This window comes from Aquarana catesbeiana, linkage group LG02 (assembly GCF_042186555.1).
Source record: "Aquarana catesbeiana isolate 2022-GZ linkage group LG02, ASM4218655v1, whole genome shotgun sequence".
Classification (NCBI taxonomy): Eukaryota; Metazoa; Chordata; class Amphibia; order Anura; family Ranidae; genus Aquarana; species Aquarana catesbeiana.
Window position 1 is genome coordinate 597,380,472 of NC_133325.1, and position 144,179 is coordinate 597,524,650.

The following is a 144,179-nucleotide window of genomic DNA, read 5'->3' on the forward strand; positions in this document are numbered from 1 at the left end:
TTACATTTTTTAACTTTTATATACATTTTGAGTACTTTCTTCCCAATTGGGATTACAGTGGCAGCCTTAAAATCCGTTTTTCAATTTCACTTTTTTTTACTGAAACTGTACATGTCCAAGTATTCTCTTTGACAATAAAACTTGTATCGTGTGAATAAATATTAGAAATGCGCCACAGGAAAAAAATAAAATAAAAGCCCAAATTTTAGTGCAGCAGCTATCTATTTATTCAATTATTAAGACAGTGCTATCCCCTTTAAAATCATCATACACAAAACGTGTAAAACAAAATATAATCATACAATAAGATGCAATAATCATACAGAAATATCTCACTGAAAAAAATGTGCTCCATGCATACACATTGTAATATATCAATAAATCAATGAAAGTCTGAAATATACAAAATTATGATTTTCTTATAAACGTGTCCCTCATAAAATTAAATCTTTAATTTCCATAATCGTGATCCAAAAGTTCCACTTTTAAAACATGCTCCACCCGCAGTAAAAGAAATCCAAAACCAGTATCACGCGCGGAAGTGATGTCATCGCGGCTCCGGCCACTCACAGCGCCGGAGCCACGAACCGGGAAGAAACGCTGAGGGCAAAATGTCAGCTCCTTCGGCGTGGACCTGGCTGCGATACGGGGGCTTCGATCTAAGGTATTTCATAATGAGCTAGTATGTGGTGCCTTTGCCTTACAGGTTTTTTTTTTTTTTTTTTTTTATAGATGTGCGGGTATACAACCGCTTTAATGTGTATAACATGGTAATTAGCCTTAGCCCCTTTGTTATGGAAATGATTAAGAGCTCCAATCGAGCCCAAGGTTATCTGCTGCTGTCTCTAATTGAAAAGTGTGGATATGCATGCATATAAAAGTAAACACTCTGAGACACGCTCAGCTCCGTTACTTCTTACACTTCTGATTTATTCAAGGCGGTGCTAATGTTTTATACACACAAATACGTCATTGCTATGTTAGTCTAATAGGTACATCTCATTGGTTAAGATAGAAAAGAAGATGGAGAATCTTCATAACGAGGTTTGGCTGTCCTTGGTTTTATCTTCAGTTCCGCGTTCTTCTGATGTGTGGGATGTAGGGGGTACCCGCCATTTTGAGAAAAATATAGGAACAGAGCTAATCTGTATACTTATATAATGAGTAAGGAGAAAAATATGTATGCACATAAGAAAATAGACATTTTCAGATTACTATTATTATTTACATCACATTCCTTCACAATCCCCCCTAAAATGACTATTTTCTCTTTTCTGTCCCTAATACTAAAGGTCCTACTTTGGCCTGGCCCTTCTCCTCAGCAACTCTTTTAGGCTGTATATAGAATTGGGCAGCAACTGTTCACTTCCCTCCTCGATACAGCTGGAGAGGTGCAGTCAGGCGCTATCTATCCCTATAACCCTATAGGATTGTGAGATTATGGACAGGGAGTGACTGTAGAGGAGTGAAGGGTTTGTCATCTTCCATCATAAGGAGGTCCTCTTCTTCTTGGTGGAGAAATGTAGGTGTGCTATTGTCTACAGCCTTGCTCATTAACTTTTTACAAAAGGTAGAATACAGCATACAATCAGGGCTAAAAGAACCAGGATTATTAATACCCTTACCCGTATCTGGGCGAGCACCTTCTGCCACCCACCCATCCAGCTAAAATATTGGTCCCATGGGTCTGTGATACCTGAGTTCTTCTTCAACTCCAATGACAGATCTTCTAATTTCTTTATAGCTAGAGTAACCTTACCATTTGGGCCAGTATTATCAGAAATGTATGTACAACAGGTTCCCATTTTTTTTCTATGATTTTACAAAACACCTCCTTTCCCAGCTAGCACCATGTCTAAGGCCATCCGGTCCTGGAATGTCATGTAGGAAGTGGGGGCTAACTGGTCAGCAATTCCCTGGAGGGCATCTTTAGTGTAATTTACAAATCTCCGTTGGTTATAATATGTGTAGTGTCAGGTCACCTAGAGGCTGGGTGACAGATGCACACCATTGGGATCAGGAGTGCACCGCAAGGTAGTGGACCCTACGGCTGACTGCTGCGGATTGAACCCTGGGAGGTTCAGGAAGCAGGTCTACTGGATCACTGACACAGATCCCACTGGGAGCTAGAGCATAGATTCCCCAGGGCGCGGAGTCTAAGAGCCAGCAGGTGTTCACCAGAGTGTTTAATGGTAAGGATGGACTGTGCTGCAGTCTGGCTCCAGGTCGCGGCCCCCAGGGTCTCACAGCTCACGCTTACGGTAGACTACAGGAGAAGAGGAAGGAGGCAGCAGGCTGGAACAACAAGGAAAGTAAGGGACAAGCCAAGGTTCAGGGTCACAGGCAAACAGGGATGGTCGGGAACACGCCAAAGTTGGTAACAGGAATCAGATGTATGAAACACAGCAAGTACACACAGAGGCTAACACACAATGGTTGATCAGCACTGCTGGCTTGCATTGCACAGGTTAATATAGGGTTCCCTGATAGGGCCTGGGGTGGAGCCATGCTTAGAGGAGAGGTTACAAAAGCAGTCAGGTGAGGGTCAGCTGGTCTCTAGAGATGAACACATGGAGACAGGTATGTTGATCGACAAACTCTATTGCATAACCATGACATGTAGTTAATCCAATCTACATTCTTGCTGACAGTTGTTATGGGGATCAAAGACTCAAAACCAGCTTTACCTGGCCCCTGGCTTTAAATTCATCAGGGACCCCCCTTGTAACCCTTATGACATCTATGTATACATGAGGGTCAAAGCTTCCGGAGAGAGCTGCTCGCTTCCTCCTCTGACTGTGTGCTGGGTCAGTGTATGTATCAGGGGTATCTTCAGTTAGGATATGGGGCTTTCTATTTTCATCTTTTTTGTCTAATGCACTCTGTGGTCGCCTAGTCTGGTCCTGTGTTCCAACCCACTGGCCCCCACAGAAACCACAACTCTGTCCCCAGTAACTGTCTTGTGGCATACATATATGTCCTTACTGTCAGGGATATCACTGTACCAATGGCATCACCATGAAGGGTCAAACGGACAAGGTACTATGTCACAGTAATCTAAGGTAAAGGTGGTCACGTGTACCTGAAGAGTTACACCAAAACGTAATTATGTTATCATTTTTGTGATGGCCACCTCCTGGGCCCCTCCCCCCTAGATCAAACAGAAAAAGGATATGCAGCACCCGAAAACACGCTCTGCTGCAGTGATAAGCGTGCATTCAGGTGTTCTTCCTGGCCAACTTGACTGAGGTAGCTGTGGTCAGCAAAACTTGGAATGGACCATCATAACTTGGCTCAAGGATCTCCATACAGTAGTTGGTGTGTTCCTGTATCTAATTCAGGATCTGGAATGGAAGAAAACACCTGGACATGCATTCAGGTTAATTCTCGTGATAATGTGGTTACATAATTAGTCAACACATCAGACTGCAACTGTAACTGTTGTGGAAAGTAACAACCAAGTCTGGGAACTGAACCAAACAAAATTTCATAATGGGATAGGGCATGTTTCCCCCGGGGGTGTGTCTGACACTGAACAGGGCAATGGGCTAACTGTCTGGCCAACTCATGTTAGTCTCTTGGGCCATCTTTAACATCCTGTTTTTAGTGTCCCATTCATCCTTTCTACCTTCCCGCTACTTTGAGGGTGGTATGGGATGTGTAGTGCCAACTGAACCCCCAGTGCTGCCCAAATCTCTTTTGTAAGGGTTGCTGTTAAGGCTGGTCCCTGATCTCTCAATATCACCTCTGGGACCCCAAATCTACATACTATCTCACTCAGTAGTTTCTTAGCTGTGGTCCTGGCAGTCATGACCACTTCCTCTAGGGCGTATTCGAATCTGCCACTTCTTGGCACTTGAGAATGATCAATTTGCATCCTCTGGAATGGGGTATAGGGCTTTTGCCAGGTGCTTCTTCTGTGTTTTTCCTGTGCATCCTGGGTTACATTTGGTGCAGATAATGCATTATCTGCAGAAGTTGTCGGTCAGTGGAGTAACTCTTGGTGCAACACTTGTTAATAAGAGAGTTCATAAAAGTCTTTGTCAAGTGGGCAGCTCCATGTGCCCATTGCACCACGGCTGGGTACATACTCCTGGGTAGACAAGGCTTCTTGTTGCACTCGAATAGTCCATTTCTGAGAGTTGCTCCTCTCCGTTTCCAGCTTTCCTTCTTATCCGGACTTGTTTCCTGTAGTTCTTTTAGATAAACTCTGTCCACTGGGAAAATCTGTAAGGTAAGCACGGGGTGGTCTTCTTCTACCACCCTGCTGTCCACTTTCCCGTGGACCACCAGCTGTCTGTTTGGCAGCTGCATTGGCTAGATGATTGCCTCGAGCTTCCTTTGAGTTCATTTTGTCGTGTGCTTTTACTCAGAATAGTCACTTGGGTTGGGAGAAGCAAGGCATCAATTTTTCACAGGTGTTCCTGCAGCCGTCAGGAATCCTCTGTCCTAGATAACACCATAATCATGGGCAATGCTGAAAGCATATCTTGAGTCCATATAAATGTTGGCTCTTTTTCCCTCTGCCCATTTACATGCTGTAGTAAGTGCTTACAGCTCTGCCTCCTGTGCAGACATCACCGGTGGTAAGGCTTCAGCTTGTAGAACAGTGTTTTCAGTGGTGACCGCGTGTCCTGTGTGGTCATGGGGTGACAAGTCAAGACTCTACTCCTCCTCCTCCTTTCCCCCCTCGAGAAGTGGAAGAAGGGTGGTAGGGTTCAGTGTTTGACAACTTAATAGAGTAATGCTGTCCAGTAGGAGGGAACACAGGAGTCTCAAGTGTCTGGTAGTGGACAAGTGTTTCAGCTGGATCTTGGTTGAATATGGCAAAAACGTCATGGGGAGCAAGCAGAACGAGGCAGTGTCCGAGGACCAAGTTCAAAGTTTTGTCAAGCAAGGCTTGTATAGCAAAGCCAGCTCACAGACACAATAGGCCTCCTCTTGCTACCGCATCCAGCCGACAGGAATAATATCCTATGGGGCGTAGGCTGATGCCGTGTGATTGGGTGAGTACACCTGCAGCATGTCGCAGACGTTCGGATACAAAGAGCTTGAGCGTTTTGTCGTAGGCTGGGAGCCCTAGCGCCGGAGGTGGCGCACTTAAGGGCCTCAAACTTAGATATTTCTTCAGGAGACATCTGGAAGGGTCTGATTGCAGAGCATCAGTAGGAAGGCTTCTGGAATCCATGTTCTGCACTAGGAAATTAGTCCAAGGAAGGCATGAAGGGATTTCTGATCTTGTGGCAGTGGGATATCAGAGATTACTTGCACCCTGTCTTCAGTGGGGTGTCTTGTCCCATGGGGCAAACAGTGTCCAAGGAAAATGACAGGTGTTGAGCACCACTGCAATTTGGGCTTTGAGGCTTTGCACCCCTGGTTGGCAAGATAGCACAACAGGCTTTTTGAGGTGACTTCAACAGGGGGTAAGTCAGCTACACAAAGGAGAAGGTCATCAACATGTTGGAAGAGAATCACTTCCGGGTGTTTCTCTTGTCATGTGTCAAGGATGATAGCCATAGCTTTTGCAAACTGGCTTGGAAAGTTCTGTGCCCCTTGTGGCACAACTGTTTAGGTATGTTGCCGTTTCTTTCCGTGGATGAATGTAAAAAGGTACCAGCAGGAGGGGTGAGGGTGGACACTGAAGAAAACGTTTGTAAGGTCCACCTCTGTGAGGTATTTTGCAGTCAAAGGCATCCACAGCAGGTACCTGGTTCTCCTTTAGGGGTTCTCTTCTTGGGGTTATTGTGGTTTCCGGGGCAATGAAGCGCCCTCTTTTAGCTTGACTGAAACTGGTGGCACCTTTAAGTGACCGTTGTCTTCCGGTCCTGTGGACCTTAGGCACGCAGGGATTCTGTCAAGTACTTCCTGCAGTATTGAGCTTGAAGTTATTGCTTCATGAAGTGTCGTCAGGAGAGGCAGAGAACTCAAGGCAGATGAGCCTTCTAAAGATAGGGGAGTATGTAACTTCATCCCCCCTTCAGGCATGTCCTGATTGAGGCCTGTAGTCTGGATGACACATCAGCTCCTAGTAGATTCAAGGGACATGTAGAGGACGCCACAAATCTGGCAAGCAAATCAGGAAATGTCCCCACTTGGAGTGGCTCTACAAATGGACTGGAGCGGGGCAACCCATCCACTCCCAAGCAGGAAACGTGTGTGTCTCTTTTCAGTGGGAGAAACTCAGATTATCAAAGGCCTGTACTAGTCTAGCATGATACTTCTTCACAGACTCCCCTTTATCTTGGGTAATATCTTGGATTGTGGTGGTCTGATCCGTCAACTTCTCCTTTGCCCAGTCGTGGAGTTGTGCACAGAACTCCACGCCTGAGATGTAGGAAGTGGCACTTGTCAGGCAGGCATCATTGAAGGCCGGCTGCATGACTGGCCAAAAGACATGTCCTGCTTTGATTTGGCATAGGCTGATCAAGTCTCTCCAGGCAGCTGAGTAAGTTTCTTGTATCTGCACTATCCTGTGGTAGAAGGGAATTGGCTGCTTCTCTGGGTCAGGCAGACTTGTCATTAAGGCCTCTGCTTGTGATGAAGTAAAAGCGACATACATCACTGGTGTCCCTTCTGGTAACCGAGACTGTTGTTGGGGCGGGGGCTGGCAAGGGGCACTGTTCTTTACGGTTGCCAGCATGTGTTTGAGATCCTCCCGGAACTGTGAGTCCGGAGCCGGATTGGGGGTTAAATCAGTGGGTGGCCTTGCTGCCTGCTGTTGGGCTTCCCACTCAGACGCTTCTTCATCATTAACATATCTGGCCTGGGAATGTGATGCTTCCGTATTGGGGAAGACAGATGTGTGGTACGAACCATCCTGGTTTAAAACAGGGAGGGCTGGGTACAGGCTGTTTAAGCTTACTGGGTGTACCAAGATGGCTGCCGGCAGGAAGTGCACTGGGCTGGGTAGAAAGTGAAGGCATGGGTGCACTAAGATGGCCGCCGGGCTGAGTTGTCACCGTGGGTTGTGCTTGGGTGGTGAGAAAGGAGTGGTCGTTAGACGGAGGGCAGTGCTGTCCCTCCCCTCCTTTTGTTTCAAGTTCCAACATATCATCAGCTCTGTGAAACACATACATAATACAATCGCCATCTTTCTTAACTTCCTTTATCCAATTTTCTTTATCACACAGGATTTTTCTCCCTGTTTCTTTAGCAACATAACTTTCGCCACTTCGTTCGACTTTGTTAACTATTTCAACATCTTCTTCTCTCCTTCTTTACAATATCACATTCTTTTCTCTCTCTGTTTCTCGGCTAACGGCTTGAGAGGAGAATACGTACAACCAAGGGGTTAATATTCTTTCTCAGTGTTCTTTATCAAAAAATTCCTTGGGTGTGGGCACATAAGACTGCGCTCCTAGCTGCTACTGTCTGCTATAACCCTGTAATGTACGGTTAATCTCAGAACAAGAACAAACACATCTGGGGTAGTGAGGAGCAACGGCCCGCGACCCAACAGATCCCCCGGGCAGCCCCCCCTCCGACCTTAACCAGTCCCCAACCCCTCTCGTGTATAGCAAACAGTAAACCACAAATACACTCACGACAGGACATTACACCTGCCACTCTTCGAACTGCAAAATTTCAGCAGGCTAAGATAACCTCAGGGGCAGACAACTCCCCTTAAACCCAGTTAAAGGTCGTCATTACAGTTACTCCCAGAGGCCGACAGCTCATCTGGGGGTGAGACATCTGTAACGCTTTCAGACTGCGGGGGGCTCCAGCAGCTGAGATTTCCCTCAAAGGTCTGACAAACCAATGAGTAACCCGTCCCATAACCGACTGCCACAATAACCCATCTCACTCCAGAGGCCGACAGCTCGTCTGGAGATGAGAACACACATGTAGCACTTTTAGACTGCTGAGTTTCGTAGCCCAAAGAATGGCAGACAGTGAACAAATACAGACAGCAGAAACCCATTGGCAGGTTTGTTAAAACAACCTCAGGCGAGGAAATACCTGCCTCTAAGACAGTCTCAGCATACCGACAGAATCCAGCGGTCAACCGAAAGATAAGAAAGTCGTACAGTGGTAAGAATATAAAGAAGACTTACTGGTACTGTTAGGGCTGCGCAAACCCCCTCTCATCTTTCAATTAACGCTCGAATGCTTATCGCGGTATGACTTCGACTGTAGCCTGAGGTCCCGGGTTTCGGCACCAGCTGTTATGGAAATGATTAAGAGCTCCAATCGAGCCCAAGGTTATCTGCTGCTGTCTCTAATTGAAAAGTGTGGATATGCATGCATATAAAAGTAAACACTCTGAAACACGCTCAGCTCCGTTACTTCTTACACTTCTGATTTATTCAAGGCGGTGCTAATGTTTTATACACACAAATACGTCATTGCTATGTTAGTCTAATAGGTACATCTCATTGGTTAAGATAGAAAAGAAGATGGAGAATCTTCATAACGAGGTTTGGCTGTCCTTGGTTTTATCTTCAGTTCCGCGTTCTTCTGATGTGTGGGATGTAGGGGGTACCCGCCATTTTGAGAAAAATATAGGAACAGAGCTAATCTGTATACTTATATAATGAGTAAGGAGAAAAATATGTATGCACATAAGAAAATAGACATTTTCAGATTACTATTATTATTTACATCACATTCCTTCACACCTTCATGCCTAAAGGTAAAACAAATCTTAATGCCTAAGAACAATTTTGCAACTTTGACATGTGTTAGTAAAACTGTACATGTCGTCACAACTGCTTTGTGCATCCAGGTGAATTATACCTTGCTTTTTTCAGGACAAATTGGGCTTTCTTTTGGTGGTAAATGATAATGGATATCTTCTGAATTTCTTTTTTTTTTTTTCAAAGGAAAACTGACCCAAAAACAGTAAATATATTTTTTTTAATATCGCTGTATACCGTGCCTTGATAAAGTATTCCTAGCCCTTGAAATTTTCCACATTTTGTCATGTTACAACCAAAAACATAAATGTATTTTATTGGGATTTTATGTGATAGACCAACACAAAGTGGCCCATAATTGTGAAGTGAAAGAAAATGATAAATGGTTTTCAAAAATGTTTACAAATAAATATCTGAAAAGTGTGGCGTGCATTTGTATTTAGACCCCTTTACTCTGATACCCCTAACTAAAATTTAGTGGAACCAATTGCCTTCAGAAGTCACCTAATTAGTAAATAGAGTCCACCTGTGTGTAATTTAATCTCATTATAAATATAGCTGTTCTGTGAAGTCCTCAGAGGTTTATTAGAGAACCTTAGTGAACAAACAGCATCCTGAAGGCCAAGGAACACACCAGACACGTCAGGGATAAAGTTGTGGTGAAGATTAAAGCAGGTTAGGATATCAAAAAAATATCACAAGCTTTGAACATCTCACAGAGCACTGTTCAATCCATTATCAAAAAATGGAAAGAGTATGGCGCAATTGCAAACCTACCAAGACATGGCCGTCCACCTAAACTGACAGGCTGGGCAAAGAGTATTAATCAGAGAAGCAGCCCATGGCCCATGGTAACTCTGGAGGAGCTCGGGTGAGAGAATCTGTTCACAGGACAACTATTAGTTGTGCACTTCACACATCTGGCCTTTATGGACGAGTGGCAAGAAGAAAGCCATTGTTGAAAGCAAGCCATAGGAAGTCCCTTTGCAGTTTGCGAGAAGCCATGTGGGGGGGCACAGCAAACATGTGGAAGGAGGTGCTCTGGTCAGATGAGACCAAAATTTAAGTTTTTGGCCTAAAAGCAAAACGCTATATGTGGCAGAAAACTAACACTGCACATCACCCTGAACTCATCATCCCCACTGGGAAACATGGTGGTGGCAGCATCATGTTGTGGTCATGCTTTTCTTAAGCATGAGGGAAGACAGGGAACCCAGGGAAGCTAGTCAGAGTTGATGGGAAGATGGATGAATATGGGAAAGACATATATAAGGGAGATGTAAAGGCTGCACACCCCGGAACAAACAATATAAGAAGGTTCCCCCAAGGGTTTTTTTTAGCAGCAAGGTCAGAAATTAAAATTCTTTATTTTGAAAAGTTCCAATGTCATGTTACAATTAAAATATAATTGGTTTGCTTGCACTTTGGTTCTTACACCTGTTAGTATACAGCGGTTGATATCACTTACGAATTGTCACAATATTCCTGCTAGTATATAGTGGGCTGATATCACTCACTCAATTAATCTAATCACCAATTTTCTTTAGCACACACTATTTTATCTCCTTGACTACCCCACCAGGCAACCCCTAAATGCACATTTTTTCTTTCTTAGTTTCACCACTGTGAATGTTATTATATGAAGCCTTATTTCCTTTGATTAAACACAACATATACATTCAACAGCTAAGGGACAAATATGCTACTTCAATGAGTTCACATATTGACAACCAATGTTTGTAGTGAGTTTATATATTGATAATAAATATTTATAATCAGGCATTCTTGTTAACTTACTAACAGTTTCATTATTCGATCCCCCTCTTTTAATACAACATGATTTCTTGGGAATTTCCTGCAGGTGCCAATTCTCCCGTTCCTCTGAGGGTGTCCAAAGTGTGGCTCCTTGCAAGCCCTCTCGAGCTGGGTTTCACAGAGCCTTCCGGATCATCCAACTGATTTAAAAAAAAATTTCTGGTTATAAGATCACCCATTCCATTCTTCAGAGGTAAATATAGCACTATTGTATATATTGAATTTGATGCATGATGAAATGTTTTTGAAATCTGAGATGTTTAATGTATCTCTTTAGAGCAAACTATCCCCCAGAAAAAGACCGCAACTGCACAGTTTGAAACGCATTGGTCATGCAGTCAAACATTATGTAATGGAACGCTGTGTACATTTGTGTTTGCATTGCTGCATCATGGAATATGTATTGTATCCTATAGCCAGAGCTTAGATTTTAATTGTAACACGACAATGGAACTTTTCTAAATAAATAATTTTATACCTATTTGTTACATTGCTGCTAAAAAAAAAACCTTGGGGGAACCTTCCCTTATTATATGAGAAAATGGATGGAGCCAAACGCAGGGCAATTTTAGAAGAAAACCTGTTAGAGTCTGCAAAAGATTTGAGACTGGGGCAGAGGTTCACCTTCCAGTAGGACAACGGCCCTAAACTTACAGCCAGAGCTACAGTGGAATGGTTTAGATCAAAGCAAACTCGTGTTAGAATGGCCCAGTCAAAGTCCAGACCTGAATCAAATTGAGAATCTGCGTCAAGACTTGAAAATTGTTGTTCACAGATGCTCTCTATTCAATCTGACAGAGCTTAAACTATTTTACAAAGAAGAATGGGCAAAAATGTCACTCTCTAGATGTGCAAAGCTGGTAGAGACCTACCGAAAAAGACTTGCAGCTGTAATTGTAGCGAAAGGTATTGGCTCAGGGGGGCTGAATACAAATGCACACCACACTTTTCACATATTTATTTGTAAAAAAAATTGAAAATCATTTATCATTTTCTTTCCACTTCACACTTATGTGCCACGTTGTGTTGGTCTATCACATAAAATCCCAATAAAATAAATTTACATTTGTGGTTGTAACATGACAAAATGTGGAAAATGTCAAGGGGTATGAATACTTTTTCAAGGCACTGTATTTGTTTTATAATTTACCACCAAAGAACAACCCAAAATAAATTATGCTGCTCCTGATGATTGCAGCAATACCACATATGTGTATGTCAATGTTTTTCAACTCCAGTCCTCAAGTACCCCCAACAGGTCATGTTTTCAGGCTTTCGATTATTTTGCACTGGTGATTTGATCAGTTTCACTGCCTTAGTAATTACCACAGCTGTTTCATCTGAGGGAAATCCTGAAAACATGACCTGTTGGGGGTACTTGAGGACTGGAGTTGAGAAACATTGGTGCATGTTAGTTGTTGTTTGTACCTGTAGTACAGCCCAGAAAAAATTGTGTGCATTTTGCATTTTTTTATCCTGCCTAAAACACATTGACACTAACTGACACTGATACTAATTAAAAAAAAAGAATTCAATTTGAACCAGAATATGCTGACCCTGACCTTTGACCCCGACCTTGACCCTAACATTAACCCTGGCAAACCTTGATCTTGTTATTTTTATTTGATTTATTTTTTTTTTTACACATTTTGGTTTGTTTGTATCTTCCTCTTCTTGCAGGAGAGGAAAATGTAATGTATCTTCCTCTTCATTCAAAAGAGGAAGTAAACACAGGGGCAGGCTCACTATGTTTGATCACTGTAATAGCCAGAGGCTATCACAGCATCAGGTGACCTGTAACGGAGAGTCCCAGGTCCTGATCGTTAGTACGAGACCCTCTCTTGGTGAAAGCCAGGTTTCTGTGCTAGGAGCAAGCTATGAAGGTACGCTCTCAGCACAAAGGGAGATACGCACATAAGAAAAAAGCCCACTTTCGGAGAACAGCCCACTTCCGTGAGGCCGCATATATGTGTGCAGTCGGTGTGAAGGGGTTAATGATGATTTTACAAAAACAAAAAGGGAAGAGAGTGCAGATCTGCCAGGAACTGGCTATAGCGCCCTGCTGTACTCGTGCTATATCGCTCATGCACCCGAACCATCCAGCGCCGTACGACGTCAGACTCAGCCGCGATGTGAAGGGGAGGAGGGTGCAGGCTGTCTCCACACAAGGTTGCCATGACAACGCGTTTCAGAGGTGTGGTGATACTGATGATTTTACACTGCTGAAAATATATAAAAAAAATCTGATGTTTTAAATAAGTAACTAAAAGTAAGTAAAAGTGTATTGTGACATTTTTTTCAAAATTTCCTTACAAGGAAAAGGCAGCTTATTCTGAAATTAGTGTGTCTAAGACTGGTTCATGGCTGCATCAAACAATAGAGTAATCCACCCAAGCATAAAGTAAACATACTTGTATAAGTGCACGTTCAATTAAAAACCTTACTTGTTGTAGGTGGACCCCTGCCAAATACTCATTCTGTTAATGAGAACAACTATTTCAGCTGGGTGAAAAGCAAGCCACCATGTGTTTATGGGAATTCCATCACTTAAACAGAACTAGAACAGATGCAGATCTTAATGGAGTGTTGGCAATCTATTTGAATTATGCACCTCATGCTTCAAATAGTGGAGAAATTATTCAGCTATCATTAGCATTACATTTTTTCTTGCAACTTATTCTTTTGATTTGTCCTTTGTCGTTTTGACTGAGGGATTGTTTACTACTGCTGTAAATGCTGTTCATGAAAAAAAATATTCACAATGATAGAGACTAATCTAACAAAACTGTAGACAAAGTATAAAACACCAGTGTATTTTACATGCTGTTTTTTCTTTATTTGGGCAGTAATTAACTCACTTCACATGAAAGATTTTGATGGAAAAAGATATTGTTTGTACAACAGCTCAATGTCCATGTTTTGTTTAAATGTAAGTTCAATTTCAACACTTGTGAATGTGAATATATATATATATATATATACACACAGTATATAGGCACACACTATATTATCAAAAGTATTGGGACACCTGCCTTTACACGCACATGAACTTTAATGGCTTCCCAGTCTTAGTCCGTAGGGTTCAATATTGAGTTGGCCCACTCTTTGCAGCTATAACAGCTTCTATTCTTCTGGGAAGGCTGTCCACAAGGTTTAAGAGTGAATCTATGGGATACACTCTTAAACCTTGTGTATCATCTGTAACCTGGGGGACAGGTAGCAGGTACAAAAGCTTCCTGGGACAAGCAGTCTTTCAGGCACAGATACCAGAACAAGTGAAGTAGTGACAAACAGTGAAGTGTTTAATGGTGATATTTACAAGTCTATAGAGGTGCTGTGCAATGTTCAAAACAAAACAAACAGAACAAAATAGCCAAACAAAAACCTAGCCTTGTCTCGGCTCTAACTATACACTATGCAGGCCCTAACTACCAGGCTGAGTAAGCCTACCGCTTGTCAGAGTTCACATAAACTGCTTAACAGCTTTTTACCAACCTTTTTGCTCTCACAGACCAGCATTGTCTGTGTTTCCCAGGCAGAGAACAAAGGCTGTCTGCTCAGGTGAGCTTAAATTAGCCTGGGGGAGAGGACCTAGACCTAAACTAGACCATGGATCAGAGATCCCTGAACGTATATGAGAGGAGCCTGGAAGATGTATAAACCCTGAACAGGACTTTTCCTGGCTCTCCCTGGGATACTCTGCTACATATCCCCCCCTTGTTTCAACCCCAGGGTTGGAACGCCTGTAGCCCAACAGAAGTGAACATGGGACAGGGCATCTACATTCCCCATCTCAACACCTGGCCTGTGTTTTACAGTGAAGGAGTAATCCTGTAGAGCCAAAAACCACCAGTTCACCCGTCTATTAGTCTCCTTCTTTTGGGCCATCCATTTCAGGGGAGCATTGTCAGTTATTAACTCAAACGGGCTCCCTAACAAATAGTACCTGAGTGCGTGCACGGCCCACTTTATGGCTAAATATTCCTTTTCAATGACTGCATACTTTTTCTCATGGAATGTAAAAAATAATTCCGCACTGCCCTTAGTGCTAGCAGCTAACATGACAATATGGTATAGCAAAACAGTGGAAAAACAAATTGTGTAGCGCTGTGTATGATGTGAAATTTAAAACAAATACAAATCGGATCAAATATTAAACTATAGATAGGATTCATATGTTCGTACAATTATAAAGTTGACACGTTTGACTCCTAATCCCTCTATGTTGGATAGCCAATCGGGCTTAATAATTTTGCGTGTTGACTATCCACGAGTAGACAGTTATGTACTACAGAATCTAAGTTCTCTCTGTAATGTCTGTTTTTTTTTACCTTCTTGTACTTGATTGTTATATTGAAAAGAAGAAAATACATTTAGACAAAGATTACATAAAAAAAAAATTAAACAATAAACCCAAATGCTCTAAATAATGCAATATAGACATAGGTGATGATCCGTGTGGGTAAGCGGCTAAAAGTCCATGAAGGTAAAAAAAAACAATATGCCAATATTCAAAAAACGTTCAAAATGGGCAATTATAGAGAAGGAGAACAAAAAAGGGCCACATAGCATAATTCCGTTCAAAATTGCAAAAAGGTTTAATGAAGCTGGAACACTTACATTTAGTAGATAAAACATGCGCTTTTTAAAAACAAATGGCAGTAGAGTCCTTCCCGATGCGTTTCGTCTCCATAGACATCGTCTGGGGGTATACTTTTTCTCATGGTCATTGAGCTTTCTGTTTAGGTACACCACAGAGTGTTCTTCCCCATTGTATACCTGTGATAGTACTGCCCCGATACCAACATCAGACGCATCCGTCTGAACCAAAAAATCTTTGGAGAAATCGGGAAGTACAGTACTGGCTGTGCACAAAGAGCCTTCTTCAGGACTTGGAAAGATTCCTCTGCTACTGAGGACCATTTCACCATTACAGAGTCTTTACCTTTCGTAAGGTCTGTCAGTGGGGCAGCTATAGTTGCAAAATTTGGGATAAATCTTCTATAATACCCTGCAATGCCAAGAAAGGCCCTGACCTGCTTCTTGTTTACAGGACGTGGCCACTCCTGGAAGGCTTCTATTTTACTCACCTGAGGTTTTATGACACCACGGCCAATAGTGTAGCCCAAATACTTGGCTTCCTCTAGACCAATGGCACATTTTTTTGGATTTGCCATAAAACCTTCTTTGAAGAGGGAATCAAGGACAGCCTGGACAAGTGAGACTCCCAGTCAGTGCTATGTACCACTATGTCATCTAGATAGGCTGCTGCATATCGTTGATGGGGTCTTAGGGTCCTGTCCATGGCCCTCTGAAATGTCACAGGGGCATTTTGCAACCCAAAAGGCATTTTTTTATATTGAAAGAAACCCTCCGGGGTCACAAATGCAGTCTTCTTTTTGGCGTTACCAGTCATGGGTATTTGCCAATAATCTTTTATCAAGACCAAAGTGGTCAGATAGCAAGCCTTGCCAAGTCGGTCTATGAGTTTGTCTACTCTGGGCATTGGGTACTGTTGTGAGTGTGGTATGGAATCTTAATGAAGATTCAGTATTTATTTCAGTGCCTCCAACCTTACGGTAATTTTTTTTAAAAATTTGGTTCCTACTTTTGGTGCACACCACAATTCTTTCCTGAGTTGATTGATTTATGGGGTTTTCATACCAAAGTATCAAATATGTCCCAACAAACTTAAAATGTAACTAATTTGCCCTTTATTCATTAGCGGATATATTCATACAATTTTATACAGAACATAATTTTCTGGTGATTGAGACTTCACACATAAATTATCAAACATCAGTATTGGTAGTGAGGAAAATTATTATAATCACCCCGGGGAGTCACAATGGTCTGTTGGAAAAAGATGGGTATAATTTTACCCTTTGTCTTCAAGAACGCAGTATCCCTTGTTGCTCAGGGGAGAGCTTGTTCAAATCTCTCTGGCCGGAAGAAATTCAAAGTTTTATCTCACCGAGTCAACGGAACCATACTGCCCATTTGAATTACTTATTAAACCAACAGAGCTAAAATTGAAATGGAGTAACAAAGCGTCCCTGGGGCTACAGCCATTTAAAGCGATGTAAATATTAGCTTAAATTACCTAAAACACGGTGGTAGTACTACACCCCTAAACAAACAATAAACATCAATATTTAACCTCTAAAATATGATCAATATCAGACAGTCCATAAACATCAATACATAACCTCTACCATATAATCCGTCATTTTAAGGACAGAAGTTAAATAAATTTGGTGTGTCTGGATCTTACCAATCAGCTGAAGAATGAAATCCTGACAAAGTTTAAGCGCGTCAAATGGCTTTCGTCATAAAGTCCAGTAGGATCAGGAAGGGTTAAATATCAACAGACTTCTAGATGTCAGGGGTGCATCCGGTGTGGGGTCTGTGATCCTTTCCTCTTGGCCCTCCCCGCCTTTTATCCCCAATTGGGATAATAAGCTCATAAAAATATCACCAGTAGTTCAGCCCAGAAGGTTTGGCTTACTTTCCATTGGTTTAAGAGACTTAATTATTAACCTTAAAAGAAAAAAATAAGTGTAGCGCTATAAGGGTATGAAAAAGTCCAATGTAGGAGACATTAAACTAACAAATAAAGCTAACAAAGAAGAGTCTTCCTGAGGAATGAGGTGGAAATCTTCAGGAGCTGGACACTTCAGATTCATGAACCATCTGGAATGGAGACATGCACAACACCACCAAAAGTGAAAAGGCTTACCGGATAGGATGGACCCAACAGGGCATACGCCGAGAAAGGTCAGATAAGGCTTAGGTGGTGAGTGTCTGCAGGCGGCCCAGGGGAGCAGTGTTGTAAGATGACTCTCGTGTTGCTGTATCCCTCAAACCGATGCCAGAACGAGGGGGTGTGGAGCAACCAACACGTAGATAATGTCCCTCAGAGCGATGTTGAAAGCCAAATGGTGGCGGTGGCAAATAGAAAAAAAGAAAGGAAGGGCCAAATAGTGTAAATCCGTATAGAACTAAAAATGTTATTAAAATGGGTATACACTCACATGCAGATCCATAAAAAAACAGCGCTGTGGTAAAAGTGGCGAAAGTGGGGTCCTACCCGACGCGTTTCATCTTCATAGACGTCGTCTGGGGGGACGACGTCCTCTTTGTTTTTTCTATTTGCCACCGCCACCATTTGGCTTTCAACATCGCTCTGAGGGACATTATCTACGTGTCCCCATTAACATACTACTGTCGGGACTGTTTGGGCTGGGAGATCAAAGGAGGTTGTTCATTAATTCATAGACTGTTAGGCACCGAGGGGGTCGCAATGTAACAGCAATGTCCGAGCAGGAACTTTCAGCTTCAGATTTGACCAATCAGAATTTAAGGCATCTGTAAACCAATTAGCAAAGAGGCTTCAAAATGTAGCCAACCAGACTTTGAGACATCTCTGACCCAATCAATATGTTGCATCTGTTGATTGGTGGAGAATGCATATAAAAGAGAGAGGGCTAAATGGTTTTGAGACTGTCCAGCCCGAGACCATCTAGGGGATATGCTGTCTGCGTAATGTATACTGGAATCTCTGTCTATCTTTCTTTCTAACCTTTTTGTATCCTAAGATTTGTCTTATGACTTTGTATATCTTGTATATGTCCATTGCAAACATTTATGAGTTCGGCCTAAATTAACTTTGCCGCCTAGAGCAAACACTGTACTTATGCCATCACTGGAGATATATGATAAATTCTAATTATTCTAACTTTCTTTTTCTGTGTAAATAAATTTAATTGTTTAGCTTTTTTCCCTGTTATCGCTCGTTTTTATTCTTATATAGACAAAGGTTTAATCACTTATATTTGTATCGTTAATCATTTAAGTGAGGTATAAATATTTCCGAAACATATGGTGCCCGTCGTGTGAGGAAGCTTCACGTTTGAGTGATTTTGCGGGTGGAGGACAAGTCTAACTCCAAAAACGGTAAGCATTTTTATGTCTTTGTATGTCTGTCTCCCCTGTATGAACACCCAAACTAGCAAGCTTCTTTGAACATTGTTTATATATATATAACCTTTTGTCTGTACTAATACTTTGATGAGACTGATATGAACAGTATAAGTGAAATAAAATTGTACTGAGAGTGTATGAGAAGGCATCCTGCTCGGTTGGGCCAAAACTGCAGCAGGGTGTCTGCGTGAATGATAAGGGGTTCTGATTGGACGTTTGAAGGCAGTGGAAAGAAGTAGGATCTGGGCCTTTCTGCCAACAAGCGCTTCTGGTTGACCCTTGCATGAGTCTAGGTCAAGACGCTTCCCGGTCTTTGAGATCGAATTGCACCTGTGGGCCTAGTACACACTGAATGATCTTCGATGTATGTATCTATCTTTCTGTGTAAGCTACTAACGGGGGATCGTAAGCTTTGTGATTAGATCTGTAATGTTGTAACTCCTACAAATCGTATTGCAATTAGGTGTGCATCAGTTTACTACCTCCTGTACTACAAGCACGCATAGGGTCCTAATTATCCAAGTTCGTGCTAATAATTCTTGATATAACAGAAGTAAAAGCTTTTCGTTAAGCATTTCTTTTAGAGTACTTCAGAAAAGTCCACGGGGGGATTAAACTATTATTTAGTTTGGGAAATCTGCAGGCTAATTTTTTGAAGGACTATAGCCAGGACAGGAATTTGGCCTGGCAAGTAGTGAAAAAAAATCGGCAAGGGTGACAGGGGCGGTACCTGTCCACCCAATTCTTGGTCAGAGAGTAGCTACCTCTGAAGTAAAGGCAACCTGCAAAAAGGTTGGGGGAATCAGTTCAAGGTCCGGAGTCCGTAAAGGATGGGTAATCAAATCGCTTCAAAGAGGGCGTCTAACCGTGGGGAACCCTACCACTTGACCCCGAGGGCAGAGATAATAGATAAATATGGGCCTTGGGTTGTGAAATATTTGCAAGATTGGGATCGTTGGACTGGGAAAAAGTATTCTAAAAGAGGTACTTTTAAGCCAAAAGCTTGGGAAGCCCTGTGGTACAATCACCGCGGGAAGATGACACGACCATATGAAAAAGATACGTTATTTATATGGATGCTGGAGTCAGCAAATAAAACAGAGGAAGTGAATGTTATTACTATGGGATTTAAGGAGAAATCATTCCAAACAATGCTTGAACGTAGGGACAAACGGGAACCATCACAACCCCCAACAAGGGGTGACAGTGATTGTCAGGGAGACAAGGAGCAGTTGTCAGGACTTGGGCCTTATGCAGTTGCCCAGTTCTTGTCAGCTGAATGCTCATGGGCCATCATGAATTGTCACCTTTCAGTGGTAGACAAAAAGGTAGAGCCACAACACAAGTCTGATACCTCAGTAAAATGTGGATTACAGGGGGATTGGGAGGTACAGGAAGAAGAAGGCAGAGTAGCAGGACAAGGAGACGAAATGGCCATGCTGGCATTAAGGGAGGAAAGTCTCCAGGCAGAAGGGACACTTTCTGTCCCGCTGACGGGAGAGGATGTGAAATTAAATCTCACTGAAAGAAGCTGTAATAAGCGCACGGGAAAACCGCCGATAATCTTTGCGGCCAGGTGGTTAGCAAAACAGTATGAACATTTGAAAGTGCAATACACATCCCTAAAAGAAGCGCTAGAAATAACCAAAGGTAACATCAGTACTTTAGAAGCTTCTATGTTAAATTCTGAGGCTATCCACCAGCAATTAGTACTAGAAAACAAAAGATTACAGGAGGACGTTCATCAGTTGGGAAAAAGACTGAAGGATGCAGAAGGTGGGGTGAAACCATTATCTGTCAGCTGCCAGGAGCCGTTGGCTCAGTTTTCAGATAGAGAAGATAACCAAGTAACTGATTTGGGTAGGTCTGAATTCAGGGGGACGTCCTCCACACCTAAGGTATGTATCAACAAGAATAAATCCCAGAAAGGTAAGAGCTGTTTAAAAATTGCCCCTATATTTTGTAAGCCGCAGGTAAAAACTACTAATCCAGAAGAGGCCATCCCATATTCTCAGTCGTCTAAAACAAAGCCTTTTGTTAAGAGATGTTGTACCACATTAACTAAGATAAAATGTCACTTATGTGGCCTAGTGGGCCATATTGCGAGATTCTGTCTATCCAGTTCCAGTCAAAAAGTCGGTAAGCATAATCCATATAGGACCACAAGACGTGATTTTGAAGTGTACTCTGCACGCTTCGCCTAGGTGTAGGAAGTATGGACCACCTGGGTCAGGGGTCCCATTCCAAACTCCTGAGAAGGGGCTAATGAAATGGTATGGATCTCTGAAAGAATTTCAACCTTACCAAACAGATGTTATGGGTTGAAGAAGTACAGGTTATTATAGAAAACATGCTGATATGTGTGCTGTCTAGAGGTCATCTTTAACCTAGCCAATGGTGTGAGTGTGTGTGGAGTATGTAATATATGTCGTGTTGTGTGATGTTTGTTCTCAGCTGCTAACAGCCCACCCAAATGACCCCCCTTCTTTCTCACCAGGTCTGTGAAAAGGTACAGCGAACTGTATTGACATGCAAATGACCTGAGCCAAGATAATTATCTGTACTAGTGAACTGAAAGATACATGTACTAAAATGAGTTTGTTTTCCAGGAAAACAGTACTGGAGAGGTTCTTTGTGGTGAGGTATTATGATCTGTTGATAAATGGTACTGCTAAAAGGTTTTTTACGGATTGCTAATTTTTTTCAACCATGGTGAATAAATTTTCTTGGGAATTATTGGTATGTCATAAAACAAAAATCCACGTGGTATTAATGTGTATTAAGTAATACATATTAATGATAAGTTGAGCTCAACAATTTTTTGGTATCTTAAAAAAAGTGCACTGTTTATGTAAGGTAATGTAATATATATTTATGTTTCATATGCTAATGTCTTGCTACAGGTATATAACCATTGGATTATTTTGTTTCTAGGAGGAAAATGGAATATTTATTACTAAATTTTATTGGTGTTTTATTCCTCAGATTCGATAATTGGGTTTCCTGGCTTTAAAGGGCACATCGGTCAGCTCGTGTACCCACTACTGTTCAGTGATCCCGGCGCCTCAGTGCTGCAAGGGATTTTTCTTTGCCCTTTGGCCAGTTGTGTTTGGTAGCAGAAGTTCCTCGAGTTGGATACACATTATGCAATTTTTGTTTTCCAATTTCCTTCAGATTTACCTTCAGATGTGTAGTATGAGGGCCTGCCTGATGGCATACAAGTTGAGAGTGTATAGTTTTGGGAGAGCCTGAAGAAGAGTTGTGCAGGAAGATGGTGTGGGGTGTTACCAGCTCGTGGCTGTTCTTCACCACATGGCGCTGCAAAATCTCACAGTGGTTGATAAAAACCTATTACCCTATATGTGCTGAGTATACACTGAATCAAGTGCGGTCATTGTACCAGTGACTTACTCCCAGAGATGTGCAGACACAGAATAAGGTTCATGCAGGACGCGTATGTCTGAGGAGTAACCGGAAGAGGAGGGATATATTCAGCACTATATTGGGGGAATAGGAGCTGGGATGGGTGTTGTTAATGGAGTGGACATCGGCCTCCTGAGGAATAAACTCGCAGCCATAGCTTCAGACAGTAAGCGGGGCTTTGTTACTCAGAGAGATTGGTGGCATCCTTGATAACATTCAACAAAGTCACATAAATACCCAGGGTAAAGTGGTTCCAGATTTTCTCAACCATGTTTAGAGGTTGGTAGAGAGTGTGATGGAATAGGACAGAAATCTGTCATTGGCTCTGGCGTGCACGCAGCGGCAGGTGGAATTATCAACCAGCATTAAGCTGATTGTATAGTCTCTGTATGAGGGGCAGTGGCCTGATGAGTTAGCATCACCACTCAGTAAGACTTTACCAAAACACGTTGCTTACACTAATCCAAAGTGGTGGTCGAAGGCCTGGATGGCTGTACTAGTTTGGATTGTGAAAGGTGTTATGCTGTATAATCCCATATACAGAAGTGCAGACTTGGTCTGTATATTTGGTGGCATCAATGGGCTTACTGACTGAGGATTCTATCTTGTTGCATTTGGGGGCTAAATTACCCACATGGGATCAGAGAAGATGGAAGCTGGAGGCAGGGTGACACTTCCCTCTGTCGAAAGCATGACCATGATGTCCTTTATAGGCCAAGTCAATACATAGTGGTGAGCAAAAAATGTTAGGAAGATATTGCACTCTGTGTTCTGGATGGAGAGGTCATTGCTGGGAAGGAAGCACCTGGGTATTATTTGGGACATAGACGAGTTTGTTTCTGTGTCCTAAGGAATACCGATGTAACGGTAGTCATGGAACTAGAGGGTTCCTTGAACCTAACCATAGGTAGAAGTGCATTGTATACCCTGGGCATGGTCTCTGAAATCCAGGCACAGGGATGGAGTTGTGTGGGCACGCTGTATTCTCCTCAGTGGATACCCATAGGTGTCCTTCCTGTCCTAGACTCCTTGCGTACCTTAACTAGTTGTCTGTGTCCTGCATGACAGAAAGACCAGTGCCCCATAAGGTGTGCAGCCTCCATAAAGAAACTAGTGTACCTGGTGGCAGGTGATTTTCAATCTGGGTACCTTTAAAATACTATGGAGCTGGAGATACTCAGGATCACATTGGGGGTGGGCTCTTGTGCTACATATCAGGGAAGGGGTTAGGAAAGAAAACTTGCTCTGTCCAGCATCACTTTGCAAGGACAGACAGGGGGGGTAGTATCCAGGTTGTCTATGATTCGTAATAGATTGGTGGATGACAGTTCCAGGATCGTAAAAAAATCTTACTTGCACTGTTCTCATCCTTAATGGCAGGGATGGAACATTGTGCAGATATCACGGTCACTCTGGGTACTATCCTATCAGACTCTACTGGGTTACACCCTGGAGTCCATCTTGTTCTGATGGTTTGAGTATGGACAGCCTCAGATGACTGGTATTGATGAGTGCTAGAGAAAGTTAGGGGTTGTGCTATGGGAAAAGGCAACAATGCTGGCACAGGAGGGGGTCATGTCTAATGGATGCCAGGGTAGTGTCCCAACTGGTCCTAAACAAAGTTAAAACTACTTGAGACTGGAGACCAGCGTACTGGTGCTAGTATCACATGTCTATTGATGCAGTTTTCAGCATCAGGTTAAATGGTACTCAACAGGGTACACTACCTCAGGGAGTCTATGATACACCTCCTCTGGCTCGTGGCATGGATGTAACAGGAACACCGGGTTGTACTCCGATCACCCCTGAAGAAAGGTTTTATAGCAAACCTGACATCCCCTTACACCTACAGAAACTTCCTCTGGGATTTAGGGCTGAGTTAAAAGCTTGGCTGATGGATTTCAGACAACAGGATGAAATATTAAATGTACTAAGAGATTCTGAGAAACAAGCCCCCATACGACTCACCCATGATCAAAATAGATTGATCCAAGTATCCCACGCTTTAGACGCAGACGCTAAGATTTCCTGGTGGGAACGTTTATTTGGGTACAGTCCTAACGCTACAGCTTTCCTAAACATTTTGCTCCACCCTGTTGTTGTCCTAACCTATGCAGCCTTATTGCTTTTCCTGATGCAGGTAATAATGTGCATTACTATCGGGAGAATGAATGCCAAATCTATGAGAATGTGTATCTCAACAAGGTATCTTCTCCCAAGGAACAGAAAGGCCACTAACTCAGACACAAATCTCTAAGGAAGTCATATCCAATCCAGACCAGTACAAAGAAGTTGCACATTTAAAAGAGGACCCTACAACTATATTTTTCTTGTTCCAGGGATAAGCCTCTTCAATTTTTAGTAATAAAGTGCAGTCAAGTTTACCTAAATTCCAAAAGTTTTAATCATTTTTTTATTATTTTTTTAATTTTTTTTCTCTCCCTTTTGTTGTTAATATCTGTGTACTTGACCTGCAAAAATACTGTTAATGGGAGAGGAGTTTTTTTAAAGAAAAACATTTGTTTTTTGTTTTGTTTTTTTTTTTTTTTATTATGTATTCGTTTTTTATACAGATTCAAGGCTCTTTAACAGTCTTGGTTGGAGCAGCGTTCAATCTGAAGTTTTTTTTGTTTTTTTTGTTTTTTTTTCATTATTATTCCCACTATTTTTCCTGTTCATTTTCATTACTCACCTCTCTTCCATTCCTTTTTCTTCTTTAATATTATGCTCTCTGAGTTATTCCTTTGGTTTCTATCATCTATCTTTTCAAGATAATGTAACTAAGACATCAGTCATATCATTTTTGTTTAAAAAAGACTTTGCCTGCCCGCAAGTACCATATTTTAACTAAAGTATCCCTGGACATCCAGTTTTATGTCTTAATGTAATTTCACCTCCCCTAGTCTACCTACTACTTTAACCTGAGCCCCGTGAGCAGGTGTGGTGAACCCAGGGACCTGGCAATAACAGACAGTATTGTCTATCCCTACCATCAAGGGCCATGGATGATACTGGCTGTTGCTCAGACTCTGTACCCTGTGGGGAACCCACTCTACTCGTCCACATTACACCCTTTAGGAGTATTTAGTCTTAATGGCCAACACTCTGCTCCTGTCCAGCATTTCTCCAATATCTGTACACTAACGTTCTCCTCTCTCTGTTTGTATTCATGCACGACTGTCTGGAGGCCCGCCCGACCCCACCTGAAGAAGCGACCACCAAGTTATTTCTTGAGATAAATGTGTCACAAATAAGACTTTCCAGTACTTTCCTTCACCATGCTGAAAAGTGCTGTCTCGCGGTCCGATCCAATCGATGCAACCATTACATGGTCTTACAAAGATACAGGACTAGATATGCCAGGATCCCGCCATCAATGTTGGAGTTCCGCTCTTCCAAGGCAGAGGGGCGATGAAACATTGCAGTACAGACACTCATGGTTTGGATGTGAAGTCTCAAAGGCACCAGGATTTCTTTGCTATTTTAAGCCTACCTTGAGGAGTTCCGGCGTGTTCAAGAAAGGAAGAGGAGGCCGCAGTGGTGGTGGGGAAGGGTCGGGGCTTCTGGGCTGTTGTGGGTGGGTGCAAGATCATTAAAGGAGGACATAAGTTCAAGAATGAACTTCAGGGGGAAATGTGATGGAGATATTGGATATCATATTTATATCAATGAGATTCAAGTGGACCATTTCAAGGACTCCAATTTAAACTGCCTTGCCCCATAGGATGTATGTATGTGTATATATGTACATGTATATATGTATATATATATATATATCTACGTGTATATGTGTGTATCTATGTGTGGGTATATATATTTTATATATGGGTATATGTTTCTTAATATCATGATAGAATATTGCTCACTTTAGGAATGTAGTTACATTGATGTGAACCCGAGAAGCCCTACAGGTGTTGATTGGATCAAAGGGTATTGGCAGACCTTAAGGCATTCATTCTTCAGGGGGCCATTAACATGCTTCCAATACACGGGTGGAAACCAGGAAAGGTCCCCAGGTGGTAATCAACTCACCAGGGGGCCATTAACATACTACTGTCGGGACTGTTTGGGCTGGGAGATCAAAGGAGGTTGTTCATTAATTCATAGACTGTTAGGCACCGAGGGGGTCGCAATGTAACAGCAATGTCCGAGCAGGAACTTTCAGCTTCAGATTTGACCAATCAGAATTTAAGGCATCTGTAAACCAATTAGCAAAGAGGCTTCAAAATGTAGCCAACCAGACTTTGAGACATCTCTGACCCAATCAATATGTTGCATCTGTTGATTGGTGGAGAATGCATATAAAAGAGAGAGGGCTAAATGGTTTTGAGACTGTCCAGCCCGAGACCATCTAGGGGATATGCTGTCTGCGTAATGTATACTGGAATCTCTGTCTATCTTTCTTTCTAACCTTTTTGTATCCTAGGATTTGTCTTATGACTTTGTATATCTTGTATATGTCCATTGCAAACATTTATGAGTTCGGCCTAAATTAACTTTGCCGCCTAGAGCAAACACTGTACTTATGCCATCACTAGAGATATATGATAAATTCTAATTATTCTAACTTTCTTTTTCTGTGTAAATAAATGTAATTGTTTAGTTTTTTTCCCTGTTATCGCTCGTTTTTATTCTTATATAGACAAAGGTTTAATCACTTATATTTGTATCGTTAATCGTTTAAGTGAGGTATAAATATTTCCGAAACAATACCTGTATAACTTCTGGTATCTTCACTGAATATTTGTTTATCTAAGCATAGGCTACAGTCTTATATAGTTATAATCATAATTATATGTTTTTCCTAATACTAATTAGTTTCTTAAAACACTTCTACTTATAAAATCACACTTTCATATATATTTTCTTCATACCAAAGTTGTTGGGTCCGCAGATGCCAAAATTATAATATAAATAGCAAAATGTGGCGCTAAAAATGGTGTTCTTTATTAGGCAGGACAAACCAGAATGGTCATCTGGGTGTCGGGTATGCACAATAAAGTTTTAATGAAAACGTATCACAGTGAGAAAAACAACACAATAAAAAGTGTGTATAAGGGCACAGATGTGTCTGTGAATCCAAACCAACCTAAATAATGCACAAAAAAAGTCCTAAGACTATAGAAAAATATACACATGTGTGCAACAAACATTAATAAGTGCAAATATAATTAAGTATAAACTAAATAGGGAATAAAGTTCTAAAAATTAATAATGTGTTCAAAGCAATATAGTATACATATTAGCAGATACACTCCAACCAAAACAAATGTGTATGAAAATCATAAAATGTTCACAGAACGTGCATCAATGATTGTTTAAGGGTTTGGCTTATGGAGCCTGCAGCGGAGAGTGCAAACTGGCTTACGGAGCCTACAGCAGAGTGTATCGAGCATCCACAGCTGGAACAGACTCAAAGGTGATGTACTAGTTGAGTGCCCAAAGCGTGTGTAAGCAAATTAAACACCCTTACCAGAGCAGATGGACTCACTAGCCTTACGGGCTTGTAGGCAGAAGGCCAAAATGGTTGTCCAGGGGGGAACCGATCAAATTCCACAGCCAGAATTGATGATGGGATGGCCACGTCACTCACCGGTCATCTACTCAGAGTCTTCCTGCGTTAGGATCTCCGCAATAACAAGTAGTATAATGATGGATAAATCAGGTCCCCAAAACGACGTAGAAAGGATGTAGCCCTCAATGAAAAAAATATCTCCACATAGTGTGAGATTGCTCCAAAAGGTAATTTTATTAAAAAATTTCTGGTAAAAACATTCTAGGCTCCTTAGAACAATGAGGAGCCGAATGTAAACAAATGTTAAAAAGCGCTTACATAAGTCGTGGCATAACAGGCATATCAAGACCCGACGCGTTTCGTCTACATAAGACTTCGACTGGGGTATATGCCTGTTTGACACTGCTATGCCTATATATATATATATATATATATATATATATATATATAAAAATATTAATAAACCTGAAACAGCTGTTTGCGACATGTGAAGCGCAACTTCCGGGTTCGTAAAAGATGGCGACGATAAGTGGTCGAATTGAAATGAAAATCACCAAGCCTCGATCCGGCTATCCAATAGGATGCTGCCGTAAAGCTCCACTTAGGTGCTTACCATCACTTCCGCTCTACGTGAGCGTCAGCGGGCAGGTACGCAGCCAATCTGGACCGGCATCTAGACTACGTCACTACATCACGTGTAAGCTCCTGAGGCCGGATTGGACAAGTCTGGAACGACGGTCATGATTAACCGCGCGTCACGCTCCACGTGCATCAGTGTGCGACGTCGGCCATAAACCCGCCAATCGGAGCCAGCATCCAACCAGCCGATCGGAGCCAGCGTGCAGACAACCACCCGCCAACACACGTCAGCTCTAAAGGCGGGGCTAGGCCTGTCCAAACCAACGGGCATAACCACCAGTACATCACGCCCAACAAACATTGGCATGTGACACCGGCCGGAAGTCATCAATAGTTCACTCGCCTAAGGAAGTAAACAAAGAGAACTTGAAACGCAAATGCGGCTCAAGCTCTAAAAAAGAACTACAGCAGTAAAAAATACAGGACAAGAAACTAAAAAAACAAATAAAGCGTTTAGAAGCAACAAGCTATCCACTATAAAGGTGATAGCAATTCGAGAACTTGTTTTTCTAAAAAAATCTTGGCAGTTGTCTTCACATGACGTCAACAGTGTGGAGGTTTTTACATAGTGCGGTATAGCCATACATATCTAAACCACCATGCAGATACATTAACTTGATATCTAACATAATACAAGTAAACGTCCATAAGTATACCACAGTTTAAGTATTTAAAGTACTAGAGATAATACGGAGAAACAGTAATCAATAAATAAAAGAGTAGTATTATACAATGCTCAATCATCACAGGTTAACAAGAAAAAGAGGAAAAAGTAGAATGGTCTAAGATCCATTAATGAAGGCGTTTATGTCCCAATCAATATTGAGGCCATATGGAAAATAACATTTAAGCTGGTGTATCCAGAAGGTTTCCAATTTAGAAACCCCCCTCTTAAGGGACTCACCCCTCCAGTGTGGAACAAACTTATCTATGATTTGGAACCTAGTCCCCACTGGGTTCTGATTGTGACACAAAAGATAGTGTTTGGGGACACTGTGATTAGTCCGACCCTTCTTTATATTGGTTATATGCTCGTTCACCCTCACGGAAAAGGTCCGTATAGTACGGCCCACATATTGTTTCCCGCAAGGGCACGTGATCAAATAAACAACATATCTCGTTTGGCATGTCAGAAAGTGTTTGACTGAATACTCTCTCCCTGTGGCTGAGGAGACAAAGGTTTCGGTTCTCTTCCTTCCACATGTATTATGTAGGCATACATTACATTTACGACAGGGAAAAAAACCTTTCATGTTATGGAAGAAGGGCCGAGTAATAGGAGGATCGATAATATTCGGTGCGATCTGCCCCCTTATAGAGGGAGCCCCTCTATATATGACTCCTCCACGTTCCGGTAGTAAGGGGCCTAGTATGTGGTCGTTTTTAAGGACCTTCCAGTGTCTAATTAGAATATCCTTGATCTGCTTATGTTGTACTGAGAAATTAGTCAAAAAGGACCACCTTTGTTTGTTCTCCTGTGTACCTTTGGGTCGTTCTGATAATAGCGAGCCTCTATCAATCAAAGATACTTGGTTGATTTTTCATCGATATCCACTGAATCATAGCCTTTATCAATAAATCTGGATTTCACATTTTGAGCTTGATGGAAATAATCTGAAATGTCACTGCAGTTACGTCTAATACGGGTAAACTGACTACGAGGTATAGATTTTAGCCAAGTAGCATGATGGCAACTATCGACCGGAATGTAGCCATTCCAGTCGGTAGGTTTAAAGAATGTTTTAGTTTCCAAGCGATCATTATTGACAGTTATCTCAAGGTCTAGGAAATGGATGGTAGAAGGACTAATCTCATATGTAAGGTCAATACCTATATTGTTAGCATTTAACACAGCCATAAAGGAGTGCAGAGACTCCACATTACCCTCCATAGGAGGAGGATGTCGTCTATATACCTAGCCCATAGGACCAGCTCGGGGGGGTCCAGGGCATAGACGACATCCTACTCCCATCAGGCCATGAAAATGTTCGTGAGGCTGGGGGCGAACTTGGCCCCCATAGCCACTCCCTTATGTTGTAGGTAAAAATCTCCATTATACCAAAAAAAATTGTGTTTGGTCGCGAACTTTAGTAGGTCCATAATAAATCTCTGTTGGGTTCTAGGGATAGACTAAAATTATAATATGTCTCTTTGACCTACAATGTTATAGATAGTTTGAAATGACTTATAATAACCTTATAGATACTTCTAAAATATTTTTGACTTTCACCAACTTCAAATCTTTCCCACTGGATGTTTAAAGATGACTTGTTTGTCTAAACAGTTCCTAAAATTCACACAATGGGTTTTGTTAGCCAAGGTGTTAGCTATTTAAACAGTCCCTCACTTGAACACAATGGGTTTAGGCCAGGTGAGGTTATTTCTATGTGAGAATAGTCTGTATAACCTTGTCTCCTATTTTTTTCGTTTATTCACAAATACCATGTAAATATCTCCTTGTTTTGTGACGAGAGTAGCCATTGTTCCATGAGTTTTCCTCACAATACATGCTTGTAAAAGTCTTCAATATTTGAAGTAGTAGAAAAACTTGGTAAAACATGAGAACGTCTATTTTGTCCTAAAGGTCTCCAAAAGGGCAACAGTTCAATTATTGCAACATCACAGTTCATCTACTTTTTGAGGCCTAAGCATCTCTCATGTTTATGCCAGGAAATGTAATACATATTTCTTCATGAATTCACAACAGTACGTGTTAAACTTTATCACTGCATTAAGCTTCCTGAAGTCTTTACAGAACCTCCAAGTGCCATCCGGTTTTGGGACTAACACGATGGGGCTAGACCAGTCACTATTGGATTCCTCAATGACATCTAGCTCCAACATTCTTTTAATTGCATCGCTGATGTCCTTTCTCCTCGCATCAGGAATTCGGTAAGGTTTGAGCTTGACATGGACCCCAGGTTCAGTAACAATATCATGCTGAACTGCTCAAGTCGTGCCAGGTAGCTCTGAAAATTTCTCTCTATTGTTTTTGGGAATATGACAGGGTGTCTGGAATCGTGACCGCAGGGATCAGAGGGGTCTCAGTACTCTTAGGCGTTACTTGGAGGGAACTCGCAGTTAACGCCAGTCTATACTTCCAGGGCTTTAACAGGTTTATGTTGTAAATCTGTTTGGGCTTCCTTTTTCCTGGTTGGTATACCTTGTAATTGACCTCCCCAACTCTTTCAATTACTTCAAAAGGACCCTGCCACTTAGCCAGGAATTTGCTCTCAACAGTGGGAACTAACACCAGGACCCTGTCACCAGGTCTGGAAAAATGGAGTTGGGCCACCCTGTTGTATATCCTCTCTTGGGATGCTTGTGCCTGCAGTATGTGTTCTTTTACCATCGGCATGATTGCTGCAATCCTCTCCTGCATTTGAGCGATATGCTCAATGACACTTTTATGGAGTGTCTGCTGCCCCTCCCAAGTTTCTTTGGCTATGTCTAAGAGTCCCCGAGGGTGTCTCCCATAAAGCAGCTCAAATGGAAAGTACCCCGTAGAGGACTGGGGAACCTCCCTGATGGCAAACATCAAGTATGGTATCAGAAAGTCCCAGTCTTTCCCATCCTTGTCAACAACCTTTTTTAACATGCTCTTTAATATCTTATTGAAGCGTTCCACCAAGCCATCCGTTTGAGGATGGTACATCGAGGTTCGCAACTGCGTCACCTTAAATAACTTGCACAGCTCCCTAGTTATTTGTGACATAAATGGGGTGCCCTGGTCTGTAAGGACTTCTTTAGGGATGCCAACATGACTGAACACCATAAACAGCTCTTTAGTAATGTTTTTGCAGATGCGGTGTGTAAGGGAACTGCCTCAAGGTAAGCATAATCCATGACTACAAGGATATGCTGATGACCCCGGGCAGACTTGGGGAGTGGACCCACAAGGTCCATGGCAATCCTCTGAAAGGGCACTTCAATAATGGGCAAGGGCACTAAAGGACTTCGGAAGTGGGGTAGTGGGGCTGACATCTGACACACAGGACAGGATTGACAATAATTCTCAATATCTTTCTGTATTCCAGGCCAGTAAAACCTGCGCAACACCCTTTCAGTAGTTTTCTCAACCCCTAAATGGCCTCCTAGCAAGTGCCCATGGGCAAGTTCCAACACCACCCGTCTGTATGGCTTAGGGACCACCAACTGTTCAACCACTTCATCATTCTTTTTACATACACGATACAGTAAATCCTCATTGCTGCTGAAATAAGGAAAACAGGGCCTGTCCCCTGGTTCGACAGGTACATCATTAATCACTATTACATTTTTCCAGGCCCTGGAAAGGGTAGGGTCTTTTCTCTGCTCGGTACCAAAATTTTCCTTGTGTACATTAAGGTCAGCAAACTCCAACGTAGGCTCAGATTCAGCAGACGGCTGTCCAGCTCTACTGGTTATGGGGACTTCCTCAGGCTCCTCCAGCTCTCCTGCCATAACTGAGAAAGGAACACCCGGGGAGCCCTGAGAGGTGTCCCCTGAACCCACATTGTCAGTAGTGGCCAGGAGTTCTGGCTCTGCCACTGAGTCAGCTACTGTGACCGGGTCGGGACGATCCCACAGTTCCCAAAACTTAGGGAAGTCCCTACCAACGATGGCCTCGTGCACCAAGTGAGGCACAAGTCCAACTGGATGGGTCACCGTACCTAAGCCAGTTTCAAACTGAACAGTGGCTATAGGATACTCCCGGGTATCCCCATGTACACAGATCACACAGATTAGCATGAAAATTTAGTTTCAACCATCTCAAGGCCATAATAGGCTTATTATTAACAGTTATTTGGCACATGTGTTTTCCCATATTTAGCGCTGCAGCGCATGAAACAGCAGCAAACATAGACTGCCTTCTAATAGATAGATCACACTGCATTGGTTCATCTGTCAATGGACAGTTTGCTGCAACATATCCCAGTTCTTGGCAACGAAAAATACCTGATGTTTCCCCAGTTTGGTTTGCTGACAGGCAGTGGCTTCCCTTGTTTGGGATGCCAAACTTCAGTCCTGGCACCAAAAATCCTCCCCCCTATTTCCTTGCCATGCTTATCACCCACTTCCCTGGAACAGTCTTACCGGTTGCCTGGGGAGACCGTGCCTTTGGGTGGAAATTCCGTGCAGCTGTAGGGGTGGTGACCAGGCTCTCTGCAGCAAAGTACATTTCAACGAGTTCCACCAGGTTGTCTGCCGAGTTGGGGTCTCCTTGACTCACCCACTTCTGTGGGAGAATTGGTAGTGACCGCAGGAACCGGTCCATGACCACACGCTCCACTATTTGTGGCCCAGAAGGGACTCTGGCTGTAGCCATTTCCTCACCAGGTGAATTAGGTCGAACAACTGCGATCTTGGGGTCCTCTCGACTTGGAAGAACCAGCTGTGGACCCGCTGTGCTCGAACTGCCAAAGTGACACCAAGTCGCGCCAGGATTTCATGCTTGACCCTTTCATAGTCTCCCGCTTCTGCTGACTCCAAATCATAGTAGGCCTTCTGCGATTCTCCAGAAAGCAAGGGGGCGACCAATCCTGCCCACTGGGTTTTAGGCCAACCTTCCCTCTCAGCGGTTCATTCAAACGTTAGCAGAAAAGCCTCTGGATCATCATCTGCAGTCATCTTTGAAAGAAAGCGACCCACATGGATGGCTGAGGGCGTGTCTCCAACATCATCAACTTCAGCAGGTGACCACTGTGCTAGCGTCTCCACAACCTCAGTCAAGGTTTTCCTATCCACTTTTGCATTAGTGGCTAGCTGTTTAAACAGCCTCTGCGATAGCTCCTGTACAGCACCAATTTGTTGGCACAGTGCCTTGGTTTGCTCCTGAGCGATAGCATTGGCTTGCTTTAGTGCAGCGTTTGTTTGCTGCTGTGCAGCGTTGGATATCACCAATTGTTTTAGGATTTCCTCCATGTTTAGTCACTCTAGGTACTGGCCTTTTAAGTAGTAACTTACTACAGCTGGTCGCAGCCTCCACCATATGTAACCTGGGGGACAGGTAGCAGGTACAAAAGCTTCCTTGGACAAGCAGGCTTTCAGGCACAGATACCAGAACAAGTGAAGTAGTGACAAACAGTGAAGTGTTTAATGATGATATTTACAAGTCTATAGAGGTGCTGTACAGTGTTCAAAACAAAACAAACAGAACAAAATAGCCAAACAAAAGCCTAGCCGTGTCTCGGCTCTAACTATACACTATGCAGGCTCTAACTACCAGGCTGAGCAAGCCTACCGCTTGTCAGATTCCACATAAACTGCCTAACAGCTTTTTACCAACGTTTTTTTGCTCTCACAGACCAGCGTGGTCTGTGTTTCCCAGGTAGAGAGCAAAGGCTGTCTACTCAGGTGAGCTTAAATTAGCCTGGGGGAGAGGACCAAGACCCGAACTGGACCATAGATCAGAGATCCCTGAACGTATATGAAAGGAGCCTGGGAGATGTATAAACCCCGAACAGGACTTTTCCTGGCTCTCTCTGGGACGCTCTGCTACACATCTTCCCTTCGATCCTGATTAGTCTCCCAGTTCCTGCCACAGAAAAACATCCCCACAGCATGATGCTGCCACCACCATGCTTCACTGTAGGGATGGTATTGGCCAGGTGATGAGCGATGCCTCGTTTCCTCCAGACATGACGCTCGACATTCAAGCTAAAGAGTTCCATCTTTGTTTCATCAGACCAGAGAATTTTTGTTTCTCATGGTCCGAGAGTCCTTCAGATGCCTTCGGCAAACTCCAGGCGGGCTTGCGTGTGCCTTTTACTGAGAAGTGGCTTCCAGCTGGCCGCTCTACTATATAGATGATTGGTGGAGTTCTGCAGAGATAGTTGTTCTTCTGGAAGGTTCTCCTCTCTCCACAGAAACAGTTGGAGCTCTGTCAGAGTGACCATTGGGTTCTTGGTCACCTCCCTGACCAAGGCCCTTCTTCCCCTGATTGCTCAGTTTTGCCAGACGGCCTGCTCTAGTAAAAGTCCTGGTGGATCCAAATTTCTTCCATTTATGGATGATGGAGGCCACTGTGCTCATTGGGACCGTCAATGCTGCAGAAATTTTTCTGTACCCTTCCCCAGATCTGTGCCTCGATACAACCCTGTTTCGGAGGTCTACAAGGCAATTCCTTGGACTTCATGGCTTGGTTTGTGCTCTGACATGCACTGTAAACTGTGGGACCTTGTATAAACAGGTGTGTGCCTTTCCAAATCATGTCCAATCAACTGAATTAAACTCCAATTAAATTGTAGAAACATCTCAAGGATGATCAGTGGAAATAGGATACACCTGAGCTAAATTTTGAGTGTCATGGCAATTCTGTGAGTTATGTACATGTGATTTTTTTTCATTTTTTTTATTTTTAATACATTTGAAAAGATTTCAAACAAACATCTTTCATGTTGTCATTATGGGTTATCGTTTGTATATATATTTATTTTTATATATATATTTTTTTAAGTTGTACCGTTAAAGGTAAAAGTTTTTTTCACCTTAATGCATTCTATGCTCGTCAGTGTATCATGGGATGGGTGGAATGCTCTGCAATGTCAGGGGAAGGGTAGAATGCTCTGCAGTGTATCATGGGATAGTTGTAATGCTCTGCAGTGTATCATGGGATGGGTGGAATGCTCTTCAGCGTATCAGGGGATGGGTGGAATGCTCTGCAGTGTGTCATGTAATGGATGGAATGCTCTGCAGTTTGTCATGGGATGGGTAAAATGTTCTGCAGTGTGTCATGGGATAGGTGAAATGCTCTGCAGTGTGTCATGGGATGGGTGGATTGCTCTGCAGTGACATGGGATGAGTGGAATACTCTGCAGTGTTTCATGGGTGGAACACTCTGCAGTGTGTTATGGAAAGGGGTTGTAAAGGTAAAAGTTTTTTTCACCTTAATGCATTCTACACAATACCGCCCCCCCCCCCCCAGCCCCCCAGTTTTACTTACCTGACCCCTCGAAAGTCCCGCGCTCGCCCCCGACATCCTCTTCGCCGCTCAGCCTGGCCGTTGATTGGTTACAGTGGATGGATTGAAAGCAGCGCAGCCATTGGCTCTTGCTGCTGTCAATCACATCCAATGACGCGGCGCGCCGGGGGGGCAGGGCCGAGTGATACAGTGAGCGGCTATGGCTGCCGGCTGTATCATGGGAGCGCGCCCACAAGCACTCAACACCATACGAGGGAGCTCACATGAAGGTGTTGAGTCCTTGCTGGGGGGGAGCCGAGACAGCCACTGAGGGATCCCAGAAGACCAGGTTCGGGGCCACTCTGTGCAAAACGAGCTGCACAGTGGAGGTAAGTATAACATGTTTGTTATTTTAAAAAAAAAATTATCTTTAGTGATCCTTTAATGTTAAAAAACAGCCCTTGAGTTCCAGTAATGCCCTATACACACGATGAGATTATCGGATGAATGATCGTCCGTTTTTTATTGCATGCTGATCTCAGATCGAATCTGATGAGTTTACTAAAGTTACGAAAATTCCCGCACGACAGAAATAAAATTCGGAAGTGATGTCATGTGTTGTAATGCATTTGTATTGCATTTTTGAAACGATAGCTGTACTGATTATCTGGCATCGTACGAAAAAAAATTTCCTGCATGTCCGATAGAATACTATCGGATGAACTGTCCTGATCGGCTCTCGAAAGCTCTGTACTAACGATCCGATTATCGTACGATCGCTTCGAAATCGGTATTTTCCATACGATTTTCTGATCGTGTGTACGGGGCATTAGGGGACTTTATCTAGCCTAAGGTGAGATCACCTCAGTCTCCTCTTCCTCAGAGTTCAAATTACAAGATATGTAACTTTGTAGCCAGTCACAAGGTAAGATGCTAGTGTGTTAGACGTTTGTGAACACAGCCAAAAACTGCACAGTGATTGTGTCATCTCCGAGCCAACATCTTACTGCAGGAATTAGATACTGACCCTAGAGGATGCTCTCCAGTGTATCGTGGGATGTGTAGAATACTCTGCAGTGTGTTATGTGATAGTTGAAATACTCTGCAGTGTGTCATGTGATGAGTGGAATGCTCTGCACACATATACACACATACAGATATTAAAACATACACACACAATCTCACACACACACAATCACACACAATCTCAATCTCACACACACACAATATCCCCCACACACACACACAATCACACAGCCTTTCAAAAAATCAGCAGTACAGTACATTCAAACACACAGCCAGGTACTGCACTGTAGGGGGAGGCAGAGAGCACAGCACTTGGGAAGACACCTCTCCCTCCTTTGCTTTCACTTTGCTGAGTGTGTTAACTTTCTGACGGAGCTGACGGAGCTCCCAGTGCCAATGCACGATGGAGGGTTTGATCTGACAGCCTCTCTCTACAAGCTTCACGGGCCCCCCGGAGCAGGGGCGGAGTCTTCATTGCGAGCCCTGTGACCCCTGTAGCTATGCCACTGCATCCTACATACTGGACACAACAAATGCTACACTCTACTACATAAACAACTTATTTTGTGTAAGACCCCTTTCACACTGGGGCGGCTTGCAGGCGGTATTGCGCTAAAAATACCGCCTGCAAACCGCCCCTAAACTGCCTCCGCTGTTTGTTCAGTGTGAAAGCCCTCGGGCTTTCACACTGAAGCGGTGCGCAGGCAGGACGGTGAAAAAAGCCCTGCAAACCGCTTTTTTGGAGCGGTGAAGGAGCGGTGTATTCACCGCTCCTGCCCATTGAAATCAATGGGACAGCGTGGCTATACCGCGGCAATACCGCGGCTATAGCCGCGCTGTACAAGGGATTTTAACCCTTTTTCGGCCGCCAGCGGGGGTTAAAACCGCACCGCTAGCGGCCGAATACCGCTGCAAGCACGACGGTACAGCAGCGCTAAAAATAGCGCTGTTGTACCGCCGACGCCCCCACTGCCCCAGTGTGAAAGGGGCCTTACAATTGATATAGTGTTTTAAGGAATATGTCCTGCCAGTAGCAAAAGAGGTCACTGAGGTGCTTTTTATATGTTTCCTACACTGTTTACAGGTAGTAAGTCACCATGGATAAGATCCCACTGTTTGTAGCCATGTAATACATTTACAGGAATTTTTAGAACAGAAAAGGCTAGGTGACAACATACTACCCAAACTAGGAGCTTTCCTACTAGACAAATTGCAACCATTTTTTTGAAAGTCATATAAAGCTTTATCAGCATATAGAATGGGCAGATGTCATTTAGAATTTTTACAATCTGATGGTATTGGGCAGAAAAAGTTGTCACAAAATCAATTATACTATTTAGCCTTAATCGTTTCTTAATTTTGGGTCCCAATGATTTCCTTATTAAAGTCTCACAATCTTTATTAGTGCCACAATTCTGCCTTTATCAATCCAATGTTCATTGCAACCCCGCTCTCTCAGTCTGTAAGAAACTACAGTTCCTCCTGGCTCTAACAAATTACTCTATCGGTAATGTTCTAATAGTATGGTTGACAGCTTACAGAAACCTGTAAGAAGGGGTAACACACAACGTATCTTACTCCAACATGAGGTGTGGTGGATCCACACACTCAATACTAGGATTCCACAAGGTTTAAACAACAGATTGGATGTCAACCTTTTTTTTTAATTAATTATATTGATATTCGGTTGTTTACTTTTATATGTTTATGTATTTTGTTAGATATTGCTTTTTCAACTGAGGAATAATAATCTTTTTCATAATATATCTATAACAGATTTGTAATTGCTAATATCATTATGTACGCTCCAGGACAAGTTTTCTGTTACAGTCAACCATCCCTAGTCTCAACGTATTCCCCAACGTATTCGGAATGATTCCATCCCACTGACTCAGAAAGGTGACTTGAAAAGCTCTCATGTGCCACCTGGCCCAAGGGACTACTGGGATAGCTGCAATAAACATTCTGATCAAGATCATACAGTCCTCTGATGAGAGGGAGATTCATGACATTACTCTTGGGACGCAGTTGACCGGTTCTTGAATCTTCCTGTCTGGGAGAAAAACTCACCTTTGGGTTGTACAGAATACCACTCCCAGGTACTCCATTGTCTGTGAAGGACGAAGCTGGCTTTTTTGTGGGTTCACTAACCACCCAAATTTGCCCAGGGTCTGCCTCTCTCTCCTGCTGGAACATGCTTGATGGCTCTCTTGAGCCAGAGTTCTTCTATATAATCCTGCAAGAAATATTTCTTCTCAGGACTCAATGGCTACTGGCTGTTTACAAAAAAAGTCTGCAGGGCTGTGTATAAACTCAATCGAATATCCATTCTTCACGGTAACCAGTACCCAGTGATCTGTGATGTGTTCAACGCAGACTCTCCAATAGGCAGCCAATCTTGCTTCTACTGGACAAGCCTGGACAGGCGCACCTTCAAAAAGATTTGCCATTGCCCCTGGCTCTTCTGATACCACCTAGGAATTAACTCTAAATCCCCTTCCGCTGAGGCCTGTCACGCCCTGGTCTGTACGATTTTGCCTCACGAAAGCGCCTGAAGGATGACTGGTTGGATTGGCTTGGCTGCTGTTTATTCCTACTAGGCTGAGGAAGAAGTGCTGATTTGCTGCCTGTAACTCTCTTGATGGCATCCTCTAATGTCTTACCGAACAATAATCTTCCATTGTATGGAAGATTGCATAAGGCCTGCTTAGAAGCCCTATCCTCCAACCAATGACGAAGACTCAGGGCTCTATTTTCTGTAACCGTATTGGCTCTTTTGGCTAGCGCCAAAAACTTTACTATGTCCACCAAGGCTTCAGTTAGTAAACCAGCCGACAGATTTAGCTTTTCTAAAGCCGCCACAATTCTTGGCGGGACTACACCCGAGTTTAGGGCAGTTTCGATGTTAGAAAGCCATGTCTTCAGGGCTTTAGATAAGGCAGTCAGGGTTATAGCCGGGCATTAAGCTGAACTCGCCACAGAATAAACTCTCTTTAAATCCTCATCTGCTGGGCGATCTATTGGAACCCTGAAAGTGACTGAATCTTCTAGGGGTAATGAGACACAGCGGTGGGGACTGCCATGAATTTGAATCTGATTACAGCATAAGATAGAGCTTTGAGAGTCTATTTTGTAAACTGGGCCTGTTATCCGACTTCTTCCATTCGTCTTCGATGAATTCCTTGATTTCCGGAAACAGCAGAAACATGGGTCCTATCTTCTTTAAATTGTAAAGAAATCTTAGGACCTTTTTTAGAGGCAGAGATTCTGGTTCCCAGTCCATGGCTTCTTTAATGGCCTCTACGAAGGAGTCTACTAGATTGAAATCAAAGGTGACCAGCCCGGTCTTTTCCAAATTTGAAAATGCACCAGAAGAAATATCTTCAGGTGAAGCATGAGAGGTACTGAGCTGTGGGAGTTTATGAGAAGAGCACCTGGTCGAGGTTGACATGTCGTGGAGATTCTCCTCAATAGCTTCGCAGATGTAAGTCTTCAATATCTTTGCATCCTCCTCTTTGTCCATTGCGATCTCCTTGAGGCAGTCTTTACAGAGTAACTTTCCTGGTAACGCAGGCAGTTTGCATGCCCAGCACAAGCCTTGCGCCAAATGATGGACCTGTGACTGGGCTGAGGTAGAAGAACGGACATTCCAACTGGGGAACTTTGAAGGAGCTTGCAACGGCCTCTGTGTAGATGAGTGAGGGTGATGATGCTGCAATGACGCACACTGTTGCAGGACTTATGTTTGGCTGGGCGCCTTTGTTCAGGGCTTTGGCTCCTGCAAAAAACAGCCATAGAAAAATAAACCATGTGGAATAACTATAAAAGCACTCTTTTCAGCAATCATCCTCATGTTGCCCCCTATTACCTTACTTTGGATCTTCATACCTCTGATCATTGCTGTGAACTCATCTACAAGCAAGAAAAAGCTGCTTCAGCGGGGAAAAGCCAAAAAGTGTCCCCTTTAAATCTTACAGTGAGGGAAGGCAGCAGGACTAGGCAACTGGGCTAGACAGCTCACTGCAGGATTGAATAACAGGCAGCACAGGCTCCAGCAGCACTGACACGAAGTGCAGGGTAACAAGATGCAAACAGATCACACAGGCTTAAGAGGTAGGAGCATGGTGCAGGCATACCTGCCAGCTATAGGGAGCTGAAGTGCAGCACCATCGACCACCCAGCTCCCTGTGAAATAGCTTACTCTGTTGCTAGGCAAGGGGCAGGGAAACAGCGCAGCTGTTTACAATAGAGTGGTTTGTCACAGAGGCATCATACAATAGAAAATGCCTATTATGTGAGCCTCCATTGCATTTTCCAGCCCTTTCTCTCTATGATCCATTACACTGGAAACATATCCAATTAACCTATTATATCTTGATTTTCTAATTGAGAGGCTATCCAATTTAAATTCATTGCTATATACATGTTGATCTGTGTGTTGAGCCTTTACCACTTTCAACCATCTTTTTAAGCAATAGCTCTCCAAACTATGTTAAGCAATGTGATTCTTATATGTATGGTTTACACTTGTACTTTTGTACACTGAAGAGCAGTGGACAGTGTCAGTAGGGCAAAGGTTGGTGTCAGTAGAGCATTGTATGGTGTCAGTCAGCAGAGCTGTGGACAGTGTCAGTAGGGCAGAGGTTGGTGTCAGTAGGGCAGTGAATTGTGTCAGTCAGCAGGGCAGTGGATTTTGGCAGCAGGGCAGAGGTTTGTGTCAGCAGGGAAGTGGATGGTGTCAGTCAGCAGGGCAGAGGACGGTGTCACTAGGGCAGTGGATGGTGTCAGTAGTTTTTTATTTTTATTTTTTAGGGCACGGGCACCAGAATTAAGTGGAACCTGGAGAGGAGGGGAAGCAGGGGGAGCATTTACTAGAATTATTGGCTGTATTTTTCTCCTGCCACCGCTGAATGTAGGAAGGGAGAGTAAATGCTGCCCCTACTGCCCCTATTCTCCAGGTGTCATTAGGGCAGTGCAGAAATGATGGGCGCCAGTCACTTGGAATGCGAACAAGAGATTTATGGTCTCTTAACAGAACTGTGGGAAAGTAGGTTAGGGCCAGGATACCCTTGAGTAGATGCAATGCTAACTGGCAGACTGCGAGACTTCTATAGGTAGACAGCTATACAGTGGAAGGCCTCCAGCCAGATATCACTTCTGTATAGGTAGGACCGCTGTCTCCTATGGCAACTAATCTTGCAACAGTCACTAACTGTGTTGGTAACACAGAACAGTCCTTTACTTATCTCACAGTATCCCACTGTAGATCTTCACTCACTGAGCTCACAGTCTCTCACTAGACTTCCAGATCCCAGTCATCACTGGATCCCCTGAGCTCTTCCACAGCTATCCCGCTGTATACTCCTCAAGTGTCACCCCCGTTATCCTGCTGTGTCCCTGTCTTGGCACTGGCTGATGCATTCCCACTTCTTCACCGTCCCAGGCTGAGGAGAAAACTGCTTAGGTACTTGCTTCAGCTTACTCACAGTAGTCTCCAGTAACAAGGTGGATTGCCCCTTTGTGGCGACAGCTTCCCCACTACCTCCAACCACAACTGGTTCCGCGTCCGGCTGAACCTTCACAACTCGGTTGGACTCCAATCCTGCAGAACCAACACTATGCAGCTTCTCCTGCTCCTGGATAGGCCTCAGGCAGCCTAGCAGCCATTTGTCCCCGGGATAGGCCTCTGGCCTAGCAGCCCGTGGCGAAATAACACACGTCCACCCAGACAGCCGTCCAGGTGGCACAGAACCCCGATCACCTGACTCCACCCAAATGGCTCTCCCAGCAGGCCAAGGAACTAAAGAAACCCCTGCCAATTGGCTGAGACGCCCCATCTATTCATGATCTGACCTTGCTAAGTCCCTGTCATTCTAATGTCACCAGCTACAGCGCCACCTAGTGACAGAAGAGAAAAGGTGCAGCAATTCCAGAATTTAGGGAGGAATCAGTGGATCTTCTATCAAATAACCAGGATAATTACCACCTGGTGAACTAAATTTGTTAGCAACCCTGCCTAAACACCAGGGTGCTATACACAAATGAAATCCTCCTGACAAGGAGAACACAGGGACAGCTTTATTAAAAAAAAGAAGAAGAGGAGAAAACAAAAAAGTGTGTAGTGTGTAAAACTTTAATTTCTGACAGACAGCAGGCACTGCGAACAATGGTGGGGGTGGGGGTCATCCATGCAAATAAAGGGTTGAAGGGAGCCCTGTCAGACGCTGAGATCGGGCGCTGGGGGAGAGGCAGGGTGAGGAGATGGGATGACACAGCAATCATCAGCCTCTCACATGCCGCCTGATCTCCTCAGCATTGAGTGGAGGGCGTGTTAGGGACAGAGGAGCGCTCCTCCTGCCAATCACCTCTGATCAATCCTCGGCACTCCACTCAACGTCTCCTCCATGGACTTCATGATACCCAGCTGGTAGGGTGAGCTCCATGGCATGTGAGACACTGATGATCGCTGTGTCATCCCATCTTCTCTCCCTGCCACTCCCCCGACGCCTGATCTCTTCAGCGTGTGCAGCTGAAGCACTTGTGATGTGGAGCAAATTGGGGGCTGGTGGAGCAGCAGGGAGAGAAGATGGGATGAGACCGGCGGCACCCTCTATTAATGTAGCACCCAGGGCAGATCCCCCCCCTAGTTTCAGCCCTGCCTTCAGAGATAGGGCCAGATGAACTGCCTCAGTCCTGATTTTGATAACTCAGCAAGAGATCCTCAGACAATACTGACCTGAATGGAAGTGTCCTGTGGTAGCTGAAATGCAGATGGGATATCACTGACTGCATGTCCATTGTAAAGAAATCACTGGTATAAAGCTAGAAAACCTGTGCTTGTCATCAGATTGGAGAGACTTCCAGGAATTTCAATATGTCCAGCGCTGCCAGTGCTCTTGGCTGACTGCAGATTTCATATTTCCTTATTAAAGTTGCCTTACAATATCTAAGAAAGCCTTCAATATTCTGGTTACCTTAGTTGACGGCATACCAAAGGAATGTCATTACAAACTGACCAGGTCCTTAAAAGGTAATTTTGCTTGCAAGGGGAGTTTGGCCAGGGTTTGGCCAATTCCTTACACACAAGTCCTATATACTACAGCTAAAACTTGGAATAATTGTCTCACCTCAGAGCTGCCATATGTCTAATTTTAATATTCTGTTCCATGCTATATAAAATGGAGGGACCCGTGGCGGATACAGCATCTTTAGTTAAGTATTCTTGTAATATTTTCCAATATTATTATATTTTTTTTCTGTAATTACTTACCGTATTTATCGGTGTATAACACGCACAGGTGTATAACACGCACATTAATTTTAAGAGGGAAGTTTCAGGGGAAAAAAATTACATTTTAAATAAGGAACTTTGAAGCAAAATAAGGGTCAGTGCCAATCTGCAGTCTCAACATTGCCACCAATGCAGCCCCATCAATGCCCATCTGCAGGCTCACAAGTGCCATCAATGCGACCCCATCAGTCCACATCAATGCAGCAGCCTCACCATTGCCATCAATGCAGCAACCTCACCATTGCCATCAGTGCAGCCTGATCGATGCCCATTTGCAGCCTAGAGGGGACAGGGAGGGGGGCGGGACGAGCGCCGAAAGATTATATACAGTGAGAATCTCCTATGATAGACAGAACAGTGGTCCAATGGTGGCCCAGGAGACTGGACTTCCTAATACAGAGGTCGCCAAGTAAACAGGAGATTCTCACTGTATGTAATCTGACAGCGCTCATCCCGCCCCCCTCCCTGTCCCCTCCGAGGCATCTAAAATTGAAGTATTGGCGTATAACATGCACGTGCTATTTGCACCCAATTTTTAGGGTGAAAAAGTGAGTGTTATACGCCAATAAATACAGTAATTAAATATTAGACTTACAAGTATTTGTGTGATCTCCCTTTGCACATTTCGAATACAATCCCAAAAACAAACTATCAAATAACCGGTGATAAAACACTGGAGGGAATTCCAGGATTTCATATATTCAACATGAATCTACCAGCAGCTGTTAATAGTAGAAAAATCTTCTAGAAAAATCTTACAAATGAACAGAGAGCAGAGCTGGAAAAAAAGCACATCAGGTCTCCAGAGCACAATAGCAACTGAGGCTTCATGGTTGTGGTGTGGGTTATTCGGTGCTAGCCAATGGCTTTTTTGTTGCCAGTGTCAATTTGTACCATAGGTGACAGTAAAACCTGACACTAGGGCAAGGGGCAAAATGTGTCAGAGGAGACAGCCGGTGGAGTGTCCCGGTCCACTTGCGTTGAATAAAGTTTAAAAAAGATTATGCACATAAAAAATGCCATTGGTGTCCATTTATAGAGGTTTTATATTGTTTAGAAATAAAACTGGAGTTGTGAAGTCCTTAAAGATCACTCATATAGGTCGATGTGTTTTGCGGGTAACCCGCTTCATCAGGACCTTTGAACTCAATATAAAACAGGAATAGTCACTGAAACAGTATAAAAAATGTAGACATTAGAAACATTCACAATAATGATTACAATGTCATTACATTCCAAAACATAATTCATTCATAATACTAAAATTCCCTAAGCCTATTAAAAAAGAAGCCAGAAAAAAAATTCTAATTTTATAAGGAAGTTCCAAAATTTGAATACTACAAATATATATATGTATGTACCTTGAGTCTGAGCAGGCCTGGTAAATTAAGATGCAGCTGCTATACAGTATATAACAGTAACCAAAAGAGGGGCGAACCCAAATGAGCCCCGGCAGCCCATGGGGAGACCAACTCACGGGAGGTAGACTGGACTACAACAAAAACATGGAAGGAATTTTTTAACCAATCAAGAGAGGGAGAAGAAATAGTAGTATGAATAATACAAATCCCATATTTACCCAAACTTGAATTAAACTAAATATAAAGCCATAGCAATAACTGACCCCTTGTGCACAGTACTTGTCAGTGATTAAATGCTCACCTCCAAGAATCAGGGTGGACCAAGATTACAGATACAACAGTTTAATGTATAAGCCTTTAAGCAAGTACTAAAATGGGGCATGCAAAGAATTCAATGGATGCCTTGAGTGTGGTCACAAATATACCAACCGAACATTACAACAAAGGATAAAATAAAAAATAATAATTATACAAAAAAGATTATATCAACATAATATTAAACTGCAATTGTTTCCATAAAGTCAGAAGGCTCACCTGATCCACAAACTCTCACATGGTCCTGCAAAATGGCATCCAAGCAGGGTACATTGAATAACACTGAATATATACCTCCTAGTGGCAGCCGACCAAATGTTGCAAGCTCAGGTGGTATGGGCAGGCTCCTCCTTCATACTATCACTGGGTCCTGTAAATGGGAGGTCCAAACAGGACTTCACCTGGCCCAGGAATCCGGAAGTGAGGCTAAGCCATGCACCTCTGGATGTGGCCGCCAAAGGAGATGGCTACCTGGAAGTGACGCGGCCGCCCTCCAATGACGTCTCATCCGGCCACCATCACGGAGCGCTTCAAGCTGGAAACAGGGACAAAAGTCAGGTTAGCAATGGCAGCGCACTAGAGAGACCACTCACATGGTGGTAAACTGGCAATCCATATGCAAGCCCCAGGGGCTCACCGCTACCTACTCTGGAACACACCACCAGCGGACTGCCCAAGATGAAGGTACCACGTGGGGCTCACTCGACAGCACATGACATTACCGTACCCCTCAAAAGCAAAATACAAAAATGGATTTGGAAAAACACCAAAATACAGCACACTTTGGCACACATAGCCCCACAAATCCACACCATAAGCGCGGCATAACTAGAACAGATGCGCCACAACCAAAACAGACTAAATAAATAGTGACCATCCCCATATAGTGGTTTGATTATTATTCTAGTTGCGCCGCATTTATGGTGTGGATTTGTGGGGCTGTGTGTGCCCAAGTGTGCTGATTTTTGTCGTTTTTCAATTCCATTTTTTTATACTGTTTCAGTGACTATTCCTGTTTCATATTGAGATCAAAGGTCCTGATGAAGCTACCTGCAAAACACATCAACCTATATGAGTGATCTCTAAGGACTTCACAACTCCAGTTCTCTTGCTATATAATATACAACAACATTGGTGTCTATTTATAGAGATTTTATATGTGCATAATCTTGCAGCATGTATGTTTTTCATATGGTCTAAGATTCAATAAAAAACAATTGAAAGAAAAATAAAGATTAATCATTTTAAACTGTTTAATGTATCGTTAACCTTTGGAAGTATATTAAAACTCCCATTTCCTTATTTTGAAACTAGTTTCATTTATAAAGGATATAATACTGTGAACAACACCACCTCTCCGTACATTTTTATTGTGTTGAATAAAGCTGTGGTAGAATTATGGACTTGTGAAGCGTGGTTTGATATTTTATAACTGATGCTAGATTCACTTTAAAGAAGAAGTAAAAGCATTATTTTTTTAAAATTTGGATGGCGTAAGGAAGGGTTATAACTACTGTTGGGTGAACGGTTTGGCCCGAGCATGAGATGGAGCCGAACATTGACCGGGTGTTCACCCCGCTAACCTCCCTGCAATGTACTGCACGCTGCACAGTGCATTTTGCACCCAGATTGGGCAGATCTTTGCCTAATCAGGGCGCAGTAAAAGCTGGTTGTCAAGGAGCAGGGCTGGGAAGCCGGCTGCGGCGCCCTTAACACTTAACAACCGATGAGTCATCATCTGCCAATGGGTTTCCCTGCTGACAGCTAAATAAAAAAAATTGCCAGTTAAAAAAAAAAAGTCAATACCAGGCACACCAAAAATGTTTAAAAAAACGGAGTGGGCCCCCCCAAAATCTATACCAGAAACTTATCCGGGCATGCAGCCTGGCAGGTCAGGAAGGAAGGGGAAGAGCGAGCGCTCTCCCCCTTATGAACCATACCAGGCCACATGCCCTCAACATGGGCAATGCTTCCCCCCCTACCCCAAAGCACTTTGTCCCACCTTGATGGGGACAAGGGTCTCTTCCCCACAACCCTGGGCTGTGGCTGTGTGGGGGGGTCTGTGGGCGGGGGGCTTATGGGAATCTAAAAGGCCCTTATAACAAGGGGGTCCCCAGATTCAGCCCCCCCATGTGAATGGGTATGAGGTACATAGTACCAAAGCACCCCCCCCATGTTGAGGGCATGTGGCCTGGTATGGTTCAGGAAGAGGGGGGCGCTCGTTTTTCCCCCCCTTTTCTGACCTGCCGGGTTGCATGCTGGGATAAATGTCTGGTATGGATTTTTTTTTGGCATGGTGATCCCCTTAAGATCCATACCAGACCCGTTTGGTACTGCCCCGGGTGTGGGCAGTTGCAACCATGAGTCAATTTAAATATGATTTGACTGTTTTTTTTTCCTTTAGAAATGTAATTTTTGTTCTATGCATGCTACAGATGCACCACTTTACAGGAAAACCGAGGGGACCCCCCCCCCCCCCATCACTATATTTAAAGGAATTTTTCATTTTTATTGTTGCACTATAAGCATCATTAACATCACTGCTCCTGAAAAAAACTACTTAAAAAAAAATAGCATTGATACATGTCCCCCAGGACAGTACCCAAACCCCCACACCCCTTTTATGGCCAATTACTTGCACATAAGCCTTCAAAATGGACACTTTTGATTTTTCCAGTTCGGCTCCTATAGACTTCAATGGAGTTCGCCGTTCGGGTTAGAAATTTTCCCCTGTTCGGGAGTTCTGCTGCAAACTGAACAGGGGGTGTTCGACCCATCTCTAGTTATAACCCCTGTCAGTTTTTTGTTTTTTTTCTGTGTCCCATTGGGGAGATTTCCCTTCACTTCCTGTCCCACAGCCAAATCAGGAAGTGAGAAGAAATTTCTTTAAAGTGAGGGAATCCTTTGTTGTCACCAGGTTTACCAGAACCCTATTTAAAGACTTCCTCTCTATTCCTGTTCTGGTGACAGCTCAAAATTTGGGATTTTCTTTCACTTTAACTCTTGGTTATATAATCAAACAGGACAAATAGAGAGGGGGAATCTTCCTCAGCCTAGGTTCACACTGTAAGGATGCAGGAACCAATGCTCTTCTAGCGCCGGTTCCCGCATCGGATCTCTCCCGCAGACAGTTCACACTGCCCTCTGCAAACCACTGGCTGGGTCAATACAATGTTAATGACACCCCCAAATTGGTTCACAGATCGCAGTGCAAACTGTGGCTTTATACAGGAATCGGATCGCATGGGTGTTCTCACCCATGCGATCCGATTCCAGTGTGGGGAAAAAAAAGTCCCTGCACCTTTTTTGTGTGCATACAACTGTATGGCACTGCACAGACGTCGCATGTGATCGGCACCTGCAGTGGGGGTGCGAATCACATGCGATATCTGAGATCGCTATGGTGTGAACCTGGGCTAAAGGGGGGGCACAGACATCAAGACAGAAAAAAAAACCTGACAGGTGTTCTAATTCCTCCTCTACTCTTTCCAAAACTAAAAAAAAAAAATGTTTCCCCCAAATTATAAAATCAGCTTACCCTAATATACAGTTGTGCTCATAAATTTACATACCCTGGCAGAATTTATGATTTCTTGGCCATATTTCAGAGAATATGAATGATAACACAAACATTTTTCTTTCACTCATGGTTAGTGTTTGGCTGAAACCATTATCAATCAACTGTGTTTACTCTTTTTAAATTATAATGACAACAGGAACTACCCAAATGACCCTGATCAAAAGTTTATATACCCCAGTTCTTAATACCATGTATTGCCCCCTTTAACATCAATGACAGCTTGAAGTATTTTGTGGTATTTGTGGATGAGGCTCTTTATCTCCTCAAATGGTAAAACTGCCCATTCCTCTAGGCAAAAAGCCTCCAGCTCCTGTAAATTCTTCGGCTGTCTTGCATGAACTGCACGTTTAATATCTCCCCAGAGTGGCTCAATGATATTGAGGTCAGGAGACTGAGATAGCAACTCCAGATCCTTCACTTTATTCTGTTGTAGCCAATGATAGGTCGACTTGGCCTTGTGTTTGGATCATTGTCATGTTGGAATGTCCAAGTACGTCCCATGCGTAGCTTCCTGGCTGATGAATGCAAATGTTCCTATAGTATTTTTTGATAACAAACTGCATTCATCTTACCAACAATTTTGACCAAATTTGCTGTGCCTTTGTAGCTCACACATCCCCAAAACATCAACGATCCACCTCCGTACCTTTCATCATAGACCTTGTTGACTCCTTTACAAATGTAACGTTTATGATTGTGACCAAAAAGCTCAATTTTGGTCTCATCACTCCAAATGACTTTGTGCCAGAAGGTTTGAGGCTTGTCTCTGTGCTGTCTGGCGTATTGTAAGCGGGATACTTTGTGGTATTTGCATAGTACTGGCTTTCTTCTGGTGACTCGACCATGCAGCCCATCTTTCTTCAAGTGCCTCCTTATTCTGCATCTTGAAACAACCACACCACATGTTTTCAGAGAGTCCTGTGTTTCACATGAAGTTATTTGTGGGTTTTGCTTTGCATCCCGAACAATTTTCCTGGCAGTTGTGGCTGAAATTTCAGATGGTCTACCTGATTGTGGTTTGGTTTCAACAGAACCCCTCATTTTCCACTTCTTGATTAGAGTTTGAACACTGCTGATTGGCATTCTCTAATCCTTGGATATCTTTTTATATCCCTTTCCTGTTTTATACAGTTCAACTACCTTTTCCCGCATATCCTTTGACAATTTTTTTGCTTTCCCCGTGATTTAGAATTTAGAAACGTCACTGCAGCACTGGATGAAAGATGCAAAGGTCTGTCAGGAGCCCAGAAACTCATTGACCTTTTATACACACACACTAATTACAAGCAAACAGATCACAGGTGAGGATGGTTACTTTTAATAGCCATTAAAACCCCTTTGTGTCAACTTGTGTGAATGTTATCAGGCCAAAATCACCAGGGTATGTAAACTTTTGATCAGGGTCATTTGGGTAGTTTCAGTTGCCATTATGATTTAAAAAGAGTGAACACAGTTGATTGATAATAAATGGCTTCAGCCAAACACTAACCATGAGTGAAAGAAATGTTTTGTGTTATCATTTATATTCTCTGAAAAAAGGCCAAGAAATCCTAAATTTTGTTAGGGTATGTAAACGTATGAGCACAACTGTAAGCCCTCATGCACACAGGCTGTTAAAAAAACGTTATGAAAACGCCAGTATTTTAGCAGTGACTTTTTTCAGCTTTTTTCAGCGTTTTTGTAATAGCGTTTTTTAGCGTTTTTGAGCATTTTTCCGCGTTAGCGTTTTTGAGCTTTTTTTTTTTTTCAAATTTTTTTTTTTTTTCAATGGATCAAAAACGCTAAAAAACGTTGGTGAATGACGTTTTTGAGCGTTTTTGAGCGTTTTTGAGCGTTAGAGCGTTTTTACAGCTGAAAAACGTCTCTCAGAACCCACTGGTCCTGGGTTTTTTTTACAGCTTAAAAACGCCTATGCCACTTGCAGCTCAAAAACGCCTAGGTGGGCATGAAGCCATAGACTAACATAGACAGGCCTTTTTAAGCTGCAAAAAAAGCTCAAAAAAGCAGCTGTAAAAACGTCCGTGTGCATGAGGACTTAGTCTGTGTAATTCTTTGCAGAATAAAAATACAAATCAATACAGTGTTAACAGGAGGACAGTACTGCCTGAAGCATGTGAATTGTAACTTTCTCTCTCTTTACTTCCTATGTAACCAATCACATTCAAACATTCAAAGCAGATTGATGAATCTGATTGGTGGCTGTGTAAAACTTCTAAAGCTCACCACACACAATACAATTTGATTGTACAATCTTCTTTAGATCCACCAACAAATATGCAGTGCAAGGGCCTGAGTGATTGGATACAAATTGGCTGGCTAGTTTATGTACAGATGTAGATTTATGTATGTGTAGACCCTCATATTACATGGTTTTGGTAAATCTAAAGTTGATTGTACAAAGATTGGTCAGATTGTACCATGTATGGTGAGCCAAAAGCCTTGTAGACACGATCAGATTGTTGGCAGGGGAATTGTCTGCTGACAGACTGTTGTCCTAAAATCTGACTGTTAGTACGCTCCTTGTGACAATTGTTGTCCAAATTTCAGCCAACAAATGTTGGATGGCAGGCTACTAAATTTTCGGCGGACAACGCTCTGTTGTCTGATTTTCATATCGTCTGTCACATAAAAGGCAAAAGTACAAACACACATGCTCGGAATCAATACTCACCAAACGTGAAATTAGCAGAAGGGGCCCAAAGGGTGGCGCTCACGAGCTGAAATTCCTCGTAGTACGTCACTACGTTCGCGTTTGTTGGCTGACAATTGTGTACCATTAGTATGCAAGATAAGTTCCTGGCACACGCCCTTTGGACAAAATTCAAACGCTCGGTTGGCCAACAATCGGATCGTGTGTACAAGGCTTTAGTATGGGCTTTTTTTTTTTTTTAATCAGACTTTTTGTGTGTGAAAGTCATCATGCAGTGTGTTCCATGATCACCGTCTGGAACTTCCAGCATCGCCACATTACACATAAAAAGTGCTGAAGTGGAGAGCTACAGTAAAGCAATGTTTCGATGAAAACAGAACTAATTAGCAGATAACCTGCATTACCTATATACATGTCAATATTTCATTTTCAATCTCGACTAGAGTGCATCTTTAACAACTTCAATGCCGGGCACTTTCACCCCCTTCCTACCCAAGCCAATTTTCAGCTTTCAGCACTGTCACACTTTGAATGACAATTACTTAGTCATGCAACACTGTACCCAAATATTTTTTTTTAGCATTTTTGGAGACAGATAGAGCTTTCCTGTCCCTACCTCACGTCAGCACACAATGGGGTTGGTGCCTCCTCTGGAACCCAAAGGACCACCTCTTCCAGTGGCGGCTGTTAGGTCCCAGGCACCCCCCACTCCCTGGTCAGTCACCAGCCCCACACTTACCCCATCTAGGTCATGGGTGGCGGCTTCACCCTGCGTCCCCTCCTTCTGGTGTTTAACGGCAGGTTCCTCTGCGTCTCCTCCCTCCTCTTCCTCAGCAGCCAACAGGATTGCTTTTCCTCTCGGCCAATCAGGTGACGGGTCTCAGGACCTGCTTCCTGATTGGTCGGGAGGAGAATCAGGAAGACAAAAGCGAATATTAATTCGCTATTGTCACACAACTGGGTGGCCTCGGGGCTAAGTGCTCCAAGCCCACCCTTTTTTGAAGCCTATTAGAGCCTCTGGCTCTATTTATGTGCTTCTAAAAGAAAACCACCATTAGAATCCATGCGTCCAGCGTCCTGCATGTAGATTAGGGGGCTGGACGCATGAATTAGGGGACGGTGCCCCTACACCCCGTATTGACGGGCCGCCACTGACCTCTTCCTAGCTAAATAAAAGACAGCCCCTCCCCCACTGAAGTGTTCTTTTTTTGGTCATGCTCCAGGCAACCTGTTGATTGGTACTTTGTTGGTGAGTACTTTGGTTGCTGCAAATATATCCACCCTACCGCACCACCCCTCCAGGTTCAGCCTCTCCTGGAGTTGGAAGAACCTGAATGTTGGAGGTAAACTTTCCTGAAACTGGGTGCCCTGTGTGCCGTGCCATGGGCAATGTTGCTTAAACAGCATGAATATTCTACAGATGTGGTATTAGTAGGCTCTGCAATGTCACCATTGGCCTCTCCCTTTGGGTTTTTCCTGTCTTATATAGGCAGCATGACACACCATTCTCCTGGCTTTGTTTTCACTCTGAAAGCAGCGGAGAATGATGTCACAGTGGGCAGAGAGACATGGCGGCACGGGGTAGTGACCGCCAGTCACCAAGCAGCAGCTTAAACAGTCTTAGAGCAAGCAGATAAACCAGTTTCTCCCCCTCTCTCTGCAGTCCTGCCATTTTTATTTTGTGTGTAGGGATGAGCCGAACACCCCCCCCCCCCCCAGTTCGGTTTGCACCAGAACCTGCAAATGGACTGAAAATTCACGCAAACTTTAGAACCCCATTGAAGTCTGTGGGACTCGAACGTTCGAAATCAAAAGTGCTAATTTTAAGGGCTAATTTTCATGGTATTGTCCTAAAAAGGATTTGGGGACCCGGGTCCTGCCCAGGGGACATGTATCAATGCAAAAAAAAGTTTTAAAAACGGACGTTTTTTCAGGAGCAGTGATTTTAATGATGCTTAAAGTGAAAAAAAAAAAGTGAAATATTCCTTTAAATATCGTACCTGCGGGGTGTCTATAGTATGCCTGTAACGTGGCGTGTGTTTCCCGTGCTTAGAACAGTCCCTGCACAAAATGACATTTTTAAAGGAATGACAGTCATTTAAAATTGCTTGCGGCTTTAATGTAATGTCGGTTCCCGGCAATATGGATGAAAATCAGTGAGACAAACGGCATAAGTACCCCCCCAGTCCATTACCAGGCCCTTTGGGTCTTGTATGGATATTAAGGGGAACCCCGCACCCAAATTAAAAAAAGGAAAGGTGTGTGGCCCCCAGGCCCTATATACTCTAAACAGCAGTATACAGGCGGTACAAACAAGACAGGGACTGTAGGTTTGTTGTTAAGTAGAATCTGTTTGTAATTTTGAACTGGTACATTTTTAAAGTGTAGCTCCAGCCAAAAAATCTATTTTAAGCGTTTTGGAAAACATAGGGAAGGTTTATCACCCCTGTGACATTTGTTTTGCTGTCTGTGCACCTCTTCAGAAGATTTCACCTCACTTTCTGTCCCAATGACAAATGTTTTTTGACAATTTGGGGTTTTTAGTGAAACAAGGATTGTTGATAAAGCATCAGTGGAGAGGAGACACGTTTTTCCCATATTAACTCTTACAGGAGAGAATTTCCCTTCCTAGGGGTAGATTTCATCTCACTTCCTGTTGTCTCCTTCCGTTTGCAAGTAGGAGTCGTTTGTAAGTTGGATGTTTGAAAGTAGGGGCCTGCCCTATATACTCAGCAGAAATTGGGGCCTTAGGTGTTGGTGTTGCCACAACACTGTAAGCCCTCACAGTTACTCTTGGTGGGCGCAGAAATGGGCCCTGCTGTGAAATAATAGATCAAGAATTGTAATTACATGTACCTGTTGAACAGGGGCAGAAAAAATGGGCCTTTGGTGGTGGTGGTGGTGGTGCTGGTGCCACAACACTGTAAGTCCTCACAGTTACTCTTGGTGGGCGCAGAAACGGGCCCTGCTGTGAAATATTAGGTCAAGAATTGCAATTACATGTCCCTGTTGAACAGGGGCAGAAAAATTGGGCCTTAGGCACTGTTGCCACAACACTGCAACCTCTCACAGATACTCTAGTTGGAGCGCAGGAACGAGTCCTGCTGGAAAGTATTGCATCAAAAATTGTAATTACACGCCCCTGTTAAACAGGGGCTGAAAAATTGGGCCTTAGCCCCTGGTGGCGGCGCCCAGAACCAAAAATATTCTTACAAGCTATCAGCATGATCATTGAGGAGGAAGAGGATAGTCACTCAGCATAACAGGATAGTCACTCAGTATCAGCATAGGCAGTCTTGAAGGGATCTGACATTTCAAAAAAAATTGTTCGGTTACATCAGCATCAGGTGCTTGGAAGCTTTTGGTGATCCAAGACTGATTAATTTTTATGAAGGTCAGTCGATCGACCGAGTCAGTGGACAGGCGCACCCTGTGATGGGTTACAAAGCCTCCAGCAGCACTGAATGTGCGTTCCGAAAGAACGCTGGATGCAGGACAGGCCAGTAGCTCAATTGCATACTGTGCAAGCTCTGGCCAGTGATCCATCCTCAAGATCCAGTAACCCAGAGGATTTTCGGTGGGAAAGGCGTCCAAGTCAGATCTTGCCCCTAGGTATTCCTGCACCATGTAAAACAGACGCTGGCGATGGTTGCTGGAACCGATCATACCTTGGGGCTGCGGACTAAAACATTGTCTGAACGCATCGGTCAGACGGCCACCTTCTTCACCGCTCCTTCTTTGACTGACCGAAGCCTCAGCAACACGTTGTCCAGGAACAGGAGTTTGTAACCTCCCAGTCTCTGGGAATGCGTTGCACAGACCTTTCTGCAAGGCCTCCCGAAGATTTTTCATCCTCTGCTCCCTCTGCAACGGCAAGATAAGGTCCGCAACCTTACCCTTGTAATGTGGATCAAGGAGGGTTGCCATCCAGTAACAATCCCTCTACTTGATACCACGAATACGAGGATGCTTCCGCAGGCTTTGCAGGATCAGGGAGGCCATGCAGCGTAGGTTTGCTGAGGCATTCGGTCCGGAGTCTTCTGGGTCACTAAGGACGACATGATCCACAGCCACCTCCTCCCAGCCACGTACAAGTCCATGTGTTTATTGGGACTGTAAATGATCCCTTGAAGACTGCTGCTGATGCTAAGTGCCAGGCTCCACCTCTATGCTGACACAATCCTCCTCCTCCTCCTCGTCCTCTTCCTGTGTGATTGGCGGGCACACAGGAACACTGTCTGGATAAAGGGGGCCTTGAGAGGTAAGGAAGTCCTCCTCTTCCTGCCTCTGTTCTGCCTCAAGTGCCCTGTCCATTATTCCACGCAGCGTGTGCTCCAACCGGTGGACAAGGTGGACAGTGTCACTGATGCATGCACTGTCACTGTACACCATCCTCGTGGCCTCCTCAAATGGTGACAGGACAGTGCATGCATCCCTGATCATGGCCCACTGGCGTGGGGAAAAAAAACAAGCTCCCCTGACCCTGTCCTGGTGCCATAGTCACACAGGTACTCATTGATGGCCCTCTGCTGCGTGTGCAGCCGCTGCAGCATGGCCTACGCTGAGTTACACCTGGTGGGCATGTTACAGATTAGGCGGTTCTTGGGCAGGTTAAATTCCTTTTGGAGGTCAGCTAGCTGAGCACTGGCATTATATGACTGGCGGAAATGCACACAGACTTTCCTGACCTGCCTCAGGACATCCTGTAAGCCTGGGTACCTGCCCAAGAACCGCTGCACCACCAAGTTAAGGACGTAAGCCAAACAGGGCACATGGGTCAGTTGTCCCTGTCGGAGGGCGGAGAGGAGGTTGGTGCCATTGTCGCAAACCACCATTCCTGGCTGAAGATGGTATGGCGTCAACCACCTCTGAGTCTGCCCCTGCAGAGCTGACAGAATCTCTGCCCCAGTGTGGCTCCTGTCCCCCAAGCACACCAGCTCAAGCACCATATGGCATCTTTTGGCCTGCGTACTTGCGTAGCCCCTTGAACACCTAAGGAGCACCACTGGTTCCAAGGAAAAAGCACAGGAAGAGGCCATGGAGGAAGAAGAAGAGGAGGGGGTGGAGGAGAGAGGTGTGGCAGAATCACCAGTAGTAGTATTTTGGAGGCGTGGTGGCGGAACAACCTCCAACACTACTGCACCTTGTCCTGCATCCTTCCCAGCTGCCAGAAGAGTCACCCAATGCGCCGTGAAAGATAGGTAATGTCCCTGTCCATGCCTGCTGGACCATGAGTCAGCGGTAATATGCACCTTACCGCTGACCGCCCTGCCCAGCGAGGCGAAGACTTTGCCTTCCACATGCCGGTAGAGAGCCAGAATCGCCTTCAGTGAGGATGAGGACGGCTTGGTCATCCACTCTACCAAGTCTTCCACATGTTGCGGCTCAACGTGGCCAGCTGCCGAAAAAAAGGACAAGTGTGTCCCACGGCCACGTGCTGATGAGGATGCACCGTGTCCACGACCAGCACTGTTGCCTCTAGACACAGAGCCTGCTTGCCCTCTTTTATTGGCTTGTGACTGTCTGCCTCTCCTTGTTGGCCTTCCAGACATACTAATGGCCTGCACTGCAGTGAGATGTAGCTGCACACAAATGGGATGTATATATATATATATACTGAATATACAGCAGCTAGCAGAATGCCTGCCTGTGGTATTAATAGGATCAGAAGAAGCACACAAGCACTTGTCTTCAGGTAGCTATAGGTGCAACTATGCAGGGTAAACAGTACACTGACTGTAAATACTTCAAGCTGCCTGCCTGTGGTATTAATAGGATCAGAAGAAGAACACCAGCACTTGTCTTCAGGTAGCTATACTGTAGTGCAACTGTGCAGGGTACACAGTACACTAAATGTAAATACTTCAAGAGCATGTCTGTGCTATTAATAGGATCAGAAGAAGCACACAAGCACTTGTCTTCAGGTAGCTATAGGTGCAACTGTGCAGGGTACACAGTACACTAACTGTAAATACTTCAAGAGCCTGCCTGTGCTATTAATAGGATCAGAAGAAGAACACAAGCAATTGTCTTCAGGTAGCTATACTGTAGGTGCAACTGTGCAGGGTACACAGTACACTAACTGTAAATATTTCAAGAGCCTGCCTGTGCTTTAAAAGGATCGGAAGAAGCACACAAGCACTTGTCTTCAGGTAGCTATACTGTAGGTGCAACTGTGTAGGGTACACAGTACATTAACTGTAAATACTTTAAGAGCCTGCCTGTACTATTAATAGGATCAGAAGAAGCACACAAGCACTTGTCTTCAGGTAGCAACTGTGCAGGGTACACAGTACACTAACTGTAAATACTTCAAGAGCCTGCCTGTGCTATTAATAGGATCAGAAGAAGAACATAAGCACTTGTCTTCAGGTAGCTATAGGTGCAACTGTGCAGGGTACACAGTACACTAACTGTAAATACTTCAAGAGCCTGCCTGTGCTATTAAGAGGATCAGAAGAAGAACACGAGCACTTGTCTTCAGGTAGCTATACTGTAGGTGCAACTGTGCAGGGTACACAGTACATTAACTGTAAATACTTCAAGAGCCTGCCTGTGCTATTAATAGGATCAGAAGAAGCACACAAGCACTTGTCTTCAGGTAGCTATAGGTGCAACTGTGCAGGATACATAGTAAACTAACTGTAAATACTTCAAGAGCCTGTCTGTGCTATTAATAGGATCAGAAGAAGAACACAAGCAATTGTCTTCAGGTAGCTATACTGTAGGTGCAACTGTGCAGGGTACACAGTACACTAACTGTAAATACTTCAAGAGCCTGCCTGTGCTATTAATAGGATCAGAAGAAGCACACAAGCACTTGTCTTCAGGTAGCTATAGGTGCAACCGTGCATGGTACACAGTACACTAACTGTAAATACTTCAAGATCCTGCCTGTGCTATTAATAGGATCAAAAGAACACAAGCACTTGTCTTCAGGTAGCTATACTGTAGGTGCAACTGTGCAGGGTACACACTACACTAACTGTAAATACTGTAAAAACACCTGCCTGCCTGTCAGTATATTAGGAAGAGAATAACAGGAACGGATCCAGCTAAACTGAATACAGTGTGTATATATATATATATATATATATATATATATATATATATATATATATATACACAACACCTGGGATGCATATATATACACAATACACTGTAAGTGCAGCTAACTGACTCGACCTGCCTACTCTATCTAACTTAAATCAAATGACACTGTCTCTCTGTCTATCTCTCTTCGCCGCCGCAACACACTACACAATGCCGCCACGCAGGCGGCCTTATATAGTGTGGGGCGTGTACTAAACCCCCTAAACCATATTTGGACAAAGCCACCCTGGCTTTGGCCAATTACGGCTCTCTGTACACACGGCGCTGTGATTGGCCAAGCATGCGGGTCATAGTGCATGCTTGGCCAATCATCAGCCAGCAATGCACTGCAATGCTGCAGTGAATTATGGGTCGTGACACACCACTTGAATTTGGAGCGAACGGCCCATATCGTTTGCAATTCGATGAACGGTTGAACAGATGATGTTCAAGTCGAAGCTCATCCCTACTTGTGAGGTAAAGACTTGTTGCTTTTTTGCGCCACTGCTGTGCTGTGTGTTCCTGGGAGTAAGATAGTCTGGTTTTGTCTCAGATTCTGTGTCTCCTGTCTGCCTCTGGAAGGGCTGCCTGGACTCACCTGCTACTGCTTCTGAAGTAAGTGAGTGAAAACAGATGGGTCTTAAAGGGACAGTGTAGCTGTTTTTCTTGGTGAGAGAATTATGATTTTCTTCATATTTTTTGTGCAGATATGAGCTCACCACACCTGTCAGTGGCACAGAAGACTAGCAAAAGGTACGAGGGGGCAACATGGGACTTGTTTTTTTAAAAGCGTGCTCAAGGAATGCAAAGTATGGTGTTTGCATTTAGGGATTCTGCTCCTAAAATAATGCCAAACACTCCAGAAAACATAAGACCCGCCACTGGTCATCTCCTGACCACAACAATCTGCATTCCTCTGATTTCCACGCAGGGCGGCTTTAATGCTTCTCAAGCAGCTCCAGTGGCAATGGCTTACATGCGTTTAAATCAGCACAATAGGAAATGCCTTACCCAGCCCAGGGTGCATGTTGGACCTGCATGCAGTCTGCAGTGACAGGAAATTAATTTGCACGGTTTAGCTCAAATGACCATGGATAAGAAAGTGGATGCACAAATCAAAGCTTAGAGGCTGTAGTGGAAAGTATGTGTCAAATATCCATTTAACAGGCAAGACACAGTCCAACCATCGCAAAAAGCACACAGATATTTCCAAATGTGAAAAAAGAAGAGCCTTCTTTTCCCATAATGACAGAGAGTTGAAAGCTCATTGATGAATGGGAGAGATCTGATAAGAAGACCAATTTACAGTAAAAGATCTCCAAGCTTTATCCAATGGAGCTGGCTGATGCATGTTTAAGCAACACACTTCCAGGAGTGGATGGGGCCCAAGTGTCTTTGGTGCACAACCTGGCTGCTGTCTTTTAGCCAAGGCTTTAATAGACCTAGTTCTAGGGCTGGCGCATTCAGTCACAGGCATGAGAGCTTTGTGGTTGCACCACTGGAGGAATGAAGCTGAAGCTTCCACACAAGCCCTTTGTAACATTCTCCATAATGGGAGGTTGTTGTTTGACAAAAAGCTGGACAAAGCGAGTGACAGAAGAAATGTCCAGACTATGGCCACAGTCTAATAAGAGAAAGCAGCCGTCTTTTCGCTCAAGTCGGTCGATCTTCAGAAGGGTTCATGAGGCCAAATCTTATAGACCAGGCTGAAATTTGCCAGATCATAGTAAAGGGGGCTCAAACTTCTTTTTTACATGGAACCAAATCCAGAGCAGGCTGCTAGACATCTGGAAAGTCTTTTGAAGGTGGGCCCAACCAGTGTATTCCAGTGGGAGCCAGGATAGCCTCCTTTTGGAGGGTTTGGGTGACAAACATCAAAGACAGTTAGGTGGGAGTACAATCACCAAATCCTTTCATTCATGACCAACAGGTCTCAAGAAGAAAGAATTATTGCAGGATTACGAATAAGAATTATACTGCAACAAGTCCATAGTGCTGGTGCCACCAAAATAACAAAATCTGGGGGTTTCTCCCCATTCTTTCTAGCACCCAAGGCATCAAGAGCTTTCTCTACTGTCTGGGTTTGAAGAAATTGAATGGGTACATGCACAAAAGGTTCAAGGTGGAGTCAGTACAAACAGTCTAGGCGATAGTGCAGCGTGAAGATCGGTTAGTGTCAATCGATCTGGCTGACGTATACTTCCATGTAGCAATCAGTGCGTGACACCAGAGACATCTGAGATTTGCAGTCACTTCCAGTTCAGGTGTTTGCCATTTTTAGAATCGGCACAGCACCAAAAATCTTTTCGAACATTTTGTTGGCAGTGGTGGCGGAAAGAGGACCTAGTTGATGGAGAGTATGATGGGTCTGAAGCATTATGGGTGGAACTGTACACAGGTGTGCGTACTACAAAGGTTATCATTGGAGTTTGTTATAGACCTCCCAGTGTTAGTGAGGAGGTGGAGACTCAGCTCCTTGCATAGATGGAAAGGGCTGCAAGGGCTGGGACAGTGATAATAATAGGGGATTTTAACTACCCAGAAATTGACTGGAGTAATGGCACTGCTGGGACAGTTAAAGGGCAAAAATTTATAAACCTATTTCAAGACACTTTTATGGTCCAGTTTATTAAGGCCTCGACTAGGAATGACACTCTTCTGGACCTGGTAATCTCAAACCATGCAGCGCTTATTACCAATATTCATAGAAAAGAACACCTGAGTAGCAGTGACCATAACATGATTTAATTTAATGTTAGCTGTAAGCAACAAACACATACTGGTAAGTTAAAAACACTTAACTTTAAGAGAGCAAATTTTACAAGGATGAGGGCTGCTCTCCAGGACTTAGACTGGGAGGGAATATTAGCATCGATGAACACAGAACAGAAATGGGAATTCTTCAAAGTGACTGTATGTAAACTCACTGCAAATTATATTTCCATGGGCAATAAGTTTAAAAGGCTAAAAATAAAACCTATGTGGCTCACGGTCAAAGTTAAAATGAGAAAGAAATATCACCGCCGTAGGAAGGTCAATCAGGAACAGACCTCTCCTCCAGGCTGGAAGACACAGGTGCCGGCAATGCTTATACCAATGAAGTTTTGGGAAAAATCCTGGACAGCCGCACTCAAAATGATTTTCGCCTTTATTGAATAAAAATCAACAAAAATACATGCCACAGCAGAACGTGCAGGAAAACTGACGCGTTTCACACTACAAACAGTGCTTATTCATAGCACTACTAGTTGTAGTGTGAAAACGCGTCAGTTTTCTGCACGTTCTGCTGTGGCATGTATTTTTGTTGATTTTTATTCAATAAAGACGAAAATAATTTTGAGTGCGGCTGTCCAGGATTTTTCCCAAAACTTCAAAGTTAAAATGGCTATAAATAATAAAAAAGAGCTTTTAAAAAATACAAAAATGAAGAAACATTATCATCGTTTAAATGTTACAAAGAATATAACAGAATATGTAAAAAGGAAATCAAGGATGCAAAAATTCAAAACAAACGACAGATTGCAAAAGATAGTAGGACAAACCCAAAAAAATTCTTCAAATATATTAATAGTAAAAAGGTCAGGTCTGAGCATGTATGTCCTTTACGAAATAATCTAGAGTGGGTGACTGGGGACAAAGAGAAGGCAAATGTATTAAATACTTTCTTCAGCTCTGTCTATACAAAGGAGCATAGGGGAGCTCATATCCATAATGGGGGTGGTAGTGTCACAGCCCCAAATGATCCACAATGGCTCAAAAATTATTTGGCCCACAAATATTTAGACAGAATAGGTGGATAAATAGAAAGGTGGATAAAGCACCTGGACTAGATGGCTTCCACTCACGGATCCTAAAAGAATTGAGCTCTGTCATTTCAAGGCCATTATTTCTAATATTTAGGGACTCATTAATGACTGGAATGGTACCACTGGATTGGCGTAGGGCCAATGTGTTGCCCATATTTAAAAAGGGATCAAAGTCTTTACCTAGTAACTATAGACCTGTTAGTTTAACTTCTATAGTCGGGAAGATACTGGAGAGTTTAATAAAAGACCACATAGATGAGTTCTTGCTGGAAAAAATATTTTAAGCAACAGAAAACGTGGATTAATGAAAGACAGAAGTTGTCAAACAAACCTGGTTTCTTCTTATGAGGATGGCAAGTAAAACCTTGGACAGAGGGGTGGCTGTTGATGTGGTATACTTGGATTTTGCAAAAGCGTTTGACACACTTCCCCACACACGGCTCATGTGCAAGGTAAAGTCTACAGGCTTGGAAATATCAATTTGTAAATGGATAGAAAACTGGCTAAAAGACAGAATTCAGAGAGTCGTGGTTAATGACTCTTATGCCCCGTACACACGGTCGGACTTTGTTCGGACATTCCGACAACAAAATCCTAGGATTTTTTCCGACGGATGTTGGCTCAAACTTGTCTTGCATACACACGGTCACACAAAGTTGTCGGAAAATCCGATCGCTCTATACGCGGTGACGTAAAACACGTACATCGGGACTATAAATGGGGCAGTGGCCAATAGCTTTCATCTCTTTATTTATTCTGAGCATGCGTGGCACTTTGTCCGTCGGATTTGTGTACACACGATCGGAATTTCCGACAACGGATTTTGTTGTCGGAAAATTTTATCTCCTGCTCTCCAACTTTGTGTGTCGGAAAATCCGATGGAAAATGTCCGATGGAGCCCACACACGGTCGGAATTTCCGACAACACGCTCCGATCGGACATTTTCCATCGGAAAATCCGACCGTGTGTACGGGGCATTAATCTGACTGGTCTAAGCAGAGGCATAACTAAAACCTTCAGGGCCCTGGTGCAAGAAAGTACGAAGGGCCCTCCTGACTCCCCATCGGTCCCAGGGCCCTTCCCTCTGAGTCTGGGGCACTTCCCACTAATCCCAGTGACATGGCATCATACCCCCTGCTGAACTCGACCCATTCAAGTGAATGGTGTTGCTCTGCAAGCACCCCACAACTGCATGCTATGCACATGGTTATGGCATGCTAGTGCAGAGTTGAAGGGGTTAAAGCAGGTGGTGCAAAGGCAATATGACGCCTCCTTACTGCCTGCCAAATGATCTATGAAGAGCAATCTGAATGCTAATTGCTCTTCAGAGACCAAAGCATGCCCTAATTCTTTTTCTACATTTTTTAAACAGTTTTTAATATTTATTTATTGATTTTTTTTTTTTACATGTTAAACAGCTGTTTGGCTTTGGTGAAACATCAGGGCTCTAAACAGACCCATGATGACTCACTTTTTAGATAGGTACACCATGTTGCACCATTTTGTTTGTGAAAATGTATGTGTTAGCAGATGTGTGCAGGCGGCATTAACAATTAATGGCACTGCTGTGTGTCTATTAAAGGACAGTGTTTGTGTGTGTGAGGAATAGGGTTGCCACCTGTCCGGGATTCACCTGGACAGTTCAGCCCCTTTTCCAGAACATTCTCTCTGGAACAGGGGGAGGCGCCTCAGAACCAGAGCACAGGTGGTAACGCCCACAGCTACTCTGATCACTCCCAGCCCCCAGATCAAAACAGACAGGCCTAGCACGCAGCATAAGCCTGCCTAAATTTACCTGTGCTGAATAACCTAGTAAAAATACCTTACTAGCACCTACCTATTGGTAGAGGGTGCTACAGGTGTAAACAGAAATGCACCTGTTTACACCTGCTGACATCCAATCTGATCCGCTAAAAACAGACGAATGGGGATCCCCATCTGTCTGGTGGATCGGATTGGATGGCAGTTGGGTGTAAACAGAAAGGTGGTCTGCTTACATCCGCCCACTCATAGAGGATAATAGGCTGTGTCTGCTCTGCATAAGTGGAGTGGACATGGACCACCCATCCGTCTGCTCAGCGGGGATCAGTGGACAGATTCTTTACTGAGCAGACGGACTCCTGGCAGAGCCCAGCCTATGAAAAAGGGGCTTTATGCCGTGTACACACGGGCGGACTTTTCGACCGGACTGGTCAGACAGGACGAATCCGTCGGACAATCTGACCGTGTGTGGGCTTCATCGGACCTGCAGCGGACTTTTTCGGTCGAAAATCAGACGGACTTTAGATTTAGAACATGTTTCAAATCTTTCCGACGGAATTGAGTCTGGTCAAAAAATCCATTCGTCTGTATGCTAGTCCGACAGATGAAAACCAACGCTAGGGCAGCTACTGGCTACTGGCTATCAACTTCCTTATTGTAGTCCGGTCGTACGTCATCACGTACGAATCTGTCGGACTTTGGTGTGATCGTGTGTAGGCAAGTCCGTTCGTTTGAAAGTCTGTCGGAAGTCCATCAAAAGTCCATCGAAAGTCCGTCGGAAAGACTGTCGGACCTTTGATGCCGAAAAGTCCGCCTGTGTGTACATGGCATTAGGGATAAGAAAGGAGTGAATAGGTGGGGTCTAGGTAGTAAGAGTACATGAAGTATAAGTACCAGAAATAAATAAATGAAGGAGTACAGATAAAGTGCTAAGGCTGCATAATAGGGACAGGACAGGTAGTAGAGGAATACACTGGGATGGAAAGGGTGTCAGACATATGGGAGTGTGGAATGACCAGAGCTGGGGGGGGGCAAAGTTTTGTGCAAATACAGCAAAAAAAAAAAAAACAACAGTGAATAGCGGTGCAGGTCAGAGTTAGATAATAAGCAGGTGCAAGTTCATAGAAAAGTCCTTTGAGCAAATACAGCTCTTTGTGAAGTTTTACAGTCTTTTTGATAGGGCAGCCTTGCTTGGGGAGTTGAAGCCACTCCAGATATGGAAGACAGAAAAACAAAACAACAAGCGCCTCTTAGTAAGACTGTATAGATTTAATGACAAGTTGCATTAAAACACTCACATTTAAGAAACCGTTGTCAGGTGCAGGGGAATTCAGTAGAGCCACATGCGATCTATGCAGCCGGCGTCCTAGTCCACAGGTTACTTCCGGGATTAGAATCCACAACGAAGCCTGGAACATGGCCGGACAGTCATAAGGAGGGCTGGAGTGCAGAGTATAATGTGGTGGCTGTACTGCTGTAAAGCGACGCGTTTCCAAGCATGCGCAGTAAGCGCACTCCTTTATCAAGCTATGGGTCATTGGCTGTATGTGGTCTATTTATATGCAGCAATAGTACTGTCACCTAGTGGTGAAATTTTATATCACAGGCTGTGTGATAACAGGAGTAATATTATGTTAGAAAATCATTATGACAATGGGATAATGTGTGCATACATACATATGCTTCATGACAGTGTTCTCTTCATGTAATAACGTGATATAGGTAATTGGTGCAATGATACAAATACAGAATATATACTGATTTAACATATAATATAAAAATAGAAATAAAAACATACTACTTTAATTATTATAAAAATCCATTGATAAAAACAAGTAAAATATTATTTGGAGAAGAGATTTGGAATTTTTAAATATATTATATTGATGGCATTATTCTATATCTACACATATATCATAATTTTCACCATAACAGATATGTAGAATTAACGGGATATAAAAAAAAAAAAAAAATATATATATATATATATATATATATATATATATATATATATATATATATATATACATATATATATATATACACACATACATATACTCATGAAATGAGGGGGATATTAAATATATATATATATATATATATATATATATATATATATATATGATTAATAAATTGGAATATATCCCAATGGAATTGGAATTGGAATATATTAAGATGTATTATATATATATATATATATATATATATATATATATATATATATATATATTATTTTAAAGGTATTTTGAATGAGTTGCTGATTAATGTTTTATTGGCATTATATCTGGAGTTTCAGAGCGGAAAGGGAATGGGAAAGAGTAAATAATGGAGGGGGGGAGGGGGGGTTATTAATTAATTAATTAATTAATTAATCATCTCTCTCTCTCTATATATATATATATATATATATATATATATATATATGTTTTTTTTTTTGTTTTTTTTTAATATCCCCCCCTTATTTCACGAGTATATGTATGTGTGTATATATATATATATATATATATATATATATATATATATATATATATATATATTTTTTTTTTTTTTTTTTTTTTTACATCCCGTTAATTCTACATATCTGTTATGGTGAAAATTATGATATATGTGTAGATATAGAATAATGCCATCAATATAATATATTTAAAAATTCCAAATCTCTTCTCCAATTAATATTTTACTTGTTTTTATCAATGGATTTTTATAATAATTAAAGCAGTATGTTTTTATTTCTATTTTTATATTATATGTTAAATCAGTATATATTCTGTATTTGTATCATTGCACCAATTACCTATATCACGTTATTACATGAAGAGAACACTGTCGTGAAGCATATGTATGTATGCACACATTATCCCATTGTCATAATGATTTTCTAACATAATATCACTCCTGTGATCACACAGCCTGTGATATAAAATTTCACCACTAGATGGCAGTACTATTGCAGCATATAAATAGACCACATACAGCCAATGACCCATAGCTTGATAAAGGAGCGCGCTTACTGCGCATGCTCGGAAACGCGTTGCTTTACGGCAGTACAGCCACCACATTATAATCTGCACTCCAGCCCTCCTTCTGACTGTCCGGCCCTGTTCCAGGCCTTGTTGTGGATTCTAATCCTGGAAGTAACCTGTGGACCAGGACACCGGCTGCATAGGGAGATACAAGGCTCCATTCAATCCAGACTGCTGAGATCACATGTGGCTCTACTGAATTCCCCTGCACCTGACAAAGGTTTCTTAAATGTGAGTGTCTTAATGCAACTTGTCATTAAATCTATACAGTCTTACTAAGAGGCGCCTGTTGTTTTTCAAAGTTTTGTGCAAAGGTGAGGGCACTGGGAAAGCAGGACTCAAAGCTGAAACAGCAGAATGCAGAGCTTAGCTGGTGAGGGAGGGTTGGGAAGTGGCTGCAGAGATCTGTGAGAGAGAAGGGTGCAGAGGTGAGCTTTGGATGTGGGGGCAGAAGTTCTGTATATTACACTCTTCTGACCCCAGCGCTCTGTGTATTACACATTTCTGAAGCCCGCGCTCTGTGTATTACACTCTTCTAAACCCAGTGCTCTGTGTATTACACTCTTCTGAACCCAGCGCTCTGTGTATTACCGACTCCTTACCCCAGCACTCTGTGTATTATGGTCTCCTGACCCCAGCACTCTGTGTATTACGGTCTCCTGACCCCAGCACTCTGTGTATTACGGTCTCCTGACCCCAGCACTCTGTGTATTACGGTCTCCTGACCCCAGCACTCTGTGTATTACGGTCTCCTGACCCCAGCACTCTGTGTATTACGGTCTCCTGAACCCAGCGCTCTGTGTATTATGGTCTCCTGACCCTAGCGCTCTGTGTATTACGGGCTCCTGACCCCAGCACTCTGTGTATTATGGTCTCCTGAACCCAGCGCTCTGTGTATTAAACTCTTCTGAACCCAGCGCTCTGTGTATTACATTCTTCTGAACCCAGCGCTCTGTGTATTATGCTGTCCTGCACACCAAGTGCTCTGTGAAATACACTCTCCTGAACCCAGTACTCTGTGTATTACACTCTCCTGAACCCGGTGCTCTGTGTATTACACTCTCCTGAACCCGGCGCTCTGTGTATTACACTCTCCTAAACCCAGCACTCCGTGTATTACACTCTCCTGAACCTGGTGCTCTGTGTATTATGCTCTTCTGAACACTGTGTTATGCATTCCTGTTTCTTTTTGAACAATGTCCCTTTAAGACCCTCCCACTGTGCAATTTAGCCACACCCACCATATGGCGTGGCATGCTCCCCCACAGAAGGGGGGGTTCAAGCACCTATTCTCTGAGAAGAAAAGCCCTGGGCCCAACCGCCCAAAAAAGAACAGGCAGCGAATCAGAAAGCAATTGGCCGACAGGGAGAACTCTCCCCTGGCCTGACCGGTCCTGCATTTCGCATGCGCCACCTGGGCTGGGTGGTAGGATTAATAATGAGCACCACAGGCAGTCCTAATGGAAGCCTGGTATTCAACTTCTGTAGTGTTGTGTTAGGTCTGCACAGGTGCGCTATTCAACATCACTTCAGTGGCGCACCAAGCATGGTAATGCAGGGCTCTTATGGAAGTCTGTGACTTCCATAGCATTGGCCATGTGCCGCCGCACCCTTTCACCTCAGGGCACACGCCAACACACAGCCTTTAAGGCCCACCAAAATCCTCAGCACCAGGCCCATAATGCTCTTAATCTGGCCCCCTGCATGTGTAGTGCATATTTATGGGTGGTAGAGCAGATAGGAGAAAAAAGGATAAAGTTAACAGGAAAAAAAAGTTCAAGAGGATCACTGCTAACTTACTGCATGATTGTGGAGGGAAGGTAGAGAGAGGTGCCAACCGCTGGAGCAGATTAAGTTAGATAGAGGAAGAAGGTGAAGTGACACAGGGAAGAGAACATGTTGAGAGTCAGGGGGAGTGAGTAATAGTTGCAGAAAGAAGGAGAGATAAGGCAAAGTTTGAGTGACTAGAACTGCAGAGCTCGGGAATCAGCACATTGTGCATATGAGTGAGAATAACAGTCTCTCCTGTCAGAAAGGAGAAGTGGCAGAAGCTCCCTGTGTGTCCCTCGCTCCCCCATCCTCACCCAACAGATGAAGAGCGTACGGGGCATGCTCTTCACTGAGCGTCCATGCTGTCCTTCTTGCCGTTTTGGGGCCCCTCACACAGTGGCAGAATGCCAGGGCCCAGTCGCAAGTGCGACCCTGGTAATTCCGCCACTGGGTCTAAGGTTATCAGTTGTGTACCCCAAGGTTCAGTGCTGGGACCCCTCCTTTTTAATAGGAATATTATTGTCTAATTGGGCAACTAAGTGGCAAATGAGGTTTATTGTTGATAAATGTAAAGTTATGCACTTGAGGGCTAAGAATATACATGCACCATACTTACTAGGGGGAGTACAACTGGGGGAATCAATGGTGAAGAAGGATATGGGGGTTTTGGTAGATCATAAGCTCAATAATAGCATGCAATGCCAAGCTGCGGTTTCCAAAGCGAGCAAAGTCCTTTCTTGTATTAAGAGAGGTATAGACTTCAGAGAAAGAGAGAGAGAGAAATCATTTTGCCCCTGTACAAATCATTAGTAAGACCTCATCTGGAATATGCAGTCCAGTTTTGGGCACCGGTTCTCAAAAAGGATATTGGGGAACTGAAGAAAGTGCAGAGAAGGGCAGCCAAACTAATAAGAGGCATGGAGGAGCTCAGCTATAAGGAAAGATTAGAGCAACTGAATTTTTTCCCTCTTGAGAAGAGGAGATTAAGGGGGATATGATCAACATGTACAAATACACAAGTGGTCCATATAGTGAACGTGGGGGGTTATTTACAAAAGGCAAATCCACTTTGCACTACAAGTGCACTTGGAAGTGCAGTCGCTTTAAATCTGAAGGGTAGATCTGAAATGAGGGGAAGTGCTGCTGATTTTATTATCCAATCATGTGCAAGCTAAAATGCTGTTTTTTATTTTCCTTGCAGGTCCTCCTCGGATCTACAGCGACTGCACATCCAAGTGCACTCATAGTGCAAAGTGGATTTGCCTTTAGTAAATAACCCTCTTGGTGTTGAGTTATTCACATTAAGGTCATCACAGAGGACAAGGTGGCGCTATTTATACCTCTAGAGGAAAAAAGATTTCATCTCCAAATATGGAAAGGTTTCTTCACAGTAAGAGCTGTGAAAATGTGGAATAGATTCCCTCCAGAGGTGGTTCTGGCAAGCTCAGTAGTTTGCTTTAAAAAAGGCCTGGATTCTTTCCTAAATGTACAGAATATAACTTAGGTACTAACATTTATAGGTAAAGTTGATCCAGGGAGAAGGGGGCGTGGTCAAACACCGGACGAAGATGGCAGCTTGAGTTGAGAGCTCCGCCACCCAGAGCTCCATTACTGCCTCTAATTAGCGGGACAATCCCCTCACAGCCTCGCTGAGATGACCGGGAGAAACTCCTCAGGCCCCCGGGCACAACAAACCCGGCAACACAGCTCAGCCGGAACATTCCGGACACAGCAGCAGGGGGACATGCAGGCCGCATCTCAGGCCTCGGAGCGGCATACGGCGGACCCGGCCGTACTTCTGTCCCACACACCTCCCCCTTACTGTGCCTTGCAGATCTCCAGCAAGTAGCACTGGACATTAAAAGCACACTGTTTGCAGCGATAGCAGACCTCAAGACAAACATTAGAGCTGTAGCAGCCAGGCTGGAGCATGTGGAGGCAGCCGCCATGACACACGGGACGGCCATACAGCAAGTGCAGAAAGTTGTCAGTGTACACTCACAGCACCTGATTGAGATACACAGACATATGGAAAACCTTGACAATAGGGGTCGCAGGCGCAATCTGCAGGTGAGGGGCATCCCAGAGACAGTGAAAGGACCCCAATTGCAATCAGTGGTGTGGGCTATCTTTAATACACTGCTGGGGAGGCCACCTGATGCCCCTGTGGAGATGGAATGGTGTCACAGAGCTCTTAGACCGAGGGGCAGAGATACTGACCCCCCCCAGAGATGCAATATGCTGTCTAGTCAATTTCACACAGAAAGAGGAGATACTACGCCTAGCCCGCAATCATGACCACCTGGAGCACAATGGTGCATGTGTACAACTATTCCAGGATTTGTCTACAATTACCCTGCAACATAGGAGAGACCTGCGTCCTCTCTTGCAAGCTCTACGCGATAGGCGCATAACCTATAGATGGAAATTTCTATTCTGCTTACAGGCAACAGCTGGAAATCACCCAGCACAGTTGAGAACACCGGCTGATTTGCAACCCTTTTGTGACACCCTAGGCATCCCCCTGACAGAGGTTCCAGATTGGTACAGCGCATTCATGCAACCAGATCCCTGGATCCCCATGCTGCCCGAAGACACCCCATGCTCACAAAGGCACAGACAGAGGAGATGCCGAATATCGGTCAACTCCCCAATGAGAAGCCACGGAGACATGGAGACAGTTGAGAGCCCCCGAGTTTCACCATCATCTGTTTGCCGCAAAATGGATCGCTAGCCGTGTAATCAATGGTTAGGTGAGATTGTTCAGAACACCTTTCTACAACACCTCTACATTATTTGCTTACCACTGTGGGGCTTTATGATTGTATCCCACGAGAGAGAGGAAAATGTGGCCCACTTATGAATAGAGAAATACCTGACTAGAAAGGCCAGGCAGCAAGGGCCGCAGGCATGATGTACCATACTTGACCATGTGCCCACCCCCCCTGTTTGAAGGGGTACTCAGGTAATTCACCAGAGAAAGGTCTCCTTTTTTTTTTTCTCTCTGATTTTTGCTCCTTTTCTATGGCTATTGTTACGTATGTTGTTGTTGCCATGTTGCTGCCTGAGTCCCCAGTGTACAGATCGGTCGCCCGGCCTCAGGATATTGCAATAACTTTATATGGGGTCTCACTCCCCAAATCACACAGGAAACCAGGACCATGCCTTTGAGGCTCCACAGGTCAGCGTATAGGCCTCACACTCTGGCATAATTATGGAAGAGGCAAGTACTCCTACATCTGGCCCACAGTGACATTTGTTGGCCGCTGCCTGCTAGCTATGTGACCTCATACTCAGGAACCTTGCTTGGGGCGATCCCTCTCTTTTTTTTTTCTCAGGTCGTCAAAGGCCCTGACCCACTTTCTTCACAGGGGTGTCTGTATTACATTTTTTCTGTTATTTAGAGCATTGTTGATGTTTGAAATGTTTATTTGATAGTAATATTACAAAGGGAAACGTTCTCACCCCCTCCTATAGAGCTGGACGTTCTTCTTGGTTTGTGTCGGACATAGGCGCTCGTAGCCTCCACCACCTCAGGTTCGCGGCTTAAATGCAGCCTGTGTGCTGGAGGCTTGGCGATAAGGGATTCAGACCTTAAATCTGGAATGCCTTCTTTTGCTCTTGATATGCCCTACACTATAAATACTGAGACGCAATCCCCTCACGGTCTCAGAGGAACCCACACCGTGGTTCATTCCTGCCCTATGTAGGTCCTGGGTGTGCAGTGACAATGGTGAGGCCTATGGATAGACAATATGGCTACGTATCCTGGGGGGCTTCTAACAGGATCCCACCGGTGCTCTTAGCCAAGGATTGTCCCACAGAAATTAAAGCTCATTTTAGGAGTTTCTGGGTGGTAGCTACACCGACCTCCTACCTAGTGTTAGACTACTTCCCCCACCTCAAAGTGGCAGGTTCCCCTCTGACAGTCACCGGTATACCCCCTTACCTTACCCATCCCTCTTAAACCAGTTCGATTAGGTGGATCAGTGGTCTAGGCCCACCTCCGGTATACTCTAAGACATACCTGTGCTGTGGAGATTTGCCATACACACGTAGAGATCTTTTACCTAACACCTGTAATAACTGAAGTGCAAACATTGGCTTTAGATATTTCCTACCTCTCCCTACTTCTTGACACTTTCTAATCTTTTCCTCTTTACTTCCCCCCTTCACCCCTCCCCCCCTCCCCTAGGACCCCTCTCCGTCTACGTCCACCAGTGTGATCCTCGCACACTGATATCACATCATCATGTCTTCTACAGTGCAAACATCAGTTCCTTTATCGCTCAAAGTATATTCTTTAAACGCAAAGGGCCTCAATGTACCGGAAAAGCGCAGTAGTGTCTTAGCGGAGGCTCACCGCTGCAGAGCGAATGTGGTTTTTCTACAGGAGACCCGTTTTAAAATGGGTCTGTACCCCGCCTTGCTAACAAACGCTTTCCTGAAGCATATCACGCGACTTGTGCAGACTCCAAAACAAAAGGAGTTTCCATCCTGCTGGCTAAGTCACTCATGTTTCACCTGACAGACCAGTTGCTGGATTCTGAGGACAAGTACCTTTTCTTAAAAGGCACCTGGAAAGATAAGCCTATGACTCCAAGAGGGTGACCTTTCTAAAAGAGACCTTCCTGAAATTTGCCTCCTTCCAAACAGGCCTACTGGGGGGTGACTTTAACATACCCCTGGACCCCCTATTAGATACCTCTACAGACATCTCCTCCCTTCCGTTTTTGGCACTGCGACAAGTGAAGCTTCAACTGGCCTCTCTTACACTACACAATACCTGGCGCACTCTTAACCCTAGAGAGAAAGATTATACATTCTTCTCATCGCCCCACAATCGATACTCGAGGCTGGACTACCTCTTCATTCACCAATCTGACCTGACATGGGAGGCGCATAAATGCATGGGAGATCGCACACCAGTTTCTTCGTTTTTATAGTGAACTTTACAATCTTAAAGGGGCGGGCCAGGACCAAAACCCTACTAATTTTGAAACAGGCTCACGGCTGATAAAGGACTTCCTTCACAAATATGGCCCTAAAGCCCTCTGAGGCTGATAGGAGCGTGTTAGAAGCACCTTTGTCTTCTGAAGAGTGGACCGATGCCCTAAAAGCCATGAAACCTGGCAAATGCCCGGGACCAGATGGCTTCTCGGCGTAATATTATAAAAGTTTTGCAGACCTTTTAGCCCCTTGTTTCCTTAAAGCATTTAATACCCTGGCCACAACCTCCTTCCCCTCAGAGACCCTACGACAAGCCTACATTTCCGTAATCCACAAAGAAAATAAAGATCCGACCAATGTGGCCAATTACCGGTCAATTTCACTTTTAAACGTGGATGTCAAACTCTTCTCTGAAATCCTGGCCACTCGCCTTGCATTGCATGTACCGGCCTGGAAAGGCTTGGACCAAGTGGGTTTTGTCCCTGGCAGGGAAGCCAGGGACAACACCATCAAAGCCCTGAATCTCCATCACTGGCTCACCTCCTCTCAACAAGAGGGATTTTTTCTGACAATGGATGCGGAGAAGGCGTTCGATCGAGTGGCCTGGGACTACATGGAAGAGACCCTGCTGGCCCTTGGTTTAGGGAGCGGTATGCGTGCCTTTATTAGCTCCCTCTATGTAAATCCAAGAGCTAGGGTCCGAGTCAATGGTCACTTAACGAAGGCCTCCCCCATCCATGATGGCACTAGGCAGGGGTGTCCTCTTTCACCCATACTATATATCCCGACCTTAGAACCCTTACTGCGTTGTATCAGAGAGAATCCAAATGTAAAGGGAATTACAGTCCACCAAAAAGAATACAAAATTGCAGCTTTCGCAGATGACATCCTGCTCTTTCTTTCCTCACCTCTGACGTCCCTACCTAACCTTTTGCCTATCTTAGACCTCTTCCAGCGTATCTCAAATTTAAAAATCAATATGTCCAAATCGTTTGCACTAAATATCTCATTACCAAATGAACTGGTGTGACAATGTCAAACAAACTTGCATTTTAAATGGGAAAAAGAGGCCATCACCTATTTAGGCATCCAGCTACCAGTTAACCTAAAAACACTGTATACTATAAATTTCCTATCAGAGCTAAAACTCATACAACAAGATCTTATGAAGTGGAACATGCCTACCCTTTCATAGTTTGGACGGGCCTCTGTCTTAAAGATGACAGTCTTACCTCACCTACTCTACAAAATGCAGACCGTCCCGATAAACTTACCACCCGCCTTTTTCACAGCATAAAGGAAGATATGTATATCCTTTATATGGGGTGCAAAACCAGCACGTATCGGATGGGCAAAGCTGGTTTTGCCCAAAGACAAGGATGGAATTGGACTCCCGGATCTACAGCGCTATTATTGGGCTGTCCATTTGACCAGGGTAGTGGACTGGAAAGTCCACGCTCGTTGCAAAAACTGGGTGAACCTTGGGAAACAAATTGCGGATAACCGATCTGGGCTCGATACCTTGGGTCTCTAAACAAGCAGTACCACCTAAGCTCCACACACACCCCCTGACTGGAGCTACTCTCCAAGCTTGCGACAGGGCAAGGAAAGCCAATGCATTGTCAGCCAAGGAGTGCCCGATTACCCCCATTAGAGACAACCCAGACTTCCCAACGGGCCTGCCAAAATCCTATCTTCAAAAGTAATGGCCCTATGCACAGATGCAGGCTAAACACTTCTTTCGCAGAGGTAAGTTTCTAAGGGTACAAGATCTTGCTGCATTTTCCAACACTAAATCTTTCCCCTCTTGGTCTTATCTACAATTAAAACACTTTCTAGACGTGCCATCGAAAATAACCAAATTCACGAACCCTCCCACGGTGTTTGAATCTCTCTGTACGAGCTCCTCACCCCAGAGCCACGTAATCTCAGCCTTATATGCCTCTATGTTTGGGGAACCATACTCCTCCCTACGCGCAGACCATGCATTCCGGGAAACAGCCTTAGACAGGGAGATAGGAGAAACCAGCTGGGATCGTATCCACTTATACATACACAAAGGTTCTCTCAATGTCAATACGCAGGAAAATGAATACAAGCTTAGAACTAGATAACAGAGGTGGGCACCCTCCTTCATGTTTGGTGGTCCTGCCCTCTAATCCAGCCATACTGGTGTAAAATACATGAAGTGACTACAGCAATCTCTTCACTCCCACTGGAGTTCACACCAGGACAATACCTACTACACTTATCCAAAATTTCCCATAAAAAATACTTCAAATCGTTAGCTATGCATTTAATAAACGCCATCAGGCTCTGTATACCGGTACATTGGAGGTCCATGCGACCACCTTCACTAAAAGAGTGGGCCCTGCGTGTTGATCGCATAGCAACGATGGAGGAACTGATCTTCACTTCGCAAGATAGAATATCGAGCTTCTCAGCGATCTGGGAGGCTTGGATTACGTACAAAACTTCCCAGTCATATCAGGAATTATTGCAACAAAATATGTAACCTATTACCATAACGCAAATTAATCGTAGATGGTCCCCCCGGAGATCCGGGAGACCCAGTGAGCATGGCATGTGGATAGTAGATGGAGAGGGTAGCAGGTGGGATTCCACCCCCTCTCCACACACCTCCCTCACCCCCCTTTTTCCCTCTGTATCCCCCCCCTTTATTTATTTATTTTTTTATCTTTTTCTTCTCCCCTTCCTTTTCTGTCTTCTTCTCTTGCCCTTGACATTTTCTGAACCCCGTAAAAAGATGGCCTTGGTGATTGGAGCGGACGGTAATGTCCGACCTTGAGCCCAGGTCCCTAGCAACAGATGAGGACAATTGGGTAAAGCTGAGCCATTATATTTATACTCTAGCAGGTGGTTCCGATTAAATCCTAAAACAGCAATAATCCAACCTATGAAGAGCCATACTACACCGATGAGCCCATACACCAGAGCATTGACCAAATTCTCCCCCTTTTTTATATATTCCTCTTCACTGATACAAATAGGATAGGTACGGATCAGGTATATCCTCTAGATATTTACAATACTCCAAACATGTAAACTATTGCTTGATACACTTTAAAGGGAACCTGCTACCCATTTTGTTACATTGTTGTATTGTTACGCTATGTTGTATATTTCTTGAAATGTGTAATAAAATCTTTATGAAACAAAAAAAAAGTTGATCCAGGGAAAATCCGATAGCCTCACGGGGGATCAGGAAAGATTTTTTTCCCCTGCAGTAGCAAATTGGAGCATGGTTTGCTGGGGTTTTTTGCCTTCCACTGGATCAACTGTGGGTATAGGTTTGTGTATATGGGATTGAATTATTATTTATTTTTATTTATTTTTTTGGTTGAACTAGATGGACTTGTGTCTTTTTCAACCCAATTATGTAACTATGTAACTAATATGTCTTTGGTGATAAGGTTCTACCACTACTTGGACAACGTTTTGATAATCACATGTGCAAGTCAGGAGCTGGCAAAGCATTGCAACATTGTCCTAGAAGTCTTTTTCCAAATTCAGTCAACTAGTGAACAAACAGGGAATGCAGTTAACCCCTTCTTAATCTATGAAGGATCTTGGAGTAGTATTGCATGCCCTAATAAGTCAAGTGGTTTTTCAAAACTGCAAAATTTCCAAAATTTGCGTACGAAGTCATGGAGTCAGGGACATAGTATTTATGTCAGCGAGAGATTGCATTGTCCCCATTGGGACATTTTACAGTGGCCATTCCAGTGTTGCCTTGGGCCAGGTGGCACATGGGGGCTTTTTAATTTGCCTTCTGCAGTCAATGTGATGGGCTGTTTATGGATCAGAAGGTCTGTGTGTCTACACAAATTATCAAGAACTGGACTTTTGGACATTACCAGTGTGCCTCTTTTGTGGAGTGCCTCTCAGCCCAGGAGATGGAATGATTCTGACGTTGGATGCCAGTTTGTCTCCAGTCTGAGGACACAAGTGCAAGGCCACTGGAGCCTGGTGGAATGCAGATGCTCTGACTTTCTTAAATGGAAGGCAGTTTTTTCTAGCACTGCAAGCCTTTTAGGATCTCCCTCCAAGGGGCCTGAGTGAAGTTGATGATTGACAACAAGACAGCAGTAGCCTAGATTGCCTGCCAAGGGGCACCAAGTACCTTTTTCTTGTTACTTTTCGCAACATAAAGTTTTTTCGCTGGGCGGAGAGCACTTACAGACAGTTAACTGCAATCTACTTACTGGGAAAGCAGGATCCGCTAACAGATCAGTTAGGCAAATATTTTCCAACAATTAGTACCTCAACCAGTATTGGCTCTATGGCAGTGCCGGGACAAGGTCATCCGGTGCCCAGGGCAAAGATGGAAAACTGCGCCCCCCCCGCCGCTGTGAAAGCTACAATGCCTACAGACGATAGGATCTATACTGGGCATTTGTTAAATACTAGTATTGGCGGCGATCAGTGACTTAGGCGCGGTTCACACTGGGGAAACTTGTCACGCCCCATTCAGTGCAATGAAACCGTTCTAATCGGAGTGACAGGACACAGCACATCAGGGCACAGCACATCAGGGCACATCACATCAGGGCACAGGTCACAGTACATCGGGCCACAGCACATCAGGGCACAGGTCACAGCACATCAGGGCACAGGTCACAGTACATCAGGGCACAGCACATCAGGGCACAGCACATCAGGGCACAACAGGGCACAGGTCACAGCACATCAGGGCACAGGTCACAGCACATCAGGGCACAGGTCACAGTACATCAGGGTACAGAGCCCAGCACATCAGGGTACAGCACACCAGGCCACATCAAGCTACAGCACATCAGGGTACAGCACATCAGGGCACAGCACATCAGGGTACAGAGCCCAACACATCAGGACACAGGTCACAGTACATCGGGGCACACAACATTAAGGCACAGCACATCGGGGCACAAGGCACATTGGGGCACATCAGGGCACAGGACATTGGGACACAAGGCACATCAGGGCATGGGGCACATAGGACATCAGGGCACATAGCACATTAGGGCATGGGGCACATCAGGGCACATAGCACATCAGGGCACGGGACACATCAGGGCACGGGGCACATAGCACATCAGGGCATGGAGCACATCAGGGTACAGCACATCAGGGTACAGAGCACAACACATGAGGGTACAGGGCACAGAACATCAGGGTACAGGGCACATCAGGGCACATAGCACATCAGGGCATGGGGCACATCAGGGCACATAGCACATCAGGGCACGGGGCACATCAGGGCACAGCACATCAGGGTACAGAGCACATCAGGGCACAACACATCAGGGTACAGAGCACATCAGAGCACAACACATCAGGGTACAGGGCACAGCACATCAGGGTACAGGGCACGGGGCATTTCAGGGCACATAGCACATCAGGGCACGGGGCACATAGCACATCAGGACACGGGGCACATCAGGGCACATAGCACATCAGGGCACGGGGCACATCAGGGCACATAGCACATCAGGGCACAGAGCACATCAGGGCACATGGCACATCAGGGCACGGGGCACATCAGGGCACATGGCACCTCAGGGCACGGGGCACATCAGGGCACATAGCACATCAGGGCATGGAGCACATCAGGGCACATGGCACATCAGGGCACGGGGCACATCAGGGCACGGGGCACATCAGGGCACGGGGCATATCAGGGCACGGAGCACATCAGGGCACATAGCACATCTGGGCACATGGCACATCAGGGCACGGGGCACATCAGGGCACATGGCACATCAGGGCACAAAGCACATCAGGGCACGGAGCACATCAGGGCACATGGCACATCAGGACATGGAGCACATCAGGGCACATAGCACATCAGGGCACGGAGCACATCAGGGCACGGAGCACATCAGGGCACGGGGGGCATATGGCACATTAGGGCACATCAGGGCACATAATGGCACATGGGGCACATGATGGGGCATGTGGCACATTATGGGGCACATCAGGGCACATTATGGGACACATCATGGCACATTATAGGGCACATCAGGGCATATTATAGGGCACATTGTGGGACACATCAGGGCACATCATGGGGCACATCATAGGGCACATAGCACATTAAGGGGCACATTGTTTACTAGCCTGCATGCAGAGAAGCGCTGGAAGCATCTGTGATAAGTTCGCTCTCATGTCACCCTGCTCCCCGGCGGCCCCTCCTCTCCTCTCGTCCACCCCAGATGATGTCACAAGCAAATAGGGAAGGACGAGAAGAGATGAGGGGCCGCCGGGGAGAAGCGTGACATGAGAGCAAACTTATCACAGATGCTTCCAGCGCTTCTCTGCATGCATCTCGATCTACCCGTCAGGCGCCAGAGGTCGGTTGACGGGTAGATCGCCATGGACCTCCAATGCAGGATAGAAACTCCGCCTGATAGGGAAGTGAGAGGCGGGGCGGGGCTGGTCTCAGGCTTGTGCTGGGTGCAGGAGCGCACTCAGCACATGTTAAAAATTATCCATTTTCGCGCGGCCGGTTCACTGGCGCTTCTATTGCACCCCTCTTCCTCCAGTAAATGGTCCCGCCCAGGGCATCTTCCCCTTCCACCCCCCCCCCCCACCCCCCTTGTACCGGCCCTGCTCTATGGGGCATTCCAGAGGTAGTTCTCATAGAGACTCCACTGAACACGAGCTTCCAGGATTTGCAACAAGGTACAAAGGTGAAGTGATAGAAGATAGATTCAGAGTGTCATGTTTTTTTTTTCCATTGGTGTTTGTCTTTCTCCAGTGTCCTTGATTATGAAGATTCTTCTGAAAATTTGAACAGAACACGTTTATGCCATACAGGTGCTTTCCACCTGCCGAGGAGGCCTTGGTTTTTTATTGCTCCCCCAGATGTCCTCAGTACCATCAATCCCGTTTCCGGTCAAACAAGATTTTTAATCCCAACGTCAATGGCAGCACCCCAATCCAGTGAGACTCTTTTATTAGCCTGGCTATTGAATAATCTGGACTAGAGGTGCAAGGATTCTCATCATGGTTCAGACCTTGGAGAAGAACACAAGACCATGAATGTTAAATATGAGAGGATAAGACGGAAGTTTGTTTTGTTTGCTCAGCAAAGTTTTCTCTCCTGTGTCCCCAGCTCTAGCCAATATCCTGGACATTTTTGCAATCAGCGCTTGGGGTTGGTCTGGCATACAACTCCATTAATGTACAGATCTCTGCCTTTAACCTCTTTTTCAGGCTGCAGGTGGGTGGAAGAACCATTGACCAAATGCTTCATGCAGGCAATAATCCATATATACGACCACCAAGAAAATCCTTGTTCCCATCATGGGACTTAGGCTTGGTTCTGAAAGCACTATTACTGGCATCCTTTGCTCCAATTACTTAATTTCCATTAAAGTTACTAGAGGTAAAATTAGTTCTTCTGACAGCAGTTGCTTCAGACAGAAGAATGTTGGAGATTGCAGCACTTTCCTGCAAAGATCCCTTTTGTGTCTTTTTAACAGAAATAGTGATACTACGTCCATCTCCAAGGCTCAATTCTAAAATGGTATCCAGTTTACAGAAAAACTGGGGGTTGTCCCTCCAAGCATTCACACGGAGTGTCAGGTCACCTGAGACCAGGTGACAGATGCACTCTGTAGGAGTCAGAAGTGCACCGCTAAGGTAGTGGACCCTAGGACTAACTGCTGCGGATTAAACCGCAGGTTCAGGAAGCAGGTCTACAGGATAACTAACATGGATCCCAGTGGGAGCTAGAGCATAGATTCCCCAGGGCACGGAGTCTAAGAGCCAGCGGGTGTTCACTAGAGCCTCTAGTGGTGAGGATGAACTGCGCTGCAGTCTGGCTCCAGGTCGTGGCCCCCAGGGTCTCACAGCTCACGCTCACCGTAGACTTACAGGAGAAGAGGAAGGAGGCAGCAGGCTGGAACGACAGGGAAGTAAGGGGTAAGCCAAAGGTCAGGGCGACTAGCAGAAAAGGATAAACATAACACGCCAAAGATCAGGGTAACAAGCATACAGGGAGAGACGAGAACAGGCCAAAGTCGGTAACAGGAATCAGAAACACAGCAAGTACACACGGAGGCTAACACACAATGGTTGATCAGCACTGCTGGCTTGCAGTGCACAGGTTAATATAGGGTTCCCTGATAGGGCCTGGGGTGGGGCCATGCTTAGAGGAGAAGTTATAAAACCAGTCAGGTGAGAGGCAGCTGGTCTCTAGAGATGAACACATGGAGACAGGTAAGCTGACAGAGAAAACTCTATTGCATAACCATGACAGTACCCCCCCCTTATGAGGCCTCCCCCTTCCCCGCCTGGGCCTTGGCTTAAAGGGAAACTCCAGATGAAACCTCCTCAACAGACGAGGTGCAAAGATCTCAGATGCAGTGATCCAAGACCTCAGGACCAAACCCTTCCCAATGTACGAGGTAATGAAGAATGCCTCTACGGTGCCGGGAATCAAGAACTTGACTAACCTCGTACTTAAGATTATCCTTAGAGACCGAAACCGAGGTAGGGAGAGGACGAGAGGACTTATTAAGGGCTAAAGGCTTCTTAGGAATGGGTAAAGGCATAAGAAAACCATCAGGAGTCTGAGCAGGGTCCCCCAGACCCTTAAAGATGAGCTGGACATCCAGCACAGGATCATCAGACTGGGCAGAAGTCAGTGGATCCCTGAGACCAGGTTGGTTAGAAAGTGATGTGTCACAGAAGTCAAGCTGGATAGCTTCACTGGGCATAGGCTGAACTGGTGCAGAGGCCGACTGAACAGCATTGCCAGGTGCAGCGACCACCAGAATCGCATTACAGGGCATAGCGACTGTAGAACTGGTAGACGAGTCAGCCTGGGTGTGCGTCCAAGGGGGTCCAGGAACAGACAAAGGTAAATGACCATGCAAACTGGAGTGAGCGATCGGCTCAAGTTCACAGGTGGGCTCCTCATCCAGAGTGCCACATGACCCAGAGAGTGCCTCAGCCCGACTATTGCAGGAGACATTCCAGAAATCGCTATATGCAGCGGGAAGAGCAGAAGATACTGGGATGGTGGCAACAGGGAGTTTCTCTTTTGGGGTAACCTTGAGTAGGCAGGAAGAGGAACAGGAGGAACCCCAAGCCAGGATCAGTCCAGCAGTCCAGTCAATGTGTGGAGAATGGAACTGTAACCAAGGAAGACCTAATATGATAGGAGATGAAGCCTTAGGTAAGACAAGGAAGGATATCCACTCCTGGTGGAGTGTCCCTACCAACATCTTAATAGGGAGGGTCTGGAAGTGGATAGGACCCCCTGGGAGAACAGTGCCATGAATCGCCAAGACCACCAATGGCGTTGAAAGGGGCAAAAGGGTAAGTCTCATGGAAGATGTAGTTTCCCAATCCATGAAATTGCCAGTGGCTCCCGAATCTAGATGTGCCAAGACCGAACGAGAGGAAGCGCCGACATGAAGAAACACAGAAAGAAGAAGACGAGAAGGTAAAGGTGATACTTCAGGGTCTAATACTCCACCTTCCAGATGTATTAGCCCTGATCGTTTTTCCGCAAGAAGAGAACAAGTGTTACGAAAATGACCTTTGGCCCCACAATAGAGGCACAGGCCCAGAGTTCTGCGCCTAGCGCGTTCTTCAGGAGACAACTTAGTCCAGCCCAGCTGCATAGGTTCCTCAGCAGGCAGGGAGCACTCCTTGGATCGAAGAGAAGGGACTGGGAGCTCAAGCTGCCTAAGGAACGGGAAGTGCTGGCGTCTTTTTTCCAGGGCCCTCTCCTGAAAGCGAATATCGATCTGGTTACACAAGGTGATGACACCGTCCAGATCAGCAGGAAGGGATCTTCCTGCTAATTCATCCTTCACTCTATCAGAGAGGCCATGTAAAAAGGTTGCAACTAGGGCCTCATTATTCCAGCTCAATTCAGCAGTGAGGATACGGAACTGAAGAGCATACTGTCCCACAGAACGGACTCTTGACAGAGACGTAAAAGAGCGCTAGCCGCTGAGGAGACACGACCCGGTTCCTCGAAGATATTCCGAAAAAGTTTCAAGAAATCAGACAGGCTAGAAACCACTGGATCATTCAGTTCCCACAGAGGGGCAGCCCAAGCTAGTGCCTCGCCGGACAGGAGGGATATAATACAGGCTACTTTCGCCCGATCGGACAGGAAGTTTTGGGGCTGAAGTTCAAAATGAATTGTGCATTGGCTAAGGAACCCCCTGCAAGCCTTGGAGTCCCCAGAGAAATGGGCCGGAGCTGGCAGTTATAATGAATGTGTGGCTGCGACTGGTGCGATAGGTGCAGCAGCAGATAGCGGTTGAGGTTGTGGAACTGGGGGTCCTAATGAGGCCTGAACCTGTTCAAAACGGGATGCCAAATCCTGAAGGAATCGCATCACTTGGGTCTGATGCGATTCCTGGGTCTCAAGTCTGCGAACTAAGCCCTGCAAGGGATCATCTGCGGGTAGCGGCAGATCAGCCGGGTCCATGGCTGATCAAACTGTCAGGTCACCTGAGACCAGGTGACAGATGCACTCTGTAGGAGTCGGAAGTGCACCGCTAAGGTAGTGGACCCTAGGACTCACTGCTGCGGATTGAACCCTGGAAGGTTCAGGAAGCAGGTCTACAGGATAGCTAACATAGATTCCCCAGGGCGCGAAGTCTAAGAGCCAGCGGGTGTTCACCAGAGCCTCTAGTGGTGAGGATAAAAAGAAATAACCCCTCAAAAATTGGTGGGACTTTAAAGGCAACAAAGTAGTAAAAACAATTTTATTGGTACAAGTATACAAAAATACACATAGGAAAAAGTATGATACAAAAACATTGAATAAACAATGGAGTAATAAAAAGAGGAATATACTGATGTAGAATTCGAATGTATATTCGTGTAGTCTTCCACCTGGGCCTACGCGTTTCAGGACTACCCATAGAGTCCCTTCATCAGGGGCAACTTGTAGGAGGAATTACACTACATAATGAAATATAAATTAACGTAATTAGAGATCATATGTATTGTACACATTGCCTGCATCCTAAACCATTCTGTACAGCTTGACATCAAAAAACAGGAAAAACAACAAAAAAAACCCAAAAAAAACAAAAACAAAAATAAATTATATAAAAGAAATGATACACATACCCAAGTTTTGGATACTACTATCAGTAAGAACCCTGAGGGGACCCTTTCTAGTGGCCTCTTTCGTAAACCCACCGCGGGCAACACCATCTTACATACCTCTAGCTCTCACCCCCAACCACTACTCCGCGCAATCCCCTACAGCCAATATTTGAGGCTGAGATGGAATTGCTCGGATCAGCAGACATATTTGATTGAAGCTGCCGCACTCAGAGACAGGCTTCTCTTGAGGGGCTATTCCCGCTCTCTGTTAAAGAAAGCTTATAAACATGCCAATAATCGAACGCGACGGGAACTGCTTTTCAGCCATCAAAAGAAAACAGAAATGGACCCCACTACTAGGATGATTATGAGGTTTACTAACCAACATGAGTCTGTCAAATCGATCTTTAATAAACATTGGCACCTTCTGTATTCCGATCCCACCCAACGTCCATACTTATCTGCACGACCAGCAATCACCTATCGACGTACTAGTTCCCTGCGTGATCACTTGGTCCACAGCGAATTTGTCGGCGAATCTCGTGGTGATCCCTGCAAGAGGTTTGGGACGTTCACCTGTGGAGGATGTTCCATATGCAGATTTATGAATACAAGACAGAACTTGACTCTTCCAAATGGGCGTCCATACAGACCATGTCACTTTTCAAACTGTAAGACGGAGGGTGTGGTATACCTTTTAGTTTGCCAATGTCAACAATTTTATGTAGGTAAGACAAAACAAAAATTCTCATTGCGAGCCTCACTACATATCAATGCCATGAGGAAAGCAAATCCCGACTTCCCATTGGGGAGACATGTGGCCAATGAACATCATAGCAATTTCCCCAATATCTACTTTCTAATCCTGGATAGAGTCCATCCCAGCCCGAGGGGTGGGGATTGGAACAAGGCTCTGTTACAGCGGGAAGCCCGCTGGATCATGGACCTTGCTGCCACCTCACCCCCCGGGCTAAACGATCACTTGAGCTACAGGCCCTTCTTGGAGGGCTTTTCCTCTGGGGTATGTGAAAAAGACTTATAAGGTCCCCTATTTTTTAAAGCCTCATGCCACCTGGGTTTCCCCCTCTTTCACGCTTCCTGATTCATACCAATCAGTGGGGTTTGATGTTCGATGTTTGGCCGACTGCTCGATTGCTTATTAATTAATCTTTTTCTGGATATGTGTTTTCTGCTATGTTTGGCCATCCTTTTATTATGCTATCCTTTTGTTTTGTTTTTGCTTTTTCACTGTAGCCTTGTATATATAGGCATATTGTCATGTATTGAGGCACACTGTCGGTCTCACTCGAGGAGTACTATTCTATCGCAGTCTTCTGGCCCCTCTTTGTGCCGCCCGGCGCACGGGGGCCTCCCGGGATTCACGATCCCTTTGGGGGGCCTTTTGTTAGACGCCCGGTGCATGCCGCGGGGTGACTGGCAGCAAAGTTGCTGCTGGTTCTTGCCTGCGGACCCGGGCGCCTTTTTTGCGTCGGTGGGCGGCGGCTGCATGACCCCTCCCACAGTCCGCTGTGGGGGGGTGCCATGCAGTTGATGCTCAGGGTCCCCCCACCCCGCGGGTGTCTATGAGTAATCATTTGTGGGTACAAGGCGGTGATTATGCATTATTATTCTGTTAGGTCTAATGACCATTCTAGTCATTCCTGTGTCAGTTTTTATTTATTTTTTCCTGTTTTGTCTCTTATCTATTTACTTGCCGTTTTATTATGCACCCTGGAGTTGCATGTCTAGTCCCCTACTTTGCTGTCTTCCCCTCGGTTAAGGCCGTGATATCAAGGCTTTTATATACCTCCCACTTCACTTACAAAGTGTTAAGCCTGTATAGACTTTTTCTATGACAAAGTGTTAAGTCGGTATAGACTTCTTCTATGGCACTACCACGAAGCTTCAGGAGAATGCCGTAACACAGGACGCTCCCTTGCTGTTGTCATGGCTCTCATTTCCTCCTTCCCCCAGGCGGAGCGGCGTCATGACGTTACCATGACTCCCATCTCTTCCTTTCCTCAGGCGGAGCGGCGTCATGAGGTTACCATGGCTCCTATTTCCTCACTGGAGCAGCGTCATGATGGGCGGAATTTGCATGCCAATCAGCACCGCACCTGTCCTCCTCTCACTCCATATTAAGCCACCGGCCGCCGAGTCAGTGTCATTGTCCTGCTCGGTGGCGGTGGTTACAGATCAGACGAATTAAGCTCCCTTAGCACACTGCAGTGCAGCCCCACTACTAACATGGTAATGCTGCCTTTCGCCCACTCTTTTTTCTTATTTGACTGGTAACTCCAACATGTCGTAGGCTCTCTGTTTTGCCTTTTTTTATGGAGTTTTTATGCAATGTATACCATATATTGCAACATATAGAGGGTATTCCTGTTCCAGTTTTTGTGATCAGGTCTCTCCTTCCTTTTTTGTATTATTATAGATCCTGCCTGTGTAGGAAGCTGTTATCCTCTGTAACCTTCGGAGCCGCTTGTGCATTTAAGGGGCCCCCGCTCCCTTGCCGGTACCTTGGGGGTACCTGTCTATACCCATTAATGAAATTCTTCATGAACCAGCACTAGGGTAAGCTATGTATATTAGATTTTTTTCATTCATATGCCTGGCCTGGACGCAGATCCGCACAGTGAACGTCCAGCCCTGCGTCCTTGCATTGGTGATCATGAATACAGGGGTTTCTCCTTGTTTAGAGGGACATCAGCCTATTCGTGGTCTTTTCTGTGTTTCAGATAATCCCCTCTTGGTTCTCTGTTTTTTGGATCCCTCCGGGATAGTGCTGCCCCTCTTGAGCTCGCTCCCCTGGGGCCACACGGCGGGACCAGTGTGGATAAGGTGGGGCCAGACATACGCCCGTTTCCTTTCTGGATTCCTGTGGCGCTCTGTGCGTACTTACCTCCGAGACTTTGACAGTGAGCCTTCTTCCCTGAATATACTTGGGTATGTGTATCATTTCTTTTATATAATTTATTTTTGTTTTTGTTTTTTTTGGTTTTTTTTGTTGTTTTTCCTGTTTTTTGATGTCAAGCTGTACAGAATGGTTTAGGATGCAGGCAATGTGTACAATACATATGATCTCTAATTACGTTAATTTATATTTCATTATGTAGTGTAATTCCTCCTACAAGTTGCCCCTGATGAAGGGACTCTATGGGTAGTCCTGAAACGCGTAGGCCCAGGTGGAAGACTACACGAATATACATTCGAATTCTACATCAGTATATTCCTCTTTTTATTACTCCATTGTTTATTCAATGTTTTTGTATCATACTTTTTCCTATGTGTATTTTTGTATACTTGTACCAATAAAATTGTTTTTACTACTTTGTTGCCTTTAAAGTCCCACCAATTTTTGAGGGGTTATTTCTTTTTCTCCTTATACAAGGGATGGTGGCAACCTCTATGACCTACTTGGATGATACTCCCTTTTTTTATATCCTAGTGGTGAGGATGGACTGTGCTGCATTCTGGCTGCAGGTCGCAGCCCCCAGGGTCTCACAGCTCACGTTCACCGTAGACTTACAGGAGAAGAGGAAGGAGGCAGCAGGCTGGAACAACATGGAAGTAAGGGGTAAGCCAAAGGTCAGGGCGGCTAGCAGACAAGGATAAACATAACACGCCAAAGGTCAGGGTAACAAGCAGACAGGGAGAGTCGAGAACAGGCCAAAGTCGGTAACAGGAATCAGACATAGGAAACACAGCAAGTACACACGGAGGCTAACACACAATGGTTGATCAGCACTACTGGCTTGCAGTGCACAGGTTAATATAGGGTTCCCTGATAGGGCCTGGGGTGGGGCCATGCTTAGAGGAGAGGTTATAAAACCAGTCAGGTGAGAGGCAGCTGGTTTCTAGAGATGAACACATGGAGACAGGTAAGCTGACAGAGAAAACTCTATTGCATAACCATGACACGGAGTCACTGAGTACACAGTAGGAAGACTTCCGTTCCTTAAACATGGACAAGTAGTGTACATGCAAAGGTAAAAAGACATGAGGAAAGTGAACAATATTTTAATTTTGCAGTCAGGTTTGCGAGTCATCGTCTATTGATTTACCAAGGCGATTAGATTGGCGTGCAGGAAGTAGGCCTTTCTGCTGAGGAACAGGTGCGAGCTCCTTTGACCTGAGGAGTGGCAGCCTTTGGGACAGTTATGCCAGGATTTCAGTGGAAGATATATGTGAGACAGCTAGCCCTTCATTCAACTTTACAAGCTAGAAGTGCAGTAAGCAAGTTCTGCAAAGTTTGGGATGAAACATATAAATGATTTTTGTCTTTGGCAGCTTTTCTTTGATTGTCAGTGTTTCTTTTCATGTGCTCTCTCCCGCCCATTTATTCAGCAAGTTATATCTTATTGTGTGCTGATGTGAGGTAGGATCAGGAAAACTGAAAATTATCAAATACTGTAACTTTCATTTCCTGGCCTATCCTCACGTCAGCACAGGACTCTCTCCCTAGTGGCCTGTCGCAGGCTAGGTTATTAAACACTTCAGTGGGGGAGGGGCTATCTTTTATTTAGCTAGGAAGAGGTGGTCCTGTGGGTCCCAGAGGAGGCGTTAATCCCACTGTGTGCTGACGTGAGGATAGGCCAGGAAAGGAAAATTACAGTAAGCATTTAATAACAATTTTATGTTTTCTTTTGGTGATATTTAATCACCAATGTTTTTTTTTTTTTTGTGCTATATAAATGAAAAAAATACCAAACATTTTGAAAAAAAAAAGTATTTCTTAGTTTCTGTTTTACAATTTTGTAAATAAATAATCTTTCTTCATAAATTTAGGCCAAAATGTATTCAGCTACATTTGTTTGGTAAAAATAACCCAAATCTCATATCTTGAGGCCCTAAAATGCAAAAACAGTACAAGTACCCCCAAAATAATCCCTTTTCCCCACAGACTCCATGGCAGCAACGGGTTTAGTCCCACCTCCACTACTACCCTATAGGACTCTACTCCCATAAATCTTTGCTCCCAGCCAGTGGCCGTATTCTTTTTTGTCCTCCTCCGAAGGACCTAGTTGATGGCTTTCTACCCGAAGATTCTCCTCCTACGATCAGGATTGGCCGAGCTGTGACCCTGGAGAAGAAGAGTCGCAATACTCTGATAAGCCCTAGCTACTAGCAGGGTATGGACTGGGCACATGGAAGAGGTGCTGGAAGAAGCTAGAGGCCTAGCCACTGGTAGGCAAGCTGCGCATTGGTCAGATAACCCAGTTACTAGTGGGTGGCCCTATCGCCCTCGAAGTCCGGCTTATTCATTTTACCTCGGCCTAGGAAACGATCGCGGTGAGACCGGTGAGACCTTTCCTTGTTATTTGGCAGCAGTTTTTGTGACTTTGCTTCCTTTCCTTGGCTATTTCCCCACACGTCTGCCCAGGTTCCTTCTGTACTTCAGCTGTCGCTTACTTCCTGCTTCATCCCCACGGCCATTCTGCGCATGCGTGAGTATGGTACAGGAACGAAGCTTGGTTCGCGAGTGCGCATTGCCGTCAAAAGTGATGGCAATCGCGTATGCGCACCAGTGCCACGACCGACGAGGCGGTGACATCATAGGGGCGCCATTTTTAAACGGGGGAAAAGCCTGCAAGCTTTGGGATTGCTTGCAGGCTCATAGCGGCAACTTCCCCTAGCTCCTGTCCTTCTGTACCTGTTAAGTGGTTCCCAGGGGACAAGTGATGCAGCCTGTAATTTATCCTTTGTACTGACACAGCTGCTTCTTTCCAGCTCTGTTGGAAACCCCTAGGACCATGGATTCATCACCACCTGTCTGTGGCCAGCCCTCTCACAGCAGGTACATAGAGGGGTGTCCCCTCCAGGTGTTACCAGCTGGGGGGGTTGCTGGGGGTCATCGTGACCGCTGTTTGCCCTAAAACTTGGGTTTTCCCTGTATCTCTTTTTTGTCAGCCCTTATAGGTCCGAGCAACAGCTCAGCTCCCGCAGAGAAAGCGACTCTTTGAAATTTCATCGCCAGCGATCCTCTTCCAGATCTAGGCACCACAGTTCACCCTCAAGATCGAGGCACCATAGCAAGGACATGTCTCGCCCTTCCACGGCTCACTCCAGCCACTCAGCTGAATGTGTCTGCTGAGGGTGTAGGTCCCAAGTACCTGTGGGAAAATCCCTATGTGATCTCTGTTATGCCAAAGCAGCAGGCGAAAGAGGTGGTACAGACCAGCAGCTAAAATCCCTTGTCAAAAGGTTTGCTAAGGAGTCTCTGAGAGGAATCGAGACCAGCCAGACCCATGATCCTCCTGCAGAGCCGCTATGCTCACCAGTGAGTGAGACACAAGTTCAGGACACATGGGAGTCCTCCCTGCCAAGCCACCCATCGGCTGCTCCCTCGGATAGTGACTCAGAAGGGGAAGATCCCTGTGTGGGGTTTGACTTCACTCTGCAATCTCCCTTGGTTAAAGCCATCAGAGAAGCTTTAAAATGGGAAGAGCCAGTGGCCGCTCCTTCCAAGCAAAGGAAGTACTTCAAACAATTGAAGAAGGAATGTGTCAACTTTCCATTTCTTACTGAACTAGGCAAAGTCATTACAGACGAGTGGGACAAGGTGGAGAAAAAGAACTCCATGCTGACAAAAGTATTGAGGCTTTATCCCTTCAAAAAGGAAGAGGTCAAGCATTTGGAATCGGCTCCACTGGTGGATGCAGCTGTGATGAGGCTGGTTAAACATGTGACCCTTCCCTTGGAAGATAGGTCTCTTTTAGGGACACCTTGGACAGACGGATCGACTCTGACCTCAAAAGGGTTTACCTTACAGCAGGTATGGCCTGCAAGCCAGCTTTAGCTCTGGCTGCAATGTCAAAAGCCATGGAAATCTGGGCAGATAATGTGGACGAAACACTCAGGAACATCTCGGAAGAACTGGCCAGGAGTTCACCCATCCAGGAGCTAAGATTAACATCTGCCTTTCTGGGGGAGGCCTCTATTGATATCATCTGTCTAGGTTATGCTTTCAGTCGTCACCGCCAAGCGTGCCCTGTGGCTCCGCCCATGGCTGGCTGACCCAGCATCTAAACAGGTATGGTGCCGAATTCCTTTGGAAGGGTCTTCCCTTTTTGGCAACAACTCTTTTTCGGCCACCAGAGGGTTCCTCCCTCAGGACTGGCATTTATAAGGCCAGAAGAGCATTCCCAAGGAAACAAAACCAGGAACGTACCAGGGAAGCATATAGTTACAGGCCGGGCCATGAATTCTCCAGATCTTGGAAGGCACGGCAGTTGTCCTTCAAAAAATCTGCCAAAAGAGATTTGACGGGAGAGAGGGAACCGGCCAAGTCCTTTTGAGATTGGGCCCACTCAGACAGGCCAAGTGGGGGCTCACCTTCTCGGCTTTTGGCACTGGGCGGCATGAATCCAAGACTTCTGAACTGTCAAGACAGTCTCTTCAGGCCATGCCTGGGCCTTCAGCAGTGCTCCCAGACTCAGGTGTGTCCCCACCTCTCTTCCAGCTTCAGAAGAAAAAAGGCTGATTCTATTAACCTATGTAGAATCTTTATTGCAACAAGGCGCTGCTATCCCTGTCCCAGACAACCAGCGAGGCATGGAAATTTACTCTCCTCTCTTTATGGTCCAAAAGAAGAATGATGCATGGAGGCCCATCATTTATCTCACCCACCTGAACTGTTTTATCAAAAAAGAAAGGTTCAAAATGGAGACGCTGTTCACAATCCAGCAGTCGGACCAATCAGGAGACTGGCTTGTCTCCATAGATCTCAAGGATGCTTATTTTCATGTTCCTATGGCAGCGGATTTCCAACAGTTTCTCCGCTTCTCCATAGGCTGGCTTCATTTACAGTTCACGTGCCTTTCCTTTGGGCTGTCGAAATCTCCATGTGTCTTTTCAAAGGTCTTGTTGGCTGTTGTGGCTCGGTTGAGAACCAAAGGGATCCATCTCCATCATTACTTGGACGATCTCCTCCTGCTGGCTCAAGACAAAGATCGACTCCTAGAACACAGGGGTCAGGTCATCTTCACTCTTCAGGAATTCGGGTGGCTCCTGAACCTAGAGAAGAGTCAGTTGGAACCGTCACAGTCTCTTGTGTTCCTCGAAGCTCACTTCAACACAGTGTCTCCTTACCCAAGGAGAAGGTTGCGATAATTCGAGAAAGGATTTGGCCGATTCTCTCTTCTTCTCATCTCCATGCCCTCCAGTGTTTGAGGATCATCTGCACCATGGTGGCCACAATACCGATGGTGAAGTGGGCACAGTGGAGGATTGGCTTTCTTCGCCAATGGGCAGGCAACAAAGCCCAGCGTATTCGCATTACGTCGGCCATGAAGGGTTCCCTTCCTTGGCTGCTATGCAACTGTCACTCCATCCTTCCCATCACATGGGTCAAAATAACGACAGATGCCGGCAACAGGGGCTGGGGCACTCATTGTCTGGCAGAGGTGGCTCAGGGCTCCTGGGACTTTCCTTCTTGAGGAACAATGTCTAACATCCTAGAGCTATGGGCAGAATTCCAGGCACTTCTGGCGTTTCGCCATCTGATAACAGGGGACTCTGTATTACTCAGACTAGAAAACATGACGGCAGTAGCCTACATAACAGACAAGGGGGCACTCGAAGCCTGTCCCTGCTTCAAGAGGTGGAACCAAATATGACCTGGGCTCAGAGGAACCTGGTCAACATAACAGCAACATATGTACCTGGGATCCAGAATCTCCAGGCAGACTTCCTCTCTTGAGTCCTTTTAGACAACAATGAGTGGTCTCTAAACAAGGAGGTGTTCAGATGGATCCTAACCTTGGGGATCTCCCCAGAAGTCGAACTCTTTGCCTCCCCTTGCAACAAAAAACTGGCAAGGTACTATTCGAGGTTCTGGGACCCTCAGGCCTACAGGATAGACGCCCTGGCGGAGCGATGGTGGTTCCACAGAGCTTATGCCTTTCCACCAAACCCCATTATCCTCCAGTTCCTGAGGAGACTCAGGTTGGAAGTAGCGGAGGTGATAGCCATAACCCCTTACTGGCGCAACAGGCCTTGGTTTCCCCTCCTAATGCTTCTCAGTGTTCGGGAAGCGGTCCCCTTCCCACTCAGACCAGACCAGGGCATGGCACTACACCCCTGCCCGGCTCACCTGCACCTAAAGGCCTGGTTCTTGAAAGGGGAAGGCTGGAGGCACTAGGGTGCCCCGAAGAGGTCATTCCCACACTCCTCAGTGCAAGAAGAAGAAGCACCAACTGGGTGTAAAAAAAGGATATGGGCTAAATGCACAAACCACATGTCCTCCAGATCCAACTCATGTAGTGCCCCGGCAGTTCAGGACATCTTAAGCTTCCTGCAGTCAGGACTGAATATCTCCTTGTCTGTTAGTTCACTCCGTGTACAGGTGTCAGCGATCTCAACCTTCACTGGGGTGTCATGGGCCAGGCACCCTCTGGTTCAGCAATTTTTCAAGGATGCAGTTAGGCTCAGACCGCAAAGGAAGCCTAGGTTCCCCAAATGGGACCTCCCACTAGTCCTTAAACTTTTCTCGCAACTCGACAAACCACTCTCAATCAGGGAACTTGCTCTCAAAACTGCCTTCCTGGAAGCCATCACTTCGGGAAAGAGGATTTCCAATATCCAGACTTTAGGGTCAAAAGAGCCCTTTCTAACCTTCTTCCCGGACAGAGTGGATCTAATCCCGATGCTAGGGGTAAACCCCAAGGTCACCTCAATTTTTCATGAGAATCAGGAAATCATGCTTCCCACCTTTAGATCATCCGGAAGTCTAGAATTGCCTCCCCTTGATGTGGGAGTCTCCTTGAAACAATACCTGGAGGCTATGGCTTCCTTTCGACAGTCTGACTATCTCTTTGTCGTGTTCCATGATAAAAACAGGGGACTCTGGGCCTCCATCAGATCCATTGCTGCATGGGTCATCTAAGCTATCCAATGGGCCTAAAGAGGAGGGCTTGGCTCCTCCTGAGGCGGTAACAACGCACTCAACCAGAAGTGTCTCAACTTCATGGGCAGCCTCACGTCGCGCCTGAAGTGATCTGCAGGGCAGCTTCATGGTCATCAATCCATACATTTATGTCTCATTTTGTTGAACCAGTTGCTCTGTCTTCTGTTAATTTTGGTTTGAAAGTACTGTCTGTTGACGGTGTTAATTAAATCTTTGTTCAGCATTTTGCCCAGCCGGGTGTGTACGGGGAGTTATTTCCCACATGTTGCTGCCAGGGGGTCTGTCAGGAAAATGGAAAATTTCTATCAAATACTTACCGTAATTTTCCTTTCCTGATGGACTGCATGGCAGCAGGAGTTCCCTCCCAATGGCTGGAGTAGGCTAGTTATCGAACACAGACGCTGGCTGGGAGCAAAGATTAATGGGAGTAGAGGCCTTTTACGGTAGTAGTGGAGGTGGAACTAAACCCACACGTTGGCGTGACCGGAAGCGGATGGAGCGGACGGAGGTGATGGAGGGCGAGGAGTGAGAGTGTGTGGATACCCTGCTCCACATGTAGCATATAGATGATTCGATTGTGGATCCGCCGCAGCCCTTGGTGCCGCTCGTATTCTTCCCGCTGTGGAACCTGCACAGCTGATCCTGTTTGGGGATATACAAGCCGAGACAAGCTGAGACAGCGCGGCGCTCTGGTATGACAGAGCAAGCTTGTGAGATCATAGGAGATAACGGAAGGAGAGGAGGAGAGGAGGGACGGCCGTTGTAGGAACGAACGCCGGGAGACAGCAGAAGTAGTTCACTGTAAGGTTTCCTGGGCATATCCTGTGCCGGACTGTGCTGTGAGTAGTGAAGAGCAGTGGAGGAGGAAGAAATTGTCTTATCTTGTCTTTGTTGTGGAGCCTAAAGATATGAACGGGACATCAGAGTGTGTGTTTGATTCCCTGAATCAGTAGACCAGCAGAACGGAGGTATTATCTTATCTTTTCCTGTGTCATAGTCTCTTTGCTGTAGTAAGCTGAGGCTGGTGGAAGTTTAACAGGGGAAAGTGAACTGTTAACCTATGTGTATGCCGGTGGAGAGATCAATACACTGCTCTTAGAAATACTGCTCTATGCATGCTGGACTGTGAGAACTGTGATAACCCCCTGTTTTGAGTGAGCAGGGGCAATATATAGGCACACGTAAGGGGATTATGGCATGGGTATTCCCCCTGTACTGGTATTGAGGTGTGATATGGCATCTCTTGTTACCTCAGTGCTGCAGAAACTTAACCTGCAGTAATCTAACATCGGATTCTGATCTTGTGGGGATTGTGTGGTGGCACTTTTGCTTGTCAGTTAAGGACTTCCCTGCTGTAGTATAGAAAATAAGCCTCAAGAGCAGACAGGCATCATGACGACTCGATCAACTAAAGAAAAAGAGAAGGATAAAGGGGCTCAGTCTACTGTGGCAGGCGCAACGGCGGCGGCCGTGGCGGCAACCGCCAAGCTAGAGAGAATGGTCCACTCGGCGGAACATACTCCGAATAAAGGGGGACAGCAAGGGCAAACAAAAACAGTAACGGACAGAAAGAGTCAGGGGCTGCCAAGTATGTCAGTAAGTGCTTCGGGCATAAAGAACCATACTAGTAAAGGGCCAGGAGGAGCCGGGAAAGAAACAGATGCCCCTGTTACTATAACACCCCCTGCAGAAAGAGAGCCATCGCTAAAAGACATTCTTGTAGCAATTAATGCATGCAAACTCTCCCTGGGTGAACTAGGAGATCAAATGAAGGAGATCAAGGAGGAACTAGTGCTGGTGCGACAGGAGCTTAGGAAAACAGTAGCAAGAGTAACAGAAGCTGAGCAAAGAATAAGTCTGTTAGAAGATGATGTGTACCCTATGAAACAAGAAATCAAAGTCTGGAAAGAGAGAATAGATAACCTGACGGGAAAATTTGATGAAATGGAAAACAGACTTCGTAGGGACAATGTGAGGGTGGTGGGATTGCCTGAAAGGAGCGAAGGCCCGGATCCGATAGTATTTCTAGAGGGCTGGCTGATTGAAACCTTTGGAAGAGAGACGTTTTCTCAGCAGTTCTCAATTGAAAGAGCGCATAGAGTTCCATTTAGACCCTCTCCCCAAGGAAGACCCCCAAGACCGTTGATAGTGAAATTCTTAAATTTTAAGGATAAAGTAACGCTACTTCGAAGGGCTAGAGAAATGGGGAAACTCTTATATTGTGGTACTAGGATTTCAATATACCCAGATTTCTCACCAGACCTACAGAAGCGCAGAGCTGAATTCCTAGGAGTTAAACGTAGCCTGCAAAAGTTTGATGTTACATATGCCCTTCTGTATCCCGCCAGGCTTCGGATAAACGCACTGGGGGGAAGTCAGATTTTTGATTCCCCTGCCAGTGCGCTGGCATGGTTGGAAGACAAGAGGGATAATTTGTCAATGAAATAACTGTAAAAAATGGTTTAAATTTATCACTTATAGGTGGGGGAAACACATGAGAAAATTAATATAGTTTATGTGGAGCAGGGATAGGCCCAGACATGGGTATAATGGAAGTTGGATTTGGATGGGGGTGGTTTAAAATAAGTGCTTTTGTAGTTGTAGTGATAGGGGGGGGGGGGGGAGGGGGGAAGGAGGATTGGGAGATATGAGTTTTGTGTGGGTGGGGTGGTATGGGACGGTCATTAAACAAGCCTCAAGGGGTAACCTAGAATGGTATGGGTGGGGTAGGAGGGGGGAATATTTAAAAATTCTGAGTGGGGGGGGAGGGGAGGGAGGGAGGGGGGGTGGGGGGAAAGGGAACACAAGTGGAAGAACACATGGGAGGGTACGAGCGGGTACACTAAATAATAAGAAAACACACGGTACACTAGTTTATACAATAATACAGTTGGCACAACAAAAAATTAGGTATGATATGTGGTACACTGGATTATGTAATGACACGCAGGGCATAGCAGAATATGGGTATAGTAGGAAAGTGTGGAGTATGGAAACACGGGTATGCGCTAGAAATAAAAAGTTCACTAATTTAATTTTGACAAATAGGGTAATTATTTCATTGATAATGGGGAGTATTGTAGAACAAGGGGTAGATTGGATACAGGCGATATTAGGGATGGTTGGAGTTCTGGGGTTAATATGGCAAGACACCCGACGGTGTACTTCTCTCCCGGTAGCTTTTTCTATAGTTGTTGCTAATGATTATGTTTAAGTATAATCAATGGCATTGAATATCGGATCGTGGAATGTCCGAGGGTTAGGTACCTCTGTTAAAAGGGCTGCTGTTTTTGATATGCTTGATATTTTTAAAGTGGGTATTGCCTGCTTGCAGGAGACACACTTGACCAATGACACAAAAGGTCAAATAAAGAATAAGCACTTTCAGTACCAATACCATGCGGTACACACCTCGTATTCTAGAGGTGTGGCAGTGTTAGTTGGTGGAGGGATAGTGTTTACCTGCAAGCAGTGCAAGATTGATGGGGAGGGCCGTTATATTTTCCTACATTGCATAATAGAAAATCAAGAATGTATACTTGCAAATATTTACATCCCCCCTCCTTTTAAGTTAGAGGTCTTGTACTGTTTACTGGAGTTTGTAGTTGATAGACCTAACATACCAGTTATTGTAGTTGGGGATTTCAACATCATAATTAACAAAAAAATGGATAGGTTTCCCCCAGGTAATCAGGGATGGGGGGCACAAGGAAAGCGTATGGGTGAATTTCTTGAAGAAGCTGGATTGTTGGACCTCTGGAGAATACGGAACCCGGTAGCACAGCAATTTTCATGCTATTCGGGTTCTTATTCCACACTTTCAAGAATCGATCTTATATTGGGCAACAATTTAGCTTCCCAAATAATTAAAGATATAGTCTACCAACCTAGGGGGGTGTCGGATCACTCACTGTTAACGGCTATGGTAAATATAAGGAATAATAAATTAGGTGGGCTGTGGAGGATGAACCCAATATGGTTCGAACTAATAGAAGGTCAGAATGAGATTGTAGGCAAGGTAAAAGAATTTATAGATTTTAATACGGATACAACAACAAGAGGGGTGATGTGGGATGCATTAAAGGCGTATTTGAGGGGTTTACTTATCCAGCAGGTTTCAAGGACAAAAAAGAAATCGTTGGAATGGGAAGTTAAGATCAGGGCAGAGTTAGCTGCGGCCGAAAGGGAGTATCTGAAGGAGCCATCCGCTGATACTAGGAGTAAGTGGGAGAATAAGCAACAAACATATAAAGAGGTAATGGTCAGGAAATCGGAAAACAAAAGAATGTTCCAAAAACAAATAGCGTATGGGGAAGGGGAAAAAGTGGGTAAGATGCTGGCCTATATTGTTAGGGCCAGTGCCTCACCTTCTGCAATCCCCGCCATTAGAACCATGGGTGGGGAGATATCATCTGTGACAGAGGAGATAAGTAATACATTTAAGGAATATTATGAAGAGCTGTATAAGTCCCGGGGGGGTGTGGGAGGGGAGGAAATGGACAGTTTCTTCAAGAATATTGAACTACCCTCCCTCACAGACACTGACAGAGAGGTTTTGGAGGCTCCGATAACATTAGAGGAAATAAGAATGGCAGTAGCAGAAATGGCAAATCAGAAGTCCCCGGGTCCCGATGGCCTACCTGCTGAAACATATAAAAAATATGGGGAAATTTTACTCCCGGAGCTCCTTAATGTATTTGACATGGCAAAGAAGGAAGGTAAATTACCCAAATCAATGACCGAAGCTACGATCATTATGCTGCCCAAGGAAGGGAAAGACCCCTTAGAGCCTGGGTCTTATAGGCCCATTTCCTTGCTGTGCGCAGATGCTAAGATTCTCGCAAAGACGCTTGCTATTAGACTTAAGAAAATAATTTTAAAATTAGTCCACACAGACCAAACGGGTTTTATTCCCCAGAGGTCACTTAGTAGGAATATCAGGAGGCTGTTTTTAAACTTGCAAATACCCATAGAGAACACGGGGTCAAGGGCGGTCATGATGTTGGATGTGGTAAAGGCATTCGACAGCCTGGAATGGGGGTTTATGAGGCGTGTCTTGAAGGAGTTTGGCTTCGGTCCATCCTTTAGGAAGTGGGTTGAAATTTTATACAACGACCCTAGCGCTAAAGTTAAGGTCAATAATACCCTTTCAGCTGGATTCCGATTGGAAAGAGGCACAAGGCAGGGGTGTCCTCTGTCACCCTTGATTTTTGCCCTGGCCATGGAACCAGTGGCCGCAGCAGTGAGGCAAAGTCAGCTTATGGAGGGGTTCCGGAGAAGAGGTAGAGAGGAGAAAATCGCACTATATGCGGACGATGTCCTCATATTTCTAGGAGATACGGAGCGCTCACTTGGGCAGGTGATAGACATATTCACGAGTTTTGGAAAACTATCTGGTCTCACCATAAATTGGGAAAAATCAATGCTATTACCGGTAGACCCTATTAGGAAAAATGCCTATTTGGAGAGTATACAAATAGAAATAGTGGAGATAGTAAAATACTTAGGTATTTATATAACAAAGGACCCAGGTAATTATATTAATCATAACTTGATCCCCCTGTTGACAAAGTTTAAAAATAAAGTCAATATATGGAGGAGGCTTCCCTTATCAGTTGCTGGACGATGCAATTTGGTCAAAATGCTGTGGTTGCCCCAGTTATTGTTCATATTGCAGAATTCACCAATATGGATTTATAAGAAATGGTTTAAAAAAATAGACACAATATTAAGAGATCTTATATGGAAAGGGGGACAATCAAGGATTAGCTTACAAACCTTGCAATTATCAACTCAAGAGGGGGGTATGGCAGTCCCACATCCCCAACTCTATTTTTTAGCAGCTCAGTTACAGCATATAGGGTCAGGGGATGAAAATAATGAGGGTATAATGACCATGGGAGCGCCACATGAAACATTTATGGAGGTGCTGGAGGCAAATTCTTTTGTCTCTAGACCCCCCACAGTTAAATTAATAATAAAAGTTTGGAAATCCATTAAAGTGCTGGAAGGCGTGGAAGGAAAGGCTAGGTACACTCCCCTTTGGGATAATAAGTATTTACAAGAATTAAAACCAATGGGAAAAATAAAGTCTTGGGAAACAAAAGGAATAGTAAAGTTGGCCCAACTGTATAATGGTAGCACACTCAAAACATTCATTTCACTAAAGGAGGAATTTGATATTCCGAATCATACGTATTATAACTATCTACAAATAAGGCATGCCCTAAAGGCTCAATTTGGGGAACAAGGTCCGAGGTGGAGCCTCTCCCCTATCCTTTGCAGAATGGGTAGTGCGGATGGACACAAAGGTTCCATAGCAGAAATGTATCCATTGTTATGCAGAGGTGGGATGGAGAGTCCAGAAAAGCTCAAGTGTAGAAGCAAATGGGAAAGAGACATGGGCAACATATCGGATGAACAGTGGAGAAAGATGTTGGAGGGAGGACATCAGGTCTCGGTATCACCCGCGCAGAAGTTCTCACACCTAATGCTCCTTCACAGGGCATACTACACACCAAAGAGACTGTTTGAATTTGGACGACGGGCGGATGCAAATTGTCCAAGATGCCAGAATACGGGGGACCTGATCCATATGATATGGAAATGCCCAAAATTACATCGGTACTGGACAGAAATATTAGAACTTATAAATAAGATCTTTAAAGTAGGACTGAAAATGGATCCAAAGTTATGTGTATTGGGAGTTGGGGAATGCCAAGGGAGAGGAAATAATATAAACAAAGCAGTGGTGAGATGCCTATTTCAGGCAAGGAAATTGATAGCCCTGAGGTGGCAGGCGGAGAGACCCCCTTCAAAGGATGACTGGATTAGAACAGTGACAGAAACGGTATGGAAAGAAAAGGTAGTATACGTAAGGAGGAAAAATTTGAAGGAGTTCAAAAAAAATTTGGGTCCCATGGTTAGAAGAAATAGGGTATCCCTTGTAAAGTGTGTGTAGGAAGAGGTGTTGTAGATGTATACAGAGGATTAAAGAACTACCGAAGGAAAAATAGTTAGACCCCTGGGTTGGAGGGTGGGGGGATAGGCACGGGGGGGAAAAAAAAAAAAAAAAAACAGGTGAATAATGTTTTAGGATATTTTATATTTGGAGTGTTGTGCACATGAGTTTGGAATGTTTTATAGTTGATGGAAATTACTGTATAACACTGTGTAATGAATAAAGATTATTAAAAAAAAAAAAAAAAAAAAACCCACACGTTGCTGCCATGGAGTCCATCATGAAAAGAAAAATTATGGTAAGTATTTGATAGGAATTTTCAATTTTTTGCAAAGTAGACAGCGCAAGGTATTTAGTAAGAGGCATGGTGAGTTTTTTTTTGGGGGGGGGATTAAGAAATTAAATAAAATATGTTGGGTTTTTTTGGTTGTCATTTAAAAAGTTATGTCATGCACACTGTAGGAAGGAAATTACACCCCAAAACACATGCCTTCCAAGTATGGGGATACCACATGTTTTTTTGGAAGATTTGAAATGAAAATGAAAATTGTTTTTCTTTTTTTATTTTAAACAAAGTTGTCAATTTATTGAGATATTTCTCACACACAGCATGGGCATACTTAGAATTACAACCAAAGACACATTCTGCTACTCATTAGTATGGCGATACTACATATGTGAGACTTTTTCACTGTCTGGACTGATTATTCACCGGATATTGTATCTTGTGCATCACACAAATCAACCAATTATATACAGAATACAGAATACTTTATATATACTGTATATCAAAACCAATGTACTGTAATGCTCGCCTCTATATGAGTGGTCAGGGACTATAGCTAAGTATAGCATCACTTATAGCAGTCCCAGTTCTTATGAGCCAAGCAGGTCTAGCCTACTGGTACTTAGCTGCCCCCAGGTATGCCATGTCCACTTTCCACAAAGTAAAGGAGGCTAAAGGAAGAACAGAAGAGTTCCTGTGGTTCCAGAAGTGCAGGGGGACATAGTCAGTGGTTCCAGGAGTGCAGAGGGACATAGTCAGCAGGATGTGCAGATGGATCAGTTCAGGTGCAGGCTAATGCCGTGTACACACGGGCAGACTTTTCCGCATCAAAGGTCCGATGGTCTTTCTGACGGACTTTCGGCGGACTTTTGACGGACTTCTGACGGACTTTCGAACAAACGGACGTGCCTACACACGATCACACCAAAGTCCGACGGATTCATACGTGATGACGTACGACCGGACTAAAATCAGGAAGTTGATAGCCAGTAGCCAATAGCTGCCCTAGCGTCGGTTTTCGTCCATCGGACTAGCATACAGACGAGCGGATTTTTCGACCGGACTCGAGTCCGTCGGAAAGATTTGAAACATGTTCCAAATCTAAAGTCCGTCTGATTTTTGACCCAAAAAGTCCGCTGCAGGTCCGATGAAGCCCACACACGGTCGGATTGTCCGACGGAATCGCCCCGTTGGACCAATCAGGTTAAAAAGCCTGCCCGTGTGTACACGGCATAAGTGTTACATATCTTGTGGTGGAGCCTGACATGAAGAGGTAGGCGTCTCTTACACTTCCGGCACAGAGCCCCTAGTAAGGTAACAGGAGACAAGAGAGCACGGAGTACCTGACAGTTTTCACGGAGGTGCGGAGAGTTGACTGTGGGTTTCCAGATGCAGTCTGAACCGTAAATGCTGAGCAGCAGAGGAGATAGGCTGGCAGGTTACTGGTAGACAGGCAGCAGGCACTTGGAAGACTGAAGGTAGCCTTAGCACAGATGATGGGTTCAGATGGAGTCAAGACAGATCGGGTTGGCAGCAGGAGATCGAATACAGGAAAGGATAGCAAGTATGCAGGTAACGTTGTAGACCATAAGGCAGTGATCCAGAGCACAAGTGTTTAACCACTTCCCACCCAGCCTATTGTCAAATGACAGCTGGACGGGACCTTTGTCATTTCGGGTGGACATCATATGGCGTCCTCCCGTAACATCCCTAACATCCCTAACGTGAGCCCCACAGCCAATAACTCATCATGTACCGGTCTACTGCCAGTACCATGTTATCACTGTGACCAATCAGAGCAGATCACATGACAATTGTAAATAATGAATGGCTTTAATTCATGCCATTCATTGTGTACAATTGTGTTGCTAGCTGTGGTTGGTTACAGTGATCACATGGTACAGACAGGGCCAATCACAGCCCATCTGTACCATGTGATTAGCTGTGGCCAATCACAGCTAATCACAACAATACACACTGAATTAATGAATTTCATTCTGTAAAAAGGGTTGGTTATACCAGTGAAATTCACTGGTATAAGCAATCATAATGTGTAAAAAAAAAAATAAAAAAATCCTGATCACTTCCGCAGAGTAGTAAAATGTTACTATGGTAACACTGTGTTGATCTATTCGCCGTGTTAAAAAAATAAAAATAAAAAGAACAAAATGTAATAAGAAAAGAAATACATTTTAAAAAAATTGCAAAAATGTTTTTTTTTACATACTGTCACCAGTTAGTGCCCCTGATCATCACCACACCAGTTATATGATGATGCTGTACTGCACTGTTGACAGTATGTAAAAAAAACAAATTGTGAAAACATTTTGTTCATGTGATCACTTTTTTTTTAATTTCTTCATTTTCCAAAAAATTGTGACAAAAACTTCAAAAAACTCGCCATGCCTCTTACTAAATACCTTGGACTGTCTTCTTTCCAAAAAAGGGTAATTTGGGGGATATTTGTACTGTCCTGGCATTTTCAGTCCTCAAGGATGGCAGAAACTTTTTGTGGATCCATACTGATGGCTTCAGTAGAAATGATTAGTCTAGGAAATGGAATATTGCCGCTCAAATTCACATTTTTCAGGTTAAGCATACAGTCTATGTAACCTTTTTAACATGTCCCCAATGAAGTTCCAAGGAGAGAGAAAAGATTACGATGTCATTGAGATAAACGATAACAAAAACATCCAGAAAGTCATTGAAAATATCAATAACAAAACGTTGGCAAGCTGCCAATGCGTTGCATAACCCGAAGGGCATTATCAGGTATTCGAAGTGCTCTAATCAAGTACAAAAATAGGATTTTTTAAAACAGCTTACCTGTAAAATCCTTTTCTTGAGATTACATCACGGACACAGAGCTCTATTCATTATATCATGGGTTACATAGCCACCTTCAGGTGTTGGACACTGGCAACCCTAATTGTAAGGAGAGTTCTTCCCCTATATAACCCCTCCCATATGGAGAGTACCTCAGTTTTGTAGCAAAGCAATAAGTATCCCGATGCATATATATGCATAAATCCCAAAGAGGGGCGGGGAGCTCTGTGTCCCGTAATGTAATCTCAAGAAAAGGATTTTACAGTAAGCTGTTTTTAAAAAGCCTATTTTCTTGTTCATACATCATGGGACACAGAGCTCTATTCATTACATCATGGGACGTCCCAGAGCAATGCCCAAATTAAGGGGAGGGAGACACAGAAAAGAAAAAAAGACTGCCATTGGACGTGAGGACGTAGCCTGCAGTACACTGTGTCCGAAAGCAGTATCCTCATGCCCTCTTACATCCACCTGATAAAATCTAGTGAATGTATGGACCAAAGACCAAGTTGCAGCCTTGCAGATCTGAGCCATGGAGGCCAGGTGATGAACTGCTCATGAAGCACTTACTGCTCTAGTTGAGTGCGCCTTAACATGAAAAGGAGGAATCTTCTTTTCCAAACCATAGGCCTGAACAATGACTTGTCAAATCCACCTAGCTATAGTGGACTTTGACGCTGCCTGGCCCTTTCTGGGACCGTCTGGCAGTACAAACAGAAAGTCAGTCTTCTGCATCTGAGCAGTCAGGTCCAGATAGATTTTGACTGCTCTAACAACATCTAGAGAGTGTAACAACATTTCGTCCGCGGACTGCGGATTTGGAAAAAAGGATGGTAGGACCACATCTTGGTTTAGGTGGAACCCTGATACCACCTTAGGTAAGAAAACCAGGTGAGGACACAACACCACCCTGTCTTTGTGAATAATTAGGTATGGCACTTTACATAAAAAGCCGCTAACTCCGATACCCTCCTGGCAGAGGATATGGCAACAAGAAAAACAACCTCTTGGTCAAAAAACTCAAAGAAGCATGGCATAATGGTTCAAAAGGCTGTTTTTGCAAAACAGACAGAACCAAATTCAAATCCCATGGGCACACGGGCGGCCTGACTGGTGGATTTAACTGCAGTGCCCCCTGAATAAAGGCCCGGACTAGGGAATGAGAGGTAAGCGGTTTCTGAAAAAATACCGACGAGGCCGAGATCTGACCCTTGATAGTGCTCAAGGCCAGCTTCATTTCTACTCCTAATTGAAGGAAAATTCTATCAATAGCATACCTTCTAGGATGCCATCCTTTGGACTCCACCAGGAGACGTATGCCTTCCAGATTCTATAATAGATGAGCCTGGAGGCCGGCTTCCTTGCATTAACCACAGTGGTTAGGACTGGACCTGAGAGCCCACATTTTTTCAGGACATGGGTCTCAAGAGCTAAACTGCCAAATTCAGAGTTTGTAAGGAAGGATGGAATAATGGCCCTTGCGAGAGCAGGTCTGGTCGCAGTGGGAGCACCCATGGCCTTCCAACTGCCATCCTCATGATCTCTGCATACCAGGACCTCCTGGGCCAAGCCGGGGCTACTAGAATTACTGGCTTCCCTTCTGTCTTGACACTGCAAAGTAATCAAGCAAGAAGCGGAACTGGAGGGAAGCATAGATCAGAGAAAACTGATCCCACGGAACTATCAAGGCATCTGAACCTAGCCTTGTGCTAGCGGGTCCTTTGTTCTTGATACAATGATGTCCAGTTTTGTGTTGAACCTGGAGGCTAGTAGGCCTACATCCGGGGTACCCCATCTCTGGCATATTGCCTGAAATATGGCGGGGTGTAGCGACCATTCACCTGGGTCCAGCTACTGGCGGCTTAAAAAATCCGCTTTCCAATTTTCCACCCCTGGAATAAAGACTGCAGATAGAAAAGGAACATGTTTCTCTGCCCAAGTGATAACGTGATTCACCTCCCTCTGGGCACTCAGACTCCTGGTGCCCCCTTGGTGATTGATATAGGAGACTGCTGTGGCATTGTTGGACTGAACTCGGACAGGACAGCCTTGTAGCCTGTCTGTCCAGGTCTTCAGGGCCAGATGGACTTCCCAAAGTTCCAGAATGTTGATGGGTAAAGACCCTTCGGTTCTGATCCATTTGCCTTGGATCGAAGCCTGAGAGGCTGGCATCTGTAGTTACGACTTTCCAAAAAATTGGAACAAAGGATTTTCCCTTCTGTAGATTCTTGTCTAGTAACCACCAATTGAGGCTCTGTCGCACTGATGGTAACAAGCGCATTGGAAGATCCAAGGCTTGAACTCTTTTGTTCCAGGCAGACAGAATGCTGTTCTGCAAAGGCCTTGAATGGAACTGGGCGTAAGGAACAGCCTCGAATGAGGTTACCATCTTTCCCAATAATCTCATACAGAGACGAATGGAAGGATTTCCCCTGGCCTTGACTAGTCGGAACAAGTCCTTTATGGCTTTGACTTTTGCCTTGGGCAAGAATACCCTGCTTTGGACTGTGTCTATGACCAAATATTCCAGCCTTCTTAGGGGCTGTAACAGTGATTTTTCCAGGTTGAGGACCCAGCCTAGGCACTCCAAGTATCTTACTGTGCTAAGTACATTGTGCTTCAAGTGTGCCATGGACTGTTCTACCAGTAGTAGATTGTCTAGATAAGCTGTTACTGCTATGCCCCGATTCCTTAGTAAATACTTGAGGCGCCGTAGCTAGATCAAAAGGGAGGGCCACAAACTGGAAGTGGCGCTGCTCTACCGCAAACCTTAAGAGCTTCTGGTGAGCGGGAAAAAATTGGCACATAGATAGATATGCATCTTTGATGTCTATTGATGCCAGGAATTCTCCCCCTGAAGGGTGGAAACCACTGAGCGGATAGACTCCATGCAGAACGAGCGAATGTTTAAGAACTGATTTAGGTCCTTTAGATCCAGAATGGGTCTGACATCTCTGTTTGGCTTCAGGACTGTAAAGAGGTTTGAGTAAAACCCTGAGCCTTGCTCCTCTGGAGTCACCTCTATGATCGTCCCCTGAGATAACAGGCGATCCAAAGCCAGAAAGGGTCTCCTTTTCTCTGGGTCCTTGGGAACACTTGACCAAAGAAGACGGGACGGTGAAAATTCCCGAAATTCCAGCTTGTACCCAAGAGATACAGTGGAGGATACCCATTTTTCCTGAGCCTCTTTCTGCCAAACACCCGCAAACCACAGAGTGGGCTTGCCCCTTTACAAGGAGGCTTTTGGATTCTGTTTAGCAGATCTTTGACCCCAAGGCTTCTTTTGTCCACGGGCTTGGCCTTGGACCTTTCCTCTTGAACTGGACTGGGAAAGCCGTCGCCACTGCCTAGAGGCCGAGGTACTCGGGGCTGGGGAAAGAGAACGTTTAAAAGAAGGACGTTTATCTTTCTCTTTAACCGGCAATAAGGTGGTCTTCCCACCGGAAATCTTCTGGATATATTTATCCAGATCATCCCCAAACAAGCGTTCCCCATGAAACGGGAACCCAGCTAAATATCTTTTGCATGAGGCTTCAGCTGCCCAATGTTTAAGCCAAAGGGACCTATGCATGTGTATCAGCAGGAGTGTAAGGTGGGATGCTTGCTGGACAGAATCCATAATAGCATCTACTGCAAAACGTAAGGCCCTTGGAAGAGCTGCATAGTCTTGAACTTGCTCAACAGGAAGAAAATTAACTACCTGCTTCACCTGCTCCTTCAAATATTGGCACATACCAACTGCTGCAATGCAGGTTGGACTACAGCGCCAGCCAAGGCAAAAGGGGATTTAAATAATGATTCCAGCTTCTTGTCAGTTGGATCTTTAAACCCCTGAACATTGTCCACAGGACAAGTTAGGCTTTTATTCACGCAAGAAATAGCCGCATCTATTGCTGGCACACTGTTTCTTGGTGAATTTTTCCTCCATTGGGTAGAGCAGGGAGAATTTCCTAGTAAGAGAAAATGATCTATCTTTTATCTATTAGCTTTTCCATTAATGAATGGATGGGAAAGGAAAATGCAGCCTGTGGAGACTTCCAAGACCCCAAGGATTAAACAGGGGACACGGCTGGTTCAGTACAGGGCAAATTGTATGTGGTACGCACCATCTCTGTATAATATTGCACCTGTAGCTTAAGAGCCTGCGAGGTAGAAGAGAGCTTCTCCTCATCCCCTGATTCGTCCGACTGCTCATGATCCTTGTCCCCAGACAGTGTTGTATCATCATCATCAGACTGCTGATCATCCGATAGGGAACCCAGAGCAGAGGAAGGACACCTACCCCATTTTCTGCTCATCTCCTAAGGATGCTGTGATAAAAGCAGTAATGCTTTGTTCTAAACCACCCAATGCTGCCTCCATAGCATCTTCAGTGACATATACAGGGGCTGCAATATTGGGAGAGGCAGCAATGCCTGACAGCTGCGATGGCTCACCCTACGTGGCTGCCTCCAGTCTCTCAGAGGGGGATGTTACCCTGCAAGCAGGTCTAGAGTCCCTAGACCCTGACAGTGATTTCTTGGAGCTCTTTTTACCTGCCCCTGAAACCCTTTTGTGGGGAGAGATAGCCCTAAGCTAACAAAGCAGAGGTACTAAAATCAATTGCATACACTGTTGTGCCTAGCTTGCTTCATTTACCTTATCCCTGCCGCAGGATACTGCTGAGAACAGCCAGACCCAAAGTTCACCCATCACGGCGGGTAGTGTTGTGCCAACCTTCAGGGTTCTGGGTTCCTACTTACAGGAGCCTCTTCCCTGGACCTGTAGAAGACTCTGCCAGAAAAACTTTGTGCATCTTCAATATATGTGCTCAAAAGTACTGGATCCCAGAGCCCAGTCCTCAGAGAGAGACATTACAGGCAAGACCTTGTTTCTTCTTCCATGAGGCCTGGGTACCATCCATCTTAGGCGATATAAATTGGCCCGAGGTATGGATCCGGTTGAGTAGCTCCTAGAACCCCGCAGGGACCATCTAACAGAGCTTTTCTTCTAAGCACATCTTGCATCGTGACCAAACACCTTAGGCACTGATGCAAAAACTGAGGTACTCTCCATATGGGAGGGGTTATATAGGGGAGGAACTCTCCTTACAATTAGGGTTGCCAGTGTCAAACACCTGAAGGTAGCTATCTAACCCATGATGTAATGAATAGAGCTCTGTGTCCCGTGATGTATGAACAAGAAAGGTCATTTTTCACTCATCCCCTTTCCGGATTCAAACAAGACTGTAAGCTTTGTCCAGCTTGGTAAAAACTGTGGCAGATCTGGGTCTCTGGAATAATTTAGAAATTAACGAAAGGGGATACTGGTTTTTAACCGTGATTTTATTCAGTTCTTGGTAATCCATGCAAGGCCAACGAAAGTGGTATTTCTTTTCCACAAAAAAGATACCTGGCTCTGTTGGTGAAGTGGAAGGACGGATGAATCCTTTACTCAGGCTGTCATCAATATAGTCCTTCTGTGCCTCAAGTTTACGCTCCGACAAAGGAAAAATTCACCCAAACAGTATTTCCACTCCAGGCAGCAACTGAAGTGGAAAACCATACAGTCTATGTGGTGGGTTTGTGTCATCTCCACGTTTGCTAAATATATCCAGAAATGAATAATAAACTGCCAGAACAGCTTTATGTAATTCAGCATCAGTATCCATGCACAGTAAGGCAGGGATTGGATTAATTCATTTGTTTAGGAAGGCAGTGTTCATCGCAGTAGGAAGATTGAAAGTCCACTTTACCAGACACCCAGTCAAGATGGGGATTGTGTGCCTGCAGCCAAGATATGCCGAGAATAATAGGAAACAGAGGGGAGGATATGGCATCCAGGTGCAACAGCTATTTCTGACCAGGCGAAGATGTCAAGATTGGTAAGGGAATGGTCTCTTGAGTAACAGTTCCAGATTTTATACAGGATCCATTGGCCAGATACACAAAAAGTCCCCAAGCTTTTGCCTGTAAGGGTATCTGGTGGTAGGTGGCAAAGGTCAGGTCAATAAAGCAGCTGCAGGCTTCTGAATCAATTATAGCAGATACTGGAATTACTCTTTCCGGAAGCTGAAACGAGATGGAAAGAGAGCTGTGAGTGGAACTGGAAGAAATAGGTGGCAGATTAACAGGTGAGATGGTTAGGCACATTTTCCCAGGACAGTTTTGCATGTAATGGCTCACTACTCCACAGTAGAGACACAGGCTATTCTGCTGACAGCGTTGGCACACTTCAGGTGTTAAGGAGATGCAAAGTAAACCCAATTGCATGGGCTCAGGTTCTTCAACCACAGGCAATAGGCAACCACAGGCAAGACTGGTCGGGGCAACATTCATTGATGGTGGAACATTTATACAGGATGAGCTTGGCCAGTGGACCTTTCCAACCTCCATTCTCTGAGGCAGTGGTCAAGCTGAATTGACAGATTGATAAGTCCTTCCAAAGAGCTTGGCACCCCTACATAAACCAGTTCATACTTTAAGGGTTCAGCATTGCCCAAGCAGAACTGAAAATGCAGGGCTGCATAATTCCAGCCGTTGTCCACACTCCAGCAGCTGAATTCAGTCATATAGTCCTTAACCGCCCTGTGGTCCTGCTGGAGTGAATGGGGAGCCACCTCTGCTAAAGCGGATCGCTAAGGATCATCATATAACTGTGCCAAGGTATTGAAGAGGTTCAGAGCTGACAGCTTGGCATCTTCTTTCTCCAGCAAGTGATGGGCCCAGACCTGTGATTCTCCTTATAGTAACGAAATGACGAACCCCACCTTGGTTGCCTATATAGGCACATGTGTTACGGGAGGCTCAAAACTTGCTACAATTGCCAGAAATTATTTTGGGTGCGGAAACTCCCAGTTCAGGGGGAAGCATCATAACTCTGGGTGCAGCTGGGGCTCCTGATGAAGCAGCTGGAGAGGTGGAGGTTGCAACAGCAGTTGAAGTTACAGGTGTAAGAGGAGACGATTCTGAAGTTGAGCGTATCCCTCTTGCAGGTCCTTAACAGCTGGTATCAATGCTCCAATGTGTCGGCAGATCTCATGGAGGAGAAGCCCCTCGCTCAGGCTCCGACATGGCCTTATAGTACTGTCACGTACCTTGTGGTGGAGCCTGACATGAAGAGGTAGGCGTCTCTTACACCTCCGGCTCAGAGCCTCTGGTAAGGTAACAGAAAGCACGAGAGCACGGAGTGGCACGAGTGTTTGACAGTTCTCTCAATAACAGTTGTGAAGTGTTGATCGTGTGTTTCCAGATGCAGGCTGGACTGTGATTGCCAAACAGCAGAGTAGACAGGCTGGCAGGTTACTGGCAGACAGACAGCAGGCACTTGGCAGACTGAAGATACCTTGAGCACAGATGATGGACACAGGCCCAGGGTGCAGAGCAGAGTAATTAAAGCCGGATCGGTAATAGGCAGTGTCATGCTTCACATGCTTGTGATATGCCTTTAAATGTTATTTGTATTCTATCCCTGGTTCCTCCCTTTTCTGTAGCTCAGTTTTATCCTGTATAGTTAGCTCCACCCTTTGTTCATTTTCCCAGTAATGCATCTTAGCCTCATGTATCATGGAGTGGATCACATTATGATGTTTTTACCTATCCGATGATCATTGTTGTAAGATCCTCACAGTTTATGGATTAAACTTCACAAGATCTTCAAGGTGTCATCTGGATTAAGTCACTGTCTGCTAATTCAACTAAGATTGGGTTATCGCTATCTCATCACAATTGTAAGTTACAGAGATCACACTTTCAATGCTTAGATTGGAGAGGCAGAACAGACAGGATGGTAAGAAGCAAAACATAAGACAGGAGAGAATTCAAAGTCTAGGTCAGGGTCAGTAAAGGTGAGACAGTTAGCAAAGGGAACAGGCAGAGACATAGTCAAGGGACAAGCCAAGGGTCGGTGCAGGCAGAGTTCAGACTGGGTCAAGGTGGATTGGGTCGGCAATAGGAGATCAGATACAGGAAAGGATAGCAGGTATGTTATAACTTTATAGATATATGGTCTACAACGTTATAGACCATAAGGCAATGATCTAGAGCATGAGTGCTGCTTAAATAGCTTGAAGACTGCCTTAGTGGTGAGCACATGAGCATGGCTCACAGTAATTCTGTGCTTGCGCAAACATATGGGCCTGGGCACAATTCAACTTTTCTGACACTGACAGGTAAAGGATCAGTCTAGGCAACCGGCAGAAATGTGCTCAATAAAGAGGCCAAGGTTAGTACAGTCAGCAGACAGAGGCAACTCTGAACTAGTGTGGCAATTATAAGGAACACTGTTGCTCGCATACACTGGTCTAGTGACACTGGGACTGGTGTGGTAGTTGTCAGGATAACTGTTGTTTGTGGCACTGGTCTGGTGTTGTGGCAATCAGGAAAACTAATTCTAGCTACACTTGTCTGGCGACACTGTGGCTGGTTTGGTGGGTATTGGAGAATTGTGACTGGCTGCAATATGTGGGCTCATTCATGTGAGGTAGGGGAAGGAAAAACATCACTGTTGAGCCATGGTTTTACTACCCCTGAACCACTATTCCCTTTAGCTGCATGTAAGCAGGGCTCGGGTGTAGCGGCTTCACAGAGGGAATCACACGTACTGACTTTATAAACCAGGCAACGTTTATTACCGGAGAGGCGGTAGTAGGAAGAGTATTTACAGCAGTAATGCATGTAATTTCACTCCAAGCATGGAGGCATAGATACACAGCACAGTCACTTCTGATGTAAGCGGCAATTGTATTCGTCAGCACTATAGGCACTCTCCACTGACTAACACAGTATAAACCCAAGCACACAATGCGTATCTGTAGAGGCTGATATTCGCACACGTTACCCAGAAACAACAGTATTTCTTCAGCAGATGGATATAAGCATCTGATGCACTTGTCCCGCCCTCACAGTGAGGGCACCCGTTTTGTTATCCACCACAGGGAGTCTTTCATCCGACAAGGATTGCTGATACAGAACTCCGTAGGAACCCTGAGTTATCCCTCACAGGCCGGAACACTCTCCCTGAATCCTCCTAACTCTCCCTCACAAGCGGGTAATCTGTCCCTGTCTTTACACACACGTGAACTCCCTTCCACGTGGCTGTGCTTCCCTCTATAAGGTATCCACCCAAAAATAGCTGATCAAATCTCCCGGGATTTGCTGTCCTATCAGGACACCAGGCTTTTCCAAAATGGTGCCGGAGACAATGATAGAGGCAGACAGCTCTGAACAATTGTACACATAAACATATCAAATCGGCTGAAAAGTGAGTATATATACACTTGCTAACCCACTACCTATTACAGCCAACTAGGCTGCCCTGCACTACAGCTGCCTAATTCCCCCCCCCCTTTAAGAATTGCAATCCTATGCATGCACCTAGGGGGAGGTAATTAACACAGTGCAATAATATAGCAAGCAATAAAACAATCAATACATAACAGTTCAAGTCACATAGTCAGAATACTTGACAGGTTTCAGTCCCCTAGTAATACGCTTGGGCAAGCGAGGCTCCGGGCCTTCCAAATGTCCATCTCCCTCCGAAGCAACAGGATCGGTAGGTGCTATTTTATCCACAAGAGGCTCATCCTCCTCAGGAGTGGGGGCACCGTGCACATCTGGCTCCCTCACAAATAAGTCCCATTTCAGTAGCAGCAGCCTGGTTCTCTCTGTCTCCCCAGCTAGGGATAAGGTCTCTACCGACGGCAAAGATGGCAGGTACCAGGTAGCAAAGTCACTGTTGAGGACATCCTGGCTGTTGTCCCATCTAGCAGATGGGGGAAGGACTGGAATAGGATTATCCGTTCGTGAATCAGCACTAAACACACAGGGACGAAGGAGATTACGATACAGTCTCTTGTGGGTCCATCCTGCTTCTCTGAAACCAGATCATGCACCGGCTGCCCAGGGAAAGGTTGTTGCATCACTTGATATGGACAGGGCTCCCACTTGGGCTCCAGCTTGCTGCCCCTCAGGTGTTTAGGATTCCTCACCAAGACTCGGGTGTAAGTGGCAACAATCGAACAGTACTTTCCTCGGCTAAATCCTGGTGCTTTCCCAGTACTATCTGTCTGGCTTGATCCAGGCGGTGCTAGTGATCTTGGACCCAATTTATCGGGGGTCCTTGACATAATAGGCTCAGGAGTTTCCAACAGTAAATCCATCGGTAGACAGCCAAAACGCCCAAACATCAGAAAATGGGGGGTATAACCAGTGGCTCGATGCACAGTCTGATTATAAGCCCAAACAACATCTCCTTCATACTGCGGCCAATGTTCTCGATGCTCTTGCTCTAATGTGCGAATCAATCCCAACAATGTGCGATTAAAGCGTTCGCATGCTCCATTTCCCTGGGGGTGGTAAGGAGTAGTATGAGACTTCCGAATACCACTAAGATGGCACAGTTCAGAAAACACCTTAGACTCAAAGTTCGGCCCTTGGTCGGACAGAATCCGTTTGGGGCACCCATAGAGCTGGACTACCTAGGTCCAGAACAGTCTAGCCATGGTGGCGGCAGTCTGATCTTTAGTTGGCACCACGATGGCTAACTTAGAGAAGTGGTCCACAAACACCAAGGCATAGCGATACCCTGAAGAGGTGTCAGCCACTGTCAGAAAGTCCATGGTCAGTAATTCAAAGGGTTCTCCTGTGCTCACCACCAAAAGGGTAGTTTTCTCTGTTCTCCCTTTGTGGATGGCACAACTCTTACACCCCTGACATGCCTTCTGAACCCACTTGGATTACTCCGGACAAAATATGTACTTATGAATAAAGGCCTCCATCCGTTCTGCACAGAAGTGTCCTCCAATATGGTGAAAGACTTGGCAAACCTCTAAGGCCTCCGAATGAGGGATAATCGGTTTATGAATAACTCGCGGCTCCCCTGGAACCCGGGCCTTTTGGTATAAGAGTCCATTGTATCTTTCCAGCCTTTCCATCTTTAGCAGCTGACACAATGTTGGTGAGAGCCTCCTTCGCTCCCGTGAATCTGGTTTCCAATTCCTGTCCCAATATCTCATGAGCTGATCAGTGTCAGGGTCTTGCCACTGGAGTAGCAGCCACTCTCGCGGAGCATGAATCTCCGGTCCTCTTGACGTAACTTGGTTGCTCTGCAGAGCCGTTGAAGCCAGTTGTTCTTGCCGGTGGATCCCAGAGGGAACAACCTCATCCTCTTCGAGTTGTTGATCTAGATCATCCTGAGGCCCGTCGAGAGGAAATCGGGAGAGAGCATCAGCATTACCATTGGAGCGTCCTGGCTTGTAGTGAATGGTATAATTGAACCGGGCAAGCCGTGCCACCCAACGTTGCTCCAAGGCCCCCAGTTTAGCAGTCTCTAGCTAGGCAAGAGGATTGTTGTCAGTATATATGTCCATGTGACCACTTACTAAGTACTCAGCAAATTTTTCGGTGATGGCCCAGACTACTGCTAACAACTCGAGTTTAAAGGAACTGTAGTTGGTTGGGTTACGTTCGGTAGAGCGTAAACTCCGACTTGCATCACACGTTCCATCTTGTTCTTGAGCCAGCACAGCCCCCAATCCTTGGAGACTGGCACAGGTGTACACCCGGAAGGGTTTACGATAGTCGGCGTAAGCCAATATGGGAGTGGAAGTCAGGTCCGCCTTGAGGGTCTCCAATGCCTCACTTTGTGCTGCCCCCAACAGTCAGTAATGCTGGGAGAAGATTTTTCTTTTTGATTGGCCGGTTGCCCACACAACAACTGGGTCAAAGGGGCTACGATAGTAGCAAAGTTCGGAATTCATCTGCGGTAGTAAACCACAAGCCCTAAGAAAGAGCGAAGCTCTGTTACCGTTTTAGGGGTTGCCCATGTCTGTACAGCCTGAAATTTGTCTGGATCAGGGGACACCCCTTTTGCCTCGACCACATGCCCCAAATACTGAATTTTTGTTTTCATGAGATGACATTTTTCCGGTTTGAGCCGAAGGCCATACTGAGCTAGCCGCTGGAGGACTTGATCCAGATGTAGCAAATGGTCCTCGAACATTCTGGAAAAGATGATAATGTCATCTAGGTAAATCAGGACAGATTCAAAGTTCAAGTTTCCCAAGCAACATTCCATTAGCCTTTGGAACGTACTGGGGGCATTATTCAGGCCAAAGGGCATCCGATTAAACTCGTATAGTCCCAGGGGGGTGATATAGGCCGTTTTTTCACAATATTCCTCTTTTACCGGGACCTGCCAATATCCGCTGGCCAAGTCTAGCATGGAGAAATACTGGGCCTGTTCCAAGGCCATTAGGGATTCTTCGACCCGGGGCAAGGGGTAAGCATCCCGATGGGTACAGGCATTCAATCTGCAATAGTCCACACAAAAACATAAGTTGCCATCCTTTTTCCACACAAGAACTATGGGCGCAGCCCTCAGGACTACGACTCTCTCGAATCACCCCCCCTTGCAGCATTCCGTGTAATAAGTCTTTGACCATTTCTGGCAAAGAGCCGGGGGTATATTATGATACCTTTCCCTAATAGGAGCAGTGTCTCCAGTGTGGATAGAATGATTCAAAGCATTAGTACAGCCGTAGTCTTCAGGGCCCAGAGAGAATGCCATCAAATGGCTGCGAACTAGTTGCTGGATCTTGTTGCTTTGTTCTGGGGTCATCCCCTGCATCGGAAGTGCCAGTTGTGTTAACAATTTCGGGAGAGACTGGTCTCTGCTGAATCAGGTAGAGCCGTCTGCAAAGCAGCACAGGCAGCCTCCACCCCAGGGCAAGGATCAGTAATGCAGCTTTTGGGTACTGTATACAAATCTGCAATGGCCACGTCCATGGGCACTTGTGAGTTAACCAGTTGCACCAGCACTTGTCCCTGCCGGACAACAGACAGAGTTCTGGCTACCAACCATTCACCTTTGGTTTCCAGGTTGCATTGTGGTTCGACCATCACAGTGGCCCCTCTTACGTGTCTTCTAGCTACCACCGGAAGGGGACACACCAACTCTTGAAGTGGGGGTATAATAACCCGATGACGGGCAGGGAGACGGATGACCCCCACTTTCTCTGTGTGTTTATGACCCTGCGTCTGAACAGTCCGACAAGCGTTGATCAGATTTTGCAGATGTGGTTCTGACTGCCCGGATGCTTGCATTGAAGCCTCCAGTAGGAGGCGAGTTAAGTCCAGATCTTTTAAGGCGTTCATGCCCAACACCACCGGAATTTCTGGGAAGGAGGACTTTCGGGTCATCATAATCCCGACCCTAAGGAGGGTTTGCTCATAAACTTTCATGGACATCCAAGTGACCCATACTACTGGAATTGGTAGGTTGTTAGCAGCTTTCAGCCTCAACCAGGAGGGGTCTAGAGTTGGGATTGGCCCAAACTGTTGCTGGTAGAACGAATAGGCCATAGTGGTGACTTCTGATCCAGTGTCCACCAGACATCTAGCTGGCTGTCCATCACTGCCGCCACTGGACACCCAGAAATCATTACAGGATCACGTTGAGGCAGTGAACAAACATTTGCCGTGGGTCGCCCCTTCACCACAGGAGTCTCAAGTTTAAAGGATGGTTTTGTACATTCCAGGCTCCCCGTCTCACACAATTGCTTGTGACGTGCCCTAACTATCCACACTGCCAGCATTTTTGGTCAATATCAGGGTCCCTCCAGAGGGGGCTGACCGCCCTCCGGGGTTATTCGTACCTGCTCCGCAGAGCTGCTACCTCTTGCCTGAGAAAGGTGACCATATCAACTAGATCTCGTATGACCTTTTCCATCAAGGGCATCCCTGTATTCGAGGCGGTGGCAGGGCATGGGGCAGTCGCTTTCTCCCGCTCCACCGGCCACCTGGCTCCATGAGTGAGGGTAACCTGGCTTCTGGCACCAACCCGTTCATGGTCCGGCTCTTCCTGTACCCTCTCAATGGCCTCTTGTAGGATAGCAGTGAATTTCACCGTACTATCAGCCCTCACCCGATCCCTTAAGGCTCTCTTTAATGAAGAGGACCATACACCAGCGAGGAACTTGTCCCGGATAAGCTGATCGGGGTTAGCAAACCCAGTTCCGACGGGAGCCATTTTATCCTCCAACCGGCACCAGATTTCCTGTAATGCCACTGCAAATTGAGGGATAGTCTCTCGGTCGTGCTGCTCCCGACAATAGAAACTCTTCTGGAATTCAGCTATGGATGTACTCTCCTCATACAAGCTTTCTAGGCGGCCCACAGTAGCTGTTCTGCTATCCCTTTCCTTCTCGGGCAGAACCATCACAGCCTGATGCGCTTCTCCTTCTAGCGCATTAACTGCCAAATCGGCAAAGTGTGCTGCAGGTATTTCGAACAAGCGCACCAAACTGTCCAATCTCTCCACCCAGTCTGTCAGGGGAATGTTTGTGCCATTAAATTTTGGAATCAGGGCCAAAGCCGCTCCATATGGTGCCAGGGCTTGGGTGTAACGGCTTCACAGAGGGAATCACACGTATTGACTTGCGGTTGCTTATGCGGGGTTCAAGCAGTTAAAGCAGGTGGTGAGGAGGCGATACAATGCCACCTCACTGCCAAAAAAATGCTCTCTGAAGAGTGATCCGAACATGGATGGTTCTTAAGAGTGTATCGCACATGTAAACAAGTCCTTATGGTGCAACTGTGACTGCTGTGGTGGTGATCAGGGACAATGACTACTGTGGTGGTGATCAGGGACAATGACTACTGTGGCAGTGATCAGGGACACTGCAACTGGTGCAACGGTGATTGGGTGGGTGGCGGTGATTAGGGACACTGACTGGTGACAGCATGAAAGAAAACATTTTATTTTTTTATTATAATTGTTCTTACAATTTTTTTTTTTTACATACTGTCACTAGAGTAGTGCAGTGTCATCATAGAGGTGGTGGCACATTGTTCTCTGTGGCTGGTGTCCACCGTTGGAGACAGAAGTTGGTTGTAAAAGCACAAAAATTAAAGAAAAAATGTGGAATTGGGAGTCAGGGTATTTATCAACGCCAGTGCTTGCGACGCCCATGGCAGAGAAATTTCACTGCTGAATATCCCAGGCAAATAAGTACAGGGTGACCCAGCCCTCCGGGCTCTACCTAAAGCAAGATATAACTTGTGGGTGGACTGAACCTTAAATTTACTATCAGCTGATTAGCGCCCCCCCCTCAATACATATGGATTTGCAGCCCTGTATAGAACAGCAAATACAATTCCTTTTAGGGTTTTCACTTGCAATAGATGGGCTCTAAGGATCAGAAAAAAACTCTCAGATCTGCGGTAGTCATAGGTAAATAAAAGGCGTGTTTGCTGGCCTTAGACCCAGAGTCTAGTCTATATTCAGTAGGAAGACTAACAATAACAGACTAGAAGATTTATTAATATCATGCATAAAACATCTGTCACAGGAGGAAGACACTACAAGGATTACTGAGCTAATGCAAGAAGAATAACATAGCCTTAATGAAACAGTGCCACAAAGTGGCCAAACTAACACATTGCATATAAAGTTGCAGCAAGTCAATTACTAGAAGCCATGTCATATATTTTGACAGGCTATCGTGTGGTTACAATCTGGCTACATTGTATGTCTTGCAGGAACATCAGGCAGGTTGACTAGTTATTTAGAATAATTAAGCTTTGATATGAGACCCAGAATTCATCACACAAAAGGTAGTAGAATGGGAACTAATTTTACATTTGCTGAAGTTAGATGCAAGGTTAGCATAGCTAACCATTTGATCCTCCTTTGGGTCCAGATGGCCATCTTTCCTCTTTTTGGAAAAATGTGTAGCGGTACCCCCGTAGGGGCTGCTGGTAGATGTGGTCCGCCTCTCACTCTGTACAGTCAGGCATGCACATTTTCAGACACTCAGTAGTCAAGAAGCAGTCCTTGTATTTTGTTTTCGTTTGTTTATTTAGGGGATTGTAATTTGGATGGTGATAGGGTAGATATGTGTAGTGGTACCCCCGTAGGGGCTGCTGAGTGATGTGGCCCACCTGTCACCTGCCCAGCCCAACATTCACTTCCAGACATTCCAAGACAATAAATAAGTCGACTCAGCTTTCTTTTTGTATTTTATTTGAGGGATTAGAACTTGGATGAGGTTAAGGAATTCATGGGATGCCCAAAAGCAAAAGATTCTTGTGTGGTTTGTGACAATTCAGATATTCTCCTTCTGCACAAAACTTGCTGTAGGCTATCTCTCCTTCTCCCTCCAGCACAATTCTTCAGGCGCAGCTAGCACTTGGCTAGGCCTAGCTCTCGTTCCAGCCAGGTCTTAGTAAAAAGTACCTTATTAGAGGCAGGGCAAATAAAGTTTTGGTACTAGCTGCCCTCTTTGATGGACTACTGATCCCAGTCAGCCCGTTGCAGACCCTGACAGCCCTCCTGACTGCAGCAACCCAACTTCACTGCCAGTTACATCACAGTCTCTCCCGCTGGCTCTACATTCATTTCTGACTGCACACTCCCAGTCCTCCCAGCTCTCTCGACTGTGCCTGCCACTCACCGACACCTGATGGATCCCTAGTGGAGACTTGCCCAGCAGTATTCCCCACAGTCCTCTCCTGCTCCTGTTCAGGACACCCCTTGAGTTTTATGGGGTTCCTGTTCAGCTCAAAGCCCCTGGCCCAAGGTCACACCCCCCCCCCAGACTGGGGGGCTCTCTCCAAGGCCCCAACAGCCTAATACGCCATCTCTAATTCTTCCACCCGAACAACTCCTCCCCAGCTGGGCTGACCCTGGGTATTTAAGGAGGCCTGCCCCCTGCTAATCCAGGTTGGGCATTGGTCAGGGCTCCTTAGAACACCCCAGACAGCTCCACCTTTCTTCCACTCCTTCCTTCTAGAAGCCACTAAAAACAGAAGGGAGGTAACCAAAAGATGAAGCTAGCTGTGGGTCACCAGCCTACTCTAAACCACTCCCAGCCCACAAATCAAAACAAACAGGCCTGCCTAAATTTACCTGCATTGACAAAAATCTCACCTCTAGCGCACTACCTAAGTAGAGGGTGCTACACTCCCCACCAGAAATCAGCTGGTCCCTCAGCTGAGAAATTTAGAAAAATAATGGCATCCCATAAAATAAATTGGAGGGGGAAAGGGAAATAACTTGGATGGGGGAAACACATGTACAAGTAAATATAAGTAGAAAAATAGAGACATCTGGTTTTGTACAAAATATACATTCCTGACTACAGGTCCCTGTAGCTAACAAGAACATTACACCATATACACATTTTTTGACCCAGAGCATCTCTCCCTGGGGAGGGATACTCTGCCCACAAAACAAAAATAGAAGAAACTTGACTCCAGCCGGAGGGGATGGACAGCCGTCCCAACCCATGGGATCTAAAAGAAAACATAAGATAACACAGCATCCTACTCTTCAAATCTATCTTTACACTGTACATGGTTTCTGTTGGGAGGGGGTTAGTATCCTGCCAAACAAACATCAAAGCAACAAAGCACATACATTGCTATTATTTTGTTCTGTCAGAAGGGGGTTATAACCGAACAGAGCAAATCAAAAAAACATATGTACAAATAACTTGAGCAGTCCTCTCTGGCTCCTGATGGTAGGGACCCCTCCCCAAACAAACAGGCTCTCAAAGTTAGTAAAGGAACAAATTTCACCCAAGTGTCCTTGCAACAGACAGTCCTTCCATCGGGCACATAGGGTGGCAGACTAGTTTGTTCTTGCTAATCAGGGAAGAAAAAGAAATAAGCACAGTCTGACATTCCTGCAGTCCACGTAACTCAGCTCCTAAGCATAGAAGCGGGAATCGGGCAATCTTCCCTGGATCCCTCCTTCTTCCTCCTTGTAGAATGGCTCTGCACATACTGACCCGCCCTGAACACAAGCACTTGGTCCCTGTATATAGCACGGCCAAGCCTCCATTCCTCCCGAATTTATTTAAAGCAGGTCCAGGCCTCACTGTCTGGCACCCGCAATGGTTTGGGGACATTGAGATAGTCCCAGATTAGGTCATCCTCCCATCCTTCCATCCTCCCCCGGAGTTCTCCATGGTTCATAATCTGGAGAGGAACATAGGGGAAGTCCAGGTCCCACTCCAAAGCTACCTTCCTCTGTACCTCCCGCTGGAATGGGGAGAATCTAGGCAGCTCCCTAGGATTCCAGGCAGGACACAGGCATTCAGGGCCTGGATGATCCACTGCCGATAGGTGGGCGCCCTGGTCTGGTTGGTAGAGGGCCTGTTTATAAAGAGCTGCCTGCTGTTTGTCAAAGTTCCTGCTGCTTGTTCAGGTCCCACTGCTGGCTCTGGTCCATCCCCACTGTCAGGGACGTGAAATTCCCCGGTCTCCCACTCCTCTTCAGTCTTCACTAGGGGACGACCACTCCACCAACCTCTCAAGAGACCCAAACTTGGCTTTCATTCTGGGGGAACCTCAATCGTTGACCCAGCCCTTGCTTACCCTGTCTGACTCACCTTCCTTTGGTAATGGCTCCCTCCAGACTGGGATGGTAAGGGACTTAAAGCTGGCCGGCTCTTCAGGGGCTGCATCTGGCTCCTGTACTGTAAGACTTGCAGTCGCCAGGTCCCTGACCAGGCCACAGGTCACGGCAGTCTCTTCCCCACTGTTGTCCTCTGTGTTCAGGGAGCAGTTGCCAGACTGACACTTCTCTCCGCCTTTAGGGAGTGATCCTAGGCCCTCTCCGGCCTTCTGGTTCTACCACAGCTGTAGTGTACAGAGTCCTGTTGACAAGTCTACGCTGTAATACTGCGGCTCCTGCCGGACGGGTCCCAGCTGGGTGAGTAGCTCCACACAATGCACCGGGCTCAAGCAGTGACCACTGCGGTCTGAATCTGGCACTCTGAACAGAGCAGGCAGAGTCGCTCCTCTCCATCAATCACTCCCAAGGCGAGCCCTCCGTGAGGCTCCAGCCAAACGCCAGTGTCCACCAGCGGCCGCTCCTGCGAATCAGGCCACCACTATAGGGTGGGCAATAGCCGACCACCCTCCGCCATCTATAGCTCCCTCGTGGTGTCCGCTGCTAGCAGGAAACTTTTGGTCTCCTCCGGGGCATGGCACCACCCCTTCGCTTCTAGACGAGCTAGCGCCAATAGAACTGATAAGAAAATTCCTCCCTGGGCACACTGCTGTAACCCCTTGTTAGATGAACTGAAGTTTGCAGGCATGCTGATGCTAGCAGGACTTGTCAGGGCATGTCGCCTGGCACCAACCGTACCCAAGCAATTGAAGGTAGATGATAGCTTAATTGTCCAGTGGTTGCCAGTAGCAACAATAAAGATGCTAGCTAATGCCTCCCTGTAGAGAACCGATATAACTTAGTCCCGCCCGCAGGCACCCACAGGCTGCTTCTGATCACCCTGGGCAACAGTAGACATTCTCAGGCTTACTGTACTATCTTTAGCAAGAGTTTGGAGCAAAAGTTCAAGATGTCCAGCAGTAGCAGAACGCTGGACATATTTGTAATCCACGGTGCAATGCCCATTAATAGCAGAACACTGGGCGCATTTATAATCCATAGGTGCAGTTACCCGGCGTGGTTGCCACGGGTGACAGCACATAGCGAACAGTTCCTGAATTACAGGATTGGTACAAGTGTCCATCCTAGCACCAGTTGAGGCAACTGGGTAAGCAGGAACAATAGAGCAACAGTCCTTGCTGGTTGCTATGGACAACGTCACTTGTTACACCACTGAAACAATAGGCAGAGCACACAAGTCCTTCCCCAAAGTTAAATGCTCAATGGTGGCGGAACAAAGCAGAGTTGCCTTGCTTGGTTAACCTCGGTTACTAGGGGCATCGCTGGCAGGTTACCTGTGAACAGGTGATCCCGGACTAGCCCCCAAATGTAGCGGTGAGTGATGTGGCCCACCTGTCACTCTGCCCAGCCTGGCATTCCCTTCCAGATACTCCAACAAAATGAACAAGTCCATCAGCTTTGTTTTTGTATTTTATTTGAGAGATTAGAACTTGGATGGGGTTAAGGAATTCATTGGATGCCCAAAAGCAAAAGCTTCCTTTGTTCTTTAGGACAATTCAGACAGTATCCTCCTGCACAAAACTTGCTGCAGACTATCTCTCTTTCTCCCTCCAGCACAATTTTTGAGGCACAGCTAGCACTTGGCTAGGCCTAGCTCTGATTTCAGCCAGGCCTTAGCAAAAAGTACCTTATTACAGGCAGGGACCGTGGGCCCCTATGGTGTAGCAAATAAAGTTCTGGTACTAGCTGCCCTCTTTGATGGACTACTGATCCCAGTCAGCCCGTTGCAGACCCTGACAGCCCTCCTGACTGCAGCGGCCCGACTTCACTGCCAGTGACACCATAGTCTCTCCCACTGGCTCTACATCCATCTCTGACTGCACACTCCCAGTCCTCTCAGGCATGCCTCTCCCAGCTGACCTGACTGTGGCTGCCACTCACCAACACCTGATGGATCCCTCCTGGAGACTTGCCTGGCAGTATTCCCCCCAGTCCTCTCCTGTTCCTATTTAGGACACCTGTTCAGCTCCGAGCCCCGGGCCCAAGGTCACCCCCCCCCCAGACTGGGGGGCTCCCTCCAAGGCCCCGACAGCCTAATACTCCATCTCCAAATAGGGACTGAGAACTATATACACCTCCGGCATATACAACTTCCTCTCTTCTACCTCCAGCACAAACTTGCTTGTAGAACGACTACTCCCAGGACCAGCTAGCACTGAATTGCAGGCCTGACACTGTCTCAGCCAGGCCCAAAGCAGAAAATGCAGGCAGGGACCGCGGGCCCCTATGGTGTAGCAAACTTGGTAGTCCTAGTGCTAGCTGTCCCACGTGGCTACTGATCCCAGCACCACCCCTTCAGACCTACCAGCCCTCCTGGCTGCAGCTACCTCTTTCCACTGCCCGTGCCACCACAGTCCATTCCACTGGCTCTGCACCCATCCCAGACTGCATGCTCCCAGTCCACTGTGTGTCACTCATCAGCCCTCTTGGCTGCAACTTGTTGTTTCTCTTGGAGACTTGCCTGGCAGTGTTCTCCTGCTGTCCTCTCCTTGCTCCCGTGCCTCCTGTCCAGGACATCCCTGTTGATTTGCACCATCTGCACCCGAGCCCAGGCCCAAGGTCACCCCCCCAGACTGGGGAGCTCCCTCCAAGGCTACCGACAGCCTAACACTCCATATCCAGCTTCCACCTGAACATCTCCTCCCCAGCTGGGCTGACCCTGAGTATTTGAGGAGGTGTCACGTACCTGATAGGATACTGAAATGACGAGGTTGGCCTCTCTTGTATCTCCAGTCCTGGTCCCGCTGGAAGTGGAACAGAGGGAACCGAGGGCCAAGAGGAACACGAGTGCCTGCAGATGTGGAGCCGGAGACTTGTAGCAGAGGATGCGATCTTGGGAGAGCAGGAGAACCGTCAGATCAAAGAAGGTAGTTGTGAACCAAGGATCAGCTAGGATTAAAGAGGTACTCCGCTTGAACAGTGGTACTGGAATGTCAGGTGTTGTAAAGCTCCTGGTAGACTTGCAGCAAGAGGTTGCAGCGGGTCGCAGGACCGTAGTTGCAGACACTCTGAGAATGATGAGGAGCAACACAGGAAGCAGGAGCAGGGTCACAAGGATAGCCAGGTTCGGTAACAGGCAGGCAGCAAGGTACAAGGCAGCAGGCAGAAGCAGGGTCACAAGGATAGCCAGGTCTGGTAACAGGTGGACAGCAAGGTACAAGGCAGCAGGCAGAAGCAGGGTCCAATGGGAAGCCAGGATCAGAAACCGGTAATCAGAACAGAAACAGAGTTCAGAAGCAGGGTCAGGGCAAGGCAGGTTCATCAACAGGTATCAGACAGGATAATAGCAGGATCCAGGATATCAAGGAACAGCTGAAGACCAGTCAGCAACGGTCTGGGGTCAGAGCACTTCCTTAAGTAGGCCGTCTGGTGCCAATTGGCATTATGGATGTGCTCCTGCGCGTGCACGCAGTCTGCCGCGCACGTGCATTGATGTGCCCAGACATCTGCAAACGCCAGTGCACGCGCATGAGTGTGCACCGGGCGGAAACGAATGTTCTCTTACAGGAGGCCTGCCCCCTGCCAATCCAAGTTGGGGATTGGTCAGGGCCCTCAGAATACTCCAGGCAGCTCCACCTCTCCTCTCCTCCTTTATTTCCAGAAGATTCTAGCAAGTTCTGGAAACAGTGGGAGGTGTCAGTGATGCTGCCGGTGAGTCATCTAGCTCTCCCTGGATTTCTGCAAACCCAGGAAACAAGCTGGCAGCCAAGCCTGCATAAATTTGCATACACTGAAAAAAATCTAAATTACTCACCTAGCACACTAGAGGGTGCTACAAATGTATAGCTGAAGTGCACATATGACTTTACCTACCAAAGGATTTATAATTTTGTCTAGTCAGTTCTGAGATTTACATTACTCTGTAAGACAGCACATCCAGGTTGGTAACCTCCCTAATCTCCACTGAAGTAAAGTATGACTCTCATGATGGTGAAAAAACTAAATATGCATTGCTCAGACATTGCTTTAATTCTGCTGAGGCCAACAATGTGGAAACAAAACTCTCCTCCAACCCTGCCAGATCCACTGCCTCCTCGTGGAATTCTATTGGCCCCCTCCCTAGTGCCTTTCCTCCTGTTCCTTAATCCTGTTTTTCTGGTCATTCTCGCGTCAGCACACATTGGGTTAATTCCTCCCTTTTAACCCTCAGGACCACCAGCTTAATAAAAGAGAGGCCTTCCCCTCCCCCCTGTTCTCTTTTTTTTAGTCACTCCAGGCCACCAGAGTGCAAAGACAAATAAGCTTCACCCACCTATTGAACCTTTCCCCCCTAGGTTCAGCCTTCTTGGGGCCAGAAGGTCCAGAAAAGATAAAGGTAAACCCTCTTAAAACAGATGTTTTGCATACGGCACTTATTTTTCTATGCTGTGGTGACTAGGGGCTGTCAGGAGACTTACAGTTTCTCTTTTTCCTTGGGCTTAGGGGCCATGCTGGCCGATGCGCTGGCACTGATGTCCCAGAGGGGCTGGGGTGTAGCAGTAGCATTCTGCCCATCACCCAGCAACCTCTGGAGTTTGAAACCGGTAGCCGTGGCATTGACAAACCGGATAGCAGCGGTAAGAGCCGATAGGTCTGGGCTGCTGCAAGGAGGATGTTTGATCTGGTCCCCCACTCATCTATCCCCCTCCGGTTCTCCTGCAGGTTCTTTACTCTTCCTGCCAATCTTAAGAGATACTGTTTTTTCTGACAGGTTAGATGGAGGATGATTTAAAGGGACGGAGTTGAAAAAAAATAGGGGGGAGAAGGGGAGTAGAGAGAGAGGGGGGGGGGGTGTGAGATTTTAAATTCCACTAAGGGTGCTTCTTTTCTTATCTTCGCTCCTCAGCCATGAGCTCACCACAACAGGTGCGAATATCTGCGGAAAGGTAGGAGAGGGCTACGGGGGACTATGGTGAAAAGAGCGCCACACACGGACATAATGCCTGATCTTGTTAGGAGCAGCAGCCCTAAAAAAAAAAAAAAGACAATAGCTGAAAGAAAAGTCCCCTCACCGATCAATGTCTCCAAGAGCTGAGTCACATTCTAAATATAAAGCCCACTCACCCTTCATGCCAAGCTGCAGTAAAACTCTGGCCGTGGAGCCAAGGCACACAAGTTGGCCCTCAGAGGGCCTAGGCTGGGCCTGTGTGGCTCCACCTATTCCCGGGAAACTGTTGTGTGTGGAATGCATAAGAGACGTGGCCACAGATAAGGAGGCGGAGACCCTTAGAGTTAAGAACTACATTCATGAGGCAGAGGCTGAAAGTATGCATTGAGTCTCCAGTACAAGCAGTCCAAAATGTGAACCTAAGCCAAAGAGCCCTCCTTATCAAAGGCAAGGATCGCCAGTGGTGCTGGAAGTTTCTTTAGGATCATCCACAGAAGCAGAGGACCTGCCCGATCATTTGTTTGATTTCAACTTAATAGACCCATATATTACGGCCATAAAATAGGCCATAGACTGGGATCAGGACTCGCAACCTCTAGAGAAGGTAAAGAGATTTCTTCCAAACTTCAAAAATCAGGGAGCTACTTTTCCATTTATGGAAGAAATCCACAAATGAATTGAAGATGAGTGGGAAAAGTCAGAGAGAAAAGCTAGAATCCAGAATCGGCTTGTAAAATTATATCCATTCAAACCCTCCGTTGCCACCTTTTGGGACATGCACCAGGGGTAGACGCAGCTCTACAGCATCTAGCAAGACATGTGTCTCTTCCTCTGGAAGACTCCACCACTTTCAGAGACACAATGAATAGGCGAGCAGAGGCCAATCTTAAGAAGATTTATTCGGTCGCAGGAGCAGCAAGTCGTCCGGCCATAGCTCTAACAGACATTACAAGGGCCTTAAAAGTTAGGGTCACGAATGTGGAGACTGTGTTCAGGTGTAGAGGCAGAAAAAATAATTTCGGCTCAACCTGACGGCAGCCATCCTAGCTGAATCTTCCATAGATTAAATGCTAGCAAGACTAATGGCACACTCAGTAACGGCAAAGAGAGCTCTTTGGTGTCAACATTGGACCGCAGATGGGAGATCAAAGCAGGCTCTGCGCAACATACAATAAAGTGGCAAAATGCTGCTAGGAAAGACCATAGAGGAAGCTATTAAGCGGGTCGCAGGCGGGAAATTGGGTCTGTTACCTCAAACATCAAGAAAGAGACAGCAACCCCTTTGCAGTCGAGGCAGTCTGATTTCAACCGGGAAGCCAAATCACACAGGCCAGGCCGAGAATATACTAGACCGCAATGGAAAGGAACACAAAGCTCCTTCTAGCAGGGTGTAAAGTCCAGAACAGGTTAAGCAGCAAAGAAGGCCGAGAAACCCTTTTGACAGACAGTCCGTCTGGCCCCTCCAAGTGGGAGCCAGGCTGGCTACATTTTGGAGGGTATGGACGGTGAAGATCATGGAGCAGAAAATGGTGAAATATGGATACAGGATACGTTTTCAGGAAAAAACACCAAATATTTTTGTCCAAACGTATTGGCCACAAGATCAGAAGAAACTGAATTTCTTACGAGAATACATGACCAAATTATATCAGAAACAGTCAATTGCACCAGTTCCTCCAGGGCAACAGGGGAAAGGAGTATATTCATTTATTTCCTTGGTGCCCAAAGCCTCCGGAGAACTCAGACTAGTGTTAGACCTCAGATTCTTGAAGCAGTTTATCGATCCGAAAAGGTTCAAGATGGAATCAATATACACAATTATATCAGTAATTCAACCGGGAGATTGGATGATTTCAATCAACTTAGCAGATGCATATTTGCATGTCCCAATCAACAGGTACCACCAGAGATCCCTCAGATTCACAGTGGTGGAATGCCACTATCAATTCAGATTTTTGCTCTTCGGAATCAACACGGCACTCAGTTTTCTCCAAGATCTTACTAGCCATCATAAAGAAAAGAAAAAACCTTTTTGTGTAAATGCACGGTGTACCCCTCATGAACTTTACAGATAGACCAGTATTTATAGTAAAAACATTAATTTATTGGAACATCACGTTCAAAAATATACTGTACATATGTAGAAACAGTATAGCAGTATAGCAGTATTAGGATAGTGTACAAAACTTCCAGATACATAACATGCAATACCATTGACAGCGCACAGAGCATGGCATACAGGGGCTACCCATGGAAGGAGGTCGGGCTAGCTGCCATGCAGAGTTGCGTAGACACCTGACATGTTTCGGACTAATTGTGAGTCCTTCTTCAAAGGTTTTGTCAAATGGTTAATAAACATTCTAGAATATAGATGTATTTTATTAGTATGGAGTAGTATAATATAAAACATGTTTATCAATAGGGATGAGCTTTGAGTTCGAGTCGAGTTCGTTCCACTCGAATTTGGTGCGTCACGACCCATAATTTACTGTGCATCATAGTGCATTGCTGGCTGATGATTGGCCAATCATGCACTATGACCTGCATGCTTTGGCCAATCACAGCGCGGTAAGGACGGAGAGCCATAATTGGCCAAAGCCAGGGTGGCTTTGGCCAATTATGGCTCAGGGGGTTTAGTACACTCCCCACACTATATAAGGTGGCCTGCATGGCGGCCTTGTGTAGTGTGTTGTGGCGGCGGCGGAGAGATAGACAGAGAGACAGTGTCATTTGATTTAAGTTAGATAGAATAGGCAGGCGAGTCAGTTAGCTGCACTTACAGTGTACTCATATATATATATATATATATATATATATATATATATATATATATATATGCGCATCCTAGGTGTTATATATATATATATATATATATATATACACACTGTATTCAGTTTAGCTAGATCCGTTCCTGTTATTCTCTTCCTACCGACAGGCAGGCAGGTGTTTTTACAGTATTTACAGCTACCTGAAGAAAATTGCTGGTGTTCTTCTGATCCTATTAGTCCTATTAGCTACAGTATTTATAAGTTAGTGTAGTGCGTCCTCTGCACAGTGTGCACCTAAAGCTACCTGAAGAAAATTGGTGGCATCCTTCTGATCCTATTAGTACCGCAGGCAGCTGCAGTATTTACAAGTTAGTGTAGTGTGTCCTCTGCACAGTGTGCACCTAAAGCTACCTAAAGCTATATACACTGTATTCAGTTTAGCTAGATCCGTTCCTGTTATTCTCTTCCTACCGAAAGGCAGGCAGGTGTTTTTACAGTATTTACAGCTACCTGAAGAAAATTGCTGGTGTTCTTCTGATCCTATTAGTCCTATTAGCTACAGTATTTATAAGTTAGTGTAGTGCGTCCTCTGCACAGTGTGCACCTAAAGCTACCTGAAGAAAATTGGTGGCGTTCTTCTGATCCTATTAGTACCACAGGCAGCTGCAGTATTTACAAGTTAGTGTAGTGTGTCCTCTGCACAGTGTGCACCTAAAGCTACCTGAAGAAAATTGGTGGTGTTCTCCTGATCCTATTAGTACTGCAGGCAGCTGCAGTATTTACAAGTTAGTGTAGTGCGTCCTCTGCACAGTGTGCACCTAAAGCTACCTGAAGAAAATTGGTGGTGTTCTTCTGATCCTATTAGTACCACAGGCAGCTGCAGTATTTACAAGTTAGTGTAGTGCGTCCTCTGCACAGTGTGCACCTAAAGCTACCTGAAGAAAATTGGTGGTGTTCTTCTGATCCTATTAGTACCGCAGGCAGCTGCAGTATTTACAAGTTAGTGTAGTATGTCCTCTGCACAGTGTGCACCTAAAGCTACCGGAAGACAATTGCTGTTGTTCTGATCCTATTAATACCACAGGCAGGCAGCTGCAGTGTTTACAGTTAGTGTAGTGCATCCTCTGCACAGTGTGCACCTAAAGCTACCTGAAGACAATTGCTGTTGTTCTGCTCCTATTAATACCAAAGGCAGGCAGGTACAGTATTTACAGTTAGTGTACTGTGTCCTCTGCACAGTGTGCACCTAAAGCTACCTGAAGAAATTGGTGGTGTTCTTCTGATCCTATTAGTACCACAGGCAGGCAGATGCAGTATTTACAGTTAGTGTACTGCATCCTCTGCACAGTGTGCACCTAAAGCTACCTGAAGACAATTGCTGTTGTTCTGCTCCTATTAATACCACAGGCAGGCAGCTACAGTATTTACAGTTAGTGCGCTGTGTCCTTTGCACAGTGTACACCTAAAGCTACTTGAAAACAATTGCTGGTGTTCTCATACTAATAATACTACAGGCAGGCAGTTGATTCTGCTAGCTGCAGCATCAGTATATATACACATCCCAGCTTTGTGCAGCTACATCTAACTGCAGGCCATTAGTATGTCTGGAAGGCCAACAAGGAGAGGCAGACAGTCACAAGCCAATAAAAGAGGGCAAGCAGGCTCTGTGTCTAGAGGTAACAGTGCTGGTCGTGGAGACGGTACATCCTCATCAGCACTTAGCCGTGGGACACGCTTGTCCTTTTTTTCGGCAGCTAGTCGTGTTGAGCCAAAACATGACGAAGACTTGGTAGAGTGGATGACCAAGCGTCCTCATCCTCCTCATCCTCTCTCACCCAGGCTCAGGGTACTTTGTCTGGCAAAGCAGCTGCCAATGCGGCCTCTTCCCTCGACTCAATGGCATCAGTCATTCCTTCCCTAGCCCCACCATGTCCTCCTGAGGAGTCCCCCGAACTGTTTGACCACAGTGTTGGGTACATGCTCCAGGAGGATGCCCAGAGTTTTGAAGGCTCCGATGATGGTACCCAGCTAGAGGAAGGCAGTAACGTGAGCCCAGAGAGAGGGGGTGCCCAAGAAGGACAGCAATCTGGCAGTCATGTACCCCCAGCTGCAGCATACTGCCAGCTTTATAAAAGAAAAAATTCCTACGAGCCACACTGAACCAAGTGCTAAGTGTAAGCACTACTCAGCCGCATGCATGAAACACATCTCGTATTACGTGTAGATAGCAAATAAGTAAATAGAAATAGAATAAAATAAATAGAACTACATAAATATATTAAGCATATAAAAAGTCCTGCACATAGATAATAAAGTGCTTGTATATGATCTTCAATGGTGGAATATTCAAAATGTGCTTATATCTCCACGTGCCACACATCATGCGATGGTGCAATACAGGTGACCCCCCAAGGTATGGGGGATATGGCGTCCGACGCCACTGCTGTACCTATTTACATGCTTGCTATAGGGTGGTGCACTGACGCACCCTGAAAATGTGAGTACCCCCTTTTGGGGGGGAGTGTTTTTATCTGGTTTGGAATAAACAATTTAAAACGTATTATGCTATATGGTTCTTTCTTCTCATCCATTAACTGTTCCCGTGCTGGAGCCTGTGATCCTGCGATCCTCACAGAGCCTGGGGTGGCTCAAAAGCGTTTTCTGACTTTGTTTAGCGACTTAGTCACATACTCGAAGGTGAGCGCATTACTTTGGGGGGGTCATCTGTATTGCACCATCGCATGATCTGTGGCATGTGGAGACATAAGCACGTTTTGAATATACCACCATTGAAGATCATATACAAGCACTTTAGTATCTATGTGCAGGACTTTTTACATGCTCAATATATTTATGTAGTTCTATAAGGTCCATTGTGTATATGAATCGTGTGTTACTTAGCACTTTACAGTTTGTTTGGCATATGGCACTTTTTGGTATTTGTTTGCACTTATGATGTATATTTAAAGTAAATGTGGTTTATACTTGGAGTATTTGCTTATGCGCTTATTATTTATTAATACTTATTAATTTTTGCGATTATGTTTATTTAATTTATTTACAATATTTAGTGTTGGATACACTTTCACACATATTCGATGTTGTGTCACTATAGGGGCACACCTAGCACACTCTAGCGGATCATTTTATTTATTTATACTGCCCGCTTTGCTCCAGTGATGAGGAGGGAGGGGATGATGAGGTCACTGACTCCAGGTGGGTGCCTGATAGGAGAGAGGAGGAGGAAGAGGAGGAGGAGGCACATCTCCAATGAAGCAGGATGCCCTCCAGGGGCCAGCTTAAGGGCAGCACACTGACTGCATCACACCACAGAACTCCGCATGTGCAGGGCGCTGCTGTCTCTGCGCCTTATTCCAAAAGTTCTTTGGTGTGGGCCTTTTTTGAGACGAGTGCATCAGATCCCACTGCTGCTATTTGCAACATATGTCTCAAGCGTATCTCCCATGGCCAAAACATCACCTGCTTGGGCACCACATGCTTGACCAGACGTATGTCGACCTGCCATGCAGTTTGTTGGCAAGCATACCAAAAGACCCACAAAAGACCCACACCAAAGAACAAAGCAGACCTCTCCTTGCTCCTCATCAGCTGGGATCTCCAACCCCACTATACCTTCAGTCCTCTCTGAAACCTGCAGAGGAATGAAGGTGTAGAATTAAGTGTGTCACAGCCAAGTACTTGCGGGCAATCTGCTATCGGTACACCAACGTCAGATTGTACCAGGCAAATTTCCCTGCCCCAGCTGCTGCACCGTCGAAAGAAGTTCGCTCCCAGCCATCCACATGCCCAGCAGTTGAATGCTAGCTTGGCTAAATTTCTAGCACTTCAACTGCTGCCTTTTCAGTTGGTAGACTCTGCCCCCTTCCGTGAGTTTGTGGAATGTGCGATTCCTCAGTGGCAGGTTCCCAAACTCCACTTTTTCTCACAGAAGGCGATTTCGGCTCTCTACCGGCATGTGGAAGGCAATGTCTTGGCCTCGCTGGACAGGGTGGTCAGGGGTAAGGAACATATTACCGCCGACTCATGGTCCAGCAGGCATGGACAGGGACATTACCTATCTTTTGCTGCACACTGGGTGACTCTTCTGGCAGCTGGGAAGGATGCAGGACAGGTGCAGTAGTGTTGGAGGTTGTTCCACCACCACGCCTCCAAAATTCTACTAGTGGTGATTCTGCCACACCTCTCTCCTTCACCCCCTCCTCTATGGCCTCTTCCTGTGCTGATTTGTCCTCGGAACCAGCGGTGCTCCGTAGGTGTCAGGCTGTCAGCTCTGCAGGGGCAGGTTCAGAGGTGGTTGACACCACACCAGCTAAAGGCAGGTATGGTGGTTTGCGAAAATGGCACAAACCTCCTCTCCGCCCTCCGACAGGGCCAACTGAACCATGTGCCCTGTTTGGCTCACATCTTTAATGTGGTGGTGCAGCGGTTCTTGAGCAGGTACCCGGGCTTACAGGATGTCCTGAGGCAGGCCAGGAAAGTCTGTGTGCATTTGCGCAGGTCATATAATGCCAGTGCTCGACTGGCTGACCTCCAAAAGGAATTTAACCTGCCCAAGAACCGCCTAATCTGCGACATGCCCACCAGGTGGAACTCAACGTTGGCCATGCTGCAGCAGCTGCACACACAGCAGAGGGCCAACAATGAGTACCTATGCAACTATGGCACCAGGACAGGGTCAGGGGACCTTGTTTTTTTTCCCCACGCCAGTGGGCTATGATCAGGGATGCATGCACTGTCCTGTCACCATTTGAGGAGGCCACGAGGATGGTGAGCAGTGACAGTGCATGCATCAGTGACACTGTCCCTCTTGTCCACCTGTTGGAGCACAGGCTATGTGGAATAATGGACAGGGCACTTGAGGCAGAACAGAGGGAGGAAAAGGAGGACTTCCTTACCTCTCAAGGCCCCCTTTATCCAGACAGTGTTCCTGCGTGCCCACCGATCACACAGGAAGAGGACGAGGAGGATTGTGTCAGCATGGAGGTGGAGCCTAGCACTTAGCATCAGCAGCAGTCTTCAAGGGATCATTTACAGTCCCAAGAAACCCATGGACTTGTACGTGGCTGGGAGGAGGTGGCTGGGGATCATGTCATACTTAGTGACCCAGAGGACTCCAGACCGAATGCTTCAGCAAACCTACGCTGCATGGCCTCCCTGATCCTGCAAAGCCTGCGGAAGGATCCTCGTATTCGTAGTATCAAGGGGAGGGATGATTACTGGCTGGCAACCCTCCTTGATCTACATCACAAGGGTAAGGTTGCAGACCTTATCTTGCCATTGCAGAGGGAACAGAGGATGAAACATCTTCGAGAGGCCTTGCAGAAAGGTTTGTGCAACGCGTTTCCAGAGCCTGGGAGGTTACAATTTCCTGGTTCTCCTGGACAACGTGTTGCTGAGGCTTCGGTCAGTTACAGAAGGAGCGGTGGAGAAGGTGGCTGTCTGACCGATGCATTCAGACAATTTTTTAGTCCACAGCCCCAAGGTCTGATTGGTTCCAGTAACTATCGCCAGCGTCTGATTCACATGGTGCAGAATTACCTAGGGGCAAGATCAGCCTTGGACACCTTTCCCACCGAAAATCCTCTGGGTTACTGGGTCTTGAGGATGGATCACGGGCCAGAGCTTTCACAGTATGCAATTGAGCTACTGGCCTGTCCTGCGTTCTTTCAGGAAAGCACATTCAGTGCTGCTGGAGGCTTTGTAACCGATCACAGGGTGCGCCTGTCCACTGAATCGGTCGATCGGCTGACCTTCATAAAAATGAATTAGTCTTGGATCACCAGCTACCAAGCACCTGATGCTGATGTAACCGATTGATTTTTTTTTTAAATGTGAGATCCCTTCAAGACTGCCTATGCTGATGCTGAGTGGCTATCCTGTTATGCTGAGTCACAATCCTCTTCCTCCTCAATTTTCATGCTGATACCTTATAAGAACATTTTTGGTTCTGGGCAGCACCACCAGTGGCCAATTTTTCTGCCCCTGTTTAACAGGGGTGTGTAATTAAAATTTTTTATGCAATACTTTGCAGCAGGGCTCCTTCCTGTGCTCCAGCTATAGTATCTGTTAGGGGTTGCAGTGTTGTGGCACCAGCACCAGTGCCCAAGGCCCAATTTTTCAGCCCCTGTTTAACAGGGGCGTATAATTACAATTTTTGATGCAATAATTTGCAGCAGGGCTCATTCCTGCGCTCCAACTATAGCATCTGTGAGGGGTTGCAGTGTTGTGGCAATTTTTCTGCCCCTGTTTAACAGGGGCGTGTGATTACAATTTTTGATGCAATACTTTGCAGCAGGGCTCATTCCTGCACTCCAACTAGAGCATCTGGGAGGGGATGCAGTGTTGTGGCACCAGTGCCTAAGGCCAAATTTTTCTGCTCCTGTTCAACAGGGTCATGTAATTACAATTCTTGATCTAATATTTCACAGCAGGGCCCATTCCTGCGCCCACCAAGAGTAACTGTGAGGGCTTACAGTATTGTGGCAACACCACCACCACTAAAGGCCCAATTTTTCTGCACCTGTTCAACAGGTGCATGTAATTACAATTCTTGATATAATATTTCACAGCAGGGCCCGTTCCAAATGCCCACCAAGAGTAACTGTGAGGATTTACAGTGTTGTGGCACCAGCACCACCACCAAAGGCCCAATTTTTCTTCCACTGTTCAACAATGGCATGTAATTACAATTCTTGATCTAATATTTCACAGCAGGGCCCGTTCCTGCGCCCCCCAAGAGTAACTGTGAGGGCTTACAATGTTGTGGCAACACCAACACCTAAGGCCCCAATTTCTGCAGAGTATATAGGGCAGGCCCCTACTTTCAAACATCCAACTTACAAACGACTCCTACTTGCAAATGGAAGGAGACAACAGGAAGTAAGATGTAATCTACCCCTAGGAAGAAAAATTCTCCCCTGTAAGAGTTAATATGGGCAAAACGTTTCTCCTCTTCACTGATGCTTTATCACCAATCCTTGTTTCACTAAAAACCCAAAATTTTCAAAAAACATTTGTCATTGGGACAGAAAGTGAGGTGAAATCTTCTGAAGAGGTGCGCAGACATCAAAACAAATGTTACAGGGGTGATAACCCTTCACTATGTTTTCCAAAAAGCTTAAAAATAGATTTTTTGGCTGGAGCTACACTTTAAAAATGTACCAGTTCAAAATTACAAACAGATTCTACTTAACAACAAACCTACAATCCCTGTCTTGTTTGCACCACCTGTATACTGCTGTTCAGAGTATATAGGGCCTGGGGGCCCCACGCCTTTCCTTTTTTTTAATTTGGGTGCGAAGTTCCTCTTAATATCCATACAAGACCCAAAGGGCCTGGTAATAGACTTGGGGAATGGGGGTACCCATGCCGTTTGTCTCACTGATTTTCATCCATATTGCCAGGACCCGACATTACATTAAAGCCGCAAGCAGTTTTAAATTACTTTTATTCCTTGAAAAATGTCATTTTGTGCAGGGACTGTTCTAAGCATGGGAAACACGCGCCACTTTACAGGCATACTATAGACACCCCCCCCCCCCCCAGATATGATATTTAAAGGAATATTTCACTTTTTTTTCCACTTTGGCATCATTAAAATCACTGCTCCCGAAAAAAATGGACGTTTTTAAAACTTTTTTTTGCATTGATACATGCCCTCTGGGGCAGGACCCGGGTCCCCAAACCCTTTTTAGGACAATAACGTGCATATTAGCCTTTAAAATTAGCACTTTTGATTTTGAACGTTTGATTCCCATAGACTTTAATGGGGTTCTGAAGTTTGCACAAACTTTCGGTCCGTTCGCAGGTTCTGGTGCGAACCGAACCGGGGGGTGTTCAGCTCATCCCTATTTATCAATTAAAAAAAGGATTTAGTACAAACAGATATATTGAAAAGTATTATTGTTTATACATCACATAGGCTACAGGTTATACTTCCAAAATTCAAATGACCATAGTGCACATGGTTACTGGGTGAGGTGTGATGATCTCTGTTTGATAGGGCAATGCGCCAAGAAAAACTTTTAAATATATACACTTTTTCAAAAATATACACTCTTTAATATTAATGCTTACCTATTTAAACAGATTAGCACCCTTGAAGTACCCTGAACGATATTCTCTACTACTAATACCTCTACTGACTGACGGTCATTCTTTGGGGCATCTGCCCCTCTGGGGTCCTTGGGTGTGCAGCTTTGCCCTCGCTCTGCGCACCCGCCGTTTTCCTCTCCTGGGGTTTTTCTTGGCGCATTGCCCTATCAAGCAGAGCCCATCACACCTCACCCAGTGACCATGTGCACTATGGTCATTTGAATTTTGTAAGTATAACCTGTAGCCTATGTGACGTAAAGACAATAATACTTTTCAATATATCTGTTTGTACTAAATCCCTTTTTTTATTGAAAAATATGTTATATATTATACTACTCCATCCATACTATTAAAATACATCCATATTCTATAATATATATTATCCATTTGACAAAACCTCTGAAGAAGTACTCACAATTAGTCCAAAACATGTCAGATGTCTACGCAACTCTGCATGGCAGCTAGCCCGACATCCTTCGATGGGTAGCCCCTGTATGCCATGCTCTGTGCGCTGTCAATGGTATTAAATGTTATGTATCTGGAAGTTTTGTACACTATCCTAATACTGCTTCTACATATGTATATTTTTTAATGTGATGTACAATAAAATAATGTTTTAACTATGAATACTAGTCTGTCTGTAAAGTCCATGAGGGGTATACCGTGCATTTACGCACTAAGGTTTTTTTCTTCTCTTTACAATAAATAGAGGACATGACAGACCAATCTTTTATACACATACCACTCTCCTCGTAAAAATTTTGTAGCCACCACAACGTATATCCGTATGCAAAAAATAAAAGATCTTCCTGCCTTATTGCAAGATGGCCGAACTGAAGACGTGAAGACGGAATCACCGACTCTGTCAACAAAAACAAATACTCTTGCGCACAGGTGTGTTGGCTAGGCAGTCCAAAATTCAAGATGGACAATAGCTTTCAGCCTTACTGCCCTCCAGGATAGGGATATCCTAGTAGTCAAACAAAAAAACAGAAGAGAGAGGGCACACCAGCCTTGTGCATTATCCTTTGATGCATTTGTTGAAAAGACATAGTTAAAACTACTCACAAAGGTAGAAAGAAAATCTCGCTTATAGCAGTCTTTGACCTTGAGACTCTGAGGAAGAAGGTATACCTTCGAAATGCGTCAACCAGCAGCGGTTCGCATGTCCTCCCTTCAGGACCTGGAGACTGCTATCAGCGGATAGATTGCAAAGACTACATATTCTAGAATCTGGAGGAGATTTGTAGACTTTGTGTCACAACATAATTTCTCCCCTGCAAGTTCCGAGTATTGCAAACATATTCGTTTCTGCAGACAGCACTGAATGTAGGCTTGGCATATAACTCGATTAGAGTTCAAGTTTCAGCACTATCTTCCTTCACTGGACATATAGAAAGGGGAGAAGAAAATGGGAAATTAGGACAGTTGCTGAGGCTGGCCACAATACTATTCCCAAGCTCAAGAAATGTGATGGACTATCTCAGTGCTAATAACAAACAATATAAATGATATAAAAATCTGATTTATTACATGTAAAAATGACATACAGGGTACATTAAAACAACAATTTTGGAGGAAATTATATTTAAAAAAACAAATACTCAGGGTTCCCCCGAAGAATATCTGCTGTTGAAGCAAATCTCAAAAATGACTTATCCTCTACTAGTTTTGCGGTATGGTGACCGCTTCTTCAGGAGAAATAATCTACAAAAATAGATAGATAGTAAAGCACAAGTCGAATGCATTACATTCAAGACTGAAAACAGTTATAATTCAGCATGTTATACAATCAAAAAATAGTAAAAATAAGCATCAGATTGCTCACCAGGCTGGAAGATTGGCCATATGTGAAACCATAGGCCCGAACTGGAGGCTCCCCCCACAGCCGACAAGGGGGATGTATGAGTCTAAATAGAAAAGATGATAATATATGGTGATGTTACACAAGAAAAAGTTGAGTGTAGTGGGTCACAGTCCACTCCATGCTGGCCAAGTAAAGAAGTGGATAAAAGTGGGGGAGGAGGGAAGAAGGAGGAAAAGGAAAAATGGGAAAGGGAAATAAGTGGAAAGAAAAGGAAGGGGAAGAGGGAAAAAGAGGAGGAGAAAGAGGGGGGAGGGAAAAAAGGGGGGGACAAAAGGAAAAAGAAGGGGAAGAAGGGGACGAGGGGGAGGTTAGATAAGGGCGGGAAGGGGGAAGAAAAAAGAGGGGGGGGGAAGGAGCAATAAGAATGTGGCCCACAAAAAGGAACCTCTTATAAACCTGGGATTTAAACACGGTACTGAAGGCTCTGTTGCAGCCCCAGTTTGGACCTGCGGAATCATGTCCATTGTGGTTTTTGACAATTAAATTAGTCTTCCTTACAGCTATTACAACAGCGGGAAGAGTGTCAGAGTTAGCAGCTCTGTCCTGCAGAGATCCATTTTTGCATCGTTTATTCGGATAGAGCCTTAGCCACCAAAGTAATCCAAAATTCCATGTAAACTGGAAGGTGGTGTGACCCAGTTTTACACAGCCACCAGAACAGACAACCCATTTAGATTTTAGACCCCTGCGCATGGTCAGTTTGATGTCAACATACAGTACCTACCTACGTAAATCCGATAACCTGTTCATCCTTCCATCCAGGCCTAAGAAAGGGGAGACAGAGTCATCAAGGATCTTAGCTACCTGGATCATAGTTAGTCAGATTGAAAAAAGACACATTCAACCAATAAATATGAAAAAATAAATGATAAAATCATACAATCCCATATACACAATCCTATACCCACAGTTGATCCAGAGGAAGGTGAAAAACCCCTGCAAAGCATGATCCAATTTGCTACAGCAGGGGAAAAAAATTCCTTCCTGATCCCCCGAGAGGCAATCGGATATTCCCTGGATCAACTTTAGCTATGTTAGTACCCAGTTATATTATGTACATTTAGGAAAGAATCCAGGCCTTTTTAAAAGAAATCTACTGAGCTGGCCAGAACCAGCTCTTAAGGGAGTCTATTCCACATTTTCACAGCTCTTACTGGGAAGAAACCTTTCCGTATTTGGAGATTAAATCTCATTCCCTCTAGACGTAGAGTGCCCTCTTGTCCTCTGTGATGACCTTAAAGTGAATACCTCAACACCAAGTTCACTATATGGATCCCTTATGTATTTGTATACGTTGATCATATCCCCCTTTAACCACTTAAAGACCAGCCGCCGCAGTTGTACTGCAGCAGGTTGGCTTTCCTGGGTGAATCGCCGTACCTGTACATCGACTGCTTTAAGACCACTAGAGAGCGCACACGCCCACAGTGCAATGCCTGAGCCAATGCACGTGGCCGTCGGCCGCAATTCCTGCCGTCCACCTGGGATCGCTCCTGATGTAAACAGACAGATCCCTGTTCTGTCAGGAAAGGATAGACAGATCTGCTGTTCCTAGTGATTAGGAACAGCAATATGTCTCCTCCTCCGGTCACTACACTCCCCCCACAGTTAGAAACACCTCCCTAGGGAACACTTAACCCCATGATTGCTCCCCTAGTGTTAACCCCTTCCCTGCCAGTGACATTTATACAGTTATCAGTGGCTATTTTTAGCCTGTGAGCTATAAAAAAAAGAGTATATATTTATATAGATAGTCGAGATATCAAGAGCTTTTGGTTCCATTTGAAGGGCCAGAAGTTTGTTTTTACTTCGGCAGGTAAACCAACCAAGCATGCTAAGTTAATTTGATCGACTGTTTTCAGCCTTCCAGGTTCTTGCTGAGGTAGCCATACTAACATTAAAACTCACACATGGAAGCAGACCAGGCGACTAAGGATGCTGTATTTACAGCCCTGGACACTTGATGGGTCTGTGCAACTCACAGATTCCACCCTAGTTCTGGCCCAGTATAGCTGGGATTAATAATTCAACTTTAAGGACCCCAGAATGAGAAGAACAAGTGGTCCACAGGGGGCAACTTCTTATGAAATAGGACTTTGGAAAAGGTGATCAATTATGTCTGCCAGTCACTATTATTCCTCCAGCTTGACACATGGAGCATGTCATCAGTCACAAGCAGTTATGGCTGCCTTAGTAAATGAACGTGGGATAGAGTCAGGGTTCTCCACAGTTGTTTTTTATAACATACCACTTCTTGTTTTACCTGTAACCAAAGGTGTTAACAAAAGCTGAACATCCCTTCCAGAGATTACAAAAAGATATATCCAGATGCCCAAGTCAGGATCTTACAAATATGCATTTTGTCTGTATGGACATGTTTTCTGGATGTCCAGTGGCAAATGCTACTGCAAAGGCCACAGTAAAAAGCGTTATCAGAAGTAGTTTGTAAGTACAGAGTGCCAGAAAGTACAGAGAGTAACAGAGGAAATCATTTTTATAGGAGAGTCCTTACTAGA

At 45.2% G+C, this 144,179-nt stretch overlaps 1 long non-coding RNA gene across 1 annotated transcript; it reads right to left on the reverse strand.

Moving 5' to 3' along the window:
* Positions 1-414: 414 nt before the first annotated feature.
* Positions 415-66,191, reverse strand: LOC141128795 (uncharacterized). Its single transcript, XR_012241735.1, has 2 exons — positions 66,075-66,191; positions 415-10,591 (listed from the first exon to the last, which is right to left on the reverse strand). It is a non-coding gene; the product is annotated as an uncharacterized lncRNA (long non-coding RNA).
* Between the last annotated feature and the right edge of the window lie 77,988 nt (positions 66,192-144,179).